General features: G+C 42.4%; 2 protein-coding genes across 2 annotated transcripts; both read right to left on the bottom strand.

Annotated features, from left to right (window-relative positions):
- Nucleotides 1–3067: 3067 nt before the first annotated feature.
- On the bottom strand, nucleotides 3068–52136 carry vegfc (vascular endothelial growth factor c). Its single transcript, XM_034090271.2, has 5 exons — nucleotides 51956–52136; nucleotides 39277–39416; nucleotides 30271–30413; nucleotides 24704–25028; nucleotides 3068–3974 (listed from the first exon to the last, which is right to left on the bottom strand). The coding sequence occupies exons 1-5, from the start codon at nucleotides 52112–52114 to the stop codon at nucleotides 3866–3868; spliced, it is 876 nt and encodes a 291-aa protein (XP_033946162.2). The 5' UTR covers nucleotides 52115–52136; the 3' UTR covers nucleotides 3068–3865.
- A 2978-nt stretch (nucleotides 52137–55114) lies between these two features.
- LOC117451913 (vascular endothelial growth factor C-like) lies at nucleotides 55115–106076 on the bottom strand. The gene is made up of 5 exons (XM_071203056.1): nucleotides 105756–106076; nucleotides 76581–76800; nucleotides 68389–68579; nucleotides 55680–55816; nucleotides 55115–55127 (listed from the first exon to the last, which is right to left on the bottom strand). Exons 1-5 carry the CDS (start codon nucleotides 105873–105875, stop codon nucleotides 55115–55117), a joined length of 681 nt encoding a protein of 226 aa, XP_071059157.1. The 5' UTR covers nucleotides 105876–106076.
- Between the last annotated feature and the right edge of the window lie 38103 nt (nucleotides 106077–144179).

Below are 144179 nucleotides of genomic sequence, written 5' to 3' on the forward strand. Positions count from 1 at the left end.
CTATGGACCCCTTACTTTATATAACAGTGCACTCTGACATGCCTGATGGAGAACAGTTTTGTTCTACTCTGACATTTGAAGCTCACCCGTAATCTAATTTATATCCAATTTACATTTCCTTTACCAAAGATAACTTGTAGTCACTTGGAAATGTTATTATAATTCTTATATTAAAAAGGATTTTTCAATTTGAAACTTATGCAAGATAATACAAGTGTGTGTGTGTGTGTGTGTGTGTGTGTGTGTGTGTGTGCGTGTGTGTGCGTGCGTGTGTGTGTCTGTATGTGTGTGTGTGGGAAACTTGAAACTTAGTTTATTTTGATGTCTGACTGCTGGTGAGACATTAACATTAAGCGCAAAGACGCACACATTCAAATATATACACACACACATTATCGCCCAGAGAAGTGATGTTGGTTCAGCGGCTAACATTCTACGTCTGGAGTGAATTATAAAGTATATCAACCTCTGGAGCAGCATGTCCTGTGTATACACACACACACACACACACACACACACACACACACACACACCCTCCCCTCTGCTGCACTCAGGGCAAGAATACTTTCACACAAAAACACCCAGTTGTGTGTGAATGATTGACATACTGGACTGAGAGAAGTCCATCGCTGTGTGTGTGTGTGTGTGTGTGTGTGTGTGTGTGTGTGTGTGTGTGTGTGTGTGTGTGTGTGTGTGTGTGTGTGTGTGTGTGTGTGTGTGTGTGTGTGTGTGTGTGTGTGTGTGTGTGTGTGTGTGTGTGTGTGTGTGTGTGTGTGTGTGTGTGTGTGTGTGTGTGTGTGTGTGTGTGTGTGTGTGTGTGTGTGTGTGTGTGTGTGTGTGTGTGTGTGTTTGCGGGAGAGACAGAAATAGAGTGCAGCAGGGGCGGACTGGCCATTGGGAATACCGGGAGTTTTCCCGGTGGGCCGGTGCTGTGCGTGGACCCGGACCCCCCTAGAGGAGGTGAGGTCCACCACCTGCACACACCCTGTCAAATGGTCTCATCCAAATTGAGGATGCTTCCTACGCCCATGTTTTATTCCATGTGTCAAGTCAGGCAAATTGGGTCCAAATGTTATTGCATCAATGATCTGTTAACATTAAAATCACTAAATATATGCTGTAACTATTTTGCTCTGGCAACTCACGGGCTCAGGTAATGTGACTACTATGTGAATAATGGTCCAAAATAGCATTAAATGCATAGGGTTTTGTTAAGTAACATACTTTCGTCGCCGGCCGGCCGATCCATGCCGCGCATTAAGTGGGCCTGTCTGTCAATTAATCCCCGGGCCACTTTCCCCCCCAGTCCGCCCCTGTGCAGTGTGTTGGGTATATTATTAAAAATGATCCCTTCTTGAAAATGTACTGAAACAGCATCTTTGGTTTAACCCAGACACATATGGTTCATAACGTTTGAGAGCAGGTTGGTAAACAGTTGCTTATTTTCATATCCAGCCACGAAGCAGAATTAGAGTTCAGTTGGAGTCTTGTTGCTAACATGTACATATTACAAAGCAGAGAGGAGGACCAGTATCTCTGCTGTCACCAAGAGCACTCCCTTTTACATTACACATAGTAATTCTACTCACCCACCCGTCATCCATCCATGCTCAATGTCACCAACAGAACCAAGTCCTAAAAAGAACACAACGCTGCTAAAACCATTACTATCTCCTCCCACTCTGCACATCTTCCCTGATACTGCCATCACACGCAGAGCACTAACTGTAGCACATGACCCCAGGCCACCCCTGCACTTCATTCTCTTCTAATCCCGGTGCAGACACAGATCTTTGATGGAAAAAGCACGCTACAGTAAAGGCTTTGTGGCCTCCATCATTATACTGGCTTCAACAAACTGCAGCAATAACAGTCCACAGACACGTTACATCCATCCATCCATCCAGCCATCCATCTCTCCATTACATCCCATCCAGAGCGGGTCATGAGGGCAGCAGTCTGAGCAGAGTATTCCAGATGTCCGTATCCCTGGCAAAGGTTTCCAGGTCTATCTGGGGAACCCGAGGTGTTCCAGGCCAGACCAGATAATTTCTCCAGTGTGTTCTTTGTGTTCCCCCGGGGAATTTACCAGTTGGTCGTATCAGGAAGAAACTCTAATGGGAGGGCCCAGGAGGTAACCTGACCCTCTCAGCGAGAGAAGGGGCAGCAGCTCTACTCCGAGCTGCCTGAGCTCCTCACCCTGTCTCTCAGGCTGATCCCAGACACCCTACATAGGGAACTGAGTGTGGCTGCTTGTGTGATCTCATTCTCCCTAATGGAAATGGGCTGTTGAAAAAAGAAAATGTCCATCTGACCCAGAATCCTCTTGAACACAACATTATAGTAGCTGCTGTCCATCTCACACTTCATCTAATCATGAACACAATATTGAACCCTCTTGTTTGGGCAGTAAATTACTCCCAAGCAACTAAACGATCCTCCAGTGGAGAACTATGGCTTCAGACTTGGAGACGCTCTCATCCCTACTGCGAGAGACTCAAATCTGAGGCCGGTCACTATTCTCCCCCCTGGCTGCAGATCCAGTTCATGACATCACTATCGGACAAGAGACAATGCTCACCGAGTCTAAATCAACCTAAAACATGTTTGACATGAACACGTGCCAACAACATGGACCAAGCTTTCCAGAAACACAAAATGATCAGTGTGGTTAACAAATCTGAAGATGAAGAACATCTTAGTTTAATTTATAAGCTGATGGATGTTTTCATATTTGGATGACGTTAACCTTCATCTGTCCTCAGCCGCTGTGCAGCCGCAGGGAGGGCGCCTCATTCCTGGAGAATGTCCAGGAAGGAAATGAGGAGGAAACAACATGACATGTCTTTGAGGCCTACACGTTTTAACTCGAGCATACTCTGAATGTGGGAATGCTGCAGTGATGTTTAAAAATAAACTGTCAAGTATTATTTGTATTAAATCTTTGAGAAATACTTGCTCCATTCAAAGAACAGCCCTTTTATATATTTTACATTTATAAACCACAGCATATTCAACATATTAAATGCATTCTGTATGTGAGATTATGAATTTAATTAAACCCTTATATATCAAACGGACACATAAACAGCAAGCTTCTCTCAATTGAGTGCTCTTTAATATTTTCCTCTTTTATCTCTTAGGTATAAAACTCTTCCGATGTCAGTTTAAATATGAGTACATTGTATCAATAGAAGGAGAACCTGGGTGTTTCTAAAAGTCCAACATGTCTTTACAATATAAGTAAGGCACACTTTACATTTGACCGTAGTATTCCTTCCTTACAAAACTTTACAATTCATCGGTTTACAGTTTTACATTTTTTTCTGAGACCAAGGTGGATTTATAACAGAACAACCACATTTTAATATGCACCAGAACAAACTTTGTTTACAGTATGTAACAGTACTTTATTTTACACATTTATATATATTTACTGTACATGATACAAAAATATGGACCACAGTGTATTTTCATGGAAAAAGATTGAAATTGCAATAAAAAAAGGCTGAAAAATAACATTAATAAATTATATAATCAATATCTGACACAAGAATATTGAGACATCATTAATAGAAAACCTCCAAATATATATAAAAAATATTTAAACAGTATTTTAAGTGTCGAGTGTTTCAGTCCTTCCTTCTCTGGCCCGCTCAGCCGCTCTTCCTTTAAAAACGTCCTCATAAGTTGAGGCAGTGCATCAAATCCCTAGAGCCCCCCAGATCTGCTCTCTGACGTCTCCCACCTTCATCAGGGTCCACACACTTAGCTGCCATCACAGCTGGTGGGGATACTCATGACCAGCAGCAGGATTGGTGATTCATTCTATTTGTTGAGTCTGTGATATGCACGTTAGCAGCCGTCAGTCCAGTCGCCTCCAGTGGGACGGTACGCAGCGACAGACTTCCTCGCTGAAGGAGAAGCCGGGTTCGCACCGCCGCCTCCTCACCTCGCAGGGAGGCCTGAGACAACTGCAAGGACAAATAATAAACAGGATTTAGCTTCAAAACTAAGACCATAACAGCAAAGTCTGGAGCAGGTCAGTTATAAAAAATGTAGGGCTGTCAAACGATTAACATCTTTAAATCAGATTAATCACGGCTTAAAAATTAATTAATCATGATTAATCACCATTCGAACTATGTCTAAAATATGCCATTTATTTATGTATATTGTTGGGAATGGAAAGATAAATGAAAGCAGGCGGATATATCCATTTAACATACAGTATCTATGTTTATTATAACATTTTTCTGCATGTCAAAATGAAAGACAACCCACACACCTATCAATCATCAAACCGTGGGGTCTTAATTCATTACGTGTTGATTTCTATCAACGGGGGAGTACTTCAGGAAAGTCGGGGGGGGGGGGGGGGGGGTAGTGGAGTACTTCGTGACCACAGAGTGTGAACGTTGTGATCAGCTGTTTTAGCGCAGTTCTCCAGTGAAGGGGGGGGAGTCTTCCTCCGCAGCCGGTTGGCGTAGTTTTTTGGCACAATTCCGTTGTACAGACCGACGTTAACCGCAGCCCTGTCTACCCCTACTAAGGTAGGCTATGGTCGGCCCATCTGCTAACTTGCCACATTACTGAGTGGTCTAACTTAGCTGCTCGTTAGCATAGCCCGGACTGCACTATTGCTACGCTGAACTGTACGGCAACTAGTCATGTTACTCTATGAAGGACTCCCTGTAAGCTCATTTGTACGTAGACTGGTCACCGTTTCTAAATATAGTACTTTAAGTTGAATGTCAGTCTCACTGTTTACATACGTTTGTGATTAGCTGGTTGTGCTCTGATAATTTTCCTGTTTTCTCTTTCCCCCTCCCCTTTTATTTTATTCTCTGCTCAGGTTATGCCACAATTTAAAGGACTATGTCAGTGAGTGGTAGAAATATCCGGTTTATTTCCTGGAACGTTAAAAGGGATGAACAATATCACTAAAGCCAACAAGGTAATTTCACATTTGCAACACCTTCGAGGAGACATCTGCTTTTTACAAGAGACACACCTCCGTACGGCGGAAATTCATATCCAAATTCTTTACTTCTATACCTAATCTCAATGAGCATCAAATTATAATTGGAGGTGACTTTAATCTGGTCCAGGATATAGAGCTTGATAGATCTAAATCAACCAAAGTCTTAAAGTGTCACACCGACCAGCTGGGCTTGAGGGACCCGTGGAGGACTACGTTTCCCTCCAGTAATGTTTTCTCTTTCTTTTCACATGTCCACCACACTTACTCACGGATAGACTTCTTCTTACTTCACGATAAACTATTACATAACGTTCTTTCCTGTGAATACCATAGCATAGTTATCTCCGACCATGCAACTGAAAAAAAAAAAATCAATTTCCCCCATGGTAGACCACCCTCTAAATTCTGGAGATTTAGCCCTCATTTGCTGTCCGAACCCAAATGTAAGGCTTTTCTTGCAACACAAATAAAATTGTTCTTCTTCGTGGGCAGATCATTTCTTTTGTCTCACATTTCAGGAAATCGGAGCAATCCAATACTGTATCCTATTATTTCCAATATAAAGCCAATACTCGGTTAATCCCACCTCTATTTTGTATAAAAAACGGCTTCAGCTTCAATCTCAATATGATCTGTTATCAACTGGTATGATCGAGAGGCAACTTCTGCAAAACAGGCAACGATTGTTTGAGCAGGGAGATAAGGCAGGCAAACTGCTTGCATATCAATCGCGAGTGGCCGGTGCCTCCAGGTTGATCCCTAGAGTGAATTCGCCAACAGGTGATATTACAACAGACCCTGCTGAAATCAGTAATATCTTCTCAGACTACTATTCTGAATTATACACCTCAGAGTCTTCTCCACAGGATTTGGACAGCCCTAACCCCTTAGACACTCTAGCTTATCCCCAAGTTGATGGAAGAGGTTCTGGTGATCTGGGAGCTCCGTTGACCATCTCTGAAGTAACGGAGGCTATCAAATCTCTACAGAGCGGTACATCGCCTGGTCCTGATGGCTACTCCACAGAGTTTTTTAAAACGTTTTGTTCTGTACTTGCCCCGATCCTGGTGAGAGACCAGTTACCACCTACTTTGTCTGAGGCATCAATCACTCTATTGTTGAAGAAAGACAAGGACCCACTCTTGTGTGGCAGTTATAGGCCGATATCCCTTTTAAACGTAGACTTTAAGATCATGGCTAAGGTATTTCTATCTAGCCGTCTCCAGAGCGTGATGCCGGGCTTGATCGATCCCGACCAGACAGGCTTCATCTCAGGACGACAGTTATTTTTGAATACCAGAAGGTTGTTCAACATTATTTATTCTCCCTCTACTAGTTCCCCTGAAGTTGTTCTCTCTTTGGATCCGCATCCAAAGAGAGAACTCTGTCGAATGCCTTTTCCGCAAAAGGCATTCGGGGATATCTGTTCTATGTACTTAACACATTTGGTTTCAGCAGGGACTTTGTTTCATGGATTCAACTCCTCTATACATCTCCGGTGGCTTCAGTTAACGTCAACGGTGTTAAGTCTGGTCTGTTCTCGCTCTCTCGCAGGCAGGGTTGCCCTCTATCTCCGTCCTTATTTGCGCTCGCCGTCGAGCCTCTAGCCTTATGGCTTCGTAGTGAGGAAGGATTTAGGGGCATCACGCGCTTCGGTTTTTTGCATAAGCTCTCTTTGTATGCAGATGACCTTTTACTGTACATTTCCAGCCCATCGTCCTCCCTTCCTATAATTCTAAGCATTTTAGAGCAATTTAAGAAGCTATCTGGCTACAAACTCAACCTCCAGAAAAGCTGACCCAAGCTCTCTTTCCTTTTAAGAAGGGATTCAAATACCTGGGTATCCATATTACTAAATCGTTTACAGAGCTTTTTGCCAAGAACCTTAATCCATTAGTAGAGCGCTTCAAAGCAGACTTAGCTAGATGGTCCTCCTTGCCTTTCTCCTTAATGGGACGCATTCATTTGATAAAAATGGTGGTGCTACCTCGGTTCTTATATTCCTTCCAACACCTTCCAATATTTATAAATAAATCCTTTTTCTCAGCACTTGACCAGCAGATTAATTCTTTTTTATGGTGCAACAAGAGGGCTCGTATCAGAAGAGTAGTTCTTCAACTCCCCAAGTCTGAAGGTGGCCTGGCCCTGCCTAATCTCCGCCAATATTATTGGGCATGTAATATTAATAAGCTTCTTTTTTGGAACACTAATTTGGCACAGGGCGAACACCCTCGATGGGCCCAGATGGAGGCTTCCTCTTCGGGTCTCTCACTTTGGTCGGTGGTATGTTCTCAATTGTCTCGCAATCCGATTGTAACTAACACTTTAAAGATTTGGGGTCAGTTTAGGAAGCCGTTTGGCTTACAAGCGTCATCAGGTCTAGCCCCGGTCTATCGCAATCACCTTTTCCTCCCGTCGTGCTCGGATCCTGTCTTCCGGACTTGGTCAGACAAAGGCCTGCGGTCTATTAATGACCTTTAGGCTGGTGGTGTTTTCTCTTCGTTTGCAGATTTAGCCAACAAATGTTACCTTCCAAGTTCTCACTTGTTCCGATTCTTTCAGATCAGGCACTTTGTGGCAAAGAAATACCCCCAATTTCCAGGCCGGCCGCCTGATTCGATAATTGATGCTTTCCTATCACTTAAGACCGATTCAAGGAAGCTCACCTCCATTATTTATAATAACATTTTTAAGATAAATCCTACTTGCTTAAATTCCCTTAGAGTTGTATGGGACCAGGACCTTAGGATTAACATGTCAGATGATCAGTGGGGACGTATATTAGACCTGGTACACACCTCTTCTATATGTGCAAGGCACAGCTTACTGCAGTGCAAGATTCTACACAGAATACATTACACTAACGCTAAGCTGGCCAGGATATACCCTGACAGGTCTGACACATGTAATAGATGTAAACAATCTCCGGCTGACTACATGCACATGTTTTGGTCGTGCCCTAAACTATCAGAGTTCTGGTCTGCAATATTTGATTCACTTAGGGAGGTCTTAGGTGAGACAGTGGACCCTATCCCCCTCACTGCCCTTTTCGGAATTCCTCTGATGCTCAATGCACCCATTACCTCAAAACGAGTTATCGCATTCACCACTCTGCTTGCCAGGAGGCTTATTCTCCTTAAATGGATATGTTCCTCCCCTCCCACCCATAAAAGATGGATTTATGAAATCCTGTATTGCGTCAGGCTTGAGAGGATTAGGTTCTCCCTTAGGGGCACTCTGACGACCTTCCATAATACCTGGCAGCCTTTTCTGGACCACATTGACACCCTTACTATTGATGAAGAACCCAATACTTAATTCTCAGCAGAGCAGCCCCTCCCCCTTTTTCGTTGCAATAATATTTAATATTCAAAATACAAAAATACAAAGATTTATAAAAAAGATATCGCAAATCGAATCGCAATATCTGTCAGAAAAATTGCAATTAGATTATTTCCCCAAATCGTGCAGCCCTACACATTAACTCAATACAAAGTAGCACTCGCTGCTCCCTGACTGACAGCACTCTTTACCAATGTCTTAGGATTGCATTGACATCCTATGAGCCAAAAATCACTGCTCTTGTTCAAAACAAAAAATGTCACTTCTCCCATTGAGAAAGTCAGTGATGACAAATCACAAATGAGGTAATAGTAAGCACCTAGTTTACTATAGTAGACGTGTAGTGTAGTATTCCTTGATATGCATGGGCGTAGGAAGCATCCTCAATGTGAGTGGGACAATTTGACAGGGGGTGTGGGCAGGTGGTGGGTCTCACCTCCTCTTGGGGGGTCCGGGGGCATGCTCCCCCGGGAAGATTGTTTTTTAAATGTTGAAGTTAAATGGATCTATCTGGTAAATCAGGGACTAAATCTATGTATACATCTCTCAACAACACCCATGTGAAACAGTACTGTTTAAAACAGACTTGCTTTTTCTTTATGCATATTTTACAAATCACTCCTTTTAAACTGTATTGTTGCTTTACTGTCCTATAGTATGAGTTGGAATTATTTCATACCTGTTATTCTCTTATTTTGTATAATGATCATATAAAAGGTGTGCCTTGGAAATACTTGTTTACATGAGATAACTTAGATTAAAGGCAACGATCTAAATACTCAGAGAGTCCTTTACCTCCCTGAGCTGTTGTTATAAGATGTGTCTGATAGGAGAGAGCTCTCCTCCTCCTCCTTGTTGTAGAAACAACTCCTTATGTACGTTAGCGCTCTCTCGTTCACTCTCTCTCTCTCTCGCTCACACAAAATGCGCTCGTCGTGCCACACACACAGCCGAGCTATGGCACACAAAGACCCAAAATAACTTTTAATGCTGTATCCTATTATTTTCGATGGCTTTATTGTATGATATGACAGATGAACAGATCGCCACTGGGCTTACAACTAAAGACACAGCTATGCAAAAAATGCAGCATGTGTATGGCTCTGAGAATCTGCCTTGGTACAAAGTAGCAGTGAAAACATGGTACGGATTTCATTGATTTGGGCATTCTCTCAATAAGCAAGTGGAATGGACTGCAGCACTGACACAGCGCTCTACAGAGAGTGGCAAGTTGATACACGGACTTTCCACATGGTAAAAGTGGGGGGTCTAAACTAATCATTTTAAAAGGTCGGGGGGACTTGTCCCACCCTCATATAATGGCTGTGACGCCCATGTTCATATGTTAGTTACCCTTATCCCTTGTTATGGGTTTGTGCACTGAAGGGTTTGACAGTTATTCTCGTATTCACTTAAATTCACTTTGTAATGTGTCTGGGTCAAATGTGACCAAAACGTATCATTTTTTTGTTATTATTGAAAAGTGAAAAAATAGTATTGCTAGCTACAGTACTACCTATTTTTCTTACATTGGAGCTCTTTAACTGTTTGTTAATGCACTGTTTGATGTGCATGTGTCATATGTATCCAATTTTATTTTGTATGTATGAAGAAATGTATTAAGACTGCTATTATTGTATTCAGTTAAATGCACTTTGTGATGTGCCTGGTTCAAAAAAATAACCTGAATATTTTACTTCTAATGCAAACAAATGTAATGCTACAACTGTGCACTTTTTGTTTTGTATGCACTTTGAGATGCCTCAGATTCTGTTAAATTAATGCTAATGTGTTGTGTTTGTATGCACTGTTTGACGTGCCTTTGTTAGATGAACAATGAATAAAAATGCCATGTTTTTCATCGCAGTAATAATGTGTTGGTTTAAAATGTGTCGTTACCCGCTTTTTACAGGCCGCTGAATGTCTGGCCCAGCTGAATGTTGTGGTTATAAAATCTGCCTCCTCTCTGTCCTTGTTGTTGGAGCTGGGGGGGATGTAAACAGCTGCTAGAAGGATGACGTTTGGGAGATGGAAAGGCCTGCACTTCACGACCATAAACTCCAGCGGTGAACAGTGTTTATAGACAACCACAGCGTCCCTACACCAAGCATCGCTGATGTAAACAATAACCCCTCCCCCGCGGGTCTTCCCCTCGCTAACCGTGGCTCTGTCTGAGCAGTAGCATGTTAGCCGGTCGAGCTGAATGGCAGAGTCTGGGATTTTGTAATTTAGCCATGTTTCCGTGAAAACGTACACACAGCACTCTCTAACCTCACTCTGGGCCGTTGTTATCCATTTCATTATCCAGTGAGCGTACATTAGCCATGAGAATGCTCCGAATAGCGGGCCTGTGTGGGCTAGCTGCTAGCCTAGCCCGGATGCCTAGTCCGCGCATACCCCTCTTCTGCTTCCTCTCGCGGCGTCTCCTGTAGTGATGACAGTTTGATACTGAAGCTTCGAACGGAGCAGGCGGCCACGATGCAGCGATATCCCTCGCGCAGCTGGTTCAAAGCCTAGAATAGTTGAACTTGTAATCATTGCTTTTCAACTTTAATACTTTAATGACTGATAAAAGGCCCTCTCCGCCCAAAAAAATGTCCAGCACTCTCTAGTCTCTTCTCAATAACCCAATACACACAATTATCAATCTTTAATTGCAAATAGAACATGATATTCAGTAGGGCTGCAACAAACGACTAATTTGATAATCGATTAATCTATCGATTAATGAAACGATTAATCGACTATTCGGACTATTACTGTCTGCCTTGCACAATTTCTCAAACGTTCTTATTTAGCCATCAACTTTTAGATTTAGCTTGAGGTTGTTTTAGGCATGTGGAAACTAACAATGAAGACAATAAAGATGAATACTTGATTCCAAAATACATATATTATTGAAATAACTTAAATTGTGAACAAAACTAACATTGCTTTTTATTCAAATTAAATAAATAATATTTCACATCAAAAGAAACAACAGTGTTTTAACAAAACGTATTAAATAATCTGATGACAGAACTGTAAACAGAATAGCTGAAACTTTAACAAACTAAATAATAATAATAATATATCATATTTTTATAGCGCCTTTCAGGAAACCCAAGGTCGCTTTACAAGTCGGGTAGGGGGGGGGGGGGAGTAGGGGAAAAAAGGCAGACAGGTTAAGGGGGTGGGGGGGAAGTAGCGGACAAATAAACCTATTAAACTAACTATACAGTGGGGAAAGCCTTGGTAAAAAGGTGCGTTTTGAGGGCTTTTTTGAAAATGTCCAGGGTTGGGGCGCTGCGGATTTCGGGGGGGAGAGAGTTCCAGAGGGTGGGAGATGCCACACTGAAGGCTCTGTCACCAAAAGTCCGCAAATAACTCTGTTACCTCTAATCATTATGTTTGTATAATGTAGTTAGCTCCGTGTGTGGCTGCTAGCATACATAACACCTGACGTGGAAACGTTGCTCGTGGACGGGGCTACAGAGCTACTAGAAAGACAGTCGAACCCGGTGCATTCCTCCGTCTGGATGTGGAGCACTTTTGCTAAATGTTTAGACAAATAGCTCGTGTTACCGCCCTTACATGCTAAACTCTTATTCCACTTTTGGTAACGAGCATTCTCCACATCGAGACGGGTAAAGTTTAACCACCTCGGAGCGCGTTCTCTCCGCCATCTCCCACGTGTGTGTGTTGCTGCATGTTGCAGCTGCCCGTGTGTAAACTGCCCCGGCCCCTCGCAAGCAGGCGGGGGAGAGAAAGATCGAAAATACATCATAGACGCATTTGTTTGTCTTTTTGCATATTAGAAACGAGTTGGCGACACTAAGACTGCGATATAATGTCTTTGTAGCAATAATACATGACATATATTTTTTAAATGTCTCCAGTACCGATACAAAGACCAATAAAGTTAGAGCTTAACGGGGCGTAAAACACACGTGATGACGTCACCAACGAATCGACGACTGAATTAGTTGGCAACTAATTTGGTAATCGATTAAGTCGATTAGTTGTTGCACCCCTAATATTCAGTCTTAGTGTGTGTGTGCATCGAATATTTTTCAAGGCAAAGATACGTTAAACCCACTGCAGCCTTGCACTTCGCCAGGAGAGGTCGCTGTAACTGAAGCTTCGAGAAATGAACCTATTTCCGACACAATTGTCCAAGTGGTTCGACGCTTCATTCAAAGCTTCATTTTGCCATCACTAGTCTCCTGTCCAGCTTCGGGGTAGCACTCGAGAGCAAGCGTATTCCAAGGCCGCTGAGTACCTCTACCAGTGTAGCGTCTATTGTGTGGTTTGTTGTTATGTCCTTGTCCAGCAGGAACTCACGACTGTACTGTATACTCCTGACTAGTGCTGCGTACCTGGACTCACATTCAGGTTCAGGTCCGGACTCAAGTCCAGAGGTTCAGGTTCAGGTCCGGACTTATAAGTCCATGGCTTGTGTCAAGTTGTGTGAGTAACTAAAGTGAACTTATTGTGAGCTAATTATCAATTGAAAATTAACTCATAATCAACTCAAATTCAAACTCATCCGGTTTATTGTGCTCCCATCTAACTTGTGTCTACATTTCTCTACAAAGTACAAATGTAAAAAAAACACTTTTTGCCACTTTGTCTACAAATGACTTATGACAGCAACTACAGTGAACTACTACAAAGTTCAAACATTTATTTCATTTACCAAACTAAAGTAACCAAACAGTCCATGAGCTGACTGAGCCTAAATCCCTAAAGCTTTGCTGAATGGTAGAGTCTAGAGTAGAATATACGCATTACACTGTTACACACCTACTATACAGTATACACTGTAGTGACTGTACAGTCAGAGTGTACTGTCTGTACACCATGTCTTTTCTACAACTCTACATGTGTACATTATACAGTATACTACACACATAGTGAAGTACATACATCCATCCATCCATCCATCTTCTCCCGCTTATCCGTGGTCGGGTCGCGGGGGTAGCAGTTCCAGCAGAGAGCCCCAAACTTCCTTTTCCCTGGCGACATCAACCAGCTCTGACTGGGGGATCCCAAGGTGCTCCCAGGCCAGTGAAGAGATATAATCCCTCCACCTGGTCCTAGGTCTACCCCTTGGTCTCTTCCCAGCTGGACGTGCCTGGAATACCTCCCTAGGGAGGTGCCCAAGTGGCATCCTAACTAGTACATACTGTTAGAAATTAAAATCAATGTTGATATGGCGCAATTTGAATTAAATACACTATTTAATTTAAATCAGTTTTATTCTGAAAAAAACAGAAGTTCACACTAACTTAATACTTTTATTCTGAAAATTATTCACTTCCGGTTAGCATTAGCATGTGGCGAAATGCTACGTTTTCAAACCGTGAATCGAAGGTGAAATGACATGTGATGTTGTACACTGAGCACACTGGGATTAGCACTCATGTATTGACGCTGAATAACGTTTATCAGGGAATGTTTAAATAACCACAGACACCAACCTGGGCTGATGGGAGATGAGGAGAGCGCCTCCGTTTGCAATTTCATTTGTACACCACCGCATCTTTTGTGTAATTAAATGCTGTTAACTTTTATAAGCTTCCCTTGACTCTTTTCAGTCTCTCCTGCCTTCAGGGAGGTTTTAGATGGTTTAGAACAAAAAGGAGAATATACGTAAGAGCTAGTTTTTTTGCGAGTCTAAGTACCGGTTCCCGACGTTCCGGTTTTAACCGGACTTGAACCGAAACTTTTTACAAGTCCAGTACCGGTTCGACGTACCGGTACGCAGCACTACTCCTGACTGTACTATCGGTCCAGGGTGAAAAGGGTTGAAGCGGACACACGGAGCAAGTTGTTTAAAAAGTAATTCAATTTAAAGCAAGTAATTTGAAGGGTTGAAGTTTAATATATATAACTGCATGATCTGAAGAGTTCTGACCTAGCTGTTCAGTATATTGGTGTAGAATGTCAATTCAATGTGTGCTGATATAGGAAATTACCATCTTGTGTTTTCGGTCTGATCATATTTTCAAATTTGAAAATGTAGGCCTGTTGAACCCTTCTACCAAAGTGTGCTGGGATTACGGAGCCCCTAAAGGGACATGAAAAAAAATGGGTTTAGTGAATTGTCATTTAGCGAACTGTCAACTGGGAAACGGCAGACCTCTGTCGGTGCAACTTCAATGATGCCATTTAAAACATTAAGAACGTCAGCGAATCGAGCCGGCCCTTGACGTTCTGTGATTCTCCAGATGGCCAGTCCGCGGAGGGTGAAAAATACATACCGGAAGTAAACAAAAACGTGCAACAAAGGTGTTCCCACGTTTAAACAAAACTTAAAATATTAAATGAAACAATCTCATCTCTTAAAATTCACAACTTATTATGAATTAAACATTGAAAAACTTATAATTATGTATTCACATGTTTAACTCTGTTGAAATATGCACGCAACGAACAGAAGAGCGTAGAGCAGAATCAGGAGGGAATTCCGTCTCATAGCGTTTGTGCACCGTTTTGAAATGCCGCTCTAAATTACCCTTCTTCGGTAAAGCCACGCTCGCATTGCAGATGAGACAGATGGACTTTGAGTTGGAATAAACTAAAAAAGAATCATCCTCCCACTCGGAGTGAAAATTATATATTTTGGGCTTTTTTGCTTCTGCTATAATTGCGGTCTTGTGTGTGAACACAACTGTCAGCGAAATAGTGCCCACTGTCCACCAGCCACGCCCCCAGACATGGGGTCACGCCAATCACAAAGCTTTGAATGCATTCAAGTGCATTATTCTGGCACAGGAAGATTATGTTATAGGACATTAACGATAAAACAGAATATTGTTGTTCTATTTTTCGACACATCTCGCGATCGACTGGGAATCTTTCTGGTTGGGCACCCCTGGCATACATTATTTGAGATATATTTCGTACTCAGACTTCATTTTAAGGACATTTCGGCCAGGGGTGTGTGGTCACTCCAGGAGACAGCGGGACGTGCAACTCAAAGAGCTTTTACGCACCGCCTACACTGTGTTTACCTTCATTCGAACAGCTAAAGAGTGACCGCAGGCTGTTACGTTTTAACCACACACACACACACACACACACACACACACACACACACACACACACACACACACACACACACACACACACACACACACACACAGTGACTTGGAAGTACGCGACTACCAAGCCAGCATCCTCGCGATTGAGAAACAGCCAGAAACTTTCCGGTGTCTATTGCGTGCGGACGGAAGCCTTTTTTTTCGTTTGCGTATGCGTTTTACCGTTATCGTCCTCGTGTGGCCGGGGCCTGAGAGTCACAGACATTAATTCATAGATCACAGCAGACTACAGACTCACCTGTTTTGCCAATCCGGTGCTTAAACAAATATCAAATAATGTATGCACTGTCATTTCCCCACATAAACATAACAGTCTGCAATGAAATGGTTGTCTTCTGTGCGCTCCACTTCCTACTTGGCACACCGGTAACTTTCTCAAAAACAAAACAAAAAATAGTCGGGATAACGGGTTAGTTTCTCGTGCACACGAGATACTGACCCGTTATCCCGACTTTTTGTTCTCTCTTTTTTTCTTTTTTTTTCATGTCCCCCTAGGGGCTCGGTAGGGATACGCTTTGGCCTAAACCGCATTTAACATGAAAGGATTTCAGAAAATTAAAAAAATTGAAATCAGTCTTTAGCCTGAATTTATTAAAGACCTGTTGATCAATACTGTAGTTCGCTTTACTCTCTTTGATTAAAACATCTATCATATGATCCATCTAACTGATGATGGCCTTGGCCTGATTGCAGTTATTGTAAAAAAAATCTATTGCAACAGTTTGTTAATTGGAAAGTAGTCAAACTTGAACCTAAATCCAAAGTAATTTCTTCCCCCTGTGAATGAAAATCAAGATTGTTATCTTAATTCAGTCGTTTTGTCAAGTATAGTCTACATCTATGATTCTCTGTTTCCCAGGAGCATTCAGGATTTCAGTAGAGACAAACACGAAATGCTTTCCTGTGTGTTCTTAAGGTCAAAGGTTAAGACTAAGGTTTATATTTCAAAGCAGCACAAACAAAGGCTTTCAGAACTACGTGGTTTACAGCCCGTGTCTGAAACACCCAAGCTTTCACCCAAACAGGATGTTGACCCTTTTTACACATTTACTTCTAATGCAGTTATTGTTCTTCGACATCATGAGGCAGTGCGTTAAACTCCTTTTTGAGAGAATTGTTAAGCGAACAGGGATAACATTGAGTAAGTGTGATTACTTTTATTTTAAGTTGTTCGGTACATGTCATGTGAATCAGAATTGGTAACCCAATAACATATTGTCCAAACACATTAGTATTGGCCTTGAAAAGCTCTCATCTGGTCAATCAAGCCCAGAGTCAAGGCCTTCCATCAAATGATGAGGAGTGGATTTATGGTATTCCAGAGAACACATTAAGAACTGGAGGGAGGGAGTTCTTTCTAACAGAGCACTTACTCACTTCATCAACACCACAAGGATTCTAGGACTGGCATGGATTGCCACTGCTTTCTGGCTGCACGGGTGTCACGGAATATTTAGTCATGGTTACTTAAAGAGATCTATGAGCCCACGATGAAATACACAGAGGAGTTTAAATAGACACACACGTTCTCTTTCAAACACTCCCAGACACTAGATTCCTACGGCTGTGTTATACTCATAAATCACTCTCCAACAAGGTCACAAAGGTGCAAGACTGGACGGGATGAATGTGTGTGTGTGTGTTTCCTTCTGTGTGGGGAGAGGAAATGGTTAAGTGACAGCTAGGAGAAGTCATTAGCACACTGAGGTCTTGTATTACACACCCGGTTCACTGCAATACCTACCTACCAGTGTTTTCCTCTGGATACCACAGCTACTAGCATTGCCCCCGTGTGTGTGTGTGTGTGTGTGTGTGTGTGTGTGTGTGTGTGTGTGTGTGTGTGTGTGTGTGTGTGTGTGGTGTGTGTGTGTGTGTGTGTGTGTGTGTGTGTGTGTGTGTGTGTGTGTGTGTGTGTGTGTGTGTGTGTGTGTGAGAAGAGGGGGGGGGTTCTATTCTAAGGATGATGCAACCAATGGACCACTGAAATGTAGCAAGGATGTTAGCTACAAAATGCCTCGCCATGATCACAGTAATGTACAATGCATTTTTACTAGCTAGACCAGGGGTCGGCAACCCGCATGCGGCTCTTTAAGCCCTCTACTCTGGCTCCCTTGAGCTTAGACAACAATAAGAAGGAAATAAAATAAAAATATTTGTAGGACTATTTATATTTTGTTGCACGGTTGAAAATGTTTCGTATCTTGTATTTTTGGAGGAGACGACCTACCGCGCCGGCAGTGGACCACTCTGAACCGTCTACGAACTGGGGTCGGTCGCTTTAAAACCTCGATGAAGACGTGGGGCTTGGCGGACAGTGCGGCATGCGAGTGCGGTGACCCTGAGCAGACCGCTGTCCATATAATCACCATCTGCCCCTTATATAGACCACCCTCGGAAGCCAGCCTCTTCGACCTAGGACCAGAGATGCGGGCATGGCTACACGACACCGAGTTGGACATCTAACGTTATACGAAAGAAGAAGATCTTGTATTTTGAGGTGATACGGTGAATCATAAAAAAATAAAGTCAACTAAAATATGGGTCACATCCTGCTACGGTCCCGCACTAGCGCCTTTTCTTGCAGGCGAATAACCTGACCCCCGGCTCAATGAGCGAACTATGGATAAATCAAAGAAAATAAAAGTACCGGAGGAACACAGGATTTAATTCTGCGTGGACAGAGTTATCTGCTTTCACAGCAAACGATGCTGGTTTACCGGGATGTTTGATATGTAGAGAGAAGTTGTTAAAGGTGCTGCAGCCTTTACGTATTCGCGGAAAAACACGGAAGAGGAAGACAGCTGACGATCTTCAGTCATAATTCAATCACCTAACTCTTTTTAGGGTTCAGCTATATGTTTTATTTATTTCAAAACGGGTCAATTTGAATTGTATTCATTTTCCTCAAATGTGCAGAGGACTCCCCAAGTGCTGTGTTTAATTTAGTTGGAATGCTGATACAGCATTCCAACTATATGTTATTCTACGGACAAAAAGTGTATTATTATTAGTCCGCCGGGATTTTGGCCCTCTTCTCCTCCCGCATTGAACATCGCAGAAACTCCGTTCAAACATCAAAACGTTCAGCTCGGTCGGGAATCGCAGGCTATTACTTTTCTCATTCATAACTTTCATAATTCCAGAGATACTCCCATAATTCATCAAATTTTTAACATTGAAGTCAATGGAGAAAATCAACAAATCTTCATGCGACTTCAACTGCTAACTGTTCAGTCATACTTTCACTGAGAAACCTCATTCCAACTTTAAAATGTTACAAATCTATCTGACATTATTCGTGTAAAACAACTTTTAAATCTCATTCTTACTTTTAGAGATATTAAACATTGTTCAGACCTTGTTAAAGAGGTTTTCTTCAGATTTTAAGATTAACTAGACAACAAGTCCTCCAACTCATACGACCAAATGGGTCGATTGTTCAAGCGCTTAATACGTCCTATAATTACGTTTTAAAGTTGTCGGCCTCTAGTGCTCTCGTTGAATGCAAACGTTACAGATGGTCGTTTATTCACAAATAACCCACTCTGTAAAATCCTAAATTGTAGGATAGTTTGGCCATTAATACGCTTTTTGATTAGATTTATAGCAAGAAGTATATATTGTACTTTTAGAATCCACGTCCAGTCGATATGTAGGATCTATAGTTTGATAGATATTACGAAGATGATTTGAGGTATGCGGCAAGCTTCCATGTAAAGTTATGGGTTGAAAACAGTATTTCCGGTCTTGACGTTTTCATAATAAAACCAATGATCAAATGATTTAACAGTGATATCTGCAGTACTCACCAACTAAAAAGCATCAGTTTATCCTTGTTAATTATACGACATTAATTGGTTTAAATTGTGTACAATGCTTTTGTGTTTTTCCCATAGGTTTTTCTCTTTCGATTCTGAGAGACACATTTCTTTTTTCAGAGGTTTTGATAGGCTAAAATCACGCCGCAATGCACGTCGGGATATGGTGTTTATGTGATATGAAATCGGAAAACATTAAAAAAAATAAAAATAATACTTTATTCCGAGTATTCTTGTTTTTCTCTTTGAAAGTCATCACATAACGGCATTGTAATACACGGTTCGGCTGCATTAAAGGAATGCTCCACTCATTAGATAATTAATCAAAACTTCAGTATTTAGTGAAACATTATGTTTAAACCATACCCTGAAGAAATCAGCGATATTCCCCGGTAAATAATGATTTTATAGCTCTTTTTTATTCAAACCTGTATATTCCGTCAGGCAGCTGCCATTTTGGCCATTTTCAATAGTCATGTGATGGTCGTGACGTCATCCATGCGTTCACTTTGTAAACACACGAAAACATGGCGGAGTATTTGAGTTCGGACTCGTCTAAATGATGGCAATACTGACATTCCTGTCTGCTAATGTATTGTCAGGGCTCCAGCAAACATTTTAGAACATTTACTGATTTAAGCTAGAGAATTAAAGCAGTCTGGACAGTCTGAGAAACGTGGCCGGACAATTACAAAGACTAGATCATTCCAAAATATCCCTATCTACAAAACTTCAAATTCAAATATTTTATTAATTAAAAGGCCAACTACAGGCAAACAATACAATTGTGTATATCATGTACTGCCCAAATAATATAAAATAAAGTTTCTAAAAAGGCAAACAATACAACCCCAATGTAGGCCTACCAAAAACTGGCCTGGATGCTAAAGGACGTTTAAACAGGGCTACCCGCGGCAATGGAAATGCGCCATAACATACCTTATTCTTACTCCTAGCACTACTTCTGGTCCTCCGTCGCTTCACACTTGCAGAGGGCGATTTCTCTACTGGCCGAACTGGTGTCCTGGTCGGTGATGACACCAGAAAGACCGATGGCACTGCATCTCCATTAAGTAATGGTTGTTTAATAAATCCCATTTTATGTTTCGTCATACTCTCAGAGTAGTCGTCCGGAAACTTGAAATGTTCGCTGCATACATGCGCCTGTGGATCTTTCGGTTTGGGCCGAGCACATTTCGCTAGCCACTGCCTCCGAACGTACTTCCTACGCTTATCCGTTGGCAATAGATGGAACCGAGCATTCCGTGGATTGTTCCTATCCGAATTGTGGCAATGTTTCGCGATACAATGAGGCATATTTCAATAGAATTGAGAGAGTAACTAGAGTAAATAACATGAACATCAATTTGTCCTCGACACCAAACGCATAGTTTACGTCACTTCCGGTAAAATGGTGCCGCCCACAGGGTTGATGTTATTTCGGTAATTAATCAGTTTAAAATCACTGATAACGTCATCGGATTAAAAAAAAAAAAAAAAGACTGGCAGAGACTGGTCTGTTTTATCGGATGATAATTGTTTAAAAATGCATGTCATGAGCATTACCTCCCTTTAAATATTACATATCTGCCGTAGATATATATTTTTGAGCCCTGATCAGAAGACTTCTGGACAAACTGGAAGAGATGCCGCCAAAACTGAATACGTGACGTGGATCATAAACATATTAGCAATTAAACAACATCTTCCATTTATTTTCACACAATACGTCTCCTTGCAGTATCAACACTAATTCGGCTGACTTTTATATTTGATCCAATTAGTAGATAGTCTGTATTTACACCATAACGGTGCACAGCTGATAGAAAGGGACTTACTTAAGGGAACTACCTTTCCAACTCCTCATGCAGTTGGCTGTTACAGGTCTATGCAGGTTCATGGTACAATGCATAAGCTTCACATCGAGAGACTGAAACTGTATTTTCCTTTACCGTTCTGTTTTACAATAAAGTGAATAGTCATATTATGTTTGATATTATTATGTTTTATTAACTAGACCACTGGTCTAAACCGCACCTCCTAGAGGTTAAAGCACGTTATTGAATTTAGTTGTTCAATAAGTTATATTTGATGAAAACATTTAAATATTAAGAGTAGCCTACATACAAAATAGGGGTCAATGATAGAAATATAGAATATAAAATATCAAGAAGATACTGTAGTGATCTCTACAATAAAACAGTTTAGTGCAGGACGTCCAAAGATATTAACAGGAGGATGTGCAAAACAGACAAACTGATAAGGTGGAATTTCACTCAGGTGTAACTAAAGTCTGATTTAAGGGTTGTTTATATTTCACATCATTAATCAGAATCTGCAAAGTAACAAAAATAAATGTGGTGGAGTACAAATACCAGGTTAACCTCTGAATTGTTGTGGAGTAGAACAAAGTAGTACATGCTGCTGTAACAAAAACATTTCCCAACTTGGGATCTATAAAGTATATCTAATCTTAAGATGATCGATGGCTTCATGGCCCATATTTGCCTATAAATAGTCAAAGAAAAGCCCATTCATTCATTCTGACTGACTGCATGAAGAAGATCGCAGGAAATGACGACAGAACAGCTAAAAAAGACATCTCACACCGTGTCAGATTTTGGTTATTTTGGGGAGGTAGAGATAAATCATATTGTTTGGTGGATGCAGTTTGTACCAGAGTAGCAGCATGGAGGTCGGATCGTCACCAAAATAAATAAATAAGTGGCCCGAAAAAGGTTAATGACAAAATACACATAGCCTTCCTCAGGCAGTGTGTTTGTACCGGGGGACAGGAGACCCCCCCTTGATGAGAAACTGTAAGAAATGATCGGGGAATCCCTCCTGTGTTTTATGAGCGACTTATCAAGTCTTAGCAAACGGCATAAAACATGATTAAACATGGTAGTATATAAAACCATGCTCGTACAACCTATAGAAATGCAAAACCGCATCATTTATGAGAAAACATTTCATAACATTAACACAACATATTAGAGGTGGTTTTAAATAACATATCCGTATTTATTTATTTCTCCAAGTTATGTTTTTGTGTGCACTGAGGAGTCTCAAACAGGCGTGTGTTTAATCATTTTAAGATTGGCTTTAATCAATGTTTGAAAATGAATTCTTCATATATGATAAATGAGAGGTAACATTTTATTTATGGTATTATTTCCACATATTTCTCTCCATTCTTCCTTCTGCCAACGGTGTCGCAGTTTCTCGTCTCTCCCGTTGTTGTGCTTAGTGCGTACGCATGGTTAGAGTTTGTGTGGAGGACCGCACGTTTTCCCGTCAAGTTAGTATTTTATAAATCGCAAACATTGCGTAGAAACTGGCGTACGCCATTTTTTGAGCGTATATCCCTTTTATAAATGAGGCCCCAGCTCTCATAGTAAGCAATGAAATGAGTTGGTCGCTCTATGACGCGTTGAACCCAATTTGAGCAAATTACTCTGAATGCTGCGATCGCAGCACCTGAGATTACTTTCAAAAAGTTGTTCACGTTCTCAATTTTTTACGTTTAACGTTATATTCGTTCGGTACACTTCGGTACACTTCGGTACACACGTGTACCCATACCGAAATTCGGTACCGGTACGTGTACCGTTATGCTCCAAACGGCCCAGAACTTCACAGGTTTGGTTACGATGCAGCCATCAACGCATCTAAACGTATTATGGGGTGTCATCAAATGTCGTTGCCATGGCGACAGACCACTCGCCATGAAACACGATGTCGCTGTAAGTCCAATCGACATGGTCCAATCGTCCCCCAATCTTCACTTGTATATCACCGGTCCATGCCTCAACAGCTCTACGCCAAATCTGACTTCTCACCATATGCCATTTCCATGGAAACGTATCCCTCGCCATAAAACATGATGCCGCTATAACTCTTATGAAAATGTTCAAAAAGTGCTCAAACTTCACGTGTGTTAACAGTCCAGCCGTGAAGACATATACGGGACAGTTTTGAGATTTCTTCAAATGTTGTTGTTCTGTACCCGGTCCACTTCCTGCCCGGCGCTATGCAATGCCTCGCGTTGAAAATAGACTTGCATCCTATTTTTAGCGGAGCCCTGGGCTGAGACGCTTCTGGGACGCTTCTAGCTGTAACAGACAGCAGCGCGTCTGGTGGAATAGCACCCATTGACTAGAGTGGCCGCGATCGCTGTGAACGCCGCAATCGCTGTGAACGCCGCGGCCGTAACGCGGCGCAGACGGACCCTGTGGAATCTAGGGATCACACTGTCCGCTCCTCACAGCAGCGAGCCCTGCGACGTCCCGCCAAGACGGCACCCAGACCCCCAACACGGCACCCAGACCCCCAACACGGCACCCAGACCCCACGCAGCATCTGTTTGTCATTGCTGGTGTCATTTTCTGGTTGCTAACGCCATTGTAACACATAATCACTGATGTTCAGCTGTAACGGTGGTGGACTCATCAGAACAGAGTGGGCGAGCTGACCAATCAGAGCACAGTGGGCTCACAGGGAGGGGGGCAGCAGCTCCAACAAGCCATTTAGGACAGAGAGTGAATACACAGACTATACAGAGATGCTGTATGAGAAACCAATGTGAGTTTGGAAAATTGCACAATATAAAACTATTTTAGTATACCTCAACAATGGAATTATGATCAGTAGAAATGGCCATGACATGGGACCTTTAAGTGATTTGATTATCAAAGGTAGGCCTAAGTAATTTTCAATGTGGGCCGCCGTGCCGATTTAATTCATTTGTAATTGTTACTTGTGGCTGTGGGTGCCCTCTGTGTGGTAGAGTCGCTGTCATTGATGCGTTTTGTACCCCGGGCAGTTGTTTTGATATTCCGCTGAAGTATACGCTGTGACGTAATAACTCTTCTTCTTTTTTTAGGGGGGGGTCAGAGGGCCTAGGTATAAAAGTCACAGCTCGCCACTGTCTCTCACTGCATACATACAAGTATCTAACCTGTACAATTACACTTCTGCATACAATGGCAATGTAAGTGCACAGCTCCGGTGTGGTCCATGGCCGCAAACGGCTCAAGAAGCTGACACAGATAAGTGAATATATGATGTGAGATGAATAATAAGTGCAACAAGTCGGTGTCACTGTACATAATCCTCTGAATGACTTTCCTCTGGTTACTTATGTTGTGGCAGATATTTAAGAAAGCTCGCTTTTCACAAATGTTATAATAGTCATATTGTTCTGTGGATAGGCAGGGATATTTTATTTTGCACATTTGTCGATGCATTGCCAGCCTTCTTTCCTGCATTTGGCAATTAACTTTGTTTCCCTTAGCCTATATTATGAGGTCAAGCTTTGCACTCTGTGCACTGAGCTCTGATTGGTTGGCAGGCGGTGCTTTCCTCAAGTTGATCTCTTATCTCGAACCCAACCTGAGAGCAGGTTTAGGCTTAGGGCCATTTATCTCCCTGTGAGAAGTGGCAGCAGATGAAGCTGAACCCTCCGTTACCTGCATGTGTTTTGATGAAACCTCCTTCCTCTGAGGAAACACTTGTTGGGCGACTCGTTGCACTCGCAGGAACACTTGGTTCTGTTGAGCGGCTGGTGCCGGGGACACGTCCTGCTGCAGGTGCACTGACAGGTGTCCTTCTGGAAGACGTGGTGCTGCGGGCAGGAGGGAGAGGGCGGCACGCTGCACACACACCGGCAGGTGTTCCTGTCAAAGTGCCGGTTAGGGCTGCAGTCTGGAGTCTTATCCCTGCGCCGACACACACACTGACAGGTCTCCACGTCCAGCTCCTTATCCTTACCACACACATCTGCTGAGAGTATGTCTGCAGAGGTAGACACACAGATGGGGTTAATCTTACATGCCTGGATGCATTGATTTACAGTGTTAGCAGGGGTGGGTTGTGACAGATAACATGTAATCAGGTTAAAGCAATCAGATTACAACAACAGGACTAAATATAATAAACAGGTTACATTTGAAAATGCAATTATAGTAATTGTCAGTTCTATCTTTTGATTATGACTTTAAAGAATGACTGTTATGTGTACTGTTCAGGATGAAACACTTTACAATAGTAATTGCACATAGAGAAACACATGTGGATGCACCTAAAGCAGAATATTCACACTGTACTATTTAATGTTGCCTTCCATTTAAACGTACAGTAGGGTTCCACATCGTAGTTCCACATAAACAACTGTATATTAGCTGCTTTAGTATCATTGTTAAATGTGTAACATGTGAGTACAGAAAGTGTTATGTGTCTGATATGTACAATGGTACTGTCTTAGATATTAGACCAAACTTAGCATCTTGTTTTTTTACATTTTAACTAAATACCCAAACCCACATTCAAGACAACTTAGCACCATAGCAACCACACATATTGGTAGTTTAGTTGCTAGACATCAGTCACATGTGGTAATCGGTTACAGTAACTTTAAAGAAAACAAAATATACGCTATCCAAACACTGTTGTAAATGTTCACTATTTAAAGCATAACTATACACTGTGTGTGACAGCTGTTTCATGAAACTCTCATTTGAGATGTTCTCTCCTTCCTCTGGGATAATACAGATGTTCTCTTTTAATACTGGAAATCGTCTTCCAGCTGACAGAGAGAGTAACAGATGGTCCGGCAAAGGGATGTTCGGACTGCTACACACACACACACACACACACACACACACACACACACACACACACACACACACACACACACACACACCACACACACACACACACACACACACACACACACACACACACACACACACACACACACACACACACACACACACACACACACACACACACACACACACACACACTTGCTCTGTGTGTCTACAGATGAACAAACACTGATAACAAAGACACAGTTTATAGCTGTCAAAATGCAAGCTGTGACTACTCCAGCATAGCAGCATGTGCTAACAGATGTTTACAACTAAATCAATGCAATGAGCTTCAGTGGAACTGCTGGGGACTTCTTCACTACACAATTTAAAGCCTCGACACACCATTTTTTCCATGAAAATGCAAGATACTCCTGTAAAATATTTGCATAAATATGCGCATTTGCAACATTTACATTACTAGCCGTTGTGTCTGCTTCAGTTCATTCAAATGAACCAATAGATGCTCACAGGATTATATTGATCCAGAGCATTCCTGAGGTCAACTGTTGTAAAGCCTAAAATATGCTAGGCTATTTTATTGAGTGAATTTGAGTCCTGCAGTTACTCAGTGTATTTTTGTAGGGCTTGTATTTATAATGGGGCAAGCAGGAAGGAATGCGTCTGGTATTCACTCCCTTTGTCAAGGTTGAAAAAAGTGATAACGTTTTTAAAGTTTTGGATTATGGAGCCTCTAAGTAACCCTGATTGGTTGATGCCTATATTTGCAGTGGGGAAAGCTCCGAAAAAATACTTTGTTTCGAAAAATAATGCTGTGTTTCGAAAAAGAACACTGCACAAAGTTGCATTCTGTGTGAGATTATGTGTAACACAACAGTCTGAAAAAGATACTGACCTGCAAGCTGATCGCATGATAAAAAGCCTCTAGTGTGTAGAGCAGGGGTGGGCAAACATTTTTGCTCGGGGGCCACTATAAGTTTAAAATGTGTCAGACGGGCCGGGCCAGTAGTAGATCGGTGAAAAAATATTTAGCTGTCCGCTCCTCATTAAACACTCTGCACTCAATGTCGACTTTTATTTGCTTTGGTCCACTCATTGTTACAGATGCAGGTTCAAAGGTGAAATAGGTTCAAAGGTGAATTATTGCGTCATCGTCAACGACTTCTCCAACCTTATACTTTTCTCCAGAGGTGGTGCATTGTTTATTAATGTGTTTCAGCTGCATTTACCCACCGCTGCAGTGCTGCTCGTTTATTCTACTGTTAACTCACGGCAGTAAAGTATTCACTGTCCGACTGTCACACACGCAGCTGATAAATATCCCCCATCCCCATCAGTGAATGTGTTTTAGTCTGAAAGCTGTTTCACAACGCTGTTATGAAAGTTTCTCTGGCATTCTACAGGTGATGTTAGCATAGCAACCGAAGCTAATCAGACTATCTTGACTACTTGTTGCTATCATATTGTGGCATAAGCCGTTTTCGATACGCATATTTTACCGGCGTAGTTTTCGTTATGATTTTACTTGTGATGGCCACATGTAGCCCATGTATTGATTCCATCCGATAGATGCAATAATACAAAACATCAGGAAAACGTCTGCCTGCTCTCCACAATGGTCAATAACAGTGAACGGATGGTTATTAAAGTAAGGTAAAATAAACAGAATCACACTAAGCCCGGTTAGTGTTGCCTGACTTTATATAAGTGTTTTTAAGTGTGTGGTCGGGTTCTAGTCACTTTGCTCAGCGCTACTGCTTGTTACAACTTGTATTCGCTGTACTCGCCATTAACTGTTATTGCTCAGGTTAATCTCGACCTCCTCCAATGTAAGCGTGAAGTATTTGGTTCTTAGATCTTGCCGGGTTGCCGACTCCAGCAAAGGTCAATTGTGTCTATAGTGCGCCATCTAGTGGGATCAACTGAAATGCCGGGTATTGCAGGACAAAGGCAAAATGAATGTGGTCTTTACTATAATTTGGACAATTTTGTACCAATATTCGGCGGGCCGGATTCAAAAGCCCAACGGGCCGTATATGGCCCATGCCTGGTGTAAAGGCTATGAACACTTTGATAAATCTACCTTGAGTTAATCATTTATTTTTCCCTTAATTACTTCTTCCAAAATGCATGCCTTAAAGGTCACCTACAGTTTTATGCAAAACCCACTTTTTCATGTCTTTTATACATAAACATGTGTCCCCGCTGCGTTAAGAGATTCTGAACATTTCAGGAAACAAGATTTGCTCTCTTTTTGTCCTGATCCATTTATAGAAAAACCTGTCGATGATGAGGTGATCAGATTTTGTCATAAAGATTGCTTGGCTTGTGTTACCTTTAGCCAATCACCAATCACCAACCAAGGTAACAACCCCCCCCCCCCACCTTATCACCTGAACCTCAAGAGCCAAGTACTTTTCCCAGGAATAGTTCCCGGAAGTCTTTATTTAAATCCTGAACTATCTAGTAGATTGCGTTCACACCGGAATAAGTCCCTGAGGGAGGATTAGGCAAATGAAGCCGCTGATGTCACTTCTTCTTCTTCTGCTTTGGGTTTACTGGCAGGCCGCAACTTCACGGCGTATACTGCCACCCGAAGTCCCGAAGTACCGGGTAAATCGCCATAAGCGCTGACACCTCCTCATCACTCCACCGCTCCCACGTTTTATTGCGTGCGTTGGGCTAATGCTAATAATGCTAATGCGAGCAAATAAAATGGCGGCTTCACAAAACTTTTCGGAGTTTTACGGGGCGTGGTTTGCAATTCGCCCAGCCAATCAGAAATTGGAACCATTTCCTCTCCAGGAAAGTACCACCTCTCTAGCAGGGACTGAAAAGGTTCCAGAGAACTAAGTTCTAGATCCAGATCTTTTTGGTGTGAACGCAAAATCCCAGGAACTATCGGAACTATTCCTGGGAAAAGTACTCCGGTGTGAAAGCGCCTATTGTGTTTATTTTAACCAAATATCTCTGAGATGGGCGTGGGGAGTGGCTCCTTATTTTCATCTAAAGTAAAAGACAGAGAATCAGTACTTTTGAAACAGGGCTGAAACAGAGGGGTTTATGGGATGCTACAATGCAGGATTGTTTGGGCATTTCGAGCCAACCACTTCAGAGACATGTTTTCTATGAGTCCTATAATATATTGATGAAAAAGAGTTTAATAGGGGACCTTTAAATGAATTGCTCAAAATACAAATATCAGGGTGCCCCAGCAGTATGATCGACCAAAGGGGCATAAAGAGGGCAAAGTCCCAGAGAACATGCTTGCTGTTGATTTGTCAATGCAGCAAGTGTCCTTCATGCTGATATCTCTCCCAGATACTTTGTAATGGCCCTGTCATGCATACCATGTAAGTGTGTGTTTTTCCAAGAATAAGTGTGTGTGTGTATGCGTGAGTAGCTGTGGAATCTGCTCCTCTGTAGTCTCCCCATTCTGCTGTTCTCCATCTGTTTACACAGAATCCAGAGTTGTGTCATAACCAAACACACACTCAGGAACTGGCCCTCTCAAACACACATATACACACAGATACACACACTCAGGAACTCACTCTCTCACACACACACACACACACACACACACACACACACACACACACACAACACATTGCGACCATAAATCCTGGTCGGTGAACACATGAACATTCTCCTGTCACAAAGACTAACAGAAAAGATGGCTCTCCTAACAGTGCGTTCCTCTCGGTGTTTGGTAAGAGTGAGCTGCAGCTACACTGATCCTATGTTTTGGAAAATACTGAACTTACTCTGTGCTTAAATGCATTTCAAAGAAGTTGTGTTGGAGTTTGTGTTATTCTACATTTTGACACCAAGATTTTCTGATTTTACTGCAAATGTATATCGGTTCCAAATATCGGTCTCCTTGATTACTAATAATCGGTATCGGTCTTGAAAAAGCCATATCGGTCGATCCCTAGCCAAAACCCTCCCATTTTGAGGAAAGACAGAAATGACCAGTGCCCTTTCCCTTTCTCACCATGTGTACCTCAACCTCAATTTCAGTTGATGATGAAAATTCACTTTACCACATGTAAAATATGTAATTTCAAAAGAAAATGCTGGGTAAAAAAAAATCCCACATGAGAGCTGGATTTAAGGAATGCATATTTCATCACAGTGTTTCCACAGTTAATGCTATGTTCCTGTCTGCATCATTAACTACATCTATTTAGGGCTCACAAAAATAAAGAGGCATGTACATGACCACACACACAGCTTCCAACAGCTCTGCTTATTACTACAGCCTGGATGTTGTTGGCAGACGAGGGTCATTCCCTTCCAGTAGTCCTACTGTTGGACTTTCTTACTGTATTTTTTTCTAATGCAGAAAAATTAAGCAAACTTCATTTCCTCTACAAAGTTCTGTAAAAAAAGCTTAATAAATCTTCTTGTGTTCAAACACTCACCAAGATGCTGTTGGGAGGGCCTTGGAGGAGGCAGCGGTGGAGGGGGGGGGTAGTGGTGCATACTGGAGGTCCCGCCTAAACACCGACAATGCCTGCTGCTCCAAGACTGACCAGGAGGACAAGTCCTATTGGCTGCTGGACACCTTCAACAGAGAGAGGGAGAGGGAGATTCAAAATAGACACAGTTGTGTTTGTTAACCCTGAATATTCCAGAGATGGTTTCCTGACTGAATGTATTGAAAATCACACATCATACACATTTGGACTATTGTGTGCAGTCCCTCAACCAATAGCTAGTCAATTAATAAATACGTACATTTTGATTCTGAAATTGCTTTATTTCCAAGAATTGAAAACATTTGAGCAAATGTTATTTTAGCCACAATCTTTCCGGCCTGCAGCGAGGTCATGGAGAGACTTAAGCTTCACGGAAAGAAGTATTTCTGGTGTGCTTTTTGGATGGGGGGGGCTGATGTTCTGCTCACTTGAGGTCCTGAGTAATGATGGAGCCCATGAAGCAGTAACACTCATTGAGTGGAGAGTCAACAACAACCTCCAGCGTTGAGCTAAAAAACCTTAAATGTAAGGGAATGTATGATTTATATTCTCTGATGCAGTGTGTCCCTCTCTTCCCTGGTTAACTTGTCGCCTCCCACAATGGCCTCAGGTGGGAGAGGGAACTGTTTGGAAGGGGAGTTGTGTTTGTTTGGAGAAAGAGTAGAGAGAGTAGAGAGAGGGGAGCCTGGGAGTGAGAGTATTACAAGACATTAAAGGGGCCCGATTACGCTAATATTAAGGTTGATATTAGTATGTTTTGCCTCTACTGACAGGCCCGGTTCTACGGGGGTGCATAAGGGTGCATTGCACCTCAGTTGAGTCGTTATGCACCCTCATTTGAAAAATGAAAAGTGAAAAAAAAAAAGTGAAAAATATTACATATATAATAATAATAGTAGTAATAATAATAAGAAGAAGAATTTAGTTGAAATAAAATAAATTGTAATTGTGGTTAAATAACATTGTCTGCTGCATTTATTTGGTCAATTTAAACGGTAAGTAACGTTATTATGTCAGGTGCGCGTGACCTGTGCCCCTGTACATTCATCATCTGCAAAGTGCTGACACAGCAGTCAGTGATGGACAACCGAAAATGGTTAAAACAACCAGCAGTAACACTGCATCTACTGCAGGCAATAACAGTTCAGATCATGGGGACATTATGTTACCCGCGGCCACTGTCGTGGACACTAATGCCCGCCTCGCCCACGGCGGCTGAGCAGCCGCAGCCATCTTCGTTACCTCAAACACTGCCACCCCTCGGCGGCCCGCAAGTGCCAGAGGACCTCAGCAAAACAGAGCCTGCCCAGGTATATTTAAAAAAGTACCCAACTCGCCTGTACAGTGGGGTAAGTTGCTCATTTTGCAGCTCATGGTTTCAAAACAGAGTGGCTGGAATATTCATGTAAAAAGGATGCCATCTTCTGCTATGCATGTAGACATTTCGGTTCAAGTAAGTCAGATGCCTTCACCACAACTGGCTACAACAACTGGCGCCATGCTCTTATTTTTTATTTATTTAACCAGATAAAAGCATTGAGATAGAATCTCATTTGCAATGCTGACTTGGCCAAGAAGGCAGCAACGTTACACATAACACATAACACAAACATATAACATACAGAGAACATAACTAAGAAAACAAAAGACAAAAAAGCAGTCACTACATTGAGCACATTAGGACAGTAAGAAAGGTACACTACTTATTACTGCAAGAGCAGCTGGTGGTAAGGACTTCAGACAACTTCAATTTAAAACATGCTATAAGGACAAGTGCCCTCAGTTTTAGGTTTGATTGAAGGTCATTCCAAGACCAAGGACCATAATGAAAAAGACTCCTTTTCCCAGCCTCAGTCCGCACGGCAGGAACCTGGACCCGTATCAGGCACTGGATCTGAGGTTGTAAGAGTCACAAACTGGAGCAAATATGGCACATATGTACAGTGGAAGCTTACCTAAAATGGCTTTATACATTAATAAAAACCAATGCTGCATCCTACTCATAGTAAATGAGGACCTTCCAGTTAGGCTATACAGTTTGCAATGATGAGTCCTATAGGGTGCATTTGATATATCGCAGTGCAGCATGGTAGAGTGGGTCAAGTTTGGCCAAAACAGTGGGACAGGCAAATCTATAGATGGTATCACCGTAGTCCAGCTGGGACAGGAAAAAGCCAGAGACCAACCTTTTACGGGATGAAGTTGAAAAACAACATTTAAGTCTGTAAAGGAAGCCAAGAGTGAATTTCAATTTCTTTGTTAGAACTTCAATATGGTGTTTGAAGTTCCGATTACTGTCCAACCAAAAGCCAAGATATTTGTAGGTATCGAAAAACTCAACAGAGATGCCATCAAGGGTGTCAATGGAGAGGCAAGAGGACGCTGACTTGGGAGCAAAAAGCATTGCTTTGGTTTTCTTACTGTTCAATAGCAGTTTGGAATCAAGAAGTGCATGCTGCAGCGTGATAAAATCAGATTTTAAATTGGAAACGGCCATATCCAGCGAAGGAGCACATGAGTATACAATAGTGTCATCAGCATACATATGATAGGTAGAAAATTGCATCTGATTACAAATATTGTTTACATATAATAAAAAGAGCAAAGGCCCCAAAATAGAGCCCTGTGGAACTCCCTTCTTCAAGGTGACAGGGTCAGAGACAGTACTACCCAACCTGACGCATTGAGTACGGTCGGTTAGATAACTCTGAAACCAGCAAATGGCATTATGAGCGAAACGAGACATCAACATAACATTAGACATAATGTGGTGATCTAGTGTCAAATGCTTTGGCTAAGTCAATAAACAATGCAACACAAACAGATTTGTTATCCAAAGCAGCCTTAATATCGTCTAAGACTTTCAGACTGGCAGTCACAGTACTGTGCTTTGATCTGAATCCAGATTGCATAGGGTAAGGATGTTGTGTGAATTTAAAAAGAGCTTTAGCTGACTAGAAACTAGGGACTCAAGAATCTTTGATAACACAGAAAGATTTGAGATAGGACGATAGTTATTTAACTCCGTGGGATCACCAGCTTTCAAGAGTGGCGATACCAGAGCTTGCTTCCACACAGCTGGCAGTGTGTGAGTGGATAGGGAGAGATTACAAATATCAGTTACTGGTTGTGCTATAATCTGATCTGCAATTTTTAAAAAGATCGGGTCGAGGCCGTCAGGCTACGTGATAAGGGACTGGGAAGGCATGATTCAAGCAAAGAGCACATAGATCCATAGATCTCTTCATGTTGCTCTCAAAGTGCACCAGATTGATGCTTTTAACTTCAATATTTAAAAAAAAAATCTTCTCAGGGGAGCATGCCCCCGGACACCCCTAGAGGAGATAAGGACCCTCCTAGAGGAGGTGAGGACTCCCCTAGAGGGTGTTAGGTCCACTCCCCACTTATAAAAATAGCACTTTACCACTACACCCTCTCTAATCTCAGATGCACCCTGAGTCATTTTGTTCTGGAACCGGGCCTGCATATCTCGATGCTTTAATGTTCAAAAAGCAGAGCCCAGTCTGTTCTCATTGGTCAGCTGCTTAGAGATGTCCCGCCTTTTAGCCTATCACAAACAATGTGTTGGAGCGCGAATAATAGATGTTAGGGGACCATAATGAATGAGCAATGTGCCACAAACTGAATCAGTTAATCGCCAACCTTTAGTTGTGTCCGTCGTGCAGGTTACCAGTTTGTTTTACCAATCGGCGGAGAGGAGTCAGGCTGGAAAGGGCTGTCCCATGCAGTCCCACCAGTACAGCAGTGACGGGCGGTGAAGTTCATTGCTGGTGAGGCACTGACTCTTTCAGAGTCAGATTTACAAATATTATATTTTGACCTTAATCGAAATATTCTGTTATTTTCAAAAGCTTTTTTAGTCTGATGTTTCGATTAATTTTAAACTGACCGTTCAACAAAAGGATACCCACAATCTAAATATTGGATTGTTCTCTCTTAGTAACATCCCATTTTCATTACAATTGTGGTCTTACCTTGACTTGAAGATGAAGTAATAATAATAATAAAAATAATCCTTATATTTATCATAGCGCTTTATCAATGACTCTCAAAGCGCTTTACAAATACACATTACACATACAGTACAGATCATACATGTAATGGTCATCAAGTCCATGCTATCCTTCTGGACAACAATCTCTATTACTTTTTTGTAAAAGTCCTCCTTAGAGGCTTCTCAATACTCAAATTTCCCCTCCTTGACTCCCCTCCTCGACTCCCCTCCTCGATACTTAGACCCGCCCACAGGAGATGCGAGCGGAGGACAGAGGAGGGGAAGCAGCAGACGTTTAAAGAAGTGAGAACTCCTCTCCTCTGAGCGGTCATATTAAAGCGACCTGTAAGAAATTAAAATCAATGTTGATATGACGTAAATTAAATACAGGGTTTTAATTTAAAGCAGTTTTATTCTGAAAAAAACGGAAGTTCACACTAACTATTAATTTAACACTTTTATTCTGAAAATTCTTAATTTCTGGTTAGCATTAGCATGTGGCTAACGTTTTGAAAACCGTGAAATGACATGTAATGGAATGTTTAAATAACCACAGACATCAGAATTATATATTAATAATATAATATATAATATGTTACTTTAGTGACTGGGTAAGTACACAACACGGGAGTCGGGACGTCACATGCCTCAAAGGTTGAGCTCCCGGCCACGTTGAGCTCATTGAGGCATTGCGCACTGCATTGAGGGGTACTACACAGAAACTGGCTGGAGCGCGGGCACAAAATAAGTGCTTGCGCTAAATTAGTGCCAGCGCTCCAGCCAGTTACTGTGGGGTTACGTGAGGCAGAGCTCGTCCCTGCCTCACTTCTCATTGCTCCCATGTAGTTGTAGCGGAGCTCTGCAAATTTGCCGATTTTGAGTATAAAAAGCGATTGGAATCAGACAGAAATCACATTTACAACACAGATCAGTGGAGACATTTTATTATTATTATTTTGGTTTTTTTCCGTTACATTGGATTATGCCTCCCCTGACTGCACGTCGCTGACACACACACACACCACACACACACACACACACACACACACACACACACACACACACACACACACACACACACACACACACACACACACACACACACACACACACACACACACACAGCATCAAGGGTTATTAACGTCAATTAAGTGGATTATTTGAGCCACTACAAGTTCCAGAGTAGAGAAACTAAACCACAAGATTGTCCGTGAGGAGAATGAAACTGTAGATATTAAAGGGACCAAATATAATATATCAGTTTAATGAGAAGTGAATATGAAGTGGTGTAAATGCATGTGAAATCAATTTTATTCACACAACATCAATCACATAAGAGGAGCATCCTATGATATTACATTCCAATGATATGTACTAAACACACACACACACACACACACACACACACACACACACACACACACACACACACACACACACACACACACACACACACACACACACATATACTGTATATATATATATATATATATATATATATTTCCTTAAACAACATCTACTTGGATTCCACTATGATCTGCCCATCGTTTATCATACTGCTCCTTCTCCTGATTTGAAAAATGATGAGACCTGTACCTATTCTAGGATATATTGTTCATCAATCAATATCAGCTAATTAAAGATATATATGTTTCAAACTTATGTCCTCAAACTTCAGTTCAGAAATGCAACATACAGTATTTATGCTTCAGGTAACATTAGTATTTCCCAAACAACTGAAATGATTCACTGTAAAATGTCCTGCTTTGTAATCCCGCTTGATAAAAAAGCCCAGTGTGCTCTGATTTGTCAGTGTCTGCAATATCTGCGTCCTCTGAGTGCATTTCTCCATGGATGTGTGGTTGCCGCCAGTGCTGTTGCCAACAGGGCTTGTGAGCCAATAGTATAAGGACATGAAAGGCTTCTCAATTCTCTAATTTCCCCTCCTCGAGTCCTCTGTCCTCCGGTAGTGACCCGGAAATGGATTTCAGCGCGCCATCTTGAAGGACATCTAATTTCTCTAAATGCACATCGAGAACCGAGCATCAAGCATCGAGGAGGCTCTCTGGAGGAGCTCTAACCGAGGAGACACTGATGGTTCCTCCACGGATCCTCCGTGGATGTATTTCCGGCAACAGAGATGTTTCAAAGAGTCGTGACGCACGGCCGGACTTATCTCAGCCAATCACAGCTCTGCATGCATCCCCTGGATATTATTTTATTAACTGCTTTCATCGCGATGCGATGTATCCAGAGAGCTGCACAGACCTGTGAGGTCCATGCAGAAAGCAGAGCAGTGTGTAAAATATATATCACTCAGTATAACAGGCCTACTCTCTTTATTTGCTTTAGTTTAGTAGATATCTACAAACAAAGAGTCCATATTTTTCTAAGACCATTTAGTGCTTCACATAATAAAATACACAACGGCTGTAGCCTGATTATGCTTTAGGAGCTGTAGGTGTGTGTTGTACAGTGTGTAGGTGTGTGTAGGTGTGTGTTGTACAGTGTGTAGGTGTGTGTGTGGTAGAGTGTGTAGGTGTGTGTGTTGTACAGTGCGTAGATGCGGCGGACAGACGGGTCTCAGTTGGTTTGGTGTCCTATGCTTACTTTTAATACTTGTACAACTTTTGGCCCGTAAATTCAATTCCCCATTTCAGCGACCAGAGAGAGGGGGGGGAGGGGGGGATATATCCAGTCTCTGATTGTGTTACGTTATTATGAGAGTGCTCTCATACTTGTTTGATTCTGAAATTGTATATATTTATATAAATATATTTGTGTATATGTCCGCATCTGTAGCCTGTTATTGTCTGATTATACCGCACTGTGAATGAATCAAAGTAAATATATAAGTGGTCATGAACACATCTGTCCATCAGACAGAGGGCTGCTGTGCCTCCTGTCATCATTAATGGACATCTCTTTAAAATGACCGCTCAGAGGACAGGAGTTCTCATTTCTCTAACTGCTTCCCCTCCTCTCTCCTTGGCAAGGCAAGTTTATTTATATAGCACTTTTCAACACAAGGCAATTCAAAGTGCTTTACAAAAAATGAAAGACATTAAAGGTGGGGTAGGTAAGTTTCAGAAACCGGCTCGAGATACACTTTTTGTTATATTCCATGGAATGCTCTTAACATCCCGATAGCAATGAATATCTTAAGTGCTTTGACAAAAACCCATCTGTAGAAGCCGTAATACTGTAAAAAGTACAACCAATCTGCCTGTCAGCCTTCCATCGGGGCACAAACTTATCTCGTGCCCTCATTGGTCATGTGCGTGTTCGTGTGTGTTGGAGGAGGGGCTCTATAAGGAAGTGGCTGATTTTCTCCGGTTGTGTATTTTCAAATTCTAGCGATCTCGACCCGGTTTCTCAAACTTACCTACCCCACCTTTAAGCATAAAAAAGAAAAGCTAATAAAATAAACATTAAAAGGAAAAATACATGGATAAAAGTTACAGTGCAGTCTAAAATAGGAATAGTTCAATTAAACATTAAAATAAAAAGTACATGGATAAAAGTTACAGTGCAGTTTAAGATATGAATAGTTCAATTAAAAGCAGCGTCAAAAAGAAAAGTCTTAAGCCTGGATTTAAAAGTAGTCAGAGTTGCAGCGGACCTGCAGGTTTCTGGGAGTTTGTTCCAGATATTTGGAGCATAATAACTGAACGCTGCTTTACCATGTTTAGTTCTGACTCTGGGGACAGAAAGCTGACCAGTCCCTGAAGACCTGAGAGATCTGGATGGTTCATAATTTAGCAGGAGGTCAGTAATGTATTTTGAGCCTTAACCATTCAGTGCTTTATAAACCAGCAGCAGTATTTTGAAATCTATTCTTTGACACACAGGAAGCCAGTGTAAAGACTTCAGAACAGGAGTGATGTGATCCACTTTCTTAGTGTTAGTGAGGACTCGAGCAGCGGCGTTCTGAATCAGCTGCAGCTTTCTAATAGATTTTTTAGAGAGACCTGTGAAGACACCATTGCAGTAGTCCAGTCTACTGAAGATAAAGGCATGGACAAGTTTTTCCAAATCCTGCTGTGACATTAGTCTTTTAATCCTAGATATGTTCTTTAGGTGATAGTAGGCTGATTTAGTAACTGTTTTAATGTGACTGTTGAAACTCAGGTCAGAGTCCATGACTACACCTAGATTTCTGGCTTTATCTGTTGTTTTGAACATTGCAGACAGAAGCTCAGCGCTAACTTTTATACGCTCTGCCTTGGCTCCAAAAACCATTACCTCAGTTTTATCTTTGTTTAATTGGAGAAAGTTCTGACACATCCAGTCATTGATTTGTTCAATGCACTTACTCAGTGTTTGAATTGGAGCACAGTCTCCTGGTGAAATTGTTACGTAAATGTGTGTGTCATCTGCATAGCTATGGTAACTTATTTTGTTGTTCTTCATTATCTGAGCCAGTGGTAGCATGTAGACGTTAAAGAGAAGAGGCCCCAAGATGGAGCCTTGAGGTACCCCACATGTCATATGGCTCCCCTCCTCCGCTCGCATCTCCTGTGGGCGGGACTAAGACACGAGGATAGGAGTCGAGGAGGGGAAATTAGAGAATTGAGAAGCCTTCATGGTGTCACGCATCTCTGTGTTGTCAGCAGTTATTATGAAAAAACAGAAAAGTTTGATGGTTTGATGGTGAATGGCGGCTTCACTCCCATCTCAAGTGCGCAGTGACAAAAGGAGGAGCAAGGCCAGTTGGATCCATCTGAAGGAGTTACAAAGTCTAAAAAGCCACGCTGACATCCACACCAACACCGTACATTTGTCCTCTGACTGGTAAACACCCTATTTTGAAATTAAGGGAATCTAACAAACACTCGTTATACCTGTGCTTGCCAATAGGAAGACCTCTGTGTGTGAGTGTGTGTGTTTGTGCGTGTGTGTATGTGTGGCACAATGATGCAGTGAGTACGTACTCAGGCAGGGCTCTCCGGATGATGCTGTGAACCTGTTTGTAGACGTCCAGTTTGGACAGGCAGCTGCACTGGGTGTGGTTGGCAACACTGATGGTCACCGGCTTGGTGCCTTGGGTGATCGGCACTGTGATCTCAAACAGCTGCATAGAAAGCAAACGAGAGGAAAAAAAGACAAGGTAAATCAAGACAGGGTGCAAAAAGAGACTGACGGGCAGCATGAAGGATTGGCAGTGCACTGTCTGTGTGTTGTGACAAGAGAGCAGCAGAGCGGCATATGACTGCAGTGGCAGCTATAAATACCATTATAATCTGTACAAATACCAATAGTAAAGAAAGGCTAATACAGTTATTCTCCAGAGGTTAACAGGATGTCTTCTCATCCATTAATTGATCAAGTTGCAATGTATTAAACCTGAAAGTGTGTAATTAGATGTCCCTACTAACTGGTTCTTTAAGATGCCTGTTCAAGGCTCTTGCGGAAAAGCTGTTCTCAGTCACAATTGATCTGTTTCCTGTTTTATTGTTGAACTTCTAACCCCCTGTGTTATGCCTGTTTGTCCTTGTTTGTGGTATGTCATTTGTGGAAGTGTTCTGTTTATGATCCGTTTTAAGCTCTTTCTATTTTGTTTGTCATTCCAGTTGATATTAAAGTCTCCTAGAATAATTAGCTCTTTGTTGGAGTCACAGGAATTCAGCATGAGTTTGACCTGGTCATAGAAATCCACCTTAGCGGTGGGTTGTCGATACAGGCAAATCATGGCGAGGGACATTTCCTCAGAAAGTGTGATTTCCACACCAACACAATCAAACTCAACATTAGCTGGGAGAGCAATCTCCCTACAAGTAAAGGTGTTCCTCACATAAAGCAACACCCCCCCTCCTTTTCCCGTCAGTCTGTCCTTCCTAAACACAGTATATCCTGACATGGATACAAGAGTGGATGGTGACGACTGTTTTAGCCAAGATTCCGATATTCCCAAATAGTCAATATTGGACTCAAGGAGGAAATGTTCTAGCTGTTCATGTTTATTGCAGATGCTGCGGAAATGTAAATGTCCACCGAATAGTCCCTTCGGCTCGCACCGAGGATCCCACACTGTTTTGGCTTGATTCACAGTTTCACATGATTTCAACATGTTTGTGAAACGGTGTTTTTTAAATACTGGATTTATAGGCTTTCCCTCGGTGCCGGTGTTGCAGTATAACTTGAGTCATGACAACTGGCGACATTCTATTATTTTCGTCACATGAATCCGGGGCGTGTACATTGAGGACCCACTGTTGACTTACCAGGAAATAAACATGTCGATCGCCTCGTTTGTCGTTTACGTTAATCTTTTGCTATATCTGCCTTCCTACGATCACTTTGCTGCGCATTCAGTACTCGTATGTGAGGTTGTGGGTGAGAGGTGGATATCGTGACGCTTACAGGGAGGTATCGAACATTACAAAGTAGGTGACTGTGTGGATGCCTGTTCAAAACATTGCAAACTTGAATAAATCATTTAAATTATATATTTGTGTCCGACTTTCATTTGTACATCGTTCTTAATGTGATGTATAGTAGCTTTGATAGCTGTCCATACCTTCAGACAGCCTAAAAGTAAAACACAAGTCGTTTACTCACAGCCCGAACGCTCATCGAGATGACTGGATCACTCATGACAAGTTGTGATCAGCTCCGATTAAATTGTGATATCAATGCTGTAGCTATTCTCCAGGGAGCACGTTTTTTTTATGAAATACCTGTATCCCTCTCATCACAACAAGACTCTACGCTGTGCAGGAAAACAATTACATACATGAAAATAACCTTGATGCATGGGAATGAAACACACAAACTATCTTCCGTGGCTATAGTGATGTGTCACAGTAACGGTAAACCACAGAAAAGTAAGTCCAGCGGGGCACACGTTGAATACATATACTACAGTAGTTCTAGTATGCCTTTAAGCCTATACGTTTAACCCATAAGAACCCGGACCCATTTCTACTTTTGGGGAAATTAAGGGGAACGTCATTTAGACTAAATAGACCACCGAGAACACATTTCTGACAAGTAACCCCCCCTAGTGTCAAATATCTGCGCTTCAATGGTAAAGTAACTCTTATTTATAAATAACTTCATTAACGAGGATGAGTTTTTGGTTTACATTTGTTTGAACATACTTTGAATTGAAGAATAAAGAATATGTTAACTAAATATAATTGAATCAGCTAAATGAACTGAGCAGATCATAATCTTATTTCTAATTGTGCATATATGTCACTCCGGGTTTACTGTGAATGTTTAGCGCTAAAGTCCCGATGTGACATCAGTGTCACAGCAATATTTATGGCATTTGTTTCATATCAATTTAATCAAGAAATGTTTCCACAACAGGTTAAATGTAATCAGAATCAGAATACCTTTATTCGTCCCACAGAGGAGACATTTACATTTGTTACAGCCGAAAAGATCCGAAGACAGCTTAATGTTTAACAAATGGCATGTAAGCATTTTTATTCTTAAATGGCTTGAATGTTAACTTTAGCAACACAAAACCTTTCCAAATGTAGCTAGTTCTGTCACATGTGTTAGCCTGGCACATGGACATCTTGGACATGTTGTTATGGGAACACAAAAGCAAATGACAACGACCATGACAGACTGTTCAGGGTGTGTCACTTAGGGACTTCATGAGATAAAAAAGGCTGAAGCTGTATAAGGAACTTTCCAGAACATTTAAAGTTCATGTGACACCTGTGTCTGCAATTCTGTCTGCCTTCCGTGTTGCACCATGAGGACCCACTGATATAAAATGCTTAACTGCCTAAGATGCAACTATGCACTTTTTGGAGTGCTAAGCCCCAACTTGACATGTTTTTGGCTTCACTTATAGACAGTGCCTGAATGTAAGTTTAAATATTATGCAAAGCAAAGTTTTTCTTGGCCTACATTACCGTTATAGAAGGAAAGATAACAGTGATAGTTATGTTTCAGAATAACCTTTATTGGAAATTGTTAGAACAATCTCACTCGTCCCCGGCTTCAACCTCAGGACCCATGTGTCTGTGATCCTCTCCAGAATGGAAGGAGTCATCACATACAGAGACTAGTTCCTGAGCAGTGTCCTTCACATGCTGATATCCAAGAGAGGGAGTTACACAGTCACAAGATGGAGGAATAGAAAGCAGTATTCAATGTTTACTTCAGATTAGCTCCACGGCAGAAATGAGCATGCTTGTCATATGTTTAACTCCATAGAGGCTGAGTCATCATGTTAATCACATCTATCATCTGCCTCAAACAGTCCTGATGCTCTTTTGGTAAAGTAACTCAAAAGTAGGCTAATATAAATGTAACTCATTACATTTCAGAGACAGTAATATTGTAATGTAACGTAGGCTATTACTTAAAAAAGACAGTAATAAGTCATTGTATTACATTTTGGAAGTAACTTGCCCAACACTGCAGATGATCCAGTCATCTCGATGAGCGTTCGGGCTGCGAATAAACAACTTGTGTTTTACTGTTAGGCTGTCTGAAGGTATGGACCGCTATCAGAGCTACTATACAGATCACATTAAGAACGATGTACAAATGTTATATTCAACGTGTGCCCCGCTGGACTTATGTTTCTGTGGTTGACCGTTACTGTGACACATCAGTATAGCCACGGAAGATAGTTTGTGTGTTTCATTCCGATGCATCAAGGTTATGTTCATGTATGTAATTGTTTTTCCTGCACAGCGTAGAGTCTTGTTGTGATGAGAGGGATACAGGTATTTCATAAAAAAAACGTGCTCCCTGGAGAATAGCTACAGCATTGATATCACAATTTAATCGGAGCTGATCACAACTTGTCAATCACATTAAGAACGATGTACAAATGGAAGTCGGACACAAATATATAATTTAAATGATTTATTCAAGTTTGCTATGTTTTGAACAGGCATCCACACAGTCACCTACTTTGTAATGTTCGATACCTCCCTGTAAGCGTCACGATATCCACCTCTCACCCACAACCTCACATACGAGTACTGAATGTGCAGAAAAGTGATCGTAGGAAGGCAAAAGATGAACGTAAACGACAAACGAGGCGATCGACATGTTTATTTCCTGGTAAGTCAACAGTGGGTCCTCAATGAACACGCCCCGGATTCATGTCACGAAAATAATAGAATGTCGCCAGTTGTCATGACTCAAGTTATACTGCAACACCGGCGCGAGCCCACAGAGATCCTCCCGCAGAGCTAGCTGTTTTGCTAGCCGGCCTCTTCTGAAGTCAGTCGGTGGTGCGAGAATCTCCGCTGCTAGGCCGCTAGCCCTCGGCGCGGACCCGTAGTTCTCCGATGGTGTGGGTAGAGCTCAGCAGCTGGGCCGCCAGCCATCAGGTCCATGCGCCCTCTTACTGGAACTGCATGCTCGGCATGGGAGATGTTGTGTCCTGCGGCTCCTACCCAGTTGAGGATGTTTTCGTTATCACTATAATGTAGCTATCCTTGAAATGGTTGGAATTCCGCAGTCCTGATGTATCCAGCTTGAGGACAAGAGAGCCGGTGTTGGCGAAAATACATTGTTGATGAATAGCTCCATTTAAGCTCATATCTGTTTCATTTGGTTCTGAGAGTATTATATTGTTTTCATGTGATATTTGAATGTTCTCCAAGTTAGCTGGATGTGCCATTCAAATTAGAAAATAACTTAATATGTCCGTGGCCGTTCAACTACCCTAGACTTCAATAAGAATTCCATCAACAAAAGTGGTCCATCATAAGAACACACCATTGCATACACTCTTTTTACAAGGACCCTCAAAAGGAGCCCTCAACGCGTCTAACTGAAGCTGAGTCACTGGGGAAATGATCATTTCAAAGTGAAAGCAATGAGCCAAAATGTGAAGGATGACCACTTGAAGAACAAAAGGAGCAATAAGGAGCTGGGCTTGGTCTGCACACGGCTCTGATAAAGATACTTTCACAAGACTGCTTTAGAAAAAGAGCAGAAACCCTGAGAACCACTTCATCCTTTCTATCACACAGTTGGATAGCATGAAGCTAATTAGTCTCAATGACTCCTATTCAAACAGCATGCACTTCTCTCGCTCTCTTCTTAATGAGGATATCATTAAGGCTGGCCTCAGTGTGTTGACCTGGCTCCACGGTTACAGAACAGACACACCGATCGTGAGATCGCAGTGAACAACACGGGGATGAAACGTTTGTCAAAACACATTTCTAATGATGTGTTGGTTTGCAACATTCTGAACGCTACGTGTGTCTCCTTTCAGGCCTTGGTGTTTGGAGAGACCCATTTCCAGCCGAGGGTTAAAGTGACCAGAAGAAAAGATTGTCAAACTAAAGCTTGTTTAAATATTTTAAAAGGTGATTGATCCTTTTGATTGATTTAACAGAGGGATTGAAAACATCAACAATCAATGTACTGTATATTTAATATTCTGTGTGTGGCTGCTTAATATATATTAATATATAAAGCAGCCACATTCACCACTGTCCTTTGATTTATCTCTGGCAATTATATAGATCACTTTTTCTTTTTTCTTTTCAGGTTTTTCACCAGGAGTTATAGAAAATGCAAAATGCCAACAGAACATCTTGATTTTAAATTGGGGTGGTCAATAATCGCAGGAGAATTTAGCGTCTGAATTGTGTGACGGATTTAATCTTTTCAAATACAATGGACTAGACTTGCTTTGATGATAACATATCAGAAAAAAGACAGATGGTAAATTAGTGTATTACTGCAATGAGAAAAGAAAACGTTCAGTTTTTTGCACCATTGGTCCTTCGATGTTTGGGTATTTGTGGTGCTGAATGGAGAGCTCCTGCAGGAAGCACTTTAAATACAACTGTTAATTTTCTTTTACTGAAGTGCTTTGCGTTGCCACACAGCTGTTCAAGGGGAAATGAATTCAGGAAGAGACCAAAGTCTATTATCTTCTCCCCTTCTGTGGTCGGAGGCTGATGTGTTGTCGGTGCCACGGACCCTATACTCACAGATGTTAAACCACAAACTCAGATGGAATGAATTAAAATACTAAAACCGTTGCTGCTTTGCTGAAGGCCGGCACGGAGAAGCAATGATACACCTCTAATAAAAACAGCTTACAATCAGTGAAAGTGGGGCATTTACTCCTCCCTGCTGATGTAACACTTGGCCCTGAGAAAATGCTGTCATCTATCCATTTGCTATTTACTAGGATCAGACAAGCTTTGTCTGGTTGAGTTTATAGGGCTGCCAGTTTACCTTTAATAATGTGTTGGCTGCAGGTGGTTTCATAAAACATGGAAGGAGGGTATCCCTGGAAGGCTTGAGTGTTCTTAAAGTCATTCCATTGTGCCAGATCATTTTGGTGTACAAATGAAACTTTGTTGGGCCTGTGTATGGTGCTAAAGAAGGTCATAGAAAACATGAGTCATGAACCATGAAAATACACAGAAAATGTATCTGCCATCTGGCTATTAGCTGTCAAGATATCTTGCTCTGGGACAGAATGTTGGGAGGGGGGGCAGGCCAGCTGACGTTGGGCCCCATTACCAGTGAATAATATCTCTAGTGCAGCATATGTAAGGTATTAAAGGTAAGGTCTTTTAACGCAGCCAACCATGACAGAACCAGAACACATTTACCAATATGAAAGAATGAACGTCACAATAAACCAGGAAGAAAAAATGGCACACTGCAGAATGAAAATACAGCACAGGCTGAACCCTTCTGCACAGAACCAGACAGACATAAATGCTTAAAGATATTACAGTCAGCCAAGTTGTAAATTAAACAGTTTAGAACAACTTCTATTACCTGCTAAGTGTTGAAACCATTCAACCATTGCCAGCTGCTCGAGGCATTGGCAAAGCAAATCTGCAAAATGAAACCTCAGGATGACGAAACCAACCACAGAACGCTCTTTCGAGAAACACTTTGACCCCTCACTTTTCCAAATATCAATTTTCAAACAAATTATTTACAATGACATTCAGAAAATCATTACAATTCAGTTGAATAGTAAATTGTCTCTCTCGTCTGCCATCATTGGAATGATGTACTGAGTAGCACATGTTGGCGTCTAACTCTGGCCAGTAGTCTGATGTTGCAGCCAAACACAGCAGTTAGTGAAAGCCAGTGGAGTGAAGGAATGTGTTGTGAAACCTCACAGACTGAGGCTCAGCAGCCACAGCCGTGTTACCGCTGCCAGGCAAAAGCCTCTGAGCCTTCACCTTGGCCTCCTTCTTTCTTAACTCAACCTAAGGATAGCATACTTCATTCTACGCTCCAAGAACCTTTCAAACACCTTTAGGCGCGTTCACACCGCAGTACTTGTCCCACTTTAGTTCCAATATATTTCCGAAATATCGCGTTCACACCAAAAAGAGCCGGAACAAAAATTAGCTCATGAGAACCTTTTTACCCCCTTTTCAGTCCCTGCTAGAGAGCAGGTACTTTTGTGGGAGAAAAAGGTTCCTATTTCTGATTGGCTGGGCGGATTGCAAACCACGCCCCGTAAAACTCTCAAAAGTGTTGTGAAGCCGCCATTTTATTATCCTCGCATTGCATTATTAGCATTAGCATTATTAGCATTCGCCCAGCGCACAAACGCAGAGAGACTAACTTATGGCAACACAAAATAAAATATGGGAGCGGTGGAGATGAGGAGGTGTCGGCATTCTGGCGATTTACTCGGAAGGCTTCGGGGAAGCCAGTCCCCAACTCCGGGGAGGCAGTATACGCCGTGAAGTGGGTTGCGGCCTGCCAGTAAACCCAAAGCAGAAGAAGAAGAAGTGATGTCAGCGGCTCATTTGCGTAATCCTCCCTCAGGGACTTATTCTGGTGTGAACGGGATCTGTACTTAGTTCATGAGAACTAAAGAGTTCTCATGAACCTTTGTGGTTAAAGTACTGCGGTGTGAATGCGCCTAATGTCGAGTTTGGGACAGAATTATGAATCAAGGCTGACTTTAAGTGTGTTTACTTTTAAAAGTTAGTTAATTGTAGGCTCTTTCTGTAAAGGACAAACAGCAATACAAAAGTGTTATCAGACACGAATGAACCAATCAACACTATCGGAATCTGATCGAATGAACTGTTTTGGCTCATCAATGCTGACACGACCAACCACAGTTGTTTTTCTTAAACTGGCAGCTGAGTATGTAAGCAGTTGTCCAAGTCTCACCACAAATAATCAAAACACAGTCAAGCCGGTGCAAAATGAATGCAGCAGAAATGTTGGACACTGCCATAGGCGAATATCATTTCATTTGGCCGTAGACCAATGGCAGTCAACAAGCACATTTCTTGATCGGTTTTGGTCAATAAACCGTTGGATCCCTAGCCCATCGTGCCATCACTCAGTTCAGTGCATATCAAAGCTTCCTCTTTTCTCTTCAACTTCCTCCATTCTGATGCTTACAAGGTTCATACGTGTACAGTCTTATCCAGACACTCTAACACATGAGTATGAAAACAATAATTGTATTTTCACATAGGTCTACAAACACAAATATGCAGTCATGCATTTGTGGCTACAGTACCCTTCCTGCTCTGATTGAAATCATCAGCCAAGACTGCCAGTGGTAGCTCATAAAGTTAACACAAGGGAAATGGATATAGCAGCTGGGCTTGAAAACAGTAAAACAACTAATCCTTTGTTTAAAGGAGGCGATAGAGGTGTATGGAATGCACACCTCAATTAGTTCAAATGCTCCGCTGATCGCCCTGTTCACAGCTAGACTCAGACCGAAAAGGTTCTGATTCTGGCTGAAAAGGAGGAGGCGTTTAGGAGTGTGGACAAGGCCAGATGTAAAGAGGAGAAGTACATGTTAAGCAAGGGAATGAGATACAACAAGCATTCTTTGCTATTGTATCTTCTTGTTTCTGGAGGTGACTCGGACATATTTCCGCCTACAAGCCTAAAAATGAAAGTGGCCATAATGTAAACCATAAAGAAAACTCATTCAGTATGTCTATCTATACACTTACATTTTAAATATAACAGTTATCTGATTACTTTTTTTTGTAATGTAATTGTAATCGAATAAAGTTACCTTTTTTTGGTATCCTGACTACGTTATCTCGTTACATGGAATTCGTTACTCCCCAAGCCTGACTTTGTGTCGTCAATTAGACCCTCCAGAAAAACGCGATTCTGCGATCGCAGAATTTACCGCATAATCAGCAAAATGGCGCATATTTATCAAAAGGCCGCATAATCCCCGCATTTTTCCACACAAAGTTGAGAAAAAAAAAAGTTAACTCGTCTTGACGTGAAGTGATGATGATGCTGACGCGACGTCATCAGCTCGCGCATCAGAGAAGGTAAACAACACCGTAGAGTGAACGTGTGGAGCTCTCACGAGAGAGAAAACACCTAGATGGAAAAATCTAATCCATCTCATTTACCGAGGAACATTTCTGCTAAAGACCGGGCAAAGCAGTTCCCCGATGTCTTGCACGAAAGTGGGGGGAAACTATTCTGCACCCCGTGCAACTGTGTGTTGGAGCATAAGAGAACATCGACGGTGACGACCCACTTTGATTCATTCAAACATTCGAAAATGCTTTCTGCTGCTGCGGACAAGAAAGCCAAACAACTCACGTTCACAGAGGCATCGACCTCCAACACCCTTTCGAGTGCTACAAGAAACGAGGTGAGAAGCCTACATTGAAGCTGGTCAGATAACGAACAAGTAAATGAAAACAGAATGAGGTGTGTGTGTGTGTGTGTGTGTGTGTGTGTGTGTGTGTGTGTGTGTGTGTGTGTGTGTGTGTGTGTGTGTGTGTGTGTGTGTGTGTGTGTGTGTGTGTGTGTGTGTGTGTGTGTTAGCCCAATTGCTTTTATAATAAATAAACATTGAATGTGTTTAATTGAATAGTAAAGGGGTTTAAAGTTAGTGGCAGGTTGTGTGTGAGAGAGAATAAATAAGACAGCCCAATATTTATTTATTTCGCAACTTTCCGTATATTTCGCAACTTCCCGCAATTTCACCGCATAAAATCACATAAAACCCCGCATGTTTGATCGCATAATCAAGGATTTTTGCCCGCGTTTTTCTGGAGGATCTAGTCAATACTAGGCAGCCAGTAGCTTGTCTGAATGCCACACGTATAGGACTGTAAGCTAACCTTCAGCTAACGGCTACACGTCATATATAGGCAGGGTTGGGTTGTAACGGAATACATGTAACGGCGTTACGTAATCAGAACACAAAAATCAAGTAACTGTATTCAGCTCCCGTTACATTTGAAAAACGAGTAATCTGATTACAGTTACTTAAGTAAACCTGAAGTGAATACATTTTGGATTACTTATTGGAATTATTGGTGGAAAGATTTCCTCTCAACATTTAATATTCATTACTAAAGGTACAGCCGAATCATCACAGCGCACAAAACCTATTACCGCCGCAGATGGACCAAAAAAGCGTTTAAAAAAAAATCGCGGGTCCGCTCGCTCAGTGAAACAATAACAACGAAACATGGAGGAACAAAAGTCTGCATTTAAATCGCGTGTGTGTGTATATATATAGGTGTGTGTGGTTAAAACACATCAGCCTGCGGTTGCTCTTTAGCCTTAGCCTACTAATGATTATTTCTGAAGGTATACACAGTGAAGGCGGTGCGTGAAAGGCACTGGTCGGCGCGAGTTAACCCTCCCGCTGCCTCCTGGTGCTGCAGAGATTTCATGAAGTGAAGGAGGTTTTCCTTCTATAAAACAGCTGCGGGCAGCAGATACTGTGAGAGTCACAGACATGAATTCATAGATCAAGGCAGACTGGTGCACACACTCTCCTGTTTTGCCAATCCGGTGCTTAAACAAATATAGCTCTACACCCCTGGCCGAAATGTCCTTAAAATGAAGTCCGAGTTCGACATTTTAATCCATGTCCTGCCAACACTGGCAGGACAGAAGGCGACACGCTCGTTCTAAGCCGTGTCCCTCACTCCTCACATCCCAAGCTGCATCCCCAAAACGTGTATTATGTTGTTACATCGTTTCAGATGTGATTTCAGTGTGCTATTGATACGCCATTAAAACAGTAAAAACACGTTCAGTTTCCTTTTGCTTTTTGTGTCTCCTGTTCACCAAAACATACCCAGGAAAAAGAAAGTAATCCAAAAGTAATCTAAAAGTAATCTGATTACGTTTTTAAGGCACGTAACTGTAACTGTATTCGGATTACTTTCAGAGCCATATAATCAGTAACTGATTACATTTACAAAGTAACCCTCCCAACCCTGTATATAGGGTTGCCAACCGTCCCGTATTAGCCGGGACGTCCCGTATTAGCCGGGACGTCCCGTATTTGAGCCAAAATGGGCGTGTCCCGTACGGGACATTGTTTGTCCCGGACTCCGTGTAAAGGAAAAAAATTAAAAATATTTTTCTGTTTGCGCGCAATGCAGTGTGTCTGGCTGCGTGCCTGTGTGCTGTATGGGAAGGGCACTAGGACCGCTCAGTTGACAGGGCAGGCACAATGCTCGCACGTGTGTGTGAGATTTTCTCCGGTGGGCCACGGGCGTGGCATCATTGTTTGTGTGGCATGTCAGCCTGTTCAGTCGTGTGGGGAAATGAGGAGGTGATAATGAAAGAGGAGAAGAGAGAGAGGATGTGGTTCTGGGCCCTGGCCCTTCTAAAAAGAAAAGACTTGTGTCTTACAACAAACAGTGGAAGAAAAACACAGTTGGGTTAAGCCCGTGAGTGGAGATCTGTCTCGGGTCTTCTGCGTGTGGGAGAGTCAGTCAGCTGATTGATGGGAAAATGCTGGGAAAATGGTTGGTTGAAGGATAACATTAAGTCTAATGATGATGTACCGTGCATGTTCACATCATGTATACTTTGCAATACTTAATACCATTTTTCAAATATTTATTTTTTAACATTTTGGACAAAATAGCCAATTGTACATCGAGGTGCCCAGATGTCCCTATTGCCCACCTATCCGATTTGAACATGCTGATGTACAATGTGATGTAGTAGCCTAATGCAGGTGTAAGATCATTGTGTTTGTATTGTGTTATAGGTATGCATAGTTTTCTATGCATTTTGAGGGTTTTGACCCCTCGAACCCTAGGGGGCTGGCTCCCCCAAAATAATTAAATAACATAACCCTAACCCTAAAACCGAAAAAAAGTAACTAAATCCGCCAGAAACCCGAAAATCTTCGTGCGCGTGCGGGGGACACATACATGTGTCCCGTTTCTCCATTTCTGGAAGTTGCCAACCCTAGTCATATACGTCTGCACAGTGGAAAACTTCGGGACAGAATGCCAGCACTCAGAGAAGGCAAATAGACATTTCAAAGCTTGTCTGATGCCCCAGGTCTGGCTGATGTTGGTAAGTTATCATTATTAAGAGGAAGGTTTCAATGCTACAAGGAGGGAGGTGCTAGCTAGGTAGCTTCACTATTCCACTGACAGGATTGAATGAGGGGTTCACAGTCCCAAAAAAAAAAGTGATTTATAAGCACACAATGAATCAGTGAATGTGATAGCATCAGGAAGAGCCCCGTACTGAGAGAGGAAACATGCTATTTACTCAACAAGGGGATGAGTGTAAACCTAAAACAAGAGTCTCCAGGTGTGAACTTCTGGGTGTTCCAATCTTCAACCATTAAGGAATGGATCCCATATACACAGAGCACATTGTAAAAGTGTAAAGGCATAAGAGTGGACTTACAGTTTTGCTGAGGTACCCAGTGGAGATGTTTCTGCACTGTTTGTCTTCAGAGTGGCAGCACCCTCCACATCTGTAGACGGACACACAGGGTGGTTTATAGAAGATGTTGGTGGGAGCCCCGAACTCCCTGCCCACGTCGACACACACTTCCCTGGGCATGCACTGAGTCTTCCTCCACTCCGACTCTATACCTGCACACACACACACACACACACACACACACACACACACACACACACACACACACACACACACACACACACACACACACACACACACACACACACACACACACACACACACACACACACACACACACACACACACACACACACAGTCAGTACCACCACCGCCTGCAACAGATCTATTCTCAGCTGCTGTTCATGGATGAGAAGGAAAAAGCCCTTGTTTAAATGTGCTTTATTATCTGACCAGATTTATAAGTATGTAATCACTTCTTGACTTCTTGACTTGATGGAGCCAATATGATCCGTCAAAACCTACAGCAGTATGATAAATGGATTCTTCCTAATAAAAAAGTGATTAAAATACCCTGCAGATTATGACAGAAAATACAGAATGTTTACTCTCCAAGCAAACTCTGTATAGAATATATGATTAATGCATGCGTGTGTTAAATGTAGTACAGTTGCTAGGTTGGAGGCGGGAATCATAGCCATAGAAGCCCGGCTCCGCATTTTAGAAAGTAACTCGGCTACATTAAAACCCATGTTAGCCGGTGCGGACCAGCAAAAGGTAGCTCCTATTAGCCGTCCCCCGGCAACTTCCGAGCAGCAGGGAGACTGGGTGACTGCTCAGAAGGGGCATAACGCGAAACCCGCAGGTCCCCACCAACCCGTTCACGTATCTAACAGATATTCCCCACTCAGCGAGACACCCGCTGAGAAGCCAACTCTGGTTATTGGTAGCTCTATTATGAGACACGTGAATTTAGAGACCGAAGCCTCCACAGTCACATGCATTCCGGGGGCCAGAGCGGGCGGGAGGTGGAGTTGCAGCAATCTTTGACTCAAGTTTACTTATCAATACTAAACCAACATTTAATTATACCTCCTTTGAAAGCCTCGTTTTCATTTGTTACAGTGTACCGTGCACCAGGTCCTTATTCAGAATTCTTATCAGAATTCTCAAAGTTTTTATCAACTTTGGTTCTTAAAACAGATAAAGTAATTATCGTAGGTCAGTGTTTCTCAAACGTTCTCATTCCAAGGACCACTCAACCAATAAAAAAACACTCGCGGACCACCTAACTCCACAAATATAAAAAACACATCGTTTTTCTAGAACAGATTACAAATCGCCTGAAAATGGTACAAACAAGTGGCAACATGTGTGACGAAGGTGTTGCGCTGGGCTATATCATGCAATCGAAAGTGAAACTTAACCTCCCTCCATTGCGGAGATATTCCCGCGAGAGTGTGGAAAACTTAAATGTATTTATTTCAATTGTAAAATGTTACCAATATACTCACAGACCACTAGGGGGCGCTCACGGACCACCAGTGGTCCGCGGACCACACTTTGAGAAGCACTGTCGTAGGTGACTTTAATATTCATGTTGACGATGATAAAAATAGCCTTACTGTGGCATTTAACTCTATATTAGATTCTGTTGGTTTCTGTCAGAGTGTAAATAAACCAACCCACTGCTATAATCACACTCTCGACCTTGTTCTGACTTATGGTATTGAAATTGAGCAACTATTAGTCGAACCGCCATAATCCTGCTTTATCCGACCATTTCTTAGTAACTGTTGAAGTACTATTACGAGACTACAAAGCATTAGTCAAAAGCTCTTGCAGCAGAAACCTATCTGTTAGCCACATTTAAGGAAGAGATTCCACCAATACTTAACTCGATAGCATGTCTGCATGAAGGGGAGGAAACTTATACAAATGTACACCACCCCAAATTGATCATGTTGTTGATAGTGCTACAGATGCGCTGTGAATAAAATTAGACTCTGTTGCTCCTTTGAAAAAGAAGAAAATAAAACAACATAGATTAGCTCCATGGCATAATGCCGAAACCCGCCAAAATAAAGCAAAAGTCTAGACAACTTGAAAGGATATGGCGTTCCACTAAACTTGAAGAATCTCGTTTAATTTGGCATATTACTCTCAATGAATATAAGAAAGCACTGCGTAAAGCGAGAGCAGCCTACTACTCTTCATTAATAGATGAGAAAAGAATAATAACTGTCAGCACTGGCTGACAGAGAGCCATAGCTCGATTGAGCCTTCTATTCCCATAGCACTCAGTAGTAATGATTGTGCTTTTTAACGATAAAATCGTTACTCTTAGAAACAAAATTAATGACCTCTTGCCTTTGACCAGTATAGTGTTATCAACAGCTCCCGGAAACGTAAGTTCTAATATTACACTAGATAGTAAACTAGAATGCTTTTCAGCCATAAACCTTGAACAGTTAAATTCAATGATTCTCTCCTCTAAACCATCAACGTGCATGTTAGACCCAATTCCAACTAAGCTGTTGAAGGAAGTTTTTCCATTAATTAGCACTTCTTTATTAAATATTATGAATATGTCTTTATTATCAGGCTATGTTCCACAATCATTCAAAGTAGCAGTGATAAAACCGCTTCTTAAAAAGCACAACCTCGATCCAGAGGTTTTAGCCAACTATAGACCTATTTCTAATCTTCCGTTCCTCTCAAAGATTCTTGAGAAATCGGTCGCAAAACAGTTGTGTGATTACTTATAAAACAATGATTTATTTGAAGATGTTCAGTCTGGCTTTAGAACACATCATAGCACAGAGACAGCTCTGGTTAAAGTCACAAATGACATTCTAATAGCCTCAGACAAGGGACTTGTCTCTATTCTTGTTTTGCTCGATCTCAGTGCTGCATTTGATACTATCGACCATGATATCCTATTGCAAAGACTAGAGCACTTAGTTGGCAGCCCCAAGGTCCCCGCCGTGTTTTCACGACACTGTGTCTCAGGGGATCTTAATATTTAAGAACCTATTAATGTGTTATACCAGATTAACGGGAATAATCTCAGCTAACTGGCGATACAAACCATGTTTACCAAAACAAACACAAGTCTCATAAGAAGCATCTAAATGACCCCTGGCGAAAAAACAGAACTCAAGATAAAAGATACCCTTATTACTTATCGTAGCTGCACATACAAGATATCCGATTAAAGCTGAGGTTCCACAGATTATTTAGGTATATTATCATCACTGAGTGTTCCGAACTCGCGACAGGGGAAGCAAACACAGACATCACAACACGTACCTTTACGGAGCTTTTACGGGAGATCATCTCACCGTAGCTGTCAATCTGATCAAAAGACTTGTTCAATGGCATTAAAACCAGAAAAAACGCGGCTGAATCGGTTAATCCATAGGTTATAATGTTTCTAGGTAATAAATAGTTTTATTTATAATCCATAATTCCATTTTTATGTAAATATCGGAGAGTAAAAGTTAGCTGCTAATGGTTTTCAAGTTGGATCCTCTGAAGGAGTTACAAAGTCTAAAAAGCCACGCTGACATCCACACCAACACCGTACATTTGTCCTCTGACTGGTAAACACCCTATTTTGAAATTAAGGGAATCTAACAAACACTCGTTATACCTGTGCTTGCCAATAGGAAGACCTCTGTGTGTGAGTGTGTGTGTTTGTGCGTGTGTGTATGTGTGGCACAATGATGCAGTGAGTACGTACTCAGGCAGGGCTCTCCTGATGCTGTGAACCTGTTTGTAGACGTCCAGTTTGGACAGGCAGCTGCACTGGGTGTGGTTGGCAACACTGATGGTCACCGGCTTGGTGCCTTGGGTGATCGGCACTGTGATCTCAAACAGCTGCATAGAAAGCAAACGAGAGGAAAAAAAGACAAGGTAAATCAAGACAGGGTGCAAAAAGAGACTGACGGGCAGCATGAAGGATTGGCAGTGCACTGTCTGTGTGTTGTGACAAGAGAGCAGCAGAGCGGCATATGACTGCAGTGGCAGCTATAAATACCATTATAATCTGTACAAATACCAATAGTAAAGAAAGGCTAATACAGTTATTCTCCAGAGGTTAACAGGATGTCTTCTCATCCATTAATTGATCAAGTTGCAATGTATTAAACCTGAAAGTGTGTAATTAGATGTCCCTACTAACTGGTTCTTTAAGATGCCTGTTCAAGGCTCTTGCGGAAAAGCTGTTCTCAGTCACAATTGATCTGTTTCCTGTTTTATTGTTGAACTTCTAACCCCCTGTGTTATGCCTGTTTGTCCTTGTTTGTGGTATGTCATTTGTGGAAGTGTTCTGTTTATGATCCGTTTTAAGCTCTTTCTATTTGTTTGTCATTCCAGTTGATATTAAAGTCTCCTAGAATAATTAGCTCTTTGTTGGAGTCACAGGAATTCAGCATGAGTTTGACCTGGTCATAGAAATCCACCTTAGCGGTGGGTTGTCGATACAGGCAAATCATGGCGAGGGACATTTCCTCAGAAAGTGTGATTTCCACACCAACACAATCAAACTCAACATTAGCTGGGAGAGCAATCTCCCTACAAGTAAAGGTGTTCCTCACATAAAGCAACACCCCCCCTCCTTTTCCCGTCAGTCTGTCCTTCCTAAACACAGTATATCCTGACATGGATACAAGAGTGGATGGTGACGACTGTTTTAGCCAAGATTCCGATATTCCCAAATAGTCAATATTGGACTCAAGGAGGAAATGTTCTAGCTGTTCATGTTTATTGCAGATGCTGCGGAAATGTAAATGTCCACCGAATAGTCCCTTCGGCTCGCACCGAGGATCCCACACTGTTTTGGCTTGATTCACAGTTTCACATGATTTCAACATGTTTGTGAAACGGTGTTTTTTAAATACTGGATTTATAGGCTTTCCCTCGGTGCCGGTGTTGCAGTATAACTTGAGTCATGACAACTGGCGACATTCTATTATTTTCGTCACATGAATCCGGGGCGTGTACATTGAGGACCCACTGTTGACTTACCAGGAAATAAACATGTCGATCGCCTCGTTTGTCGTTTACGTTAATCTTTTGCTATATCTGCCTTCCTACGATCACTTTGCTGCGCATTCAGTACTCGTATGTGAGGTTGTGGGTGAGAGGTGGATATCGTGACGCTTACAGGGAGGTATCGAACATTACAAAGTAGGTGACTGTGTGGATGCCTGTTCAAAACATTGCAAACTTGAATAAATCATTTAAATTATATATTTGTGTCCGACTTTCATTTGTACATCGTTCTTAATGTGATGTATAGTAGCTTTGATAGCTGTCCATACCTTCAGACAGCCTAAAAGTAAAACACAAGTCGTTTACTCACAGCCCGAACGCTCATCGAGATGACTGGATCACTCATGACAAGTTGTGATCAGCTCCGATTAAATTGTGATATCAATGCTGTAGCTATTCTCCAGGGAGCACGTTTTTTTATGAAATACCTGTATCCCTCTCATCACAACAAGACTCTACGCTGTGCAGGAAAACAATTACATACATGAAAATAACCTTGATGCATGGGAATGAAACACACAAACTATCTTCCGTGGCTATAGTGATGTGTCACAGTAACGGTAAACCACAGAAAAGTAAGTCCAGCGGGGCACACGTTGAATACATATAATACAGTAGTTCTATTATGCCTTTAAGCCTATACGTTTAAACCCATAAGAACCCGGACCCATTTCTACTTTTGGGGAAATTAAGGGGAACGTCATTTAGACTAAATAGACCACCTAGACACATTTCTGACAAGTAGCCCCCCTAGTGTCAAATATCTGCGCTTCAATGGTAAAGTAACTCTTATTTATAACTTAATTAACGAACGAGGATGTTTTTTGGTTTACATTTGTTTGAACATAATTTGAATTGAAGAATAAAGAATATGTTAACTAAATATAATTGAATCAGCTAAATTAACTGACCAGATCATAATCTTATTTCTAATTGTGCATATATGTCTACTCCGGGTTTACTGTGAATGTTTAGGGCTAAAGTCCCGATGTGACACCAGTGTCACAGCAATATTTATGGCATTTGTTTCATATCAATTTAATCAAGAAATGTTTCCACAACAGGTTAAATGTAATCAGAATCAGAATACCTTTATTCGTCCCACAGAGGGGACATTTAAATTTGTTACAGCCGAAAAGAGCCGAAGACAGCTTAATGTTTAACAAATGGCATGTAAGCATTTGTATTCTTAAATGGCTTGAATGTTAACTTTAGCAACAAAAAACCTTTCCAAATGTAGCTAGTTCTGTCACATGTGTTAGCCTGGCACATGGACATCTTGGACATGTTGTTATGGGAACACAAAAGCAAATGACAAGGACCATGACCCACCAGACTGTTCAGGGTGTGTCACTTAGGGACTTCATGAGATAAAAAAGGCTAAGCTGTATAGGAACTTTCCAGAACATTTACATTCATGTGACACCTGTGTCTAGCAATTCTGTCTGCCTTCCGTGTTGCACCATTAGGACCCACTGATATAAAATGCTTAACTGCCTAAGTTGCAACTATGCACTTTTTGGTGGGCTAAGCCCCAACTTGACATAGTTTTTGGCTTCATTTATAGTGCCTGAATGTAAGTTTAAATATTATGCAATGCAAAGTTTTTCTTGGCCTACATTACCGTTATAGAAGGAAGATAACAGTGATAGTTATGTTTCAGAATAACCTTTATTGGAAATTGTTAGAACATCTCACTCGTCCCGGGCTTGAGCTTCAACCTCAGGATCCCATGTATCTGTGATCCTCTCCAGAATGGAAGGAGTCGTCACTACAGAGCATCAACTAGTTCCTGAGCAGTGTCCTTCACATGCTGATATCCAAGAGAGGGAGTTACACAGTCACAAGAATGGAGGAATACAAAGCAGTATTCAATGTTTACTTCAGATTAGCTCCACGTCAGAAATGATCATGCTTGTCATATGTCTACCTCCATAGAGGCTGAATCATCATGTTAATCACAAGCTATCATCTGCCTCAAACAGTCCTGATGCTCTTTTGGTAAAGTAAACTCAAAAGTAGGCTAATATAAAAGTAGTGTAACTCATTACATTTCAGAGACAGTAATATTGCAATGTAACGTAGGCTATTACTTAAAAAAGGACAGTAATAAGTCATTGTATTACTTTTGGAAGTAACTTGCCCAACACTGCAGATGATCCAGTCATCTCGATGCTGCTTTCGGGCTGCGAATAAACAACTTGTGTTTTACTTTTAGGCTGTCTGAAGGTATGGACAGCTATCAAGAGCTACTATACAGATCACATTAAGAACGATGTACAAATGTTATATATTCAACTTGTGGCCCCACTGGACTTAAATTTTCTGTGGTTGACCGTTACTGTGACATATCAGTATAGCCACGGAAGATAGTTTGTGTGTTTCATTCCATGCATCAAGGTTATGTTGCATGTATGTATTGAATTTTTCCTGCAGCAGTCGTACGAGTGCTTGTTGTGGATGAGAGGGATACAGGTATTTCATAAAAAAAACGTGCTCCCTGGAGAATAGCTACAGCATTGATATCACAATTTAATCGGAGCTGATCACAACTTGTCAATCACATTAAGAACGATGTACAAATGGAAGTCGGACACAAATATAATTTAAATGATTTATTCAAGTTTGCTATGTTTTGAACAGGCATCCACACAGTCACCTACTTTGTAATGTTCGATACCTCCCTGTAAGCGTCACGATATCCACCTCTCACCCACAACCTCACATACGAGTACTGAATGTGCAGAAAAGTGATCGTAGGAAGGCAAAAGATGAACGTAAACGACAAACGAGGCGATCGACATGTTTATTTCCTGGTAAGTCAACAGTGGGTCCTCAATGAACACGCCCCGGATTCATGTCACGAAAATAATAGAATGTCGCCAGTTGTCATGACTCAAGTTATACTGCAACACCGGCGCGAGCCCACAGAGATCCTCCCGCAGAGCTAGCTGTTTTGCTAGCCGGCCTCTTCTGAAGTCAGTCGGTGGTGCGAGAATCTCCGCTGCTAGGCCGCTAGCCCTCGGCGCGGACCCGTAGTTCTCCGATGGTGTGGGTAGAGCTCAGCAGCTGGGCCGCCAGCCATCAGGTCCATGCGCCCTCTTACTGGAACTGCATGCTCGGCATGGGAGATGTTGTGTCCTGCGGCTCCTACCCAGTTGAGGATGTTTTCGTTATCACTATAATGTAGCTATCCTTGAAATGGTTGGAATTCCGCAGTCCTGATGTATCCAGCTTGAGGACAAGAGAGCCGGTGTTGGCGAAAATACATTGTTGATGAATAGCTCCATTTAAGCTCATATCTGTTTCATTTGGTTCTGAGAGTATTATATTGTTTTCATGTGATATTTGAATGTTCTCCAAGTTAGCTGGATGTGCCATTCAAATTAGAAAATAACTTAATATGTCCGTGGCCGTTCAACTACCCTAGACTTCAATAAGAATTCCATCAACAAAAGTGGTCCATCATAAGAACACACCATTGCATACACTCTTTTTACAAGGACCCTCAAAAGGAGCCCTCAACGCGTCTAACTGAAGCTGAGTCACTGGGGAAATGATCATTTCAAAGTGAAAGCAATGAGCCAAAATGTGAAGGATGACCACTTGAAGAACAAAAGGAGCAATAAGGAGCTGGGCTTGGTCTGCACACGGCTCTGATAAAGATACTTTCACAAGACTGCTTTAGAAAAAGAGCAGAAACCCTGAGAACCACTTCATCCTTTCTATCACACAGTTGGATAGCATGAAGCTAATTAGTCTCAATGACTCCTATTCAAACAGCATGCACTTCTCTCGCTCTCTTCTTAATGAGGATATCATTAAGGCTGGCCTCAGTGTGTTGACCTGGCTCCACGGTTACAGAACAGACACACCGATCGTGAGATCGCAGTGAACAACACGGGGATGAAACGTTTGTCAAAACACATTTCTAATGATGTGTTGGTTTGCAACATTCTGAACGCTACGTGTGTCTCCTTTCAGGCCTTGGTGTTTGGAGAGACCCATTTCCAGCCGAGGGTTAAAGTGACCAGAAGAAAAGATTGTCAAACTAAAGCTTGTTTAAATATTTTAAAAGGTGATTGATCCTTTTGATTGATTTAACAGAGGGATTGAAAACATCAACAATCAATGTACTGTATATTTAATATTCTGTGTGTGGCTGCTTTATATATTAATATATATTAAGCAGCCACACATTCACCACTGTCCTTTGATTTATCTCTGGCAATTATATAGATCACTTTTTCTTTTTTCTTTTCAGGTTTTTCACCAGGAGTTATAGAAAATGCAAAATGCCAACAGAACATCTTGATTTTAAATTGGGGTGGTCAATAATCGCAGGAGAATTTAGCGTCTGAATTGTGTGACGGATTTAATCTTTTCAAATACAATGGACTAGACTTGCTTTGATGATAACATATCAGAAAAAAGACAGATGGTAAATTAGTGTATTACTGCAATGAGAAAAGAAAACGTTCAGTTTTTTGCACCATTGGTCCTTCGATGTTTGGGTATTTGTGGTGCTGAATGGAGAGCTCCTGCAGGAAGCACTTTAAATACAACTGTTAATTTTCTTTTACTGAAGTGCTTTGCGTTGCCACACAGCTGTTCAAGGGGAAATGAATTCAGGAAGAGACCAAAGTCTATTATCTTCTCCCCTTCTGTGGTCGGAGGCTGATGTGTTGTCGGTGCCACGGACCCTATACTCACAGATGTTAAACCACAAACTCAGATGGAATGAATTAAAATACTAAAACCGTTGCTGCTCTTGCTGAAGGCCGGCACGGAGAAGCAATGATACACCTCTAATAAAACAGCTTACAATCAGTGAAAGTGGGGCATTTACTCCTCCCTGCTGATGTAACACTTGGCCCTGAGAAAATGCTGTCATCTATCCATTTGCTATTTACTAGGATCAGACAAGCTTTGTCTGGTTGAGTTTATAGGGCTGCCAGTTTACCTTTAATAATGTGTTGGCTGCAGGTGGTTTCATAAAACATGGAAGGAGGGTATCCCTGGAAGGCTGAGTGTTCTTAAAGTCATTCCATTGTGCCAGATCATTTTGGTGTACAAATGAAACTTTGTTGGGCCTGTGTATGGTGCTAAAGAAGGTCATAGAAAACATGAGTCATGAACCATGAAAATACACAGAAAATGTATCTGCCATCTGGCTATTAGCTGTCAAGATATCTTGCTCTGGGACAGAATGTTGGAGGGGGGGTCAGGCCAGCTGACGTTGGGCCCCATTACCAGTGAATAATATCTCTAGTGCAGCATATGTAAGGTATTAAAGGTAAGGTCTTTAACGCAGCCAACCATGACAGAACCAGAACACATTTACCAATATGAAAGAATGAACGTCACAATAAACCAGGAAGAAAAAATGGCACACTGCAGAATGAAAATACAGCACAGGCTGAACCCTTCTGCACAGAACCAGACAGACATAAATGCTTAAAGATATTACAGTCAGCCAAGTTGTAAATTAAACAGTTTAGAACAACTTCTATTACCTGCTAAGTGTTGAAACCATTCAACCATTGGCCAGCTGCTCGAGGCATTGGCAAAGCAAATCTGCAAAATGAAACCTCAGGATGACGAAACCAACCACAGAACGCTCTTTCGAGAAACACTTTGACCCCTCACTTTTCCAAATATCAATTTTCAAACAAATTATTTAAATGACATTCAGAAAATCATTACAATTCAGTTGAATAGTAAATTGTCTCTCTCGTCTGCCATCATTGGAATGATGTACTTGAGTAGCACATGTTGGCGTCTAACTCTGGCCAGTAGTCTGATGTTGCAGCCAAACACAGCAGTTAGTGAAAGCCAGTGGAGTGAAGGAATGTGTTGTGAAACCTCACAGACTGAGGCTCAGCAGCCACAGCCGTGTTACCGCTGCCAGGCAAAAGCCTCTGAGCCTTCACCTTGGCCTCCTTCTTTCTTAACTCAACCTAAGGATAGCATACTTCATTCTACGCTCCAAGAACCTTTCAAACACCTTTAGGCGCGTTCACACCGCAGTACTTGTCCCACTTTAGTTCCAATATATTTCCGAAATATCGCGTGTCACACCAAAAAGAGCCGGAACAAAAATTAGCTCATGAGAACCTTTTACCCCCTTTCAGTCCCTGCTAGAGAGCAGGTACTTTTGTGGGAGAAAAAGGTTCCTATTTCTGATTGGCTGGGCGGATTGCAAACCACGCCCCGTAAAACTCTCAAAAGTGTTGTGAAGCCGCCATTTTATTATCCTCGCATTGCATTATTAGCATTAGCATTATTAGCATTCGCCCAGCGCACAAACGCAGAGAGACTAACTTATGGCAACACAAAATAAAATATGGGAGCGGTGGAGATGAGGAGGTGTCGGCATTCTGGCGATTTACTCGGAAGGCTTCGGGGAAGCCAGTCCCCAACTCCGGGAGGCAGTATACGCCGTGAAGTGGGTTGCGGCCTGCCAGTAAACCCAAAGCAGAAGAAGAAGAAGTGATGTCCAGCGGCTCATTTGCGTAATCCTCCCTCAGGGACTTATTCTGGTGTGAACGGGATCTGTACTTAGTTCATGAGAACTAAAGAGTTCTCATGAACCTTTGTGGTTAAAGTACTGCGGTGTGAATGCGCCTAATGTCGAGTTTGGGACAGAATTATGAATCAAGGCTGACTTTAAGTGTGTTTACTTTTAAAAGTTAGTTAATTGTAGGCTCTTTCTGTAAAGGACAAACAGCAATACAAAAGTGTTATCAGACACGAATGAACCAATCAACACTATCGGAATCTGATCGAATGAACTGTTTTGGCTCATCAATGCTGACACGACCAACCACAGTTGTTTTTCTTAAACTGGCAGCTGAGTATGTAAGCAGTTGTCCAAGTCTCACCACAAATAATCAAAACACAGTCAAGCCGGTGCAAAATGAATGCAGCAGAAATGTTGACACTGCCATAGGCGAATATCATTTCATTTGGCCGTAGACCAATGCAGTCAACAAGCACATTTCTTGATCGGTTTTGGTCAATAAACCGTTGGATCCCTAGCCCATCTGCCATCACTCGAGTTCAGTGCATATCAAAGCTTCCTCTTTTCTCTTCAACTTCCTCCATTCTGATGCTTACAAGGTTCATACGTGTACAGTCTTATCCAGACACTCTAACACATGAGTATGAAAACAATAATTGTATTTTCACATAGGTCTACAAACACAAATATGCAGTCATGCATTTGTGGCTACAGTAACCCTTCCTGCTCTGATTGAAATCATCAGCCAGACTGCCAGTGGTAGCTCATAAAGTTAACACAAGGGAAATGGATATAGCAGCTGGGCTTGAAAACAGTAAAACAACTAATCCTTTGTTTAAAGGAGGCGATAGAGGTGTATGGAATGCACACCTCAATTAGTTCAAATGCTCCGCTGATCGCCCTGTTCACAGCTAGACTCAGACCGAAAAGGTTCTGATTCTGGCTGAAAAGGAGGAGGCGTTTAGGAGTGTGGACAAGGCCAGATGTAAAGAGGAGAAGTACATGTTAAGCAAGGGAATGAGATACAACAAGCATTCTTTGCTATTGTATCTTCTTGTTTCTGGAGGTGACTCGGACATATTTCCGCCTACAAGCCTAAAAATGAAAGTGGCCATAATGTAAACCATAAAGAAAACTCATTCAGTATGTCTATCTATACACTTACATTTTAAATATAACGTTATCTGATTACTTTTTTTTGTAATGTAATTGTAATCGAATAAAGTTACCTTTTTTGGTATCCTGACTACGTTATCTGTTACATGGAATTCGTTACTCCCCAAGCCTGACTTTGTGTCGTCAATTAGACCCTCCAGAAAAACGCGATTCTGCGATCGCAGAATTTACCGCATAATCAGCAAAATGGCGCATATTTATCAAAAGGCCGCATAATCCCCGCATTTTTCCACACAAAGTTGAGAAAAAAAAAAGTTAACTCGTCTTGACGTGAAGTGATGATGATGCTGACGCGACGTCATCAGCTCGCGCATCAGAGAAGGTAAACAACACCGTAGAGTGAACGTGTGGAGCTCTCACGAGAGAGAAAACACCTAGATGGAAAAATCTAATCCATCTCATTTACCGAGGAACATTTCTGCTAAAGACCGGGCAAAGCAGTTCCCCGATTTGTCATTGCACAAAAAAAAAGTGGGGGGGAAACTATTCTGCACCCCGTGCAACTGGTGTGTTGGAGCATAAGAGAACATCGACGGTGACGACCCACTTTGATTCATTCAAACATTCGAAAATGCTTTCTGCTGCTGCGGACAAGAAAGCCAAACAACTCACGTTCACAGAGGCATCGACCTCCAACACCCTTTCGAGTGCTACAAGAAACGAGGTGAGAAGCCTACATTGAAGCTGGTCAGATAACGAACAAGTAAATGAAAACAGAATGAGGTGTGTGTGTGTGTGTGTGTGTGTGTGTGTGTGTGTGTGTGTGGTGTGTGTGTGTGTGTGTGTGTGTGTGTGTGTGTGTGTGTGTGTGTGTGTGTGTGTGTGTGTGTGTGTGTGTGTGTTAGCCCAATTGCTTTTATAATAAATAAACATTGAATGTGTTTAATTGAATAGTAAAGGGGTTTAAAGTTAGTGGCAGGTTGTGTGTGAGAGAGATAAATAAGACAGCCCAAATATTATTTATTTCGCAACTTTCCGTATATTTCGCAACTTCCCCGCAATTTCACCGCATAAAATCACATAAAACCCCGCATGTTTGATCGCATAATCAAGGATTTTTGCCCGCGTTTTTCTGGAGGATCTAGTCAATACTAGGCAGCCAGTAGCTTGTCTGAATGCCACACGTATAGGACTGTAAGCTAACCTTCAGCTAACGGCTACACGTCATATATAGGCAGGGTTGGGTTGTAACGGAATACATGTAACGGCGTTACGTAATCAGAACACAAAAATCAAGTAACTGTATTCAGCTCCCGTTACATTTGAAAAACGAGTATCTGATTACAGTTACTTAAGTAAACCTGAAGTGAATACATTTTGGATTACTTATTGGAATTATTGGTTGGAAAGATTTCCTCTCAACATTTAATATTCATTACTAAAGGTACAGCCGAATCATCACAGCGCACAAAACCTATTACCGCCGCAGATGGACCAAAAAAGCGTTTAAAAAAAATCGCGGGTCCGCTCGCTCAGTGAAACAATAACAACGAAACATGGAGGAACAAAAGTCTGCATTTAAATCGCGTGTGTGTGTATATATATAGGTTGTGTGTGGTTAAAACACATCAGCCTGCGGTTGCTCTTTAGCCTTAGCCTACTAATGATTATTTCTGAAGGTATACACAGTGAAGGCGGTGCGTGAAAGGCACTGGTCGGCGCGAGTTAACCCTCCCGCTGCCTCCTGGTGCTGCAGAGATTTCATGAAGTGAAGGAGGTGTTTCCTTCTATAAAACAGCTGCGGGCAGCAGATACTGTGAGAGTCACAGACATGAATTCATAGATCAAGGCAGACTGGTGCACACACTCTCCTGTTTTGCCAATCCGGTGCTTAAACAAATATAGCTCTACACCCCTGGCCGAAATGTCCTTAAAATGAAGTCCGAGTTCGACATTTTAATCCATGTCCTGCCAACACTGGCAGGACAGAAGGCGACACGCTCGTTCTAAGCCGTGTCCCTCACTCCTCACATCCCAAGCTGCATCCCCAAAACGTGTATTATGTTGTTACATCGTTTCAGATGTGATTTCAGTGTGCTATTGATACGCCATTAAAACAGTAAAAACACGTTCAGTTTCCTTTTGCTTTTTGTGTCTCCTGTTCACCAAAACATACCCAGGAAAAAGAAAGTAATCCAAAAGTAATCTAAAGTAATCTGATTACGTTTTTAAGGCACGTAACTGTAACTGTATTCGGATTACTTTCAGAGCCATATAATCAGTAACTGATTACATTTACAAAGTAACCCTCCCAACCCTGTATATAGGGTTGCCAACCGTCCCGTATTAGCCGGGACGTCCCGTATTAGCCGGGACGTCCCGTATTTGAGCCAAAATGGGCGTGTCCCGTACGGGACATTGTTTGTCCCGGACTCCGTGTAAAGGAAAAAAATTAAAAATATTTTTCTGTTTGCGCGCAATGCAGTGTGTCTGGCTGCGTGCCTGTGTGCTGTATGGGAAGGGCACTAGGACCGCTCAGTTGACAGGGCAGGCACAATGCTCGCACGTGTGTGTGAGATTTTCTCCGGTGGGCCACGGGCGTGGCATCATTGTTTGTGTGGCATGTCAGCCTGTTCAGTCGTGTGGGGAAATGAGGAGGTGATAATGAAAGAGGAGAAGAGAGAGAGGATGTGGTTCTGGGCCCTGGCCCTTCTAAAAAGAAAAGACTTGTGTCTTACAACAAACAGTGGAAGAAAAACACAGTTGGGTTAAGCCCGTGAGTGGAGATCTGTCTCGGGTCTTCTGCGTGTGGGAGAGTCAGTCAGCTGATTGATGGGAAAATGCTGGGAAAATGGTTGGTTGAAGGATAACATTAAGTCTAATGATGATGTACCGTGCATGTTCACATCATGTATACTTTGCAATACTTAATACCATTTTTCAAATATTTATTTTTAACATTTTGGACAAAATAGCCAATTGTACATCGAGGTGCCCAGATGTCCCTATTGCCCACCTATCCGATTTGAACATGCTGATGTACAATGTGATGTAGTAGCCTAATGCAGGTGTAAGATCATTGTGTTTGTATTGTGTTATAGGTATGCATAGTTTTCTATGCATTTTGAGGGTTTTGACCCCTCGAACCCTAGGGGGCTGGCTCCCCCAAAATAATTAAATAACATAACCCTAACCCTAAAACCGAAAAAAAGTAACTAAATCCGCCAGAAACCCGAAAATCTTCGTGCGCGTGCGGGGGACACATACATGTGTCCCGTTTCTCCATTTCTGGAAGTTGCCAACCCTAGTCATATACGTCTGCACAGTGGAAAACTTCGGGACAGAATGCCAGCACTCAGAGAAGGCAAATAGACATTTCAAAGCTTGTCTGATGCCCCAGGTCTGGCTGATGTTGGTAAGTTATCATTATTAAGAGGAAGGTTTCAATGCTACAAGGAGGGAGGTGCTAGCTAGGTAGCTTCACTATTCCACTGACAGGATTGAATGAGGGGTTCACAGTCCCAAAAAAAAAAGTGATTTATAAGCACACAATGAATCAGTGAATGTGATAGCATCAGGAAGAGCCCCGTACTGAGAGAGGAAACATGCTATTTACTCAACAAGGGGATGAGTGTAAACCTAAAACAAGAGTCTCCAGGTGTGAACTTCTGGGTGTTCCAATCTTCAACCATTAAGGAATGGATCCCATATACACAGAGCACATTGTAAAAGTGTAAAGGCATAAGAGTGGACTTACAGTTTTGCTGAGGTACCCAGTGGAGATGTTTCTGCACTGTTTGTCTTCAGAGTGGCAGCACCCTCCACATCTGTAGACGGACACACAGGGTGGTTTATAGAAGATGTTGGTGGGAGCCCCGAACTCCCTGCCCACGTCGACACACACTTCCCTGGGCATGCACTGAGTCTTCCTCCACTCCGACTCTATACCTGCACACACACCCACACACACACACCACACACACACACACACACACACACACACACACACACACACACACACACACACACACACACACACACACACACACACACACACACACACACACACACACACACACACACACACACAGTCAGTACCACCACCGCCTGCAACAGATCTATTCTCAGCTGCTGTTCATGGATGAGAAGGAAAAAGCCCTTGTTTAAATGTGCTTTATTATCTGACCAGATTTATAAGTATGTAATCACTTCTTGACTTCTTGACTTGATGGAGCCAATATGATCCGTCAAAACCTACAGCAGTATGATAAATGGATTCTTCCTAATAAAAAAGTGATTAAAATACCCTGCAGATTATGACAGAAAATACAGAATGTTTACTCTCCAAGCAAACTCTGTATAGAATATATGATTAATGCATGCGTGTGTTAAATGTAGTACAGTTGCTAGGTTGGAGGCGGGAATCATAGCCATAGAAGCCCGGCTCCGCATTTTAGAAAGTAACTCGGCTACATTAAAACCCATGTTAGCCGGTGCGGACCAGCAAAAGGTAGCTCCTATTAGCCGTCCCCCGGCAACTTCCGAGCAGCAGGGAGACTGGGTGACTGCTCAGAAGGGGCATAACGCGAAACCCGCAGGTCCCCACCAACCCGTTCACGTATCTAACAGATATTCCCCACTCAGCGAGACACCCGCTGAGAAGCCAACTCTGGTTATTGGTAGCTCTATTATGAGACACGTGAATTTAGAGACCGAAGCCTCCACAGTCACATGCATTCCGGGGGCCAGAGCGGGCGGGAGGTGGAGTTGCAGCAATCTTTGACTCAAGTTTACTTATCAATACTAAACCAACATTTAATTATACCTCCTTTGAAAGCCTCGTTTTCATTTGTTACAGTGTACCGTGCACCAGGTCCTTATTCAGAATTCTTATCAGAATTCTCAAAGTTTTTATCAACTTTGGTTCTTAAAACAGATAAAGTAATTATCGTAGGTCAGTGTTTCTCAAACGTTCTCATTCCAAGGACCACTTAACCAATAAAAAAACACTCGCGGACTACCTAACTCCACAAATATAAAAAAACACATCGTTTTTCTAGAACAGATTACAAATCGCCTGAAAATGGTACAAACAAGTGGCAACATGTGTGATGAAGGTGTTGCGCTGGGCTATATCATGCAATTGAAAGTGAAACGTAACCTCCCTCCATTGCGGAGATATTCCCGCGAGAGTGCGGAAAACTGAAATGTATTTATTTCAATTGTAAAATGTTACCAATATACTCACAGACCACTAGGGGGCGCTCACGGACCACCAGTGGTCCGCGGACCACACTTTGAGAAGCACTGTCGTAGGTGACTTTAATATTCATGTTGACGATGATAAAAATAGCCTTACTGTGGCATTTAACTCTATATTAGATTCTGTTGGTTTCTGTCAGAGTGTAAATAAACCAACCCACTGCTATAATCACACTCTCGACCTTGTTCTGACTTATGGTATTGAAATTGAGCAACTATTAGTCGAACCGCATAATCCTGCTTTATCCGACCATTTCTTAGTAACTGTTGAAGTACTATTACGAGACTACAAAGCATTAGTCAAAAGCTCTTGCAGCAGAAACCTATCTGTTAGCCACATTTAAGGAAGAGATTCCACCAATACTTAACTCGATAGCATGTCTGCATGAAGGGGAGGAAACTTATACAAAATGTACACCACCCCAAATTGATCATGTTGTTGATAGTGCTACAGATGCGCTGTGAATAAAATTAGACTCTGTTGCTCCTTTGAAAAAGAAGAAAATAAAACAACATAGATTAGCTCCATGGCATAATGCCGAAACCCGCAAAATAAAGCAAAAGTCTAGACAACTTGAAAGGATATGGCGTTCCACTAAACTTGAAGAATCTCGTTTAATTTGGCATATTACTCTCAATGAATATAAGAAAGCACTGCGTAAAGCGAGAGCAGCCTACTACTCTTCATTAATAGATGAGAATAAGAATAATAACTGTCAGCACTGGCTGACAGAGAGCCATAGCTCGATTGAGCCTTCTATTCCCATAGCACTCAGTAGTAATGATTGTGCTTTTTTAACGATAAAATCGTTACTCTTAGAAACAAAATTAATGACCTCTTGCCTTTGACCAGTATAGTGTTATCAACAGCTCCCGGAAACGTAAGTTCTAATATTACACTAGATAGTAAACTAGAATGCTTTTCAGCCATAAACCTTGAACAGTTAAATTCAATGATTCTCTCCTCTAAACCATCAACGTGCATGTTAGACCCAATTCCAACTAAGCTGTTGAAGGAAGTTTTTCCATTAATTAGCACTTCTTTATTAAATATTATGAATATGTCTTTATTATCAGGCTATGTTCCACAATCATTCAAAGTAGCAGTGATAAAACCGCTTCTTAAAAAGCACAACCTCGATCCAGAGGTTTTAGCCAACTATAGACCTATTTCTAATCTTCCGTTCCTCTCAAAGATTCTTGAGAAATCGGTCGCAAAACAGTTGTGTGATTACTTATAAAACAATGATTTATTTGAAGATGTTCAGTCTGGCTTTAGAACACATCATAGCACAGAGACAGCTCTGGTTAAAGTCACAAATGACATTCTAATAGCCTCAGACAAGGGACTTGTCTCTATTCTTGTTTTGCTCGATCTCAGTGCTGCATTTGATACTATCGACCATGATATCCTATTGCAAAGACTAGAGCACTTAGTTGGCAGCCCCAAGGTCCCCGCCGTGTTTTCACGACACTGTGTCTCAGGGGATCTTAATATTTAAGAACCTATTAATGTGTTATACCAGATTAACGGGAATAATCTCAGCTAACTGGCGATACAAACCATGTTTACCAAAACAAAACACAAGTCTCATAAGAAGCATCTAAATGACCCCTGGCACAGAACTCAAGATAAAAGATACCCTTATTACTTATCGTAGCTGCACATACAAGATATCCGATTAAAGCTGAGGTTCCACAGATTATTTAGGTATATATATCATCACTGAGTGTTCCGAACTCGCGACAGGGGAAGCAAACACAGACATCACAACACGTACCTTTACGGAGCTTTTACGGGAGATCATCTCACCGTAGCTGTCAATCTGATCAAAAGACTTGTTCAATGGCATTAAAACCAGAAAAAACGCGGCTGAATCGGTTAATCCATAGGTTTATAATGTTTCTAGGTAATAAATAGTTTTATTTATAATCCATAATTCCATTTTTATGTAAATATCGGAGAGTAAAAGTTAGCTGCTAATGGTTTTCAGTTATTGCAGCTTCCGGTCTTGGCATGCGGCAGTCTCACACACACATTACCAAATAAGGAGTATGTGGGAGTTCCCCTCGATTCCATTGGCTCCAACGGTTAGAAAGAGATGCCAATCAGCAAAATCGACCAAGGGGGGCCAGAGATAGGTCAAATGACCCCAGAAGTGTTTTTTGTTGCTAAATCTCTCTAAAAAGGTCAAATTTAACTTGTTTTGCATCAATCTTGATATAGGGTAATTATTATATGTTGTAGTTTGTATTCCTAAAGCTTTTAGTCTACCATCTCATCATTCAAGGGTAATTTTCACTATAAGTCATTTTTTTTTTTGGACGGAAACAATAATTTACATGTTTTACTGTGTTCAATCTGAATTTACTTTAAAATAAAAACATCTATATTGATTCTGACACTTCTACATCCAACTCATAGGTGTAACCTTGCTTTGAGAAAAAATATGTTTAATTTAACCCTTTTAGAAGTATGGTCATTTGTGTCATTTTCGAGCCTGAGATCTGAAAAACAGGCTCGGGCTTAACAAGTTTTAAGGGAACTGCTTTAGGCTGGTTTAGGTCCTATCTATCTGAACGCTCTCAGTTTGTACGTGTCAACGATGAATCTTCCATGTAAACCAAAGTTAGCCATGGAGTGCCACAGGGCTCAGTGCTTGGACCTATTTTGTTCACATAATATATGCTTCCGCTAGGCAATATTATAAGGAATCATTCTGTAAATTTCCACTGTTATGCGGATGATACTCAACTATATTTATCCATCAAGCCTGATGAAACCAATCAGCTAAATAAAATTCAAGACTGCCTCAAGGACTTAAAAACGTGGATGATCATAAACTTTCTTATGTTAAACACGGCTAAAAATGAAGTTATTGTACTCGGCCCAAAGAATCTACGAAACAAACTATCTAAAGATATACCAATTATGGATGGCATTAATTTGGCCTCCAGTGAGACTGTAAGGAATCTTGGTGTTATATTTGATCAGGATTTATCTTTTAACGCCCACATAAAATCAATTTCAAGGACCGCCTACTTCCATCTACGCAACATTGCCAAAATTAGGCATATCTTGCCTCAAAACGATGCAGAGAAATTAGTCCATGCATTTGTTACTTCAAGGCTGGATTATTATAACTCCTTATTATCAGGGTGTACCAAGAAGTCAGTCAAGTCGCTTCAGCTGATTCAAAATGCTGCAGCTCGTGTACTAACCAGAGTTAGGAAAAGGGACCACATTACTCCTGTTCTGGCTGCCTTACACTGGCTCCCTGTAGAACACAGGATATAATTTAAAATGATTCTTCTCGCCTACAAAGCCCTTAATGGGCAGGCACCATCTTACCTTAAAGAACCCATTATACCCTACTGTCCTACTAGGGCATTGCGTTCCAAGAATACAGGGTTGTTGGTTGTTCCTAGAGTCTCTAAAAGTACAATGGGAGCCAGAGCCTTTTCTTATCAAGCTCCACATTTGTGGAATCAGCTTCCAGTTTGTGTTCGGGCGGCAGACACCCTATCCGTTTTTAAGAGTACGCTTAAGACCTTCCTTTTTGATAAAGCTTATAGTGATAAAATAAAATAATCGAATAAGAGTGCATTGACGTAGATATGTTGTGCCTCTTCACCTATACATTTGAGTTCTTACTCTTTCACTTAAATCCTAAAAACATAGATCTTATATTTAAAACTTTATCCAAAACCTTTCCCCTCTCTGACCTCTCGAGGTTCTATTAGAGGGTAACAGGTTGCAGAGAAGGCCTAGCCCGGCCGGGGAGTGTGGAACGTAGCCACAGACCTACTCCTCACCGCTCACCAATTCCAATTAAGGTTCCAGTGGGGACCTTTCTCCCTGCGTGTGCCTCTCCACCTCTGTTTCTTACTTCTTACTTGCTACCCTTTTCCCTCAACCTATCCTAAGGGAGTGCATGTACAGTATGTAGACACGTTAGTTTAGCTGCTATAGGCTCGGACTGTTGGGGGGGGGCACCTTACTTCATCCTTCTATCTGTTTGTACCTGTGTACTCTCATGTTCCGATTAACCCAGCTTCCCCCAAATCTCTTTTTGGTGTCTATCTACGCCGGGATCCTGAGTCGAGGCACGAGGGTGGCAAAGAGGAGGCAAATCCTGCTTTGATTGAGATAAGTATCGCTGGTGTTTTATTTTATTTGGTTGTTTAGCCCCTCATGCTATAATCATGTGTATTTTCTCCATTCCTGTTTATGTGTCTTCTCGCAATTATCACTGGCCCCATGTATCTCGTAATCGATATAACCGGCCTGCTCTCGTCTATACCACATGCTCCACTGACATCCAACATCTAGTTTCAGGCGGCCTGTGGAACTGCCAGTCAGCTGTTCCTAAGGCTGACTTCATCTCTGGCTACGCCTCCCTGCAGTCTCTGGATTTACTTGCTCTCACTGAGACCTGGATTACTCCATCCAACACATCCACCCCAGCAGCTCTCTCCACAGCATACTCCTTCTCCCATACACCCAGACCCACTGGCAGAGGAGGTGGCACTGGTCTCCTGCTCTCTCCCACATGGAGCTGTTCCCTCTTCAAGCTACCTAACTTCACTCCTTCCACCTTTGAATTCCATGCCGTCACTGTGACCCATCCTATACAACTGACCATTGTTGTTCTCTACCGTCCACCAGGCGCCTTGGGGACTTCTTGGAGGAATTAGATCATCTCCTCTCACACATCCCTGAAACTGGCCCTCCCGCTGTACTTCTCGGAGACTTCAACCTCCAGACAGGGAAGATAGACGAACTAACATCTCTGTTAACCGCCTTTGCTTTCTCACTGTCTCCGTCCCCACCAACTCATAAAGCTGGCAATGTCCTCGATCTCATATTCTCAAGGAACTGCACTACTTCTAACCTCTCTGTAAACCCGCTCCACACCTCCGATCACTTCTTCATTTCATTCTGTTCCAAACATAACAAACTAATCTCTTCTCATCCTGCACTTGTCCGTCGTAACCTCCGTTCCCTCTCCCCCTCTACCTTTGCCTCATCGGTGCTCTCAGCCCTCCCTTCCTCTGACTCGTTCCAACTCCTGCCTCCAAACTCTGCTGCAGAAACTCTCCTCTCTACTTTCTCATCCTCTCTGGACTCTCTCTGTCCTCACATCTCGGCAGGCTCGCCAGTCCCCTCCTGCTCCCTGGCTAAATGACGCACTGCGTGCTAATAGAACCGTCCTTCGGGCAGCAGAGCGGAAACGGTGGAAATCCAAACACCATGACGACCTCCTAACCCATCAGGCTCTCCTCTCCTCTTTCTCTGCTTCGATCTCTCAGGCAAAAAGCACTTTCTTTCAAGATAAGATCCAATCTTCCTATTCCAATCCTAAAAAACTATTTTCTATCTTCTCCACCCTCTTAGAACCCCCCAAAGCCCCTTCCCCCTCCTCCCTTCCGTCAAGCGACTTTGTTAACCACTTTGAAAAAAAGGTTGATGGTATTCGCTCTTCTTTTTCTGACTCACCATTACTCACCACTGGGTCACCAGACCCTCCCTTCACCCACACACTAACCTCCTTTTCCCCTCTCTCTCCAAGTGAGGTTCTTACCCTCATTACCTCTGCCCGTCCTACCACCTGTCCTCTGGACCCTATCTCTTCAAACCTCCTTCAGACTATCGCTCCTGATATTCTACCGTTTCTCACCCATTTCATCAACACTTCTCTAACTTCTGGTCACTTTCCAAACAGTCTCAAGGAGGCAAGAGTAAACCCTCTCCTGAAGAAACCCACTCTCAACCCGTCTGATGTTATAAACTACAGGCCTGTCTCTCTCCTCCCGTTCCTGTCAAAAACACTTGAACGCGCTGTCTTTAAACAACTCTCCTGTTATCTCCATCAGAACAACCTTCTGGATCCACACCAGTCTGGTTTCAAGGCAGGTCACTCCACAGAAACTGCCCTCCTTGCTGTCTCTGAGGAACTGCACACTGCCAAAGCAGCATCCCCTCTCCTCTGTCATCAAAAACACGTAGGTTTGCTATCCTGGCTCCAAGATGGTGGAATGAGCTCCCCATTGACATCAGGACCGCAGATAGCTTACACACCTTCCGGCGCAGACTGAAAACTCATCTCTTTCGACTCCACCTCGAGCGATAGAACTATTAACAAAGCACTTATATACTAACAAAGGACTGGCTTATCTAAAGCCAGTTGAGTAGCACTTGAAATGTTTAGCTCTATGAAACCTGATGTACTTTATGATTCTGTTTTCTTCAAGTTTGTATCTTGTTGGTCGAACGCACTTATTGTAAGTCGCTTTGGATAAAAATGTAATGTACTAAGCTAGATGATAAAAATGATGCCTAATGGGAAATAAATACAGGTTTTTCTTGTGTTTAAATGTGGTGTTGTTTGGCAGTGTTTCATATAATTTATAAACGTAATTGTGGTGTTAACTCAGTTAAAGACATGACGTAAAAAACAATTTCATTACAGCCTGCCTAATATCGCAAACTAATGAAAAACAAACATTTGGTGACATTATTTCAAACTTGAATCTCTCAAAGGCCACTCTTCATTAGATGATTTCATGAAGGGCCCTCTAAAGGAGGTTTTATTTGAGGTGAACATTTAGAGTGCTGCTGTGATTCCCCAATTATTATCATTTTCAAATCAGAAAGAAATAGTGTTAAATAAAGTTAAAACATACTTTTCAGGACATCCAGGTTGAGGTAGGCAGCAGCGAAGGTTGGCTCCTCAGCTGGGGGCCTCAGTGGGCTCTGAGCCCGGGGGGAGACCCTGGAGGCCGCAGAGAGTTTGGATCTGCACTTCAGAGCGGTCCAGTACGAAGGATAGATGAGACTCATCAGCTCGTCCACGCTGGAGGCTGAGCGCAGCTGCTGCTCCATGTCTGGCTTCAAGGACGAGTCCTGGAAGAGACAACACACACTGAGACACTGTGGTACTGTTACACAGCTTCAATACTCAACCAATGACTGAGAAACACTCAGTTGTTCCTGAACACATCGCTCAAACTACATCCACTGCCAGACTTATTATGGTCATTGTTCAGATCCCATTGTTGGAATGACTGTTTACATTGTTTTTTTTATCATGGCCAATACCAATTCTAGTGAAAACTGGTCACAGTACTGAAACGACCCAAAGACATCACACGAAGCACGCTGACGTACAACAGGAAACATGGAGGCCAGGGAAGCATCATGAATAAGTTGATCTGCAGTGAAAGCCAGGGGTCATGATGAGCATATGACAATCAGAATCAGAATCAGGTTTATTGCCTAAAACTATTATGAAAAACTATTTTAACATTAATATATGGAGCAATTTGCTTACATGAAATATAGATATACCCAAAAACTATGTAGAGTATAATATGACAAAATAGAATAAAATAAAATATGTGCAGTGCTGGTATGAAAAGTGGAAAGTAATGCAGATATTAAAGAGGTAGCTTGGTGTACAATGTGTATAGTGTGCATTAATGTAATGCAAAGTGTCCATCATGTGGCTGAGGGTAAGAGAGGACAAGGATGGAGATAGCGCCCCATTTATATTCCTGGCATTTTGTGAATAGCTGTCACTTCTATAGAGAGGTTAGTGTGAGTCAGCAGCAGCAATGGAGTGAATTCACTAAAACACATTTTAGAGGCCTTTTTTTAATATATTTCAGCTATATAATAATTATATTTAACCCCTTTAGAAGGGAATACATGGCCATCTGCTCTGGGAACGTCATCTCCGAGCCAGAGACCCTGGCTCATTTTAGAATCGGAAATATTTAATTGTAACAATACATGGTGGACCACTGCATTGCCAAATGGCATGGTAACAATTCATATTGTTAGGACATGGACATGGTTGGGGTCAGAGACAATGTTAATATGCTATTATGGTTGTTTTTCTTCTGAGAGTCTCTCACAGGATTGACCTACAATCTTTAAGCAGAGGTCATGTGGTTTAGCACTGGTGCGGTCGCTGGAGAGGTGACACGAGCCTCAAAAGTCAGGTTAAAGCAGTAGTTCTCAAAAGTGGGGGGGCGCAGAGGCATGACAGGGGGGGGGGGGGGGGGCGTGAGAGACTAGGAGGAAAAATGGTTATTTAAAAAAAGAAAAAAATAAATCATATTTTGAAAAATTATTGATTCGAAAATAATATGATACAGTGCAGTACTATTGCGTCTGGGTCTCTGTGTTTCATTAAAGCTCGGCTCTGTGTGTGTGTGGAACAAGCCATTTTGTGTGCGTGCACGAGCGAGAGAGAGAGTGCACCGGTATCGGCGATCGTTGTTGTTAGCTTCTGGTGCTAGCGAGCTACGCTAACGGATATAAGGAGTTTTTTCAACAACAAGGTGGAGGAGAGTCCTCTCCTGTCAGACTGAGAGGCTCAGCGAGCTAAAGGACTCTCTCAGTGTTATCTCAGTGGGTCTCAAACGTTTTGGTCACCATTAATGTAAACAATTATTTCCGAGGCACACGTTTACATGATCATTATAGTTATAAAAAAATAAGAGAATAAATTAAAAACAGGTATGAAAAATAATAAAGTTTCAAAGGGAGTGATTTGTAAAATATCCATAAAAAAAAAGTAAATCTGTTTCCAGTTCTGTTTCTTATGGGTGTTGAGAGATGTATCCATAGATCTCTTCATGTTGCTCTCAAAGTGCACCAGATTGATGCTTTCAACTTCAATATTTAAAAATCTTCCCGGGGGAGCTTGCCCCCGGACCCCCCTATGTGAGGTCCACACACTACCTATAATAATAGCACTTTACCCCTGCTTATGCCGTGAGCTGATTATCGAGCCTTCATTGTAACAGTCGCAGGTACATTGTGTATATGCGTGGGGAGTGTTGCAGTAGAACATTCCACTGTAGCGCCGGGACATTAATGGGAAACCCTAAATGTTTGAGCACTCTCTATGAAACGTCAAGCTACCCCACAGCACCCCCAAAATAAATCTCTGGCGCCGCCACTGAGCCTGACTATTTGTGTTGGGGGGCCCGACTTTTTTTTTCTCCAAAGGGGGGGTCTGACAAAAAAAGTTTGAGAACCACTGGGTTAGAGTGAGCGAGCGTTGAGAGGTTAAGAGAGAAATCATCGTTGCATTGATCTTATAGGTTTAGACATGTTGCCCTTATGGGTATCAAACCAACCCAGCGTTAGTAATATGAATATGTTCATTAAATCACTTTCCTGTCCAATTAGCCTCAGGTCCGACTAAAAATGCATCTCATCATGTGGGCGCCCTCTAGCTTCAGTCACAACCATACAGGCAAAACTAAGCAAAACGATGTATATGTATATAATACATCAATACAGGCAGAAGCAAGAGAAGCCTCAGTCTCCAGAACATAGTCTGTTACACACAGTAGTGGAGAGCAACTCAGTACATTTACTCAAGTATTGTACTTCAGTACTTCTTTGACATATATGTACTTTACTTGATAGTTTCCATTTGTTGCTATATAAATTACTTCTACTGCACTTATTCAGAGGCAAATATTGGACTTTGCACTCAGCTCCATTACAAGTAACACTTATAGTTAATTAATTTGAACATATTAAAACACATAATATGTTAATTTGGTGTAATGCACTGCTGATCTACACAGTATTGTTATTGTTATTTAAAGTATTTAAATATTGTCCACATTGACACAAAACTCTGCTCCAACTTGTGTTAAAAAAAAAACATTGAAAAGATCAATAGTGCATAATGAGTATACTAGTATACTAGAAATAGTATCAGCTGATACTATTTCTGGTCTTATTAACTTCATATTCTTATTTTTTAATAGGCCATTATGCATAAAGTAAAACATGCATTAATATGCTGTATTTTAGGCATGTGTTTATACTTTTAGTTAATTATTTGAGTACTTCTTCCATAACTGGTTACACATGCCTTCTTTTAAATAATGTCACTCTATTCTGTAAGGCAGGCATCCAACTGAATCAAATTCTGGAGGCTATAAAAGTGTATGTAAATGATACCCTATGATATAAAGTTTAATGAATTGATTTTCCTTAAATTAGTAAATAATGATTTTAAACAATACTTAATAAATTAGATTGTTCACCATTTTGATCCAAGATATCTGTTGTTATGATTGAGATCATTTTTTTTCCCAAGCAAGAAACATTTCCTTTTCCGCAAATATCAGGCACTACTAAGCGTGTTAGTTTATTTATTATTGTTTATTCTATACATGATGTTCATTTAATTTGTAAAGTGCATTCAGAATCCGAAGGGCATCGCCCCATTTATTTGAATCCCATCTTCTTAGAGCAGACCTCAGAACAAGCAAACCTGTACTTCTGACCTGACCAGCGTGTGGGGTTAATATGTGGGGATTATCCTGCTGAAGCAAATGTGTTCAATATTATGAACGTGTTTGCCACAGATCTTCTTTCCTGCAACATACTGTACTGACATCCAATGGAGAGATCCCATTCCTTTTTGTGGAGCGAGCCTTTGCTGCGCTAACGTCCGGGTTGGCTCACAGAACTACGTCATCACTGCCCCACCCTGCCTAACCGGAGGATCATGTCATGTTAGGAAGATCTGAAATCAAGCGATACCATTACATCCACCTGCTCGTTGGAACCCTTCAATAAACCATCTGTAAGAGCTGCATGTACACAGATCAGTTGGAAACCAGGTCATCGTACGAGCTGCACTACTGTCCAATGTTCAGACTCACAATACAACTAATTATTCTTCTGTGACCAGTTATCTCACTTCCTGTGCTTCAATACATACGATACATGCCATTGTGCTATTCATGATAAATGTAACATCCACACACAATAAGTCAGACAGAAACAATATGACCATGTGCTGCAAGCAAGGCCGTCTCTCTCACACATACACACACACCAGATGCAAACACACACACACAGTTTGAAACGGCCCATTGTAGTCGTATACAGCCACAAACAAACACACACAACATTTCCAACAAGAAACAATGTGTTTATTGGTGTGTTTCTAGACATGCATGATGTGTGCATGTGCTTCTGGCTGCGCATGAATATGTCCTGTCTTGGTTTCCTTTGCCTCTGTGTGTGTGTGTGTGTGTGTGTGTGTGTGTGTGTGTGTGTGTGGTGTGTGTGTGTGTGTGTGTGTTGTGTGTGTGGTGTGTGTGTGTGTGTGGTGTGTGTGTGTGTGTGTGTGTGTGTGTGTGTGTGTGTGTGTGTGTGTGTGTCTGTCCTGTGTCCATTTCCCCTCATGTTGTGTGTATCACTCTGTGTGTGCGGGATAGTGTTCACACACACACTCACGCTGTCCCTTCACGTGGGAAAAGGCGTGTCATCAGGTCAAAGAAGCCGAAACAAAGCTTTGTGAACCCAGCAGCTGTGAATAGGACTGCTGCCACCTGACAGAGGAACCCCAGCTTCCTGCCTCGACACCACACTCAGTGGACTGACATCAGATCAGTTTTATAAATACTTTACAACTGCAGTGACCACATTCAGACTGAAGCTGTGGAACATCAAACTGCTGAGATCAGTCCAGTCAAATCATTTTTATTTGGTTTGCTGTTTATTAAATAAACATTTACAGCCCACTCCGATTCCCTCTTTTTTATACAAAACTATTCATGTATCGAAATCTATTTGTAAGAATGTAAAGGTGTGTGTATTATGTTAACTCCCACTCCAGCACAAGCACCCTCCTCCAACTGCCTCACACACACACACACACACACACACTTTGCGTGGCATGAATATCAGCCTATAAGAACTGCTAATAAAAATTATAACTAATGTGCTTTCAATGAATCGTTTTACTGTGTAGGTGCAATGGTGCATATCACCATCAGCACAGGTTCTATGTGTACAAAGTGTGTGTGTGTGGTGTGTGTGTGTGTGTGTGTGTGTGTGTGTGTTGTGTGTGTGTGTGTGTGTGTGTGTGTGTGTGTGCGTGCGTGCTGTGCGTGCGTGCGTGCGTGCGTGCGTGCGTGCGTGCGTTCGTGTGTGTGTGTGTGTGTGTGTGTGTGTGTGTGTTTGGAAGGATACCTTAAGCTCAGACAGAGGGGGAAAACGAAAATAAACCAAGATTGGACAATCCGTCAAAGACATGAAAGACTTCAACCAATCTGAATAAATAACATAATAACATAAAAACTGCAATTTCCAAAATCATGGTGGACAGCTCCTCTCAGAGGCAGCTGTGTTTAGCTCATTTCAGTAAATGAACTCACACATTGAAATAATGATGTTGTGCTTTGAGCTTATCTGGTTTGACCAAGGAGCACCATTTTTCAACGTATACACCTTATATTCATCCAGCCAAGAATCATAGTAAAAAAAAAACACACTCAAAATCTGCGGCATGAAGCAATTGTTCAAAGGTCATGTCTACAACTGCCGTTTTGTGTTAGTTTTATGTTTCTCTTTCTGTCACGGACTGTTCAGACTGTCTTGGATTGCATTTAATTAACATTCCAGCTAGATGCTATACTTATCCACATGACAGTCCTTATTTCATTAACAGGGCGATGCCAAGAAAAAGACAAGAACAAAGTTCATCAGGATAATATTTTTACATCCATCAATAATTGGCAGTCGATGGTGAATATGTGTCCCAAGGTAAGAGCTTATTAAACATATCACTTAATACCTCATAGTGGAATTACACTGTGACGCCCAGCAGGACATCTGTGAGGTGATTAGTCTGCAAACAACACCAGCGTTGTGTCGGAATTACTATCAGGAGTTTCGGATCAGGAGAGCCACAAAGCTGGAGGTGAACTCTGAACACAGATGGTAAAACACTCAGACAAAGTAGACGTGGAAAACTCTCACACACACATCACATCAAAGAAAGAACATCCGACATGCATATTAACACATGGTGTAAACTTTCAAACACACTTTAACAGAGAGTGTGTCATGTCTATATGCAACACACTATACTGTCAGACGTCCCTGTGTGTGTGTGTGTGTGTGTGTGTGTGTGTGTGCGTGTGTGTGTGTGTGTGTGTGTGTGTGTGTGTGTGTGTGTGTGTGTGTGTGTGTGGTGTGTTGTGTGTGTGTGTGTGTGTGTGTGTTGTGGTGTGTGTGTTGTGTGTGTGTGTGTGTGTGTGTGTGTGTGTGTGTGTGTGTGTCTGAGTTTTGCAGAACCAGAACCCCGCCAACCCTCTGACCGATTTGCTTCCTGTTTGGGTGAATGTTGCTGAGCACTACAGAAGGGCATCCCCACGCGTTGTGTTATTTGGGTCAGCGTTTCTGTAGAAAACTGCTCAAATCCGATCAGACCGGCCGGACTTGTTAAGAACGTGTTCTACATGCACATCAAAGTCCACACAACAGTGCACACAAACCCCCTAACCACCAATTAGAGATGGTTTCTGCCCAAAAATATGCAGGCTGGATATTGTGTTTTGCATGTTACTACTTCCATTACATTTTAATGTCCCTTCTTTCTCTGGGGGGGGGGGGGGGTGGTGTAGTTTAGTAGTGGCTGAATAATTTATAATGTAGAATGACAGCAAGGATATGACCCGCCCTACTCTGCTTCTGATTGGCTAGTACAAAGAAAAAATCAGCAGCAGAAATGAAAAACTGCCAGAGAGGAATTCAACACCTCAACACAGAATGTTAATTGAACTCTTTCTGCAGAGTTGGTTATATATAACCTTATTAAGTATTAACTCTATTTGGAGTTTAACTCATTCCCATGTGAACAGCATTTCTGCATTTTTAGCATTTCTGAATTACCAAAATGAGTGGAAAAATAAAGTTATCCAAAAATAAAGAATTTATGTTGGTAAAAACTAGTGCTGTCAAAAATTATTGCGTTAAACGGCGGTAATTAATTTTTTTAATTAATTGCGTTAAAATATTTAACGCATTTAACGCATGTGCAGAATGGCCCGCCCCATATGTGCCACCAGTGGCAGCGCCAGGGTATGGATGGGGTAGGCCTACACCCATACCAAGAAATGGCTTAGCCCCACCATGAAAAATGATGTTAAAGTAAGCAAAATAAAGTCTGCCAACTGTAAACTTCACAATGTACATTTTTCATTTAGGGACTGAAAGGAACCGGCTGCCCCAACTCGATTGTTCAATCTGACCATTGATTGACAGTTTTTAGAATGACCTGCTCCATATCTGGGGATAAGATACTGTTTGATGAATGTTGACATGTCTCTAATATTGATTGAGTTATAGCAGGTAACACAGATAAAGAATCAGTGGCCAAGGGGCTACTGTGAGAGATGTAAGTCCAAAATGGAATACTGAAGAAGCTGACCTGTGAGTAATGTTTCAACTAATGTTTCAACAGGTATTAAAGTAACTGAGGTTTGAAATGTAGAAAGAACATATTTACAGTTAAAGCTAAAACATAGTAATGTAATGATACACAATGTAATTTAGACAACATCATGTAACTAGCCTGGTAAAGAAGTAAGAGCCATAGACTTTATTGTTTAGGTCATTATGGGGATATACATTTCATCTACCTTTATAATAGAAAGACATTTGATGACAGTTTGTTGGAATTCTGTATTCATTTTTTCAGCGGGATAATATCTAAGCACTGACGGGTAAAAGCAGTATCACCAGGAAGCCATTCACTTTGTTAGTATCGTGATTTTGGTTGTTTTTGAATCCATAACATTAGTGTGTTTCTTTACCAGAAACATTAGCAGTTCAAATCATATTTAGATTTTTAATGGGATCTCAAGGATTTCATTTAAAAATAAACACGGATGCTTGTCAGAAATTCAGAGCTATTGAAATATATTATTTAGTTTACCTAAAGATGTTGGGGTTCTTATTTAGTTGGCACAGTCCAAGTATTAAGATTCTGAAGCTGCACAATTAATTTGGAAAACCTGTTCACAGACGTCTGTTGTTTTAAGACACCCCACCAACAGGCTCCAAGTGGCCACGCAGTGGTGGGTCAAACAGCTGAGGGCCCCAGAGCCCGGAGTGTAGGCTTGAGGGATTTGTATCAGATTTCTCCACACAGGTTGTTGACGCCAAAAGGGGGACCCGAGACGCAGGAGGCTGAAGGTCATCAGGACAAAGTGGATCAATCCCAGGCTCTCCGGCCCCGACCGAGTGACCCAGCGGATCTCTCAGGCCGTCCGCATAGGAGAAAAGGGGGACAGCTCGTACCACGGGAGCCAGTGTGCGGCGGGGAAACCACCTGCTAGGACCAGGGGACGACATCAAGACGGATCTGGGTCTCGTCATGGAGGTCAACACGGATGCTGTCATCAGCGGACTGGAGGAGAAGGACCTTGAGGACATCCATGCAGCAGACGACTTGGAAGCGGCTGGCAGTGGGCTGGGGGACTTGTCGAGGCAGCAGAGGAGTTCTACTTCTCTCTGATCAGTTTCCACCCGTGAAGGGAAAGCCGCATCTCCGCCTCCCTATCAGCTGTCGTTGTGGGCTATTCCTTCTGGGGGGGGCGGGCAGGCGGGCTGATGATTCACCACCAGGAGACTGCTTCTTAGCACTCAGCTGCCTCCCCATGGTTCCTTCACTGCCATGGGAAGTGATGTTCTGTTCCTTCACGATTTCAAGTACTTTGGATCTCAGTTTCTGATGGATTTATACGATATTGGGGGACAGATACAGTAGATATGTTTCAAGTGCCTTGTGTAAGTTGCACTCTTTTAAAAGAGTGCAAAAGGGGGATTGCAGCATCTGATATTTAAGAAGTGTGTTACATTTGAAATGGCAGAAAGTCTTGTTGCAATTTACAGATATTAAAAGAGGTCCCTTGAGTTTCTCTGGTAATTATCAATAGTAGCAGTTAAGTGAATACTGTTCAAACAATACTTGTGTTTGTGTTTTATATTGATTTCTCTGTTTTATCCTTACATAAAGGTGAGGACTAAAATGGCTCTAAACAAGGGCTGTTTAGAGTAACAGGGTTTTATTGCCCTGTGGGGGAGGTGTAGGCATGCAGGACAGGGTGCTAGGTGGGGGGAAGAGTATATTCTGCTTAAGATCTCTAGCATGTCATGTTTCAGGGAAGTCTACATATCTTGAATAGTATATGTGTGGGTTTAATTACTTTGTATTCTGTGTAACCAGAAGTTGGAGATATGAGAGATGAAATATTTGTTATCTTAAATATCCTTTAAGACACATCTGAGGTCTCTGGAATGTGGGGGGTGTGTGTGTGTGTGTGTGTGGAGGCTGAGTAAACTCCACCCCTTCCTGTTTCTGTTGGTATGAAAGCCTATTCAGCTTTTTGTTCTGCCTCTCTCTTCTCGCGCCGCCCGGACCGGAAGGTCGTGGCAGCCCGTGAACACGGGCCAGGAGTAAGCATACTCCTGACATTACGCATATGATATGATATGGCTTTGTATGGTAATGTATTGATTGTATTGCATTGTTGTATTACCATTAAAATAGATTATTGTTTTAACGGATACTTGTATGTTCTGGATTCCTTCCTGTATGATAACCAGCTCAAAAAATACAATTGTTAAGGGGATGCAGACCAGAGAAAGACTTTCGTCTTGTTTACATCAGGGTCCCCCATTTCCAATTCATCATATCATTTAAGACATATAAGACATATTTGACATACAGATGGCTTATTTACAATTTACATACAGGTGTTTTTTTACATACAGATTGCTTATTTACAATTTTCATTTTAGATTTCGTTCTAATACATCCTAACCGGACATTTAAGACATACCAAGTCTACAGATATACAGTTAGTAACATAGTCTAGAAATGCGAGTATATACATAGAGGGGGGGGGGGGAGCTGTCCATTGGACGACCGGTTGAGATTTGTACCATTACCGGGGTCAGTTTTGCAATGATCTCCCCCGAAGGCGCTCTTTAAGAGAGGTTTTGAAGGTAAGTAAAGTTTTACATTCCTTTACAGTTGTGGGAAGAGCATTCCACCTTGATGTGGCATAATTTCGAAACGTGTATTCCCCCTTTTTTGTGCCAAATCTGGGTTTCACATGATTTGTGGAGCTCCCTCTGGTGTTATGATCATGGTATTCCTTGACCTTTGGGAAGAACTTTGACATGTACATGGGTACCATAGAGGTGTAGTGGATCTTGTAGACCAGGCCCATTGCAAGTAGCTGTACTCTGTCGTCTACTATAAGCCATCCTAGGTTGTCAAAGTGGGCAGAGGTGAGGTGGGTTCTAGATGAAAGGTCAAGCAGTAGTCTGACCAGTTTATTTTGCGATGTTTGAAGATGTTGCAGGAAGTCCCGACGGAGAATACTTTTGCTGTAGTACAGGGGTGCACATAACTGGTACTCAGGTTATGTGCGTAATCTGAAATGTGTACCGTCACTTGTGTCACAAAGTGCATTTGCGTACCGACGTACTTGTGAAGCTTTTCCAGAAGGCGGTTAGATCACCGGACGACAGAGTCGGTCTCCGTGTGCACAGACAGGGCTGCTGTTAACGTCGGTCTGGACAACGGACTTGTGCCAAAACTACCCAACCGGCTGCGGAGGGAGACTCCCCTTCACTGGAGAACTGCGCTAAAACAGCTGATCACAACCTTCACACTCTGTTGTCACGAAGTACTCCACTAGCCCCCCCCTGTTGACTTTCCTGAAGTACTCTCCCGTTGATAGAAATCAACACGTAATGAATTAAGACCCCACGGTTTGATGATTGATAGGTGTGTGGGTTGTCTTTCATGTTGACACACAGAAAGATGTTATAAACATAGATTCTGTATGTTAAATGGATATATCCGCTAGGGCTGAACGATTAATCGATTTTAAATCGAAATCGCGATTCGAGATGATGCGATTATCAAATCGCAAAGCCTGCGATTTTTTTAAACTTTTTTTTTTTTTTCTTGTGTGTCAGTCATCCACACCAATCAGAAGTGCTGTGCTCCACATGTACCAGCCATTGTTAATCAATCAGAAGTGGCCCATGATAGAAGGTGATAGACAGATTGATCCAATCACCTGCCAAGTGCTTTTGAAAGTGCCTGCCCTTTCCAAATGGCTTCCAATGGAGCTTTCCTAGATAGTTTGGTGAAACAAACCATCTGAGTCAGGTTAGTGATGCTCCATCACATGTTCTACATCTAAAAGGGTGAATCTTTAACTGAAGCTTGACTTTAAAGCAACCCAACGGAAGTTTCATGTAAGTGTAGTTCTTTCACTCGTAGCTCGGGCTGCTAGAGACAGGAGTATGTTGATACGACCTTCCTAGCCGGAGTTATGGCCGCATTTTACAATAAACTTCCATTGGCTCGCTTAAAAATAAATATCGCAATTCGAATCGCAATCGCAATATTTGTCAGAAAAATCGCAATTCGATTTTTTTTTTCCCAAAATCGTGCAGCCCTAATATCCACCTTCTTTCATTTATATTCCCATTCCCACAACAATATACATAAAGAAATGGCATATTTTGGACATAGTTCGAATGGTGATTAATCATGATTAATACATTTTTAAGCTGTGATTAATCTGATTAAAAATTGTAATCGTTTGACAGCCCTAGTAAAAACACATCATTTTAAAACATGTGCACCACATAAGCGTTGTAAAACACATTAAACATGCGATTTAACAATGATCTCTCAAATGCGTATTTAAGGGGTCTAAATGAAGCAAGCTGTCTGATACAAATCACTGCATTGTTATTACTTAGCTTTACACAGTACGCATTAAGCTGTTCAGAGTACAGGACGTCAACAGTTCAACCGTTAATGAAAGCAGGCTGTTAATCTGATGAATTTATATTTATAATCTTACATATGTTCCTAAACACAGGTACGTCATAGGATGGTCCATTGGCTGCGTACTCGTTGCTTTGGTTGGTGGAGCAGTTTAGGGTTAGGCTTGCAAGTCATGTGTAAGAATGTAAGAATATCAGAGTGAGCCAATCAGAGGCAGAGAAGGGAGGGTCATGCCTTCACTGTTACTGTATACGACATCATAATAATATGTCAAACAGAGTATTGGACTTATATGTAGCACGTTTAGGCAGGCTGGCTGATTCAGCTGCAAGCACTAACTAACTACTAACTAACTACCAACTAACTACCAACTAACTACCAACTAACTGCCTTGGCAAGCAGAGAACTTTAACGAGCTGCAATACTGTCCCATTTAGACTTGAAAGGTATCACTCCATATGCTATTACTATTTGGAGGTTGTGTGATAGCGGTTTGTTGAACTTGTTGTAAGTCGCTTTGGAAAAAAGTCAACTTATGAAATGTAATGTTTTGTAATATGCATCATGTGACCAAAATCACGACTCCTGATGAATGCTAATATTGCTCAGTATCCGCTTTAGGTGCATTGCTTCTTTGTTCACTTTAACTTCAGACAGTGATTTATTGTTGATGTTGTGTTTATAGCTTGACTTCCTGAGTCTCTGCATGTCCTCTTCTGGATGCTGACCAGCGTCACAGCTGTCATTCTTCACCCCCCACGTTCTGTACGGGCTTTCATACTGGTGACCTCACATTAATATACCTCCTAGGCCACCTCTTCAAAACTTCTTGTTTCCATGTCCAAGTGAAACGGAACATTTGAAATCTTCTCTGAAATCAGAGCTGAGAGTAACAGTGAGTTAAAAGCATGTGAGGTCAGTGTCTGCGGCTTTTCTCTGCTCAGCAAACCACTCGCCTGGTGGTCTCAGCGAGTCAGTAGTTTGTGTTTTCCTTCCCTTTCTCTGTCTGTTTGATTTACAAATTCATCATGGCTGTGTGTTTGTTTAACAAACAAGTATTTGATCGTGTGTGTACCCTGACACAGAGACACACATACAAACACACACACACACAACAGTTTACACCGGCACAGCCAATGTGTAACCACAGAATGCTCTGATTTCCTTCTCTGCATCATGAAATGTTTACAACGCGGAACTGCTTCAGACTTTAAATGTCTTACAACAGTAAACAGTGAGTGGCTCACACACAGGCCAGCAGCCATCAGTCTGACGAGGTCAGAGAGCCTCATCTCTGGCATCAGCAGAGAGCTAACGGCTCCGTGTGAAGGAAGGTGGTGGATATGTTCCCAGTTGTTGGTGATAATTAAGATATCCTTACTCGAGCACTACTATCAGGACGAAACATCATCGCAGACATCAAAACCCAATGGGCAGTGGTGTTGATCCCTCGCACCTGCGGTCTACACTTGGAAGTGTTCTTGGGCAACACATTAAACCACCAAACTGCTCCAGATGGCCGTTTCTTGCATGTTGCAATGTTTCATGAAAGTAGCTGTGTCTCCATGTCGGAGCATGACGTCCCTGTTCTTATTTCTGCCCGACAAAGTCTCTGATCACTAAACTGTATCGAACCAGAAACACAGGGATGACAAAACTGGATGGTGATTCAGTGATCGGAAACCAGGATTGGATTATTGGATTATTTGAATCACTATTACGACATTGATTTTCTGATGACACTGCAAATATGAGCTCAAATCCACGTATCTGCAATGCTACCATTTGGCCAAGTACAGTCTACAAAGGTCGAATCTTGCTTTAAAATGTGTCTCCTATCAAAATGGTATCTATGATTTAGACTAAATCTACAACTTATATAAATCTGTGTTTCCACTGTCCACACAGATCCCATCGATCTGTCTGAAGGGCAGAAGCCTCTGAAGGCTGCATTAGACAGTCTGATACTGATGGAGAGTGTCAGGCTACAAACAACAAGGTGTATGTGGATGGAGGACTCAAACGTGAGTTGAGGTCAGGCTGCCCAATCGCAGCGTCCACTGCCTAGTAAGCCGGTTCGACACCCTAGCCAGCCGAACATTTCTGGCAAGTGTGGGTTTTTGACATGCATGGAGTGAGACTTTGTGGTCTTGAGATACTAGGACATTCATGCGTAGCTCAATGCACACCGTTTAACTGAATATCATGCTTTGTTAAATTAATGAAGAGTTAATTGACAGTGGTAAAATAACCTTTCGAACCACAACGGTGCATGAGTGCGTCATAGGTTTGCTCCGGTACTTTAATAGAAAGCACTATGCCCGTAGTGCAGACAAAGCGAGTGCTGGCGTTGATCTCTCTGATTACAATGAGAGGAGCATTGAGAGAGGCTGTGGGTTGAGAGCTAGGGGGTAACTGGGTCAATGGACACATTATACGTTCTTTAAGCATGATTATCCACCGAATCAAAGTAAGACCAAGAAAACTAACTGCTGTGACCGAGTACAGCTCAAATGCATAAAACTGATTGTGTCTGAAGTGGCCCACTGTGTGAGACTCTGAAGCTGGGGACAGGTCAGGTGGCCGTTCCACATTTACAGTGTGGGTTGTGATGGAGCTGATCTAAGGATAGTTGCTGGTTGATTGTAAGTCCTGGCACTAAGAGGACCTGAGTGGGACTCGTCCACTTATAGACACACTTACAAGTGTTCACGTTAAGACGGATGGATTTACAGTAGATACCCACACCATACAGACAACTTTATGAGAAAGAAATCATCTTTTATCTATTACAAATACAGATTTATATTATCAAGTATAAATTAGTATTGATATTGGCTGAAATGTAACATGATAATGTAATTCATTTTCAGGCTTCGCCAAGTCTTAAAGATCTCCGATCATGCTATATTATGGGTCTCAGATATATAATAATATATAAAAACATGTGTATGATGTGTTTAGCTCAAAATACCAAACAGATCATGCATTTTAGACATCCCTCATACCCCTCTATTCCAGCCCTGTTAGAGAATGGCTGATTCTGGGGGGGGGGAGCTTGTGCCTGCTCAGAATTCTACGAGATACAGCTAAATGCTGCCATGATTAAATGCCATATCATGTTCCAAACCACATCAAGGATTATTTCTGAAACAGTATGGAGCTCAAACGCTTATTTTCTTGCGGGTTTACCACAAGGTGAGTTCCTTTTTTTATTTCCTGCTTTTTTACACTTGCTCTCTCCAGTACAGGTTAGCTCTGAGTGTTAGCGATGCTTGCTAATGTAAACAAAGACCATATTACGTCCAGAACACATTGTGTAAAAGTGTCTGCTCCGTGCAGCAGATGAGTCAGATTTCACTTTTAAGGGAGACAACACGATAGTGGAGGATTTAGCACCAGAGCTACAAGCTAAAGTGCATATAAAGCTAAAGCTGAGTATGCTAAACTACAACAAGATGAACATATTTGACCGTGATTTAATTGTAATACACGTTTCAAAATGATGCCGACGTAACAACATACTGATACTGGTTAGTAAAAACCATGAATTAATGCTCTGACAAGTCTGCAGACAAGACGGCAGAGAAAAACCTTTTAGAATGCGTGTTGTCTGAATGGAGCTTGGCTGAGCTAACGTTATATATGCTCCGACCGTCCACACTCACAACAACGGCCTACAGACATAAATAAACCAGCGACTGTATTCTCAATGACACAGACAGTCTGTGGTTTGTACTTGTTTAACTTTTGTCTAGTTTCTGAACAGAGATGAGGAGCTGTGAGCTCTGAGTGCTAACAGCTGACAGCTGTGTTGGTTTTCTGTGGTTCACATTGAAGATGACATCACGGCTCCGCCTACACTGCGTTACTATAGTTACTGCCCCAGTTCCTAAACTGTAATGGAAATGCAGTATAAAGTGAGCCTGGCCTACCAAGGCCTAACTATACCGTACTAAGCCGTGCCAGGCCCTGCAGTGGAAATGCGCCATAACAGTGTTCTTGAGGAAGCAGTGATGGTTGGCTTGCCTACATGCTTCATTAAAGGCCAAGACATAAATGAAACATTGTTAATATCATCCATGCTTCTATTAAGAGCCTATTTTCTCTGACAGCCACCCAGAGCTCTGGGATCATCGGGGGGGGGGGGGACTCACTGTCCCAGGTCAGAACCAAACGCACAGAAGCAGCTTTTAGCATTTATGCTCCACAGATCTGGAATAAACTTCCAGAACATCTGAAGTCTATGCATCGATCCTAAGTTATTAAACCTTAAAAACCTTTCTATTCACCAATAGCTCATACCAATGAGCTTTTACAGAGGTCATTTAACAACATTTGGTATTATTCAGAACTTCTGCACCACTTGCAGCGTTTTAAAACGATCATTTCTTATACGTTCATTGTCTTTTATGAATCGCTTTATTTTCAGTTGTTTTAGTTATTGTTTCATTGTGTATGAAATGTGCTATATAAATGAACTACCTTAACCTTAGAATGCATGCACCATGTGTAGGTCAAGACAGGAGCAGATTTAAAATGAAAACTATGCCTATGCATTACTCTTAAATGTTATTACTAGGAGTGAAGGAATGTAAATACAACTTAAAATATATAACTTCCTGTGCAATGTTTTCACAAAACAAATTGTTAACCTGCATGTTTTTCGGTAGAAAGGCTGCCTCTCGGCCTCTCGGCCTCTCGGCTCTGACAGCCGCACTTCATTATGCATTCTATCCTCGTTGACCCTTTTCACCTTCAATTCACTCACATTCACACTCCCATCCAACCCCCTTCCATTCAGGGCACACAGCCTCAAACACAGTGTGTCAAGTGGTGAGGTCTGCAGGTCAGTCTTTGGAGGGTCCTCCACCAACAGGTTACCTTCAGATGTCAAAACACTTTGAATAAGCCTCTCATACCGAGAGCATCAAGAGTCAAAAAGCTTGGCATTAAAAGCGGTTGCAAACAAAGAGTCCCAAAGGACTAAATCACACGGGGGGTATTACAAAATGTTTTAAGAAAAACATTTGCATGAATGTGAAAGGGAATATATAGTGCAACAAGGAATACACACTCCTACTTTTTATATAATAGTTCGAGAGAAGTATAAATAAAACAAAATGATATATTTTTATTACAACATATTGGTTAGAGAATTGATGGAGTGAGGTCAGGCAGGGGAGGATATATTCAGAGAGATGGACATGGGAAAGAGAGGGGAGGGATGAAGAAAAAGGGTTTTATAAGCTTAGATTAGTTTGATCAGTGTTTAACCCTGACAGATGTCAAGATAAGAAATATGAGTTACTCCCTCCAGACTAAAATAAATCAACCCAAGCTCCTCTAATCTCTTCTGTGACAAGTATGTACAAAAGGACCCTTTAAAGAGGCCTTATTCTACACACCATGTCCACCTACTTGAATCTGAAGGAACATTGTACAGTGTGATATTTGTAGTCACATATCTCAACACTCAAGAGGAGCGGAGAGACTGAGCTGGACGGTCCAAAGAGAAATTACAAAAGTTCCTTGGAAATAATTGATAATTACACACCACATTCTTCTGCAGACTCCAGGGGGTTGTGTAATATGGGTGAGAGATACTGTAAAGACAGGCATAAGGGAAAAGAGAGCGAGAGATGGGGTGAAGCAGTATAAATAGAAACTGAGATGAGAAATGATGTGGTGACTGGGTCAGGATAAAGGCTACAGAAAGTGAAAAAGCATTGATATTGCTCTATTCCTCATCCTTATCATGATGAAGTAAGAGGTATGGAGCAACAGAAACCGAGTGTGAGAGAGACATGCTGGCATTCTGACGGGGGTTTCACCACATCCATCTGTCTGCAGAGTCAGGGGTCATGTGCAGATTAAATGAGGGTTGTAACTTTCTGGCAAGCTGCAGTGCCCAGCTAGAAACCATTATCACTTCAAATCATTGCATTTCAGAGAAAACAGTTATAGTGGACTGTTTCATTCCAGCTTGTACAATACAAAGTAGTACTGGAGGGAAAACATCTAATGTACATGTTCATCCTTGAAACATAACACAGTGTTTCTGTGCACTGAGAAGGAAAAGCTATTTGTTTATGTAGAAACATGAGTTTTAAAAGAGTTCTACAAAAAGACCTTTAAAGTTGCATGTTTTGACATATTTACTGGAAGTCATGCTATTGTGTTTGACATTAATGAATGTGTTTTTCCTACCTTCTTAGGGGCCATTGTTTTTCCATTATATACCTGCAATACAAACCTCATTAATTAGACGACTGAAGTGGAAACCAATGGCTACATAGTTGTAGAAAGACGGCTATCATGTACTGATGTGCTGTAATGTGGAGTTCCATCAAGTAAAAGTAATTAGTACTTAAGAGAACAAATCATGAAAAAACCCTGTTAGTTATTACCTCCAACTAAGATTGTCCACGTAACATACAGTAGTCATCTGAGATGCAAAAGGCTTTAAAGCCCAAAGTGCAGACAAGGAACGGCGAAGAACAACACTGGAAAAATGTTGAAACACATGCTAACGCTTCCCTGGCAACTAGTCTTCATATAACCAATGAATGATATATGTAATGTTAAAATGGTAGCTTGTATCAACTAATCAAAAAATAATTAGCTAACTCTACAGCTCCTCTCAGTTATATTGTGCATATTAGCATCTATTAGCTCATTGTTTGCAACGTTAGTATTTGGTTAGTCAACTCTTTCAACAAAGCTTTCATAACTGACTGTACGCTCTTTCTGTCCTGCTCAGAAGAGCACGCAAAGGAAATAACTGATTTACTCCCAACTGGTGAACATAGCAGAACATTTAGCAGCTATAAGATATTACACCAGGTAATGGAGGTGGTGGTTTAACGGTGTTAAAATAGTGGAAATACTCGACTCACAATTATTAGGTTGCCAGAAACACAACTATAAATAAATACTGATGTTGGCCCATGTCTGCTGGACATGTACAGAGGGCTGCTGTTTGCGAGCATGTGTTATATGGTGATAATATGGCAATGCCGTGTTTGCCATGGGCAGCTGCCCACAAATGGCCAAAAGATCAATTAATGCAGGTAAAAACGCCACAAAATAATAAAACCTGTCTCCTACAAATGAAGTCTTGATATGATTGACCGGTAACATTTGATTCCACTTCAGGTTGAAACTAGAGATGTTCCGATCCGATCACGTGATCGGGGATCGGAGCCGATCACGTGATTTTAAAAAAATCGGGGATCGGGAGAATAAAATCGGGGAACGGGATTTTTTTTTTTTTTTTTATAATTTTTTTTTTTTTTTATTTAATGTTACAAAACAAAAATGACCATGTTCACGTCTTAAAGTCATCCTGAGGACTTAGTTTTGGTTTAAAATTACACAACATCATGTATGTGTTGCTTTCTTTGGGCTTGTTTTCATAGACCTGGTTGCTTATTTTTCTCAAATCTGGCAACAGAGTGGGCGCAGTGTCTAATAGTAGCAGTAAGCTAACGAGAGGCTACGTTCAGCTGGTGACTCGGGAGTCGGGACAGAGAAAATGTCAGGAGTTTGGAAGTATTATAAAATTGAAAGCGAAGGCAGTGTAACAGCCAGATGCAATGTTTGCAAGGCAGAGGTTCCACGTGGTGGAAAGAACAGAGCTAAGTTCAGCACGAGCAATCTAATACGCTACCTGAGAAACAAACACCAACAACAACACGGCGAGTACACAGCGGCCACTCAGGTAACGGCACTGAAACAACCGACACTTTCAGAGACTTTTAAAAGGAAAGAGAAACTGCCCCAGAACAGTGAAAAGGCCAACACAATAACAGCCAAGATAGCTGAATTCATCGCGTTGGATGACCAGCCGTTATCTGTTATCTGTTACCTTTTTGTTCTCTTAATGCATTGCATAAAGATCGGATCGGGAAAAATCGGTATCGGCAGATTGTCAAAATCAAATGATCGGAATCGGATCGGGAGCAAAAAAAGGTGATCGGGACATCCCTAGTTGAAACGTGACCTTTCACTACCGGAGCAATACAATGCACAGAGGAGGTTAGGGTGAATGGTAAAGTGTACAAAACACAAGAGTTTGCCACAAAAGGTCATGGTTAATGTTGTCCACTCTGAATCAAGACACCATTGAGTTTTCAATGTTATGCTTAGCACAATCTGTCCCTGGTGTGATTTGACTTGCTTGAAAATAGCCATGAACTTTAAGATTGCTCTATTTACCCGACAATGGACAATGAAAACAAATTGTCAAACTCCTGCAGTGAAGAGTTTAAGATGCTCTAATACAGAGCCAGTACTCTGTCTGGAACTTCAAGCAGAATATTGCCTAAAGTACAATTATTAACAACTACTGTTGTTTCAAAAGACTATTTGATGCAAGATTGGTAGGTTGATATAGCTTGCTCTTGGTAAAACCATAAGCAATGAAGCAAAAACTGTCCTGGAGCAGATCCCACAGGTCAAAGAGAAAAATGAGACATGGAAAGCCAACGAAAACATGGAGGAAAAGTAGAAGACAAGTTGGAAGACAAATAGCACTGAACGAGCTTCATCAGAGAGGTTCACTGGGGACTTTTCTTTAATAACAAGCCAGAGGCAGAAAGTTAAACGATTCAAGGAGGGTCGAGGCTGGGACATGGACTGATTCTTTGTTGATTCAGTGTTCAGGTTGATGTGTTACATACAGTGCCTTCAGTACTTATCAGAACCCCAAAATCATTTCCTCAACACCGAAATCAAGGTTCAAGGTTCAAGGTTCAAGGCTTTTATTGATCATACGAACATAGATACAGTGTAGTTATGATGATGAAAATCGTAGGTCACAGGCTCCTCCAACAGTGCAACACAATACAACTGAAAGAAATAGTGCAAGTAAATAGTAAATACAAAAAGAAAAATAGTAAAAAAGTGAAATAGTGCAATAGTGCAATAGTGCAATAAGAGTCTATATACAAGTGATTGGAATATGACATATTAGATAAATAATTTCTAAATTGCAGCCAGATGAATGTTATGGATGTTGTTTCAAAGTGCAGGTGTTTAACAGTCTTATGGCCTGTGGGATGAAACGTTGGGTTACGTATTATAACCCTTGTATAATTAGCAGAGGCGGAGCCCTCTACTCAGGGCACTGTCTGTCCTATATCGCTCGCTGAAGAGAGGTTTAGGATGATAGTCAGGAGGCGAGGCCTCCTTTTATACGGTGAGATGCACGCGCATTCAGGTAGGCCCGCCCCGGGGCCGGCTACGTCTATAGAAGTCTCAGTAGATAGATAGATTCAACTTATTGTCATTACACAGTACCATGTAACGAAACGGTTTCTCTGCATTTGACCCATCCTAGTGTTAGGAGCAGTGGGCTGCCATTATGTACGGCGCCCGGGGAGCCGTGTAGGGAACGGTGCCTTGCTCAGGGACACCTCGGTAGCACTTGGTCTTTCGGGGACTTGAACTGTTGACCTTCCAGTTGCCAAGCCAAGTCCCTATGGACTTCACCACCACCGCCCTATTAGGTGAATGCTTGCATAGAGGGTAGTACCCATAGAGTCCAGTAGAGGGTGGAGCCTGTGAGAGATATAACTGTCCCTGAATCTGGTGGTTTTAGTCCTGATGCTGCGGTAACACCTGCCAGACGGCAGCAGACAGAACAGTTTGTGGCTGGGGTGATGGCGGTTTTTTATAATCCTGAGGGCTTTCTTCCTGAGCCGCTGGGAGTAGAGGTCCTCCATGGATGGCAGCTCCGTCCTGGTGATGTTCTGTGCAGTTTTCACCACCCTCTGTAAAGCCTTACGATTGAGGGGCAGCTGCTGTACCAGGCCGTGATGCAGCCAGTCAGGATGCTCTCTATGGAGCACCTGTAGAAGGTCAGGATCCTCTCTATGGAGCACCTGGAGAAGGTCAGGATGCTCTCTATGGGGCACCTGTAGAAGTTGCAGAGTATCTTGGAGTCCATGTTGAACCTCCTCCGCCTGCGGAGGAAGAAGAGCTGCTTTTGAGCTGTTTTGGTGATGGTGTTAGTGTGAAGAGTCCATGTCAGGTCCTCAGTGATGAGTCCATGTCAGGTCCTCAGTGATGAGTCTATGTCAGGTCCTCAGTGATGAGTCCATGTCAGGTCCTCAGTGATGAGTCTATGTCAGGTCCTCAGTGATGAGTCCATGTCAGGTCCTCAGTGATGAGTCTATGTCAGGTCCTCAGTGATGAGTCTATGTCAGGTCCTCAGTGATGAGTCTATGTCAGGTCCTCAGTGATGAGTCTATGTCAGGTCCTCAGTGATGAGTCTATGTCAGGTCCTCAGTGATGAGTCCATGTCAGGTCCTCAGTGATGAGTCTATGTCAGGTCCTCAGTGATGAGTCTATGTCAGGTCCTCAGTGATGAGTCCATGTCAGGTCCTCAGTGATGAGTCCATGTCAGGTCCTCAGTGATGTGGACCCCGAGGAACCTGAAGCTGCTGACTCTCTCCACCGTAGTCCCATTGATGGCAATGGGGGCGTGTCCCTCTCCCTGCTTCTACCTGTAATCCACAATCAGCTCCTTGGTTTTGCTGACGTTGAGATGGAGGTTGTTATCCTGGCACCAAGTTACCTCTCTGTACGCCGTCTCGTCGCCGTTGGTGATCTGGCCGATGACGGTCGTGTCGCCAGCAAACTTCACAATGGTGTTGGAGCTGTGTATGGCCACGCAGTCGTGTGTGAACAGGGAGTAGAGGAGAGGGCTGAGCACGCAGCCTTGAGGGGCTCCGGTGTTGAGGATCAGGATGGAGGATGTGATGTTTCCCACCCGCACTGCCTGGGGTCTGCCCGTCAGGAAGTTCAGGTCTCTGAGCTTGATGACCAGCTTGGAGGGCACAATGGTGTTGAAAGCTGAACTGTAGTCAATGAACAGCATTCTCACATATGTGTTCCTCTGGTCCAGCTTTTTTGCACGTTTGAGAGCAGCCAGGCTGTGGAGGTACAGAAGGACCAGGAGACCTGCCCTTTTGTTTTAAACAGGGCAGATGTGTGCAAATCCTTTAAAAGGGTTAACCCACACAAGGCTCCTGGACCTGGTGGCATCCCTGGCCGTGTTCTCAGGGTGTGTGCAGTTCAGCTGGCAGAGGTGTTCACAGACATCTTCAACAGGTCCCTGCAGCAGTCTGTAGTCCCCACGTGCTTCAAACACTCCACCATCGTTCCTGTCCCCAAAAAGTCTAAAATCACCAGCCTCAACGACTACCGCCCAGTAGCACTCACCTCCGTCATTATGAAGTGCTTTGAGCGGTTAGTCAAAACCTTCTTCATCACCTCCTCCCTCCCTGACTCTCTGGACCCCCTGCAGTTTGCCTACAGAGCAAACAGGTCCACAGACGACGCCATAGCCGACACCATCCACACTGCCCTCTCACACCTGGACCAGAGGAACACATATGTGAGAATGCTGTTCATTGATTACAGTTCAGCATTCTAAAGAGCACTCTTTAGCTGTTCGGATGAAGGGAAACAGTGTAGGCAGTGCGTAAAAGCTCTTTGCGTCCTGGTGCTGCTCATCACTAGATTCCACCGGGTCCGTCTGCGTCGCGTTACGGCCGCGTTGCGGTTGTGCCGCGGCGCTCGCAAAGATCGCGGCCACTCTAGTCAATGGGTGCTATTCCACCAGACGCGCCGCGTTACGGCTCAGAAGCGTCTCGGTGCTGGGCTCCGCTCAAAATAGGATGCAAGTCTATTTTCGACGTGAGGCGTTGCAGAGGCGCCGGGCAGGAAGTAGAAAGGTCAAAGCATCCGGCCCATCCCCAAAATAAACACATTTTGCAGACCCTATCCTTCTGTAGTCTTTCAAGTAGGAGGAGAAATGTCAGCATTCTCCTCCGGTTTATAGGCACTGTGTAAATTATATATAGAATAATTATGATGATGAATGCATTTTTTTACCAACATCTTTGATTCATGTCGTTTATAACTGGAATATTACAATTATTATTAACTTTGTCTGTACAAAGTAGCCTGTCCAGGAAATATGCCCAAATCAACAAAACTGCGAGCCGGCAGGCAAGACGCTCCGCTTCTGAAATGCTTCTGAAACGCGCCCGGTAGGATATGGCGCCGGACCAAAACCGCGGCGCAGCCGTAACGCGACCCAGACGTGACGCGACGCAGACGTGACGCGACGCAGACGTGACGCGACGCAGACGGACCCGGTGGAGTCGAGGGGTCAGAGTCTGAGTTAAACGTCCTGCCGCCTCCTGGAGTGACCGCAGGCTGCTACGTTTTTTAAACACACCCCTCTAGCCGAAATGTCCTTAAAATTAAGTCTGAGTTCGAAATATATCTCAAATAATGTATGCACTGTCATTTCCCCACGTAAACATAACAGTCTGCAATGAAATGGTTGTCTCCTGTGCGCTCCACTCCCTCCTTGGCGCACCGGTAACTTTCTAAAAATAAAAAAAAAGTAAAGTCAGAATAACGGATTAGTTTCTCGTGCGCACGAGATACTTACCCGTTATCCTGTATCCGTGTTTCTCTCTCTCTTTATTTATTTTGTTTCCATGTCCCTGTAGGGACTCCGTAGTTTTCTGACAGAGGAAAAACAACAGTTTTTTTGTACAACACTGACGTTAAATTTACCTGACTTCTTTCTGCATCCTTAGCAACGGTCTTTTATCCTCAGCAACGGTCTGCTATCTTTAGCAACTGTCTGCTAGCAGAGAAGAGCCGAACGCAGAATGTTTGAAGTTGACCAATCAGCATCGAGTATTCAACTAAGCCTTGTAATAATGATCTTTGACCTTAAACAGTAAGTGAATATATTAAGTCAGCACTAAAAATGGCTTTGCAAACATCAATTTCTGTCATACTCCCCTTCTCAGTTTCTGTTTTTAGGTGCATGAATAATCTTAAAAAGGGAAGGCTTAGCAAAAAGAAAAGTTCAGAGCTGGCTTAAAGCTGAAGAAAAAATTTATTTGAAGCATGAAAAAAGCACTTCAAGTGTGGTAAGCAGATTCATTGGTTGTTTGGAAGCATCCGTCCTACTACCGTATTCTTCCACAGTTGGTAGCAGTTGTTACTTAAATTCCTCTCTGAGGGCTTTAGAGGTGGAGGACAGGAGCCGAGAGAAAAGCTCATCATCCCAATTAAGAGTCTACTGTGATCAAATGCCTGTGTGTTACTGCTTAGCATTTACCCCCCCTCACACGCACGCACACGCACACACACACGCACACACACACACACACACACTTGACCCCTGTGACACCTGCCTTCATTGGCTCTTTTCTCTGGCTAATTTGAAAACACTCCTTCCTAATCCTCCCCCCTGGAAAATGTTCACTACTCTCTCTATAGCAATTCAGCTCAAGTCAAATCTGCCATGCTGGCAGCACATTAAAGAAAATATGTTTCAATGGTGTATCACTCAAGTTCGTATTAAAAGACTTGACAGAGGGTTACAAGCCATTTGGTAAAAGCCATTCAACATCAGTTTTGCTTTTTTTTTTGTGTAAAACAATATAGGGTAGTTAGTTAATAATATGAAATCTGTGTTTGTGTGTCTCTGTCCTTGACCTCTCAGATCCAGAGGCTCAGCAGAAAAAACTGGTTAAACCAGAACTGATGATTACAGTCCGTCAGGAGACACACTCAAACAGATCTGGCTTTGGCTCTTGCTCCTGAGCGCTGACCGTCACTAATGCGCCTTTTGTTTTCCCTCATCCAAAGCCACGCACACACCAGGGTGAGAAAAAGTGTGAAAAGACTGAGAAAGAAATGTGGCTATGTTTGTTAAATCTGCATTATCAGGGTACTATCCTCTACTGTAGCTCAGGGGTATCCAACTCAAATTCAACGAGGTCCAGTTAGAGAAAATCTCCCCATGCAAAGGTGTGATATATATTGAAGTAGCTTTATCAACGTCTGCATGTAATCAACAACTGACTGCCAATCAAATAAAGAAAGTACAATTCATAAACAACAATATTTATTGTCAATTAACATTGAACTATACATATATACAGTAAATACTGTGGATATGTGTAATGTTCCTCTCGGGCTGCATTTAAAAACAAAATAGGAGTAAATAAATAAAATAGCTTTTGAAAATATGTGCATCTTAAAAGTGCTTAATTTTAGATAAATAAAATAAAGTGTAGCAGCAGCTTGAGTTTCCCTTTTTCTTTGTTAACCGTTTCACATCATGACTTAACAGTTTCAGACGATTATAGAACATCAGTCTTTACACATCATAACAATTGAACAGTTTAAAGTTTCTCTTTCTTTCCCTCTTATATTGCAGTCCCTCACTCACGTTTCTTTAATTCAGTGCGAGAATTGAGCTGGAGCTTGTCCTGCCAGGAGTTTGGATCTGGGCTGAAATGGTGTCAGGGCCATTCTCACAGACATGCAGGTGCTCATTGGTTAGCCTCGGTTACGGCCCGTCTACACTACAGGCATCGAAAAATGCTTTCAAAGCTTCGCCCATTCATTTGAATGGGGTGACGTAGAAGATTTTTAAACTTCGCCGAACTGCATTGTGGGGAGCATGGCATGGCTTTGCAAGCATCACGAGCATCTATCGGCATCAAAAGTTGAATAATGTTCAACTTTTGAGGCTCGATGCTTGGCATCAGCCAATCAAATCCCGCGTATGCAAATCTGACAGTACAAGCGCTAGCCAATCAAACCGCTTGTATGCTGGGAGAGAATACGCAGGTCATTTCCTCATATTCAAAAAAATGGAGCGGTAGTGAATCACCCGGTGCTGTATGATCAGTCTCTGGTCATCTACCGGGATACAAACCGGAGGAGCGAGGCATGGAGGGAGGTGGCAGAGACAGTGGGTGAAACTGGTAGGTTTTCGCCTGTTTGGGGAGTTTATATCCAGTTTACTTCGTTTTAACATTGCTATTGCTTTGTATGCCGGGGGCGGGCGGGAGATTCCTGATTGGTTGTTGGTCGCGAGAAATCGCCAAGCCTTAGCTTCAAGATTTTTTGATGCCTGTAGTGTAGACGGGCCGTTAGCCTGCCCTGGAACCATATTTAGTTTTAATTGTGATCCTGGTGGACTGATCATATTGGGCTCTGAGACTGCTTATTTGTTGTGACCTCAGTTCTGACTTGAGAGGGAATGTTTGGTCAAACACTTTGTGTTTTGTCTCATAGTGGCGTGTTGGCACTTTTAATGAGCGCCACGGTCTCTGAACAAATGAGACACACTGGCTCCCAGTGGGCAGGATGAACATGAACGAGTCCACTCAGGGTTAAAAGCTCTGTTCTCACCGTCCACTTTCCTCTTCTTGGAGAGCGCCATGTGTAATTATGTGTCTTTCCCTGTCTGCCGCTAACACGCCTGTTCACTCTCCTCTCCGTCTTCTCTCCCTGTATCGCTAATTATTCTCTTCACTCACTTTCCTCTCCGCTTCTCTCTGCCGCGCTCTCCTCTCTTCTTCTGTGTTTCTCTCCCTGTATCGCTAAATATTCTCTTCACTCACTTTCCTCTCCGCTTCTCTGCCGCTCTCTCGTCTCTTCTTCTGTTTTTCTCTCCCTGTATCGCTCACTCATCTCTTTCGCCCCCTGTCGGCAGGGGTTAAAATATTACATTAAATTGCATTTAGCTGACGCTTTTCTCCAAAGCGACTTACAATAAGTGCATTCACCCAACAAGATACAAACTTGAAGAAAACAGAATCGTATAAGTACACCAGGTTTCATAGAGCTAAAACATTTCAAGTGCTACTCAACTGGCTTTAGATAAGCCAGTCCTTTATTATATAAGTGCTTTGTTAGTAATTCTATCGCTCGAAGTGGAGTCGAAAGAGATGAGTTTTCAGTCTGCGGTGGAAAATAGAATCGCCCCGTCAAAATTGAAATCCCTTATTACTGTATTGATTATAGGTCCGGGTCCGTATAGGTCGGCGTCTGGGTCCGGATCCGGACCGCGGTCCGCCTGTTAACGACCCCTGCTCTAGCTAGTATGCGGGGAGTTCATTTCTGCTTCTCTTTGGTCATATTAGTTAAAGTATATGGGACAACAGTATTGGCATGTGACCAGAGGAAAGGGTACATTTTTTGTTAAACTTAAACAAACAAGGAACTGTGATAATCAAAATATTGTGCAGCCTATGCAACATACTTGATGACCAGCGATGTAGTATTGCGCTTTAATAAAGACGGACCCACATGCCTTCTTAATGCCCACCTCACTCCCCACACCTCCAGTTTGTGATGCACACTTTCGGTTGATATTGTACCACGATTAAATAAACTTAAAATGTTAGAATTGTATGCAGTATGTTACAACTAAGTTTAAGTGTCTCACAAGGCACACTATGATACATTAGGAATAATTCCAGCCTCAGAAGGCGGTCTGCTCTGCCAAAAAGTGCTTTTACTCTAAATTGCATTTCTAGGTCCGACTCCCTAGTTTTTTTTTTAGCTATTGCTGGATTTTAAGCCAAAGAATCCCCAAAACAAAAACAAAAAGGTGTAATTAGGCTGGGATCAATTTATTCCTAATGTATGTAACAGGGAAGAAGAAAGTCACCCACACCTTGACTTTCCACTTTAATTGGCTGTGATACTTGGTATACTTGATACTTGAGGTGTTTTCATGTTCACTACTTACTTTTACTCAACTATATTTATTTAATACCTTTAGTTCCTTTACAGACTTGGATTAATGATGGTAAATATAATCAACTCTTTAAAAAGAATTGAGTTCCACCTGGAGTAAATCCACCAGCTGCCCTGCAGTATACAAAGTACTTCAGACTAGCTGCACCTTTACCAGCTTTGAGAACACTTTCATGATCAATCATTATAAAACACATCATATATATTATTCTGAAATGGACCAATCTGCACAATGACTACTTTTATTGTTAACTATATTTTGATGATAATACTATTCTACTTTTACTTGAGTAACATTTTGAATGCAGGACTTTTACTTAATAGAGTATTCCTACACTCTGGTACTTCTACTTTTACTCCAGTACAATATCTGAGTACTTCTCCACCTCTGTAGATACACCTCCCCATGCTTGTTTTTAACTATTGCTGGATTTGAATTCAAATACTCCCAAAACAAAGTTGAAATAAGTCTTTCTGTAACTGGACTTTCACTTTAATGTGCCTAACATAACACGTTAGTACCACCCTTGCCATAACAGTAAAGTAGCAGAGTATACTTCATATTGTCTCCAGATGCAGGATCAGGTGACCCAGAGCAGGCACTCACCGGCGGCTCAATCTGCTCCGGCGGCTCCGGGTCTTCATAGTAGTCGCTGGGGCTGGAGTCGCTGGCGAGGTTGGAGTACAGAAGGTAAGCCAGTAACAGAGATATTCCCAGTAGGTGCATATTTATAAAGTCCTCAAGTGTTTATGATCTGAGAACCATAAAAAGGGAAATTTAAAAAAAATCCCCTGCGTCTGCGCTCCCCTCTCCAACTGCCGCGGATACCTCTCTCTCTCTCTCTCTCTCTCTCTCTCTACTCTCTCTCCATACTCTCTCTCTCCCCCTCTATCTCGTTCTCTCTCCTTCTCTTTGTTTCTCTGTCAGGGTCCAGTCTCCACCGGTCATATGGAGGCAGATCATTCCGCCGGGTCAGGGGAGCCTGGCGCGTCAGGGACCGTTAAAGCGCAAAATGACAGGAAAGCGGACAATCCTCCTTCAAAATAAAAGCCTCCACTGACCTCTGAGAGTGATTTATGACACGGGGGATGCCCCTTCACCTCTTTCCTCGCATAAACACAGCAGAGGGCCTTCTGACCAGTGGAAGAAGTACTCTTTTCCTGAGTGAAAGCAGTACCAGTGTAGTAACTAAGTAGATGTATGCAAGTACTGTACTTAAGTAAACTGTTGAGGGATTTCTACTTGACTTGAGTATTTCCATTTTATGCTACTTTGTAGTTCTACTCCACTACAATTCAGATTTTACTCCACTACATGTATTTAATACCTTTAGTTTACTTTATAGACTTGGATTAATGATGTGAAATATAATCAAGTCTTAAATCAGACTTTAGTTCCACCTGGAGCCAGGGACGCGGGAAGGGGGTGATGAGGGGGCTGCAGCACCCCCATCTGTTGGCGGAGAGTTGTAACTGCAACACCAACAAGTTCACTAAACAAATCAATACAAAAGTTGTATTTTTAGTTACTATTTTGGAGTTTGCATTTTATTGTTAAGCAGTCTATAAAAAGCTTCACTATATAAGAGAAAGTGATCATGCGGTGTGCTTCTTCTGTTGCTCTGCTATAGAAAAGAAGCTTGTCAGTGCAGACAAGATCAGGGATGGGACTTTTGTGAAAGGAGGATTTAAGAACTGGCGAAAGGCGGGGGAAACATTTAGGGAGCATGAGAAGTCCCATCAACACACAGGCCGTCAACAAATTGGCAGCATTAAAACGACAACCTGATCTCACCAGAATGCGTGACTCCACCACGACTCCTTAACACCGCATTGCGTGGTGGAGTCACTAACTTTGCTACATTTACGTGTCTGCACCACGCAAATAACCCCAATGTAAAGTGAATGAGGCTCCTTTGTCGTGGTGCACAACGCATTTCTACAACGTCCTGCAGTGAGCTTTTATTCTATAAAACGTTTTTAAAATCTACTTTAGCTTGTAGTAACTCACGGGAGGCTTCTTTTATTTTATTTGTATTCATAATAATTTGTATTTTTTGTCAGAATGTATTATGGCAACCCTGTCTCCTAAAAATGACGTTCCCACAGAACTAAACTACATTCTCAATTACGTTTAGCTAGAAACGTCTTTTCTCCCACGTTACGTTTGTTATGAACGTATCTTAAATACGTTCATTTTCTACATATCTTCTAGAAACATATTTTCTCCCATGTTACGTTTCTTAAATACGTTTATTTTCTACATATCTTTGCAATTTATTGTCTTGCTTATAATAATGATAATAGTCATTTATAAATATCATTTTAGAGCACAAATTTGAAATCAGTAGGCGAGGCTGTAATTTAGGGCTGCACAATATTGAAAAAAACTGACATTGCAGTTTTTTTTAACCTGTTAAGCCCCAAGGTCCCGGCGGATACTTTACTTTTTTTTCACGACACTGTGTCTCAGCATGCCCGGCACCGTGGGAGGGCCAGGCCCTCCCATGTGACATTCCTGCCCTCCCCTAATAAACACGTATTTATTATTTATAACATTTAAAAAAAATTATGTTAATTATACATAAACTGTGAACTTTTATGCTACGATGTATGTGATGTGAGATAGTAACTAAAAAAAAAAATCGCAGGCTACGTCAAATAAATTCATGTGTCTGTTGTGATTTGTGATTCTTCCACATTTAGACCAATCACAGCGTCACACTCTGCCGCCTATTCTGGATTTGTTTATTGTACAAAATGGACATCAGAAATTGGCTTAAAAGGATTTATTAAAACGAAATAGCGATGAAAGAACTGCAGCCGATGGTGCTGCTGGCGACCCTGCCTGCACCTGCCGTTGCAGCAGCACGCCTTAATCTCACAAGCTTGACCTCGGCAAACCCCGGGGCTGAGTTAGCGAGCCCAAGCCTTGACTCATCAAGGCGGCCGCCACCAACGCTGTCCTCCGAGGCACAGCTCCTTGTGCCCCTACCATCACCACCTGCGTTGCCACACCCTGTACCACACCCGCCATCATCATCCTCCTCCTCCGTGCCGGTGCCTCCATAGACGTTACCTTGCAGCACATCAACGGGTACTATTGGGAACCGTTATTACATCAGCTGTTGTTGATATTCTAGCTTTTTTAGCCGTCAACCAACTCCCTCTCAGAGGTGACCACGGTTCACTCCACAGCATGTCCGAGTCAGGCAGTGGGCTCTTCCTATCACTGTTTGAGTATACGCTGCAGTACAAAGATGCAGAGTTGGCCAAAATAATGTTCTAAGTTAGCTCGGCTGAGCGAAAGGATGCACCTGCAGTGCATAGGAACATAAACCATGCCCAAGGCGGGCTAAACAGTTCATCGTCTCTACTATTTCTCTCCGAGTGCAACAATGAGGAAGCTGCCATCCTTAACCAGTGTGCCTTGCTCGTGATTTACCAGTGTTTGTGCTGCCACGCACACAATGTTTCAAAGTGGTTTCTATGTTGCCCTTTAGTTGTGTATGTATTTAAGTGTGCGTCTTTACGCACTGCTGTTGGCCTTGCTGTTTGATATTGTGCCGCAGGCCCGCAGCACGTGACGGTTTTGTGTGCCCTCTAGGGGTGTAACGGTACACGTACCCGTACCGGAATTATTCGGTACGGGCCCTTCGGTTCGAATATAACGTTAAACGTAAAAAATTGAGAACGTGAACAACTTCTTGGAAGTAATCTCAGGTGCTGCGTCGCAGCATTCAGAGTAATTTCCTCACATTGGGCTCATCGCGTCATAGAGCGAGCAAGTCATTCCATTGGATGAGAGGGCATGCTATGAGAGCTGGTCAGAGGGATGCGTTCAAATTTAGTCAGTAATTTGAGGAACTGTCGAAAATTAATGGCGAACGCAGATAAAGTTGAGCTCGAAAATCCTCCAGCATCATTGAAGTCTCCGGTTTGGGAACTTTTTGGTTTCGCAGTTACATACAAGGATGACGGACAAAGACAGGTGGACCAAACCAAAGCTGTTTGTCGGCATTGTTCAACTAACATTGGTTATGCGGCTGGCAATACATCAAACTTGCACACTCTTGAAAAGGCATCACCCGAACGTGAATATCACCGGTACCAAAAGAAAAAAGACTGAAGTGCAAACCGAACTCCCGCTAGCATTTGAGCCTCCACCACTCGCAAAAACTTCAGACCGAGCCAAAGCTATTACAAACGCCAAATATCCTTATGTTGCCATGTTAGCAAAGCGCTACCTGGCTGTATCTGCTACCTCTGTCCCTAGCGAGAGGGTTTTCTCCACAGTAGGAGACATTGCTAGTGCCAGCAGATCTGCCCTTTCGGCAAGCAATGTGGAAAAGTTCATTATTTTCTTTAAACAACATGAAAATACAATGACAAGCAAGTCCTAATGTCAAACTGGCTGCTTAGGTACTAGTACAGTACAGTTCAAATACAGATAATTTCAGTTCATCGAAATGCTGCACCTTAATGTTCATTTGATTATATTTTGTATTTATTTGAGTGAATATTCACAGTTTAATAACAATTAAAAACCCAAAACTAATAGTTTATGTTTTGTGAGTACTTGTACAGTAAAGTTCAAATACAGATTATTTCAGTTCATCGAAATGCTGCACCTTAATGTTTATTTTATTATATTTTGTATTTATTTGAGTGAATACATTACTCACAGTTTAATAATAATAAAAAAAGAAATATATATATGTTTTGTGAAAAAAGATTCTGCTGTACCGAAAACGTACCGAACCGAACCGTGACCAAAAAACCGAGGTACGTACCGAACCGAAATGTTTGTGAACCGTTACACCCCTAGTGCCCTCCCATGAAAATCATATGCCCTCCCTTTAGATTTGTTCTGGCGCCGGGTCTGTGTCTCAGGGGATCTTAATATTTAAGAACCTATTAATGTGTTATACCAGATTAACGGGAATAATCTCAGCTAACTGACGATACCAACCATTTTTACCAAAACAAAACACAAGTCTCATAAGAAGCATCTAAATGACCCCTGAGCGAAAAATGCTAACGCACTTTGGCACAGAACTCAAGATAAAAGTACCCTTATTACTTATCGTAGCTGCACTTACAAGATATCCGATTAAAGCTGAGGTTCCACAGATTATTTAGGTAGGTTATTTAGGTTAACTGTGTACAGCCCTGGAGGTTTAGGCGATAGGAAACAAATTGATGTGTACAAATTTAAAACATGTAATTACTAAATGGGTGAAAATCGCTTGTGTCCATAATGCGCAGCATTAATATATACCCACATGACAGCTCATTGTTACTTTGTAATTCTACTCCACTACATTCAGAGGTTAACCTGGTATTTTTACTCCACTGCTTATATTTGAGTTACTTTGCAGATTCTGATTAATGATGTGAAATATAAACAACCCTTAAAGCAGACTTTAGTTACACCTGAGTAAAATTCAGGGAAGGTGATTGTCAAGTGCCAACAATCAGGAGAGATATTTGATAGTTGGTGCTTGAGAAGACTAAACATTTATCTGCAGATCCCTATGAAGCATATTCATTACTCCTTATTCTCGACTAATAGTTAATTAAAGACTGTATATTATGGCTATTTTGCACATCCCTTTCAAGATTTCAAGATGTTAAAGGTTTATTGACATATCATATACACAACTACGGTGTAGTTATGCAATGAATGAAAAACTTGGGTCACAGGTTCCTCAACAGTGCATTACAAGACATCTATCAATATGTGTGTATACCTCCACCATTAAACTGTCATATTCGGCACATTTCTTATTATATCTACATACATAAGAGTATAATTAATGTGTATAATATCAGTTAATATAAGTGCTTCAACATAGTTAACATTGCAGGAAAGCAATATATTAGACGTTAAGTACTTTGTCAGGCTTAATATTTATCTGTAGATAGATACCCCCAAAGCTTTTTTCTTATTTGAAAGAAGACCTTAACCTAAAGTATTCTTTAATGTGTTAATAAAGGTTCATTAGTTTGTCTGGTTTGCACATCCTCATATTAATATCTTTGTACATCCTGCACTAAACTGTTTTATTGTAGAGATCACTTACAGTATCTTCTTGATTTTTTATATTCTATATTTCTATCATTGACCTTCTACTTTCCGCCTATGAAAGTATATGTACTCTTAATATTTGTTTCATCAAATAATATTATTCAACAAAAATAACATTATTCAACAAAAATAATTCAATAACATGCTTTAACCACTAGGCAGTGCACACAAGGTACACAGCATACTAATAATAACTTTGTATTATTAGTGTAGGACATGAATCGGGCCCGGTGCCCCTCACTTTGAGCATCATTCATCCATCAAAAAGTACAATAAATGTCACAATTATTAAATAACTTTAAATAATTATTTTCCCTAATACACGTTACTATGTTTAGATCAGATATTCAATTCAATTCAATTCAAAACCTTTATTTATCAGGTAAAATCCCATTGAGATCAATGATCTCTTTTTCAAGGGAGACCTGCAGCAGTAGGTTCCATAAGAAGACATAAAAACATAAACAACAGAACAACAAAAGGACATCATACAGCAAAATGTACAGGGATTACAATTTACATATTTAACCACATGTACAGGTACCAACAGCATCTGATTTTGTAGCATCCAACCGAGCTTTAAAAATATGTAGTGGTACTAGCTTGGTAATGTTCCATTCTTTTTGCAGACTGTTCCAAGTTAGTGGAGCTGCACATCTAAAAGCTTTCTTCCCTAAGACAGTCCTAGCACTTGGCACATTTAATAAAACCACAGCATGCGATCTCAGGCAATAAGTACTTTCAATTCGCAGAGAGATCAGGGAGCAGATATAAGATGGTAGTTTATCCAACATGGCTTTGTAAATGAAAAAGTACCAGTGACTGAGCCTCCATACAGTAAGTGATGGCAAAACCGCCTTGGTATACATAGTACAGTGATGCGTAAGCGCTTTACAATTTGTCAAAAATCTCAGTGCACTGTGATACGCAGCATCTAACTTGCTCAGGTAATTGGCAGGTGCATTCATATATAACAAATCACCATAGTCCAGCACAGGTAAAAAGGTCACAGTGACTAGCCTTTTCCTGGCCTCAAGCGAGAAACAGGACTTGTTCCTGTAGAAGAAACCTAGCCTAACCCTCAGCTTTTTAAGCAGGTTATTTACATGAAATTTAAAAGTGAGACAATCATCAAGCCAGATACCCAAGTATTTGTAACAGGTAACCACTTCAAGTTGTATTCCTTGCGTAGTTACAATATCCAAAGCAGTCTCCGGTGTATTTTTAGCTTTAGCTTTAGAAAAGAGCATTACCTTGGTTTTATCCACATTTAAAAGAAGCTTAAGCTCAGCGAGCTGAGCCTGAATAATGTTAAAAACAGCCTGTAATTTAACAACAGCCTCGTTAATCGAGGGACCTGCACAGTACATAACGGTATCGTCCGCATAAAAATGTAAGGTTGCTCCTTCGACATTTTCACCTAAACTATTAATATAGATAGAGAATAATAGCGGACCTGAAACTGAACCTTGTGGTACACCATTAGTGATGTTTAACCACTCAGTAGACAGCCCATCAAAGTGAACACATTGGAACCTTTCAGAGAGATAGTTCACAAACCTCCCACTGCATGGCTGGATATGCCAATACTGACCAGCCTCTGCTTCAAAATGTGATGATCGATGGTGTCAAACGCTTTGGATAGGTCAACAAATAGAGCTGCACAACTCTGCTTATTATCTAAGATACTAGTAATGTCATTCACCACTTTCATTGTGGCAGTGATGGTGCTGTGTTGCTTTCTGAATCCTGACTGATGTTTAGACAGGATGTCATTTGTACATAAAAACACCTTTACCTGTTCAAGAACCTTAGCCAGAACTGACAATTTAGAGATGGGTCTATAATTGTTTAATAAGGTGGCCTCCCCTCCTTTCAGTAAAGGCAAGACATAAGCTGACTTCCATACTTTTGGAATTGCATTTGTGCTGAGGGAGAGGTTAAAAAGAGTAGTAAGAGGTGGAGCAATACAATCTGCAGCTATCTTTAAAAAGAAAGGTTCTACGTTGTCCGTCAGCCGGCTTTTTAGGATCTAGCTTGGTTAAGACTTCATGAACAACATCAACAGTAAAAGGAGTAAAACTGAAAGGGTTTTCCAGACCACATTGTTCTGAGTCACATACTGTAGTGTTTACAGAAGCAGAATTAGAAACAGAATGAAACAGAGAACCACAGGACACAAAATGCTCATTAAAACAATTTAGCATAGTGGCCCTGTCCGATATAGTGCCAGATGCTGTGGTAAGGCACGGAGGTAGCTCATTACGGATATCACCGGTGGATATCGATCTTATGGCTTTCCAGAATTTTCTAGGGTTGTTCAGGTTCTTTGTGGTAACTGACAGATAATACTTGGATTTAGCACTTTTGACATGTGAAGTGAATCTATTTCTTAGCTGCCTAAAACGCAGCCATTCTACCTCTGAGCCTGATTTCCTAGCCTTTGCCCAGGCCTTGTTTCTCTCATGTAGGAGACTGGATAATTCCGCAGAATTATTGTCTCGTCCCTTCACTCTAAATGTACGCAGGGGTGCATGTCTATCTATAATTCCTATAAAACCAAGATAAAAATAAGACCATGCGGTTTCTACATCAGCACACACATCGATTTTTCCCCAATCAAACCCAAACAGATCATGTACAAAACCCTGCTCCACAAAATGTTTTATGTCTCTCTTGATGATAATACGAGGTTTAACCTTTTGGACTTTTGTGTCCCTAATTGTGGCTACAACACAGTGGTCACTCAGATCATTCGCAAATACTCCCATAGCTGAGTATTTATAGGGAATATTAGTTAAAATGAGATCAATTCGGGAGGATTTATTAGGGGACTTAATATTAGGGCGAGTAGGACTGTCAACAATCTGAGTAACATTTAAAGAGATACAAAGGTTTTTAAAATCCTCTGACACTGCAGTTAACCAGTCCCAGTTAAAATCTCCAAGTAGCACTATTTCCCTGTAGTCTAGTTGCGATAAAATATATGCTAGCGAAGACAAGGAGTCTTTGACAGCTGAGGGGGGTCTGTAACGGCCCACGACCATGACCTGTTGACCCTTTGCCACTTCTATATTTAAGGCTAAAAATTCAAATTGCTTACTGATAGATTTGGAAACTAATGTGGATACACTGAACTTATTCTTAACATAAATTGCAACGCCACTACCTTTATTAGGCCGGTCGGTACGATACACCATTTAAGGCAACGTCAGAGGCCAAAATAGATTTATTTAGCCATGTTTCTGATAAAACAATGACGTCAGCGTCAGTCGAGCTCGCCCAAATATGGACAAAATCTAGTTTACCTAACAGACTGCGCACATTCAAGTGGATGAAACCCAACCCAGACCTAGCTTTAAAATCAGCAGGAGTAGCGATCTGACTACTACTGCTGGGCGGACCAGGGTTAGGTTGTACATTTCCTGACAGTAATAACAAAAAAAAAAACAGGCATCTTTTCCTCTTAAGCGACACACATACATTGTCATCTACTTTAGAATCACCGGAAAAGTCTGCGAGAGTGTGATTAGAGCTTAAGAAGCAGTCCTGAAGAACCATCATCGCAGGAAAACAAAAAAGACAAACATATTTTGTCGAGCAGATTGACTGTGACAAGGCAACCGGTAATTGTTTGTGTAACACATCCAAACCTTTGCAGGGGATGCCCACTGCAGGTGGCAGAACAGACCTGAATCCAGTAGACTCCTCAGAATGACTAGAGATCTTCTCATAGTCCAAAATAGTTAACAGGCACAGCAGAATCCCGATATGGGCCATTTTCCCAGACCGGCACACAAAATCCGCGATGTTCCTGGAGCAAAATCAGCATAGCAGCAAAGGACAGACGAAAGCAGTAGCGTGGTATCCCCGGGGTGAAAGCAGGCCTCTGCAACAGCAGAACCAGGGCAGGTGGAAAGCAGGCCCGAGCCGTGGTAAAATCCTCCTCCGCACAGCAGCACACGCCCGGTGGAAGCAGGCCACGCCTGAAGCGTGGATCCACTCCGTTTCTCCTCGACAACTCCGGGGTAAAAACCTCTCCAGTGCAGCTGTACTCTACAGGTGGGAGCAGGCCTCCGTAGATCGCAGATCGCAGGCAGCAAACAGGTGGAGCCGCTCTGTCTCTTCGCGACGAGCAGGCCTCCGTAAATCGCAGATTGCAGGCAGCAACAGGTAGAGCCGCTCCGTCTCTCCGCGACGACTCCGGGGTAAAAACCTCTCCAGTGCAGCCGTACTCTACAGGTGGGAGCAGGCCTCCATAGATCGCAGGCAGCAAACAGGTGGAGCCGCTCCGTCTCTTCGCGATGAGCAGGCCTCCGTAGTTCGCAGATCGCAGGCAGCAACAGGTGGAGCCGCGACGTCTCTTCGCGACGTCTCCGGAGGAAAACACCACAGTACAGCCGTACTCGACAGGTGGGAGTTGGCCTCCGCAGACAACTAAAACTACTACTTGTATAAGCAGGGATGGCTAAATGTTTGTGAGCAGGAGATGTTTGTGAGCAGGAGAGCTAGATGCTAACAGATGCCAGATGCTAACAGGCAGTGGGAGCCTGTAAAAATTGCGACTGTTCTCTCTGACACATCTCTGATATGTGAGCAGGCAGTCAAGCAACGTGTAAAAAAGCCTCAACCCCAAGTGAGCTTGTAGTCTTAATGTTAGCGTGTTTGCTTAGCTGTAAACACGGTCGGGTGGGTGACCAAAACGTCCCCGTTTTCCGTGGCCGGTGTTACCGAACAAATTGTGGCCCGAACAACTGGTGATATTCTATTATTTTCGACAGATGTATTGGGGCGTGTACCTTGAGGACCCATTGTTGACTCACCGGGATAGAAACATCTCGATCGCTTCGCGTGTTGTTCAAATTCATGTTTTGGTATATCTGACTGAATAGGACGACTTTGATGCACGTTCAGTACGCGTATGTGAGGTTGTGGGTGATAAGCTGATATCGTGAAGCTTACAGTGACGACTAGAACATGACAAAGTAGGTGACTGTGGGAATGCCTGTGCAAAACATTGCGAACTTTAATAAAAAAATAAATAACTTACATGAAATAACACGTGTTATTTCATGTAAGTTATTTTTTTCTGCACAGTGTAGAGTTGTGTTGTGATGAGAGGGATACAGGTATTTAATAAAAACATTGATCGCTTGAGAATGGCTGGAGAAGTTGTATCACCATTTATTCGGAGCGGATCACAGCTTGCCATCTCCAGAATGCTTTCGGGCTGTGATTAAACAACTTGTGTTTCACATAGAGGCGGTCTGAAGGTATGGACAGCTATCAAAGCTACTATACATCACATTAAGAATGATGTACAACTGAAACTCTGACAAAAATATATTGCAATTGCAATGTTTTGCACAGGCATCCCCACAGTCACCTACTTTGTCATGTTCTAGTCATCACTGTAAGCTTCACGATATCAGCTTATCACCCACAACCTCACATACGCGTACTGAACGTGCATCAAAGTCGTCCTATTCAGTCAGATATACCAAAAGATGAATTTGAACAACACGCGAAGCGATCGAGATGTTTCTTTCCCGGTGAGTCAACAATGGGTCCTCAAGGTACACGCCGCAATACATCTGTCGAAAATAATAGAATATCACCAGTTGTTCGGGCCACAATTTGTTCGGTAACACCGGTACCCGGTTGAAACTCCCGAAAATGTTCCCGTTTTTGAACGTGCGTTAAAAAAAATAGAGCAAGGTGAAATCAAATGTTATATCTCAGTAAAAACAGAGTAACAGTGTTGTGCCTGTTTGTATCTTTAGCTATTTATTCTTCTTCTACTACTTCTTCTTTTTTCTGTGTGTGTGTGTGTGTGTGTGTGTGTGTGTGTGTGTGTGTGTGTGTGTGTGTGTGTGTGTGTGTGTGTGTGTGTGTGTGTGTGTGAACGCGTCATCATCTAATCTGCGCACTTGAGAGCACGGGAGGTAATCAAGCTATATATGTGGGCACAGGTGATCAGCTGGGTTGAGAGGTTGGAGAGGAAGCCACACGCGTGTGTGCGTGATTGTTATGTTTTAACCAAGATTTTAGATAGGCCTAAAAGAACATTTTAACGTTGTATAAAGAAATAAAGCATTACAAATTACGTCATGGTGGACCTCATCCTTCACCACAACACGCGTTGGGAACTCTGACAGCTAACCTCCATGAGTGGCCTTTTTTGATGAGCAATCGCCGCTACAGTAGGCTTCTCTGGCTTTACGCAGTGCTTTCTTATATTCATTGAGAGTAATATGCCAAATTAAATTCCAGAGCACATGGTGTAGTCCAAACGATAGCTGGGGATTCTGGGTAGTGTAGTGTCTTCTGCCATCCTTTACTCCGAAAAAATATGTGTTTCTCCGAATCGAAGGGGAAAAATACAAAAGCAGTGCACACAATTTAAACCAATCAATGTTGTGTAATTAACAAGGATAATCTGGTGTTTTTTAGTCGATGAGTAGTGCAGATATCACTGTAAAATCAATCGACAGTAAGAGGAATACTTACTTCCGGGTGTACAATTCTCCGTTATCCAATGGGAATGGACGCTCACATTGCCTTTAAGGGCAGCCGACACAAACGAATGCCGTGCTTCCATGAGCGTCAAATCCCGACGCAGATGGGAATACATTGCAATCAGTTGAAAGCTATTTGCGTCCCTTTATGACGCTGAAGGAGCCTAGGAGCGTCACAATTGGACGCCACGGACACTGACCAAACGTCGCTATTGGACGCTTAGGGAGTGAGAGTGTGTTGACATGGAAAATTCATCCTGCCGATTCTCCACACCGGAACGGTGCTGCAGAAGCTGCTGTGCGCATCATCAAGAGAGCACTGCAGAGTCTGGGAGGAGAGTCGGGGCTAAATTGGAGTGAATTCCAAACAACTCTCTACATGGCAGCCAATCTTACGAATGAAAGACCAATTGATGCCAGAACACAGAGCCGAGAAGACAGCGTTCAGTTCATCACTCCTAACTGTCTCCTGCTCGGACGAGCATCGCAGAGTGGAGATGTCAGAACATTGGACTTCAGTGACTATCCCTACAAAAGGCTTAAAGAAATGCAAGCGCAAGTGAACAAGTTCTGGAGGCACTGGATTCAACTCGCTGGCCCTAATCTATTCGTAAGGAACAAGTGGCATACAGCCAAGAGAAATGTCACAGTCGGAGACATCGTCTGGATTGCAGACCAAAACGCCCTGAGAGGTCAGTTCAGGATTGCAAGAGTGGTCAGTGTCAAGTCGGACAGCAAAGGACTTGTGAGGGATGTCAACGTCAGAACATTCCCAAGCTACCCTGTTCCTGTCACAAGGCCTACCACTGCAAAAGCAAATCACCAAAGATCGAAAAAACTTGAAGAGGAGATCCCAGCGACAGTTCTTCACAGAGACGTCAGGCGACTGGTCGTCTTGCTTCCCACTGAAGAGCAGAACAAAGCGTCTGACCCAAATTTACCTTTGTAACATGCGACCTCCCAGGTGTCTCCACTGGAAAGTCGAGTGGGAGGTGTGAAGTCAACTTGAAAAATCCTCACAGGAGATCAAGGGGTTAAAAAGTCGGGCTGATTGACAGAGTGGCAGCTGTCTGAAATCAGTCTCTAATTGCTAATCAGCGTCGCTGCACCTTTAAAAGCACCGCACGCAGCACTGGTGCAGCCATAAAAAGCTGGAGAAGCGGCCGGTGAGAGACGAACTGTGTGTTTAGTCAAGTCATACAACTTACCGTTCATGGCGCACGTTAGAACGTGCATTCTAGTTCAGTGTCATTTGTTTGTTTGATGTCCTCAAGCTAAAGCAACATGATTGTTGAGTTAAAAACTAGTGTGTTTTGTTTATTGAGATATGTAGATTGGTAAAAACGGTTTGCATGCTACTAAGAATTCAGTCTATTATATTTGTTTTTTAATGAGACTGCATAAGTTAAAAACTGTTTAAAACATAATTTATAAAAATACATAAAGTAAGAACAATATTCACAAGTGTTAAAAAGTATATTTAAAGCATGTATTTTTTCATTTATTATTTGATGTGCATTGTATTTACAGTAATTATTTTTATTTTTCATTTTAGGTTTTTTACCTTACAACTTACAACTTACAACCTTACAACATAAGCTGTACTGCAACAACAAATACCAAAGTAAAGAAAAACTCAAAAGAAACAAAGTTGTGGTCATTGTACGAGTGAAACCCAGTGAAAACCTCCTATGGACTGTACCATCCCTTTCAAGCGGGGAAAACTGCAAATATACCCAAGGGCTTGACAATGAGTGTTGATATGGCTGGGTGGAGTGGCCTCATTTATGCTGACATATTCTTCATGTCTCAACCAAGTTTCAGTGAGACAGCATATATCAATATTATAATCTGATATTAAATCATTTACCAATATTGCTTTAGATGCTAGAGATCTTATGTTTAAGAGACCACATTTAATCTTCCTGTTTTGTTGCACTGTAGTAGTTGTTACATTTACTTTTATTAGGTTATTATGTATGACACCTCTATTAGGTTTTACCTTAAATTGTCCTTGGGCAGACACACACACCGCTAATATTGGGTATTTTATTAGGTTCGGGATTCCTATGGATGACTGCCTAGGAGAGAGCGCAGAGAAGCGTGTAAGACTGCGACTCCGCCTCCTGGTCTCAACTCCAGTTTGTCATGGATTAAGTCCACAAAGCCCTGAAATGTTTGCTGAAATGAGATCTGCACCTTCCAAAGTAAGATGAATGCCGTCTCTCTTAATCAGACCAGGTTTTCCCCAGAAGGCTGTCCAATTATTTACGAAGCCCACATTGTTTGCTGGGCACCACCAAGACAACCAGTGCTGAAATGATGACATGCGGCTATACATGTCATCCTTGATCAGATTGGGGAGGGGACCAGAGAAGATTACGGTGTCCGACATCGTTTTAGCATAACTACACACCGACTCCACATTAAGTTTGGTGCATTCTGATTGGCGTAAACGAACATCATTACCACCGACGTGAATAACAATCCTACTGTATTTACGTTTATTTTTAGCCAGCAGTTTAAGATGCGCCTCAACGTCGCCCGCTCTGGCCCCCGGAATGCATGTGACTGTGGAGGCTTCGGTCTCTAAATTCACGTGTCTCATAATAGAGCTACCAATAACCAGAGTTGGCTTCTCAGCGGGTGTCTCGCTGAGTGGGGAATATCTGTTAGATACGTGAACGGGTTGGTGGGGACCTGCGGGTTTCGCGTTATGCCCCTTCTGAACAGTCACCCAGTCTCCCTGCTGCTCGGAAGTTGCCGGGGGATGGCTCAAAGGAGCTACCTTTTGCCGGTCCGCACCGGCTAACATGGGCTTTACTGTAGCTGAGTTACTTTCTAAGATGCGGAGCCGGGCTTCTATGGCTATGATTCCCGCCTCCAACCTAACAACTATACTACATTTAACACATGTATCGGTACCAGTAAAGGAGGTAGGGAAGTAACCAAACATGAGACAGTTAGAGCAGGGAATAGCACCCGAGGGTGGGGAAAGAGCCATGGCTAGCTATCAAGCTAAAGTAGCTACCGTTAGCAAACCCGAAAAGAGTGTAGGCAACTGTGGAGTTACAGTCGCTAAGAGAAGGAGAGTTGTGAGTGCTTAAGCTGTAGTAACGTGTGATTACAACGTCAGGCAGTTGCCGTGATCAAGAGTTTTAAAACGATCGATTAAGTTAAGATAATAAGCTATCAGCAACAGAACAGGCACACAGGATACCCGGAGATGGCAACAACAACCGGAAGTTACAACATGCTTACCGCAATAGTGGTCCGTGTAGAAACGTGCATGAACCCGAGGAACAAGCCATATCACAAGACGAACCGATCAGATGCATTGTTGAATTTAATCCAGAGTGACCCAATGTTATCCTGCTGTTAATGCTCTGTTCTCTTCTACTACTCCCCCAAGTGCTTCCCTTTCCTACTTCCCTTTGTATCTGGTCTAAATGTCTTCCTTTGGTATACTGTCCAATCACTTTTGCCATTGTTGCTTGATAACAACTTTTGTAACAGATTTGACTTCTGCTCTACTGATGGGTACCATTATATCAATCTGGTTTGCTTTCAAACTACATTTTGCCAGTTGATCCACTACCTCATTCCCTCTAATACCCACATGTGCTGGAACCCACACAAATTGAACAACAATTCCCAAAGGAACTAACCTAAACATGTGTAAAATTGCATGTAAAATATCCTGACGATATTCTGAAGAGAAGTTGTTTATACTCTCCAGGGGCCTCATTTATAAAGGGATATACGCTCAAAAAATGGCGTACGCCAGTTTCTACGCAATGTTTGCGATTTATAAAATACTAACTTGACGGGAAAATGTGCGGTCCTCCACGCAAACTCTAACCCATGCGTACGCACTAAGCACAAAAACGGGAGAGACGAGAAACTGCGACACCGTTGGCAGAAGGAAGAATGGAGAGAAATATGTGGAAATAATACCATAAATAAAATGTTACCTCTCATTTATCATATATGAAGAATTCATTTTCAAACATTGATTAAAGCCAATCTTAAAATGATTAAACACACGCCTGTTTGAGACTCCTCAGTGCACACAAACACATAACTTGGAGAAATAAATAAATACGGATATGTTATTTAAAACCACCTCGAATATGTTGTGTTAATGTTATGAAATGTTTTCTCATAAATGATGCGGTTTTGCATTTCTATAGGTTGTAGATACGAGCATGGTTTTATATACTACCATGTTTAATCATGTTTTATGCCGTTTGCTAAGACTTGATAAGTCGCTCATAAAACACAGGAGGTATGGAAACTAAGAACACCATATGTGGTCAATTGTACAGCTAATATAACACAACACATAGTTGTATTTCCTCTAACTGGTGGATATAGAGTTGCTGCCATAGACTTTATATATAAATGGACGTAGTGTCCGTGACGTCACCCATAGAATTCTGCAGAGTTGCAGAGAAGACCTTAGTAGGCGGAGTCGGCCACTAGCGGCTTGACAGCGACGTCAACTCCCGCCTACTCCAGCCTGATCCAAATAAGGGCAAAGAGGCGGAGCCGAGGCGGGACCTGCTGCAGAGCTAGCTCAGGCTAAGAAGCTAAGCGAACATGAAATACATGCAAATACTGCTAACAGTGTAGTTCCCCTATATAAACGTTACATTCATAATCACATGAGACAATCTGCAAGAGAATTAGCTATATTTTGTTATTCTTAATGCTTGTCATTCACACGTTAAGAAAAGAAGTACCGATACATAGCAGAACAATTGTGGCGATGTTCAGCTTAATAAGCCTTGTTCAACATAATTTATTTAGCTAATACTACAGCAGGCGAACCAAGTCTGCGTTTCGCTGCATTCCTTGATCTCCAGTTATAACGACGGACTCCACCGCCGTTAGCACCGGCGGCCACCACTGGGATAATTGGGTCCCCTATTAACATTTGCTCCCGTTTAGCATTATGGGCGTCATAGCCATAGACTATAAAAGTCTTACCCAAGGCTGAATCATAAACTAAAATGTATATGTATGCATAAAGGGTTACGTCCTTAGCTGGCTAATAAGTAACAAGCTAAGCTACCAAGCACACAAACACCTGCGAACGGGGTTAACATGTATAATATTATCATTTTAGACTTCTTGGAAGTTCTGTTAGTACATTCAAGCGCACAGCACGACATTTGAATTGTCTGGTATTTGTAACAATATTCCCTAAAATGCACAATCACCACGAACACGGCTAAAGCTAAAGGGTCAAGTACAGTACTATGACTAACTAACGTTGTAGCCTCTATGGTTGTAGCCTAGCAGAGTGGACAAGTTGCTGTTAGCTGACAGTGAGGCATGTACGTGTCCATCACAGTGACCACGCCCTAATTTATGCAAAAACTTTAGGTAGAAACATGTTTTTTTCTGCTGTAAAGTTGGGCATTTTAACATGGGGGTCTATGGAAATTGCTCCATTCTGCAGTCAGTCCCTAGCGGCCCATGTATGTACTGCAGTGTGTGGCACTTCCGTATTGGCGTCCCGGCTGTTCTCCAGAGTTTTCCGCTTGGTTGCTGCGGGGAGGGGGGGGGGGGGGGGTTGAGATGCACAGGCTGCAGTGGAGACGCTGCGCACAGCTGATCGACAGCTGGGACACAAACCACCAAATACGAAAACATAATTCAGATCCAGTCGTCATGACTCCACTCCGGAGGGATTCCCCGATCATTTCTTACAGTCTCTCATCAAGGGGGGTCTCCTGTCCCCGGTACAAACACACTGCCTGAGGAAGGCTATGTGTATTTTTTTTGTCATGAACCTTTTTCGCAGGCCCGGTTCCAGCACACTCAGGGTGCATCTGAGATTAGAGAGGGTGCAGTGGTAAAGTGCTATTTTTATAAGTGGTGAGTGGACCTAACACCCTCTAGGGGGGTCCTCACCTCCTCTAGAGGGGTCCTCACCTCCTCTAGGAGGGTTCTCACTCCCTCGAGGGGGGTCCGGGGGCATGCTCCCCCGGGAAGATTTTTTTAAATGTTGAAGTTAAAAGCATCAATCTGGTGCACTTTGAGAGCAAAATGAAGAGATGGATCTATGTGCTCTTTGCTTGATTCATGCCTTCCCAGTCCCTTATCACGTAGCCGAAAAGAGCATGGCGCCAGTTGTTGTAGCCAGTTGTGGTGAAGGCATCTGACTTACTTGAACCGAAATGTCTACATGCATAGCAGAAGATGGCATCTTTTTTACATGAATATTCCAGCCAATCTCTGTTTTGAAACCATGAGCTGCAAAATGAGCGCCTTACCCCACTGTACAGGCGAGTTAGGTACTTTTTTAAATATACCTGGGCAGGCTCTGTTTTGAGGTCCTCTGGCACTTGCCGGCCGCTGTGGGGTGGCGGTGTTTGGGGCAACGTAGACGGCTGCGGCTGCTCCGCCTCCGTGGGCGAGGCGGGCAAAGCTGGCGAGTCGGGCGTTAGTGTCCACGACAGTGGCCACGGGTAACGTAATGTCCCCATGATCTGAACTGTTATTACCTGCAGTAGATGCAGTGTTACTGCTGGCGATACGGGCTGGTTGTTTTAACCATTTTCTGATGTCCATCACTGACTGCTGTGTAAGCACCTTGCAAATGACGAACGCGCAGCGGCACAGGTCACGCACACCTGACATAACAATGTTACTTACCGTTAAAATTGACCAAATAAATGCAGACAATGTAATTTAACCACAATAACAATTTATTTTATTTCAACTAAATTCTTCTTCTTATTATTATTATTATTATAATATATGTAATATCTTTCACTTTTCTTTTTTTTTTTCATTTATTTTTTTCAAATGAGGGTGCATAACGACTCAACTGAGGGTGCCTTATGCACCCCCGTAGCACCGGGCCTGCTTTTTCGGACCACTTATTTATTTATTTTGGTGACGATCCGACCTCCATGCTGCTACTCTGGTTCAAACGGCATCCACCAAACAATATGATTTATCTCGACCTCCCCAAAATACCCAAAATCTGACACGGTGTGAGATGTCTTTTTTAGCTGTTCTGTCGTCATTTATGCAGTCAGTCAAAATGAATGAATGAATGTTTTCTGAAATGCTGTTGCGTTTAGTGAAATGCCTTGCCGTTTTGTGAAATGCCGTGGCGTTTAGTTTAGTGAAAACTCTATTGCATATTAGATGGGGATGTGGTGTGTTTCTATAGGGAGTTCAGCATGGTGTTCTTTCCCTGCGACCTCCAGCTCTCAGTTACATAAACAACAAATCCTTGGCTCAACAATGACCTCTTGGTTATAGGCAATTAATTGTGCACACATGCACACATACACACAGTCCATCCAAAGACTAATAGCCCAGACCCCCCACAAACAGCAGGTCAAGGTTGTAAGCACTGAGAACCAATCTCTCTCTCCATGTGTGTGTGTTCGTTCCTGTGCGCCAGTGTAGTGTGTGTTCCCTAATTAGAATGCTTTGCTTTGGTAACAGACGTCTGTGGAATTTGAGCTGATATGAAAATAATTGCTTCACAACGAGTGGTGTGTTTGCACGGTCAGAAATGTTTACGCTCAAACTTTCTATAACCTGTTTGCAGTCTGCCTCAGTGGCTTCAGCTCACTGTTGAAGCTCTCATTTTGTGTCAGGCGGCTGGTCTCCATATCAGTGGGTCAATCTCACACTGATGTGCACGTAGACGAGAGGGATTACATAAGAGAACTCAAATGATCATATATGTTTGGCTCAATAGTTTAATGCCAGACAGAAACCAGACCAATATAATGCTGGTTCCAGCTCCAATTGAGGCTTAGCCACACATCTTGATATCTGAGGCTGAAGTGTACCACTGTTAATACACAAACCTTTAGGAATTGAAATATCATATTCTGTGTGTGACTATAATTCCTGCTTGTTTAAGGGTATGTATTTCAAAGATTTAGGCATTGAAATGTATGCATAGTTCTATCAGCTGATGGCAATAATATAAACACACACAAAGTTCAAGTTCCACAAAAATACATAAATACGATGGGACAGCTATTTATTTCTCTGAAACTCTCAATTAAAAAAGATGAATTGATAATTAAAAAATGTTATACAGTATTACAGTACTTATTAAACTGGTGTTTTCAAACAGTGCATGACACAACTTTGACTTTGTATGCAGGCAAACTGTTGACCAGTACTAATGTGTAGCTTCTTTTGAAGAAAAAAAAAGGTTGATGAAGTTTTGAACTGATTTGGAATCCTATAAGATAAAAATCTCAATTAAATGAATCTATTTTCTCCTCGTCCATTTATCTGTGATGACAGGGAACAAGTCTTCATCAGTTATCTGCCCTAGTGTTATGCAAATAAATATTTAGCTGTTACTTTGCAAAAACAAACGGTATAATCCTCAGAGCCAGATGGTTTCAGATTGCTAAGGATAGTGTTAAGTGTAACTGTTAAATTGAAGTAACTCTGTTCTTCTACTTGTATGGACTTATAGGGTAAAGTGTTGTTCCTTCAACAGCTGCAGCATGTCATCCCGGGAGGAAACGTGGAAGTGACACACAAACAGCAGGAATAAGAATCTAAGAATTTGAGGAATTTTCTCTGACACACGGAGACGTCACAGTGGAGATGCAGTAAATGTACTTTGTGTGTGAGAGTGTGTTTGTACGTAAGGAATGTGGCTGAAAGTGTTTTGTCATTTGTGACATGAGGGACCATAAAGAATAATAGTTACTGACAAACAGCAACTGTGTGTGTGTGTGTGTGTGTGTGTGTGTGTGTGTGTGTGTGTGTGTGTGTGTGTGTGTGTGTGTGTGTGTGTGTGTGTGTGTGTGTGTGTGTGTGTGTGTGTGTGTGTGTGTGTGTGTGTGTGTGTGTGTGTGTGTGTGTGTGTGTGTGTGTGTGTGTGTGTGTGTGTGTGTCACAATAGCAGAAAACACCTGCTGGCTTTTTCACCAGCTTACACAATGTGTGGCCCCTCGGAGACACAACTACAATATCCCTTTACTATCAACACACAAACAAGACATGTTTAGCCTCAGAACAGTGCTGGCAGGAGGGGGTGCATTCCATTTTAAAACAACGTGATGATTCATTTCTTCCTGCTAACACAAAGTCATGGGGTTAAGGAAAGATGTGAAGAGGATTTCATCACCATCTGGGCGACGTCATTCAGATGCGCTTGCAGAATTAATTGATCGTCTGCATGCGTCTGCCGTGGTAAAACAACAATTTTCTTATGTTGTTTCATGCGGGTGTCTATGAATGGATAACAAAGAAAAATACATAATCTTCATTTCAAGGTTTGAATTAAAATAAAATAAAATGCTTATCATGGCTGTATAGGAATCATGGGAGAAACCTCAGGGAGATTTGGCTGGGTTAATTGGAACAAGAGAATACACAGACACAGACAGAGCCATACCACATGAATGCAACAATACATGATCAATACAACCCTTACTTTTTAAAGTCTAAAGCAGGGGTGGGGAACCTCCGGCCCCCGGGATGTATACGGCCCGCGAGACAATTTGATACGGCCCTCGAGATCATTTATAAACATACACAAAAAAGAAACCTAGACCGCAAAAGAATTAAACAAGCGAGTGACTGTTTTTCCTTGCCAAGATCAGGGTCCTTGAACACAACACGAGCCTAACGTGTCATCACGTGGTATATGTCTCGTCTGACAGGGGTGCATTTCTGACGGAGAGCACCAGAACACGGCTCCGGCACTTCAGAAAAGGAGCTGTACCAGTGTCAAGTCACCAATTCACGAGTCCAAGTCACTCTCGAGTCACCACTCTTCGAGTCCATGTCCGAGTCACCAAGGGAGAGTCGTAGTCGAGTCCGAGTCCAAGTCCGAGTCACCCAAGGAGTGTCCAAGTCGAGTCCGAGTCATCATTACCTGTGTTCGAGTCCGAGTCCAAGTCCGAGTCACGAGTCTTCATGTATTAATCTGCGTGGATATATGTGTTGAAATGTAGCTGCTCCTCTATGTTGTATATATTGGACTATGGACTACGACATTTAGGTTGACCGTTTATTGAACACGTTATTGCACACGCTGTCATGACAACACCACAACAACTTACTCTATCCGGTTCACACATCCCCAAACTCCCGGTGCCATCTTAAAGGCACAGTCACACCTGATGTGACACATACATAACATTTACACCCCCCCCCCCACACAAGGAACCCAATGAACTTTTAGCTATCAACTCTAGATGAACTGGGTAGACTGCCAGTCACCAGCATAGCCATGTGAATTATTCTGCCACGCAACAGACTATGCTCTGAACATTACCCCTGAGAGTCACAAGCTCACAATATAGTCTTCCAAGTATCTTGGTCTGACCCGGACACGGGCTGGATGAGCTTCAGGACGAACCACTGGCTCAACCGGCTCAGGTGGGAACCCGGCGGGACCCTGCAACTGCTCATCAGGAAAAGCAAAGTCCCCGTCCTCCCTGGGTCCACGATGGGGGGCGGTGCCACCTTCCGAAGCCGGCATGCATGCCACCGTGATCCGTCGGCCAGACGAAAAGTGGCTGACCCCAGTTGAGCGGTGACCTTCATCGGTACGGCCCAGAAGGATAGCAGCTTGTGGTCTCGGTTAGGACGGTGAATCCTGACCCAGTCCCGCACTGTGAAGGGAGGCGCTCTCACCCTCCGTCTCTTGTTGAACCGCTGCTTCATGCGACGCTGAGCCTCTGCGACCCTGGCGCTCTGGCAGGGTGCGGCTGTTGGCGTGACGGCCGCCGGGGCCCGTAACAAATCCAAAGGGAGCTGCAGCTCACGGCCCATCATCAAGAGGGCTGGGGAGCTGCCGGTAGTTGAATGCAGCGTCGCCCGGTAGTGAAGCAGGGTGCGGAGCAGCGCGGCTGAGAACGGAAGACCATCTGCCAGGTGTGCTCTGATCCCGTTCTTTAGGGTTTGGTTGAACCTTTCCACCCCCCCATTTGCTTGCGGGTGGTAGAAAGCTGTACGGTGTTTAATCCCCCTCTCTTCCACAAAGGTGGCAAACTCAGCTGAGACAAACTGTGGGCCGTTATCTGTAGTGATGGCGTTAGGACTGCCCCACCGAGCAAACAGAGAGGAGAGGAAGTCTGTGACCACCCGAGCCGTTACGGACCCTGTGGCGACCACCTCTGGCCATTTTTAATGGAGGTCGTAGGCCACCAGGAGGAAGCGTTGGTGGTGCGGGGCGCCATGGAGCTCCCCACAGATGTCCAGCTGCATGTGCTCCCAAGGCGCGCGCGGCCCTGAGGTTGTTAGGAGATTTGGTAGACAACTTGTCCACTTTCTTAAATCTCCTCGCGTTCCTACAAGCCGTTATCTTACAGGAAGGAAACCCAGAACCTACAAGTAACCGTTTAACAATAATCCACTTTAATGGTAATATGCAATGCAATACAATCAAGTACAATCAATACAGTACAAATTACATACAGTTCTGTGGGATCCCACATTTACCTGATACTCACGTGAGCCAGCCAGCCAGCCAGCCAGAGAAGAAAGAGACCGAACACAGCGGGGTTTCTGTCTATATCCCTCGCTGACCCAAGGAGGAGTTATCTGCGCCTCCCTTCCAGACCAGTGATTGGCTGCCCAAATTATCATCAACACCCCACATCTTAAGTCCCCAATCCCAGTGGCTCAGCTTCCTTATCACAGGGATCTGAGATGACTATGTCAACTCCACAACTTCCCCCTCTTCCTTTGTCCTCACAAAACCACATGTTAGCAGGCCCAAAACCAGCCCAGTTTTCTACACAAATCATTTTTAAGCTTCTTCACAGTTTGCACGAATACATACAAATATTTCCTTACAATTCCCTCTTTTGCACTCTTAAAAAGAGAGTGCAATTTACACAAGGCACTTGCAAAAAACTGCATCCTTGTCTGCTGAGTCTCCATACTTTTTATTCTCAGTGTCCACAGTGAAGGGCACTCCGTCCAGGCTCTCGTTGCAGATGACGCAGCGGAAGCAACCGGGGCGGTAAGACTTCCCCAGGGCCTGCCGGCCTGCATGTCCATGATTAGATGTCCACCTGCGTTGCACTTGTCTGCAGACTGCTGGAACCCAGAGTACAGAAATTCCTCTTCACAGAAAACCCTTCCTGCGTCATAGTAGAACGCCTTCCCTCTCAGCCTTCGACTACAGGCGCTGCAGGTGAAGCAGCTGTCATGGTAGAGGCTGCCCATAGCTTGGCAGGCCTGGCTGGCTCCATACACCGTCTTGTTGCACTTAACCCACACTCCTGTTTCAGCGGAGAGTGGAGTCCCCTGTGCCATCCTGGCTTGCCGTGTCTTTGTCCCCTCTGATCCGCTGACGGCGGCGAGATGTCTTCCTTCTCCTCCGGCTTGCTGATGGCGGCTTCCGAGTCGATGCTGAATAGATGTCCTCCCGATCTTCCTTCTCCGGTCCGATGATGATGCCTCCCGGGACGACTGCTGGATGGATGATGGATGTCCTTCTCCTCCAATCCGCTGATGACAGCCTCCGAGTCGACCTCCCTGATGAGAGCCCGATCCGTCCTGATGTCGTCTAGGGTCCTCGCAGGTGTTTTCCCCCGCCGCACACTGGCTCCGCACAGTGGTACCAGTTGTCCCCCTTTTGGCATCAACAACCTGTGTGGAGAAATCTGATACAAATCCCTCAAGCCTACGCTCCGGGCTCTGGGGCCCTCGGCTGTTTAACCCACCAGTGCGTGGCAACTTGGAGCCTGTTGGTGGGGTATCTTAAAACAACAGACGTGTGTGCACAGGTTTTCTAAATTAATTGTGCTGCTTCAGAATCTTGGACTGTGCCCACTAAATAAGAACCCCAACATCTTTAGGTAAACTAAATAACATATTTCAATAGCTCTGAATTTCTGACAAGCATCTGTATTTATTTTTAAATGAAATCCCTGAGATCCCATTAAAAATCTAAAAATATGATTTGAACTGCTAATGTTTCTGGTAAAGAAACACACTAATCTTATGGATTCAAAAACAACCAAAATCACAATGCTAACAAAGTGAATGGCTTCCTGGTGATACTGCTTCTACCCGTCAGTGCTTAGATATTATCCCACTGAAAAAATGAATACAGAATTCCCACCAATTGTCATCAAATGTCTTTCTAAATGTAGATGAAATGTATATCCCCATAATGACCTAAACAATCAAGTCTATGGATTTTACTTCTTTACCAGACTAGTTACATGATGTTGTCCAAATTACATTGTGTCTCATTACATTACTATGTTTTAGCTTAACTGTAAATATGTTCTTTCTACATTTCAAACCTCCGTTACTTTAATACCTGTTGAAACATTAGTTGACACATTACTCACCGGTCAGCCTCTCCAGTATTTCATTCTGGACTTACATCTCTCTGGTAGCCCCTTGGCCACTGATTCTCTACCTGTGCTACCTGCTATAACTCAATCAATACTAGAGACATGTCAACATTCACCAAACAGCCTCTTATCCCCAAATATGGAGCAGGTCAATTCTAAAACTGTCAATCAATGGTCAGATTGAACAATGGAGTTGGGCAGCAGGTTCCTTTCAGTCCCTAAATGAAAAATGTACATTGTAAAGTTTACACTCCCCCTTTTTTACACATTCTCTCATGTGTAAACAAAAACCTGTATGGGAAGAAAACCTTCAGGTCATAATGGATTATAAGACAATACCAAACATTTTTCCCAGTAAACACTTGAGAGTGTTTCTCTCCATCATTCAGTCCTAAAAGAAACAGAATTCCAAATTTCCTAGTTTGAGTTTCACATTCTGCAAACAGCCACCTCCTGTGGGAGTGAAACATCATCAACCAGATTAGATACGGTTTCCCCTTTTGTGCAATGTTAGGAAACCCCTCATTTCACACATTATTATCACACAAAAATAATGTGTTAGTCCAAAACATGCTTGATTAGTCATCGTTTCAAATCACGCAGTTGCACTGATCAGGTGCAGACATACACTCACTCACACTCACACTGTCAGGTTGTAAAGTCAGGTTTGGTCAGGTTCACCGCAGAGTCAGTCATTGACAGTGCCTTCCCAAGTTACCCTGTCGGTCAGTTGGTCTCAGTCTTTTTGGCCATGTGTTGTGCTCTGCAGAGACTTTGATGTTCCAGCACAGGCCAGCATCCTCCGTCTATACAAATCTGTATATATGGAGCACCATCATTTATTAATTCACAATTACAACTATAATGTTCAAGATATCTCCAACCCCTCCTTGCTGTTTCCCACATTCCCTGAAAAGTGTCTAGCCAAAAAAATGTCACTTCCTTATTGTACTATTACTATTACTGCAATTCATTTACACCTAATTAGTATTAAAATGACTAATAGATCTATTTCAGAAACATGTGTACATCACTATCCTGTGTCAAAACATTACTAGGATCTGTAAAGCTCTGCTATTTATTCCATAACTCATTCTATCAATTTATCTTCAATTCTGATGCACTTAAAGAACAATGTTACCCGCTTTCACAGTGCGTGGAACTCTGGGTGTCTGAACATGAAACCAGTACCTCAAATTGAAATACTATATTTTGTTTAGAACCAGCTTTCCCTTCAACATGACCTATATAAATAAATATTTATCTGATCTTATAGAGCTGTTACTAAAACTCTCCCTTTGAACTGATCAATACTGTAACAAATTAAAACACTACCAAATTCACACATGAATAAAAAATCCAGTGCATACTTCCTTCATGCCCCCCCCCTTTTTTTGTATCAGTGTGTATTAGACTGATTTTTCACTTCCCTTTAATAGTTCCCCTCTTTTCCGCTATTTTTATTTACCAATTGACTAATTTATGGTCCATACATCTTCTTATCTTCACTTATTTATCAAGTCAATTCAAGTTCTTTACAATACATTAGTAGATACCTTGTGGAGTCTTCACAATAACTAATCCCCTCTAGGATATGAAATCCATTCATCTTCAAGCTGATACTATGTCCTTATTTATGTTTTGTTCACGATAACAATGGTATAACAACCACATGTCATCAATTCTGGTCCACCTAAAAACCAATGTTAAACTCTTTAGCAGTGTGTGGAACCCTGGATGTCCGAACATGCAACCATTCCTCCCTCCTTTATCAAGGATTTAAAAACAGAAGTCATTTCATATTTCCTATGGTAATAACTATGCTACAATGGTGAAATCAATTATTTAGATTGGAATACTATATCTGGCTTGGCACCAGCTCTCCCTTTAACATTATCCATACAGATAAAGATTTGTCTTATAGAGTGGTTCCCAAAACTATCCCACTACTTTATTCACACGTGAATAAAAATGTCAAAGAATATTCTGTTAACCTGATGAAAAGATTGAAGAATATGGTTGTACTTTGTCATGTGGCCCCCTTTAACCCTCAGTGTGTTCTCATTTTACTCTAATAGTTTACTGCTATTTTTAATTTAATAAATCTTTCTGTCTTTACGTATTTATGCTTTAAATGTGCGTTTTGTGAATAAGTGTGTTTATGTGTAAACTCACTCATTCCCGTTTTCCTTTTCTCCTCCTCTGGTTTTCTCAAGCCGTGACCCCGGCCTCCTCACTTCAAATTGACCATGCCAACTCCTCTGATTCTGTGTTCTCTTCAGTCCCTCAGCTGTAACTTCATCCGCTGTCAGCCATTGGCCCAGTTACCTCTGCATGCCCCATCTTGCACTGCTTTGCATTTTATCCCCTCCTTCACAGTCTCTCTGCTGTTTTTATGGAGGGCAGATTCTGCTCTCATCTCCCACACTTTGCTCTTGTGCTCAGCTTGGAACTTCATGGTCCTGTCTGAGGGACTGATGAGCGTAGATTTCTGCCCGTCAGCATGCTGTCTGGTTCTGGATGCCACAGGCGGAGATAGTTCTGGCTGCAGTCTTGTTGTTGTCGTTTCAGCTCTGGTTCTCTGTCTGTTCGATGGAGAAGGAGGAGTTTCCTGTTGGGTTAGGTCTTTTGTCTGCTTGGAGGGTCGGGACCGTAGCCTTTTCTAACTCAGAGGGGGAGTCCAGGTCTCGGGACGCATTACCTATAAAAAAATCTAGCACACTGAGGTTAAATAAATCCAAGCCTTTCCACTCTGACTCTTTGTAATCATACTATCTGTCTTAATTGTTAAATGCCATCTAAACAACCTAATTGATGTCTACAAATGATATTACAAAAACCCACTCTAAAAATTGTTTCATCCATTGCTACATATGTACCCAACATAACTCTTTCAGGAAACCATTTTCTCCTATACATTGAAAAACGTACATGTTTCCAGCATCACATATTCCACACACCACGAAAGAACATCTACATATTTTCTCCAATATTTTAAGCTAGTTTCTATAACAAGATTATCACGTGTGACATAATAATCAGATGTCTTGTTTGCTAACCAAGAATATTAAACTTTAAAATGTCTTTTGGCCAGTTGAAGTCCTGCTTACTTCATCCTTAAACTCTACTTTAATTTGAAACCAAAAAAGGTCTTCCTTCTCCACCATGATCCTATCTCTATATCAAAGTCCAGACAAACTGATGATTTATCTTTATAAACCATGAGGAATGACTCATAAAACACTATTCTCCCTTACTTCAGTTCTAAATCAAATGAGCCAGACAGGAAACCCCTTTTAACCACTTGAAATTGTTTATCTAAGTTGTGTTGCAAGCAGGTTAGATCTGTAATGAATTAAAATCAATATTTAAAGACGCAATATAAGTTAAATATATTGTTAAGGTAATTACTGTTTTATTGTGAAGGCATCTCTGGCGAACAGCGGCCTTTGGCTTTTATTTTGAAAGGCCGCTCCGAAACAGCGAGGCCGATTCCTAGAAACACGGCAAGTTGACAATCGTTCTAATGCATTAACTATAGTCGTGAAAGAGACAAGGAGGGGGAAGGCGTGTGGAAGCAAGCAATGAACTGAAAATGCCACCAATCCTCTGTTTTAACGTGATGGCGGACATTGAAAACCGAAGCGGGCATAAGTACCCCTGTCTTTTGTACCATTACATTTACCAACATAAAACAAGGTCTTTACTAATCAACAATGACAACCTACAGACAGCTCATTTCTTTAAATATACGCAATATATTGACTTCGTTTTTATTTATCTGACTTAATTAACGTGCATCCCCCCCTTTCAGCCACTAGATGGCAGCAGCAGAGCACAAATGAGCTTCACTCTTCTGAGCGAATGTGTGATTATCACAGACAATCGGTCAGGTAAAAATCACACAGATTTATTCCCCGTACAGTTTGTCCGGCTTGATAACGTGTTACATATGTCGTCACGCAGGACTCTCTGCCTACCTTGCGATCAACGTTACGTTTACGTCAGCCTTTCAAATTAATTTTTACAGACAAGGGAAACGGGAGCCCGTCTCGTCACAATGTAGGTGACATTAGCGCTCTCTCCCAAGGATTTAACAGAATAGCAGTCCACTGACACTTTCGCTTATTCGGTCTCAGACTGCTATTTTACCCCCAGTTATAAACGGCGGACCGATCTTGGAGTATCGATCATCCAGGTTCCGCCGTGTGAGACTCACACTCACATCCCACGAACTGCACCGCTCCTACGCCACTTCAGGACTAAAATACCTGAGATCCACGCAAACTGCTCTAATTTCTCGTTACGCAGGACTCTCTATACCTGGCGATCAACGTTCACGTGTTATATATAACTTTCCTAACATGGTAAAAAAGATGCATTGTATACTCCATTCAAACTTCAAAAACACTCTGAAACGCCTACAGACAATCATACATGGCCCTGCTATTGTCCGAGGCGTCTAAAAGTGCTTGTTCCCGACCCAGTGTGGTCCTCTGAATCCTTCCACAGCCCTGTCTACTCGGAAACGTCGGAGATCACCATTTGTTAGGAGATTTGGTAGACAACTTGTCCACTTTCTTAAATCTCCTCGCGTTCCTACAAGCCGTTATCTTACAGGAAGGAAACCCAGAACCTACAAGTAACCGTTTAACAATAATCCACTTTAATGGTAATATGCAATGCAATACAATCAAGTACAATCAATACAGTACAAATTACATACAGTTCTGTGGGATCCCACATTTACCTGATACTCACGTGAGCCAGCCAGCCAGCCAGCCAGCCAGCCAGCCAGTCAGAGAAGAAAGAGACCGAACACAGCGGGGTTTCTGTCTATATCCCTCGCTGACCCAAGGAGGAGTTATCTGCGCCTCCCTTCCAGACCAGTGATTGGCTGCCCAAATTATCATCAACACCCCACATCTTAAGTCCCCAATCCCAGTGGCTCAGCTTCCTTATCACAGGGATCTGAGATGACTATGTCAACTCCACACCTTCCCCCTCTTCCTTTGTCCTCACAAAACCACATGTTAGCAGGCCCAAAACCAGCCCAGTTTTCTACACAAATCATTTTCAAGCTTCTTCACAGTTTGCACGAATACATACAAATATTTCCTTACAAGGTCGATGGGAACGAACATGCGGAGGCCCCGGGCCACGCAGACACCGTTCCAGCAGGTCAGCTCGTCCTTGACCCGATGAAAGGACGGCAGCTCCTCCGGGAACTTCGCAGGCCATCCCTCTCGGATGTAAGTGTGGAGCCGGGAGAGCGTGGGGTCTGGAACGGTGAAGGTACACTTTTCCCCATTGAGTGTGAAGTTGTGACTGGCGAGGACGTCTAGCACCCTCGCCAGGCGTTCGTCATGAACAGTTGATGTTGAACCACTATGTCGTCCAGGAAGACGACCACGCCCGGAATGCCGGTGAAGATGGTGTGCAACTCGATTTTGACAGGATAACAACTGGTGACTTCTAGAATTGTGTGAGTAACATTCTGTTTTTAGACTTCTCTGTTTCAGTGTGTGTACTCTGTATAAATGCTCTGTAGTTGATCTGACTGAAATTGTGATTTTAAATCTCAAAACCGCTACAGTATCTGTCAGGCAGAAACTTGGGGCAAGTAATTTGTAACCTTAAAACTGAACTAACTGACCGCTAGGGTTAACTTTGATTTAAACATTTGTAGAATACTAAGAGCTTTATTGAGTAGGTGTAACTGTATTAGGGGTTAAACTAGGGCTGTGCAATTAATCGTATTTTAATCGCGATTACGATTATGGTTTGCGACGATTATGAAAACAGCATAATTGACAAAATACGATTATTTTGCTGGGTGCGCTTTCGCCCCTCCCTAAAAGCCCACTCGGCCCCGTGGGAGTGACATGTGTTGTGAGTGTTCAGCGCGAGCGAAGATGTCAGAACAAGAGCAGCAACTCGTTAAAAAGAAGGGTACAACTATTTCCACTAAGTACTTTGCCATGACATTTCACATCGCTAAAGATATGTGCCCAGTTAGCACTGTTAGCAACCAGGGCTTTAAGCAACGTGTCAACACGTTGGACAAGCGTTACGCGATGCCGTCTCGGTATTATTTCAGCAGGTCTGCGCTGCCTGCACTATATGACAAATGCCGTGGGGAAGTTGAGAGAGATGTGGCTTCAGCTGACTACTTTGCAACCACAACGGACCTATGGTCTAGCCCTGGGGTGCCCAACCAGTCGATCGCGAGATGTGTCTAAAAATAGAACAACAATATTCTGTTTTATCGTTAATGTCCTGTAACATAATGTTCCTGTGCCAGAATAATGCACATGAACGCATCAAAGCTTTGTGATTGGCCGGCGTCACCCCATGTGTCGGGGCGTGGCTGAGGGTCTTCAGTACAGGTGGCTTGTCACCTGCCTGCGCTCATTTCTGAAACCAGACCGTGTCAACAGGCTGGTGTTTCTTGCAACAAATCTTTAAGAGATGACATGAGCAGCCCTACCAGCATTTGCCATGGTGGCCTAAACATTTTTATTTGGTCTTAAATTGTAGTTCAACATTTATTTCCTGTTACTTCTGGACCATGACGGTTGGCCAGCCTTCAACGTTTAACTGAGTGGAATATGTTGAATATGTTTTACCAAAATGTTGGCTATATGTTAAGGAGTTTTCAGTAGGTTGTGACAGTGCACTGCATCATATTTGATTTAATTTATTTTGGTCTAATTTATTTTTATTTATCATATTAATAATATATGTTTAGTATGGTTTTGGAAGTGCGCTCCAACATATTTGTTGATCTTGTTTATTGGTAAAATATTATTTGTTTTAAAGTTCAATAAATGGTCAATGAATAATCGTCAAAATAATCGTGATATCAATTATTGACCCAAATAATCGTGATTATGATCTTTGCCATAATCGCACAGCCCTAGGTTAAACTCATAACTTTATAACTTAGGGTTTAATGTAATTGTAAAACCATTGGGCCACTGAAAAGACACAATAACAACTCAGGAGGGAGCTGTAGAAGTTGTCAATACTTATGACCACAGCATGTACAGTGAATATGTACGTTGCATGTCGACTAACAACTGAATGCCTATTACCTTAACACGTCACCGTGTGGCGCACCAGCTACGGTGGCCTCCAAAGGACAAACTTAATCATATGAGAATGATCTACATCCCTTCTCTTTAGCTGATGTTTCTATCTGAAAGTAAATAACATTTAAGGCAGATGATATTGAACATTCCTTTAGCATTTGGTGACACAAACAATAAACCATTACTAAATACCTTACCAAGTATCAGGAAAAGGAAATGACTAAACATATGACTTTAACAAGATTGTCCAACAGTGTTACTGCACATATTTAGGGTTTGGTTTGCATGTGCGACCTGATCGTGTTATGTATGGTGTGTCACTGTTGTTGCAAGGGAAATGTCATGTGTGTCCTGGTAGTGAAGGGGAACTGTTCTGTGTCAGCCTGCTGTTTCTCTCAGGTGTTTGTGGTGTGTGGGGTACACAGTCCATCATAGAGGGGTCGGTGTTGTGAGGGTCGAAATCTTGAGGCTGCTGTTGCTGGGGCGACGGCTCGGAAACAGGAATGATGAGACGACGATTCCGTCTGTATGAAGTCCCGTTGGCTTGGATTATGTAAGAGCGTGGTTTCTCGCTCACTTCCTTGACAACGCCAAGCCGATCGTATCCTTTTGGGGTCTGCATCCTGATCACTTGTCCCTCTGCCAGGGGTTTCAGAGGAGAACGTGAGATGTCATAGTGGCGCTTTAGGATGAGCCGCATGTTGAGGAGTTGTGTTCTGATTAGTTGTGCATCTTTTGGGTTTGGCTGTAACAGTTTGGTGCTCACAGGGATGGCTGCACGTGTTTGTCGCGACATCAGGCGTTCAGCAGGAGAGCCTAACGTCAGATCACGGGGAATGTTTCTGAGATTTACCAGGTTGAGGAAGACATCTGTGCCATCTCTGTGTGAACGTTCCATCAACTGTTTTGCACTGCGAACTGCTCTCTCTGCTAGTCCGTTTGACTGTGGGTATTCAGGACTGCTGGTGATGTGAACAAAGTCTCACTGTTTTGCAAAGTCCTTGAAATGCTGACTGGCGTACTGTCCAGCATTATCAGAGATGAGTGTGTGCGGTGTGCCGAAAACAGAGAAATGTCTCTTCAATTTAGTTATCACAGTTGATGAGGTCACATCCCGGAGAAGGTCGATCTCAAACCAGCCAGAGTATGAGTCAACCAGCACCTGATACCGTTTTCCATGCCACTCGAAGATGTCTGTTGCCACTGTGGACCATGGGAGATCTGGCACAGGATGGAGCTGGAGGGGCTCCCTTTGCTGATGGGATCTGGTGCTGTTGCACACTGCACATGAAAGCAACTCCTCAGTGATGTCTCTAGACATGTCTGGCCAAAAGATGATGCTTCTTGCTCTGCGTTTGGTTGCTTCAATGCCGGGGTGTCCTCTGTGCACTATTTTGATGTACTCTCTGTGCAGGGACTGAGGAATGACAGTTTTGTGGCCTTTCATGACAATTCCCTCTTCTACTGTCATTTCATCTCTGTAGGGAAAGAAGAGACGGACAGCAGGTTGGAGCTGATTCTGTCGGATGGGCCATCCTCTATTAATGACTGCACTGAGGGCTTGCAGATCTTCGTCCTCTGCTGTGTGCTTTCTGAGTTCTTCCAGGCGGGCTGTGGAGATGTAGCTCACAGACATAACTTCATAAGCATCATTTTCAGCAGGGCTTTGAGATGTCTGTGTGGTTGGGGCACTTGAAAGAGTGTCTGCTACATACATATACTTGCCCTTTTTGTAGACCAAACTGATGTCGTAGCTCTGCAGCCGGAGCAACATTCTCTGCAGACGGGCAGGGGCTGTGTGGATGGGCTTCTTTAAGATATTCACTAAAGGTTGGGGGTCAGTCTCCACCACTACAGGCTTTCCATACACATAGTCTTTGAATTTTGTACAGGCAAACACGACAGCTAGCAGTTATTTTTCAATTTGTGCATACCTCGTCTCTGTGTCAGTGAGGGTGCGTGATGCAAACGCTACTGGCCTGCCATCTTGCATGCACGCTGCTCCAAGTCCGTAGCATGACGCATCACAGGTGAGCGTGACTGGTCTTTTGACATCATAGTATGACAGAACAGGTGGACTTGATAAGCATGATCTAAGAAGGTCAAATGCATCCTGATGCTGCTGGAACCAATACCATGCAGTGTCCTTGTGGATGAGTTTTCTCAGTGGTGCTGCGATGTCGCTGAAGTTCGGGATGAACTTGCCGAGGTAATTAACCATACCGAGGAAACGCTGAAGTGAGACAACGTCTGTGGGGACTGACATGTTAGTGATTGCATCTGTCTTAGAAGGGTCTGCCTTTAGGCCTTCACTTGTGAAAATGTGACCTACATATCCTACATGATCCAGGCGAAACTAGCACTTGGCTGGATTCAGCTTCAGGTTGACTTCTCTCACTCGTTCCAGCACCTTCTTGAGGTTGGCATCATGCTCAGCAACTCCGCGGCCACCAATGATGATCTCGTCAACGATGACAGAACATGGGTAACCTGCAAACAGCTGTTCCATCGAGCGTTGAAATACCTAACTAGCAGAGCTAATGCCGAAGGGCATCCGTAGGAATCTGTACCGCCCAAATGGAGTACTGAAGGTTGTCAACATGGAGGATTTCTTGTCGAGACGTATCTGCCAGAAAGAGCTTTTAGCATCTAGCACAGAAAACACTTTTGCTCCTGACATCTGTGCTGCAACTTCTTCTACTGTTCTCATAGGGTGATGTGGTATTTTCAGCGCTGTGTTGAGGTCTTGTGTTGATGGGTGGGATTTTCACGGCGGCCATGACGGCCATGGTAGCCCCTCGGTCTGGCCGTTATGCTCCACAAATAATTGTACGTCCTACGGCCACCATGGCCTTTGGGCCCCTCACACTGTTAAAAGTTGCTTTAAAAGCGTCAGAACAGGTTTCTGAACTGCATTATGCTGCGTTCACAACGGACGCGTTGCAAATATTCTCAACGCTCTAACCGCTGGAGTTTCACCGCGGCTGTCAGCTGTGTTTACTCCTGTCATTCAAACAGGACGCGCTGGAGAGGGGGCGGGGCTTATATCCATGTAAATACTGTGGTGGAAACCAACTACGACCAAATTAACCTATTTTACCGTGATTTAATTGTAATACACGTTTCAAAATGATGCCGAAGTGACTAAATACTGATAACGGTTAGTAAAAACCATGCTTTAATGCTTTGACAAGTGTGCAGACAAGACGGCAGGCAAAACCTTTAAAAATGTGCGTTTTGTGAATGGAGATTGGATCGATCAGGCTAAACTAACGTTGTAGCTGCTCCGTCCACACTCACAACAACGTCCTAAAGACAGAATTAAAGCAGCGACTGTATTCGTCATGACAGAGACAGTCTGTGGTTTGTACTTGTTTAACTTTTGTCTAGTTTCTGAACAGATATGAGGAGCTGTGAGGAGTTGACTAAAGAGACACACACACACACTTTTGCATTTCAAAGTATTGCTTGTTCATGCAGTTGGATGGTGGAGCTTCACTGTGCACTGCTGAATGATGGGTGTACAGAGTTTGACCCTTGAAGGCTGTTTCTTCTGCTCTGAAATGCAATATATTTGTTACATATTAATAGAATTTTTTATTTTTAGATTTCATTTCGGATTTGTGAATGGGAGAAGTAGTAGATGGAAAACATACCAAACACTAATTATTCAAAGTAAAGTATTTCATTTTATATACGGTAATACTAAGGAGGCATAGGCCTATATGATGATACGATTATTGATATTAAAAAAGTGATTTGTTTTTGTCATTAGAAAGTGAAGTTATTTATTTGTAAGCTCCGAATCCAAATGTTTCCCTCAATGGCCTTTGTGCCCTGGCATGTGGCCTTTGCGCGCTGAAAAAATGTGTGACACCAAAGGCCAAATGGCCTTGCCCCTAAAATGACGAAAATCCAAGCCTGGTTACCACCCCTTCCGGCTTCAATCTCATCCCTCCATATGCCACCAGCACTGTCTTTGTAGGCTGTAGTTTGAGGTGTGTTCTTCTTTCACGTCTGGCTTTTCGGGTCATCGCTGTGAATACTTTCAGTGGCAAGACGTTGGCCTCTTCTCCTGTGTCCAACTTAAACTTCACACACATGCAGTCAACATTTACATTAGAATGCCAAGACTTGTCAGCTTTTGACTTTAGCTGATCAATGTTCACTGTCCCAACATATAGGGTGCCTATTTCATGTACTGTCTTGTGATGTTGGGCTTTAGCTGACCTACACATTTTTGCATAGTGATTCTGTTTTCCACAATTATGGCAGGATACTCCGTATGCTGGACACTGTCTTGGCTGGTGTGATTTACCACATTGTTTGCATGTGTCATGCCTTTGTCCCATGTCTTGTGTACGTTGTATAGGTGGTGTGCGTGTCTTTTGTCCTTGTCGACTGTTCTTGTGCACTGCAAGTACAGACATCTCCTGGGCTGCTGCATTCATAGCTAGCATTTGAACTTTGGCCGTCTCAGCAGCTCTGCAGGCCCTTTCTAATGTGAGATTAGGTTCTCTTAAAAGTCTCTCTTTCAGTCTCTGGTCATTCATACTAAACACAATCTTGTCTCTGATCATGTCATTTTCTGTGGTATAAAATTCACAATCCTTGCTCTTTTGCTTGAGCTCTGTCACATATTTCTCAATCGTGGTGTTACCTGACATAGGATGTGCCCAAAATTGATGTCTCTCAAACACTGTGTTCTTCTTAGGCAGACAATAGGCTCTGAATGCTGCTAGAATATCATTAACAGTCTGTTCATCTTCTTCTTCACCTTCATCTTCACCATGTGCGATGTCTAGCGTGTTGTAAACTTCAAGAGCCTCCTCTCCTAGTGCATGCAGTAGTATGGCCACTTTAATCTTCCTGTCCTTACCGTCTGCACCACTCGCGGTCATGTAGATTTGGAAGCGTTGTTCCCATCGTCGCCAGTTTTCTCCCAAGTTGCCAGTGAGTACCAGTGGAGATGGTAATTTGAATCGATCCATCTCTCTTTTTTCTTTCTTCCAAAAAAATTGTGACTCCCGCTCTCTGGGGACCGCACCTGTTAGCTAGGCTTTAAAGCAATGCTATCAACTCTGTGCGGCTGACCTTAAGCTGTTAAGTATTGTTGTTGAGGGGAAAGTCTCACACAATTAATGTTACAAAAAGAAACCGACAATATAACATCACAATACGTGTATCCATCCACCAGTTTGTATGCTGCAGGACTGGGCTGACAACAGAGGAAAGTGGTAGAGTAGCAATCAACACAGAGTCACTGTTTGAATCAGAAGGTAAGGGCTTTATTTCAAAATCATTTACCAAAACAAAGTCTACCGTAGCCAGGCCGCTTACCAATTTACTGGTTTAGAAAACACTGCCAATTGGGAGAGGGTGGAGCCACCTGTTGGGAAGGTAGGTGCCTCCGACTACCCTGCCTCTCAGCCCCTTACAATGCATATTGTCAAGATCACATAAATGTGTATGTTCTATATTGAAGCCCCAATAATTGGTACCACCAATGCACCAAGAGCCAGAGCTCCATACGTCAGAGGCTAGGGCGGGGTTAACATGAGCAACAAGTACGTACTCATTCAAAGTATCAATAGGCACTACGCATGACTGGTGATGTTCGGAGAGTTTTTAATGTGCAATTACATTGTTCCATTAAAACAAGCCAAACATATAAGTGTTATTAAATGTCTGTTATTGATTACCTGCTTTAATGGTTAGGCCAACATCATGCATGTAATGAAGCTTCACATTATATCCTTTATTTACAGTGCTTTGTTGCCAAACATTGTCAATTAAAACTTAAATAATCTACATTCATGGGAAATATGCATCAGGGGACGTTACTGGTGTGACAATCTAACAGAGGATTATCACTTCTAAGCGGCTTCAACCGTTATGAAACGATACGCTGGTGGAACACGAGCAGGATACCACTTCAGCGATTGGCCTATGCCATAATGGCATAATATTTCATGACTAGCCATCTAATAGTTGTTG

The sequence above is a fragment of the Pseudochaenichthys georgianus genome, chromosome 1 (genome assembly GCF_902827115.2).
Source record: "Pseudochaenichthys georgianus chromosome 1, fPseGeo1.2, whole genome shotgun sequence".
Taxonomy (NCBI): domain Eukaryota; kingdom Metazoa; phylum Chordata; class Actinopteri; order Perciformes; family Channichthyidae; genus Pseudochaenichthys; species Pseudochaenichthys georgianus.

Excerpts from the sequence above, each read along its gene's own strand:
- vegfc (XM_034090271.2), bottom strand. The coding sequence starts at position 52,114 with ATGCCCAGGGAAGTGTGTGTCGACGTGGGCAGGGAGTTCGGGGCTCCC. Across the intron at positions 25,029-30,270 it reads GCCCTCCCAACAGCATCTTG|ACATACTCTCAGCAGATGTG; the intron begins GTGAGTGTTTGA and ends CTACCTCTGCAG. Across the intron at positions 3,975-24,703 it reads TTTCATCAAAACACATGCAG|TTGTCTCAGGCCTCCCTGCG; the intron begins GTAACGGAGGGT and ends TTGTCCTTGCAG.
- LOC117451913 (XM_071203056.1), bottom strand. The coding sequence starts at position 105,875 with ATGCACCTACTGGGAATATCTCTGTTACTGGCTTACCTTCTGTACTCC. Across the intron at positions 76,801-105,755 it reads CGGAGCAGATTGAGCCGCCG|GACTCGTCCTTGAAGCCAGA; the intron begins GTGAGTGCCTGC and ends TGTCTCTTCCAG. Across the intron at positions 55,817-68,388 it reads CTGGGTACCTCAGCAAAACT|CTGTTTGAGATCACAGTGCC; the intron begins GTAAGTCCACTC and ends CTTTCTATGCAG.